General features: G+C 54.8%; 7 protein-coding genes and 2 long non-coding RNA genes across 31 annotated transcripts; 6 read left to right on the forward strand and 3 right to left on the reverse strand.

Moving 5' to 3' along the window:
- Positions 1-10,314: 10,314 nt before the first annotated feature.
- LOC113619654 (uncharacterized) lies at positions 10,315-12,430 on the reverse strand. Its single transcript, XR_003432486.1, has 2 exons — positions 12,383-12,430; positions 10,315-11,693 (listed from the first exon to the last, which is right to left on the reverse strand). It is a non-coding gene; the product is annotated as an uncharacterized LOC113619654 (long non-coding RNA).
- Positions 12,431-12,492: 62 nt separating this feature from the next.
- Positions 12,493-17,319, reverse strand: LOC113619658 (translation initiation factor IF-2-like). Of its 3 annotated transcripts, none has more exons than XR_003432488.1 (3): positions 13,262-14,025; positions 13,080-13,124; positions 12,818-12,892 (listed from the first exon to the last, which is right to left on the reverse strand). XR_003432488.1 is itself a non-coding variant. In XM_027104747.1 (3 exons), exon 1 carries the CDS (start codon positions 17,282-17,284, stop codon positions 16,250-16,252), a length of 1,035 nt encoding a protein of 344 aa, XP_026960548.1. In that variant the 5' UTR covers positions 17,285-17,319; the 3' UTR covers positions 12,818-12,892; positions 13,080-13,124; positions 14,804-16,249. The 3 variants fall into 3 exon arrangements, 1 of the variants encoding a protein (XP_026960548.1); XM_027104747.1 differs by lacking the exon at positions 13,262-14,025 and adding an exon at positions 14,804-17,319; XR_003432487.1 differs by having other exon boundaries at positions 12,493-13,124.
- A 13-nt stretch (positions 17,320-17,332) lies between these two features.
- EEIG1 (estrogen-induced osteoclastogenesis regulator 1) lies at positions 17,333-53,649 on the forward strand. Of its 2 annotated transcripts, XM_027104744.1 has the most exons (11): positions 17,446-17,713; positions 41,075-41,195; positions 41,389-41,418; positions 44,043-44,159; positions 45,901-45,947; positions 46,104-46,258; positions 48,361-48,465; positions 48,554-48,749; positions 49,213-49,334; positions 49,430-49,499; positions 50,864-53,649. In XM_027104744.1, the coding sequence occupies exons 1-11, from the start codon at positions 17,568-17,570 to the stop codon at positions 50,907-50,909; spliced, it is 1,155 nt and encodes a 384-aa protein (XP_026960545.1). In that variant the 5' UTR covers positions 17,446-17,567; the 3' UTR covers positions 50,910-53,649. The 2 variants fall into 2 exon arrangements, with proteins under 2 accessions (XP_026960547.1, XP_026960545.1); XM_027104746.1 differs by lacking the exons at positions 41,075-41,195; positions 41,389-41,418 and having other exon boundaries at positions 17,333-17,713.
- LOC113619660 (uncharacterized) lies at positions 42,236-43,020 on the reverse strand. Its single transcript, XR_003432489.1, has 3 exons — positions 42,829-43,020; positions 42,470-42,608; positions 42,236-42,283 (listed from the first exon to the last, which is right to left on the reverse strand). It is a non-coding gene; the product is annotated as an uncharacterized LOC113619660 (long non-coding RNA).
- Positions 53,650-53,770: 121 nt separating the features above from the next.
- On the forward strand, positions 53,771-60,639 carry DPM2 (dolichyl-phosphate mannosyltransferase subunit 2, regulatory). Its single transcript, XM_027104748.1, has 4 exons — positions 53,771-55,852; positions 56,138-56,227; positions 57,039-57,141; positions 57,931-60,639. Exons 1-4 carry the CDS (start codon positions 55,850-55,852, stop codon positions 57,987-57,989), a joined length of 255 nt encoding a protein of 84 aa, XP_026960549.1. The 5' UTR covers positions 53,771-55,849; the 3' UTR covers positions 57,990-60,639.
- Positions 60,640-60,768: 129 nt separating this feature from the next.
- On the forward strand, positions 60,769-69,488 carry PIP5KL1 (phosphatidylinositol-4-phosphate 5-kinase like 1). 4 transcript variants are annotated; one of them, XM_027104743.1, is made up of 10 exons: positions 60,769-61,628; positions 62,451-62,654; positions 63,875-63,925; positions 64,122-64,276; positions 64,496-64,620; positions 65,138-65,172; positions 65,263-65,318; positions 66,104-66,216; positions 66,741-66,894; positions 68,882-69,488. In XM_027104743.1, exons 1-10 carry the CDS (start codon positions 61,338-61,340, stop codon positions 69,147-69,149), a joined length of 1,452 nt encoding a protein of 483 aa, XP_026960544.1. In that variant the 5' UTR covers positions 60,769-61,337; the 3' UTR covers positions 69,150-69,488. The 4 variants fall into 4 exon arrangements, with proteins under 4 accessions (XP_026960544.1, XP_026960541.1, XP_026960543.1 ...); XM_027104740.1 differs by having other exon boundaries at positions 64,089-64,276; positions 66,663-66,894; positions 68,882-69,483; XM_027104742.1 differs by having other exon boundaries at positions 64,089-64,276; positions 68,882-69,483.
- Positions 69,489-74,400: 4,912 nt separating this feature from the next.
- On the forward strand, positions 74,401-84,097 carry ST6GALNAC4 (ST6 N-acetylgalactosaminide alpha-2,6-sialyltransferase 4). 10 transcript variants are annotated; one of them, XM_027104755.1, is made up of 8 exons: positions 74,526-74,540; positions 74,962-75,048; positions 75,115-75,309; positions 76,600-76,785; positions 80,154-80,432; positions 80,526-80,596; positions 82,404-82,511; positions 83,407-84,097. In XM_027104755.1, the coding sequence occupies exons 3-8, from the start codon at positions 75,265-75,267 to the stop codon at positions 83,594-83,596; spliced, it is 879 nt and encodes a 292-aa protein (XP_026960556.1). In that variant the 5' UTR covers positions 74,526-74,540; positions 74,962-75,048; positions 75,115-75,264; the 3' UTR covers positions 83,597-84,097. The 10 variants fall into 10 exon arrangements, with proteins under 10 accessions (XP_026960555.1, XP_026960559.1, XP_026960558.1 ...); XM_027104754.1 differs by lacking the exon at positions 75,115-75,309 and having other exon boundaries at positions 74,401-74,540; positions 80,184-80,596; positions 83,407-83,649; XM_027104751.1 differs by lacking the exon at positions 75,115-75,309 and having other exon boundaries at positions 74,429-74,540; positions 80,154-80,596; positions 83,407-83,596.
- Positions 84,098-89,447: 5,350 nt separating this feature from the next.
- ST6GALNAC6 (ST6 N-acetylgalactosaminide alpha-2,6-sialyltransferase 6) lies at positions 89,448-106,365 on the forward strand. Of its 6 annotated transcripts, none has more exons than XM_027104762.1 (7): positions 89,448-89,602; positions 90,755-90,809; positions 92,465-92,555; positions 94,527-94,706; positions 96,174-96,580; positions 104,075-104,182; positions 104,888-106,365. In XM_027104762.1, the coding sequence occupies exons 2-7, from the start codon at positions 90,784-90,786 to the stop codon at positions 105,159-105,161; spliced, it is 1,086 nt and encodes a 361-aa protein (XP_026960563.1). In that variant the 5' UTR covers positions 89,448-89,602; positions 90,755-90,783; the 3' UTR covers positions 105,162-106,365. The 6 variants fall into 6 exon arrangements, with proteins under 6 accessions (XP_026960563.1, XP_026960565.1, XP_026960567.1 ...); XM_027104764.1 differs by having other exon boundaries at positions 89,452-89,602; positions 104,884-106,364; XM_027104760.1 differs by lacking the exon at positions 89,448-89,602 and adding an exon at positions 89,678-89,940.
- A 4,923-nt stretch (positions 106,366-111,288) lies between these two features.
- On the forward strand, positions 111,289-120,116 carry AK1 (adenylate kinase 1). Of its 3 annotated transcripts, none has more exons than XM_027104768.1 (7): positions 111,289-111,383; positions 114,340-114,378; positions 115,908-115,943; positions 116,098-116,261; positions 117,066-117,182; positions 119,439-119,630; positions 119,876-120,116. In XM_027104768.1, the coding sequence occupies exons 2-7, from the start codon at positions 114,372-114,374 to the stop codon at positions 119,942-119,944; spliced, it is 585 nt and encodes a 194-aa protein (XP_026960569.1). In that variant the 5' UTR covers positions 111,289-111,383; positions 114,340-114,371; the 3' UTR covers positions 119,945-120,116. The 3 variants fall into 3 exon arrangements, with proteins under 3 accessions (XP_026960569.1, XP_026960570.1, XP_026960568.1); XM_027104769.1 differs by lacking the exon at positions 111,289-111,383 and adding an exon at positions 112,669-112,844; XM_027104767.1 differs by lacking the exons at positions 111,289-111,383; positions 114,340-114,378 and adding an exon at positions 115,530-115,602.
- Positions 120,117-129,539: the final 9,423 nt, after the last annotated feature.

Genomic DNA, 129,539 nt, shown 5'->3' on the forward strand with positions numbered 1-129,539 from the left:
GGGTGCCCAGGCTTCAGTCGTTGTGGCACATGGGCTCAGTAGCTGTGGCACATGGGCTTAGTTGCTCCATGGCATGTGGGATCTTCCTGGGCCAGGGTTCGAACCCATGTCCCCTGCATTCGCAGGTGGGTTCTTAACCACTGCGCCACCAGGGAAGTCCCACCCTGCTAGTTTCTTAAAAAGTTAAACATACACTTATCACATGATTCAGCCATTCCATTCTAAGGTATTTACCCGAGATAAATAATAGTGTAGGTCCATACAAAAACTCATATATAAATGTTTACAACAGCTTTATTTGTCATAGGTCCAAACTGGAAACAACTCAAGTGTCCATCAACAGATGAATGGATAAGCAAACTGTGGGGTAGCCACACAATGGAATATTACTTAGCAATACAAAGAAATGAACTATCAATCCATACAGCATGGATGCATCTGAAGATAATTACGCTAATTATTTAGAAGCCAGATAAACAAGAGTACATACTGTATGATTCCATTTATATAAAATACTACAAAATGCAAATTCATCTGCAATGACAAAAAGCAGAATCAGAGGTTGCTGGAGTGTGTGTTGAGGGGGGCGTCTGGGAAGTGGCCGGAGGAATTACAAAGTGGCACAAGGGAAGTTTTTTGGAGGGGAGTATACGTTCATCATCTTGAATGTGGTGATGGACTCGTATACATATGTTGAAATCTATATCATACACTTTAAATATGTGTAGTTTATTGCATGTCAATTACTCAGTAAAGCTATTTTTTTAGAAAAGATGCCCTCCTCCCGGTTTTAAATAATCACTAGGGACATAATGTACAACATGATAAATATAATTAATACTGCTGTATGGTATATATGAAAGTTAAGAGAGCAAATCCTGAGTTCTCATCACAAGGAAAAAAATTGTCTATTTCTTTAATTTTGTAACTATAGGGATGCTGGATGTTCACTAAGCTTATTGTGATAATCATTTCTTTTAAAAAAATGTATATTTTATTTTATTTTTTTTGGCCGTGCCCCGTGGCTTGGCTGGGGAGGATCCTAGTTCCCGGACCAGGGATCGGTTTGGAGTCCTAACCACTATACCACCAGGGAATTCCCCAATCATTCCACGATGTATGTGATTCAAATCATTATGCTTTATACCTTAAGCTTATACAATGCTGTATGTCAATTATATAATAAAACTGGAAGAAAAAAATGCGCTCTTGATACATTGATAAATTTTTTAAAAAGGGGGCGGGCAGGTTCCAACGGTATACATAGTCTGATTTTCTTTCTGGGAGAAAAAAAGGCGTTTGCTTGCTGTGTACATTTCCTGGGTGATGGAATCAGAAGTGAAGTAGACTTTTTTCTTTAAACTTTTCTGCATTTGCGTAACGGTTTTTAACAACCACACGTTTGCATTTATATTTTATAATAAATAAAACAACTTCCATTTTGCAGGAGGAAAATCGACTAAGCAGGGTCTAGCCCCGCCCACCCCCGGAGGCTCCTCCCCCTATCCCGTCCGGTACAGCTGGAGGCTGGGAGTTGACCGAGACTCAAGAGCTGCCTGCGAGCTGGTCCCCGCGCGCAGCGGTCCCCAGGGCAGTGACGAGAGCAGCCCTGCAGCTGCTTCCCGGAAAGCCCAAGGGTCAGCCTGGGCTAGACCAGTAAATCACCCCAGGAAGGGGCCCGAGCATTTCCTCTGCAGAGGGAGGGCAGCGAGGCGGGGAAATGTGTACAGGGTTTGGATGAGTAAGGGGCCCCCACACATGCTTGGGTGAGGGATTAAGCTGGTGGGGATTTAGAAAGAAGAGGCAGTGCAGCTCAGCTCCCAAGGAACCAAAACAGGCACCTGGAAAACCAGCAGGACCTTCCTGAGTTTCCGGTGCCAGGGGCTCCCCGCTTCACTCTCTGCTTCCCTGGGCCTGTGGCTGGTGGGTAATTCACCGACCACCGAAGAGTAGTTCTGAGCCAATTTCCCAAGACAGAACTTCATTGGCCCACCTTGGGTCACGTGGCACACAGTCTTGATCCAGCCAATGGGGAAGGGTCAAGTATACTAAGATGCCTTCCAAAGGGTTCTCAGGGAAAGGGCAGGGGCCAGCTGGATGGCTCCTCAAAGGCTGTCCACTACACTCCAAGAGCACACACGAACACAAAAAATCTGACTGGGTGGTTTAGCCTCCAGACAGCATGGTGCCTCCCCATGTGGCAGCTGTCCTGAGGGGCCCAAGTATTAGAAGGACAGCCTGGTCCAAGCCCCCTCCCATGGAGAAGGTCCCCACCCAGGTCTGTGCACATCCCTGGTGACAGCTGCTAAGTCACCTCCCCCAGGGCAGCAATGGCAGAAGTCCTCTGAGGAATCTGAACAAGGCTATGTGGAGAAAGGTCAGCTATGTCAGTAGGAGCAGGTATGAAAAGATACGCACGGGGTGGACAGAGGAGTCAAGATAATGGTGATGGGGCTTCCCTGGTGGTGCAGTGGTTGAGAGTCCGCCTGCCGATGCAGGGGACACGGGTTCGTGCCCTGGTCCGGAAAGATCCCACATGCTGCGGAGCGGCTGGGCCCGTGAGCCGTGGCCGCTGAGCCTGCGCGTCCGGAGCCTGTGCTCCGCAACGGGAGAGGCCACAACAGTGAGAGGCCCGCGTACCGCAAAAAAAAAAAAAAAAAAAAAAAGATAATGGTGATGGCTCTTGACCATCACCAGAGCTGCAGTGTCATTGTGGCAACGCTGATGCAGCAACCACCACAACAGAGCACAGCAAGTCATACCTTCGACAGGCTAAGCAGTTTCCGCGCAGAAGGACCCCGAGTAGGAAGCCACCAGTGCCTGCTACACACAGACGATCAGAGCCCCTTGTCTAACTACTAGCGTTTAATGCTAACATTCACACTGATCCAGCACCTTCAACAGGCCAGGCACTCATTCTAAGCACTTCGTATATTACATCCTCTCGTGCAGCCCTCCTAACAACTCCAAGAGGCAGGTACTATTACCCCCATTTTATTTAGTTATTTGGCTGCGCCATGCAGCATGTGGGATCTTAGTTCCCCAACCAGGGATTGAACCCGTGCCCCCTGCAGTGGAAGCACAGAGTCTTAACCACTGGACCTCCAGGGAAGTCCCCTATCACCCCCATTTTACAGATGGGAGAACTAGGTACAAAGAGATTCAGTAAATTGCCCTGGTTCACAGGGGTGGGATTCAAACCTGGGCAGCCTGGCTTTGATGTCATGCTCGTAACCACTGCCCCTTCAGGTGCTGGCATGTGTCTGACACTGTTCCAGGCACTGGGATACAGACGTCCTCCTTGTGGGCCTGGGGAAAATGATGCAAATAGCAATGACCCACATCAGGAGCTGTCGCTGTTGTTTTAAGAGCTGCAAGCTTGGTACTCTAAGAGAATCTAGAAAGGGACCATCCTTGCTTGGAGGGATCAGGGAGGGCTTCCCTGCAGAACTGATGCTGAAGCTGAGGTCTACAGAGTGACAAGGAGTGAGGGAGGCAAAGCGGAGAGGGCAGAGTCTATGGTAGGAAGAGGTCCAGGTGAGAGGGAACCACATGTACAGCATGCCTGAGATTAGGTAAGAGCTTTGCTGAGGGTCACCCCAGGCAAAGGTGAGAAGGCATGATAATGACCCTGCCCTGGCCTCTAGATGACTGGCCCTGCCTCTCTGTGACCCTGCCTCACCTCCCCAGTCACCGTCAAATGCCCACAGCTGTCCGAGGTGGCAGCAGGACAAACCCGTGGATGTATTCAATCGCTGTTTGCTAACAAGTGGCCCGGAAGGACGCTAATCACTTTAGTGCCCAGTTTGCGGGAGTCATGATGATTCAGGGAAAAAGCTACTTGCTGGATTCTGGAAGGGTATTCAGCCGATCCGGCTACCCAAGCGTAGAGATGCTAATCAGACGCCAGTCTGGCCACTGGTCACCTCGAGAGAGGGGCCCCAGTGGTCTATGGAGCAGCCCTGGCGTCTTTCCAAGGGCTCACTGTGGTCACTGGGGCTTTCCTAGATGAGTTCAAGAGCAAACGCTGGGGTTTGCGAGAAGCGCTTCAGCCTCAGCATCTGATGACATTCTCGACAAGAATGGTCAATTTCTGGACCCCAACGGCACAGAGGGGCTGTCAACACGGGAGGCTGGGTCACTCTTGAGGGTCAGGCACCACTCAACAGGGCAAGACGATGGCTTGGGCTCATACTAACCAGCTGGGCAGAGGTGGCAGCAATTATGTGAGGGCAGGGAACTCACCGTCTCCTGCTCTTCAGGCAAAGCTGGTTTTGCCTTCTTGGAGGGAATGTTTAAAATGCTCTTGACTGTTGGCCCAGAGATTTCACATCTGGAAATTTCCCCTCCTGGGATCCTTCATCAGCACACAGGGGGCATTTACAAGGGTGCTCACTGCAGTGGCTTGAAGTAGTTAAAAATTGCAAGGACTGCAAACATATCCTGGTGGAACTGGCTAAATCTAGTGTGGATGTCCTCACCGTGGACAACTGCAGTCCCCAAAGAGAGTGTTCCAGCAAGGGGAAACCTCTAAGAGTCACTTTTAAGTAAAACAAACAAAACAACCTAAAAGTGACAAAACAATGTGTATTGTATTATTCCATTTTTCTTTCTTTCTTTCTTTTTAAGATGCCAGTATTACAAGCTTTAAAAAAGCTACCTGAAGCATCTTAATGGAGGTCATCTCTGGGAGGGGGCATCACAGGGGACTGTCACTTTTTAAACTTTCACTTTCTAGAGCATGAAATTGTGCTGCTTGAATTTTTTTTTAACATCTTTATTGGAGTATAATTGCTTTACAATGGTGTGTTAGTTTCTGCTTTATAACAAAGTGAATCAGCTATACATATACACATATCCCCAGATCTCCTCCCTCTTGCGTCTCCCTCCCACCCTCCCTATCCCACCCCTCTATGTGGTCACAAAGCATCGAGCTGATCTCCCTGTGCTATGTGGCTGCTTCCCACTGGTTATCTATTTTGTGCTGCTTGAATTTTTCAAAGATGAGCATGTGTTACTTCTGCTTTGAGATCGTTTTTTTTTTTTTTGGCCATGCTGTGTGGCTTATAGGATCCTAGTTCCCGACCAGGGATTGAACCTGGGCCCCTACAGTGAAAGCACCGAATCTTAACCACTGGGCCACCAGGGAACTCCCTGAGATCTTTCTTTTTTAATGTAAGCATTGACCACTGTAAACTTGCCTCTTATTACTGCTTTCATTGTAGCCCATAAGTTTCGGTATGTTGTGTTTTTGTTTTCATTTGTTCTCAAGATAGTTTCTCATTTCCCTTGAGATTTCTTCTTTGACCCATTGAGTGCTTAAGAGTGTGCTGTTTAATTTCCACATATTTGTGAATTTTCCAGTTTTCCTCCTGCCACTGATTTCTCCTTTCAGTCTGCTTCAGAGCATGTGCTACATTTGAGATCAGCAGAGCAGTGACTAAAAAGAGAAAGAGAAAGTCTGGATAACACGGTGGTGAAGAGCTCAGGCCCAGGATCCAGACTGCCTGGATTTGAAGTCAGCTCCATCATCGATTACCCGTATGACCTTGGGCATGACATCACCTGTCTGTGCCTCAGTTTCTTCATCTGTGAAATGGGACATACCTCGTGGGACTGTTGTGAGGATTGAAAGAGTTCATCTGCTAAAAACCTTAGATCAGTGCCTGGAGCACATACTAAGGCTCAGGGAAGTGTCAGCTGTGATGATGGGGGGAGGACGGGACAGTGACAACGGCACAGTCTAGAGGATGTTTCCGCTGAGCCTTGTATGGTGGCCACAAGCATGTACAATGGAGCTCCCTGCCCTCCAAGAGCAAGAGGGCTCCTGAGCCCCAGCATGATGCTTACCCCGTGGAAGGATTAGTGTCAGTAGTGTTATGTGTTCATTTGTTCCTTCCTTCTTTCTTCCACTCACTCACCGGCCCCCTGTTATGTGCTTGGCCTGGGAGGGGCAATGGACATGAACTCTTCTGTGAAATGGGGATAACGACTGTCTTAGTCTGTTCTGGCTGCTATAACAAAAACACCACAGACTGGGTGGTTTACAAACAACAGAAATTTATTTCTCACAGTTCTGAAGTCAGGGAAGTCCAGGATCAAGGTACTGGCAGATTCGGTGACTGGTGAGAGCCTGTCTTCTTGCTGTGTCCTCACATAGCAGAAGGGGCAGGGGAGCTCTCTGGGATCTCTTTTATAAGGGCGCTAATCCTATTCATGGGGACTCCACCTCATGACCCAAGCACCTCCAAAAGTCCCCACTGTCAAATACAATCACGCTGGGGGTTAGAGTTTCAACATATGACTTTGAGGGGGTGGAAACAAACATTTGGTCTATAGCAGTGATGGAATCCCCTGCAGGCTGTTGGCTTTTGAGGAGAACTTGGGAGCACAGGGCTTAGCCTGGGGCATGGGCCCCCAGGGCGAGGTCAATACACAGAAGCTGTTGCTTAGACAAAGAGAAGTGACAGCATCAGAGCATCAGGGCCTCCCTGAAAGCCAACCCCTTGCAGGAGAATGGTCAACACTGCCCTGCCTTGGGGCCGCATCACTGTATCGCCGTGCTGATTTCAACCCTCCCCGCCAACAAAACCTCAGTGAGATCACCACTCTTACCCAATTGTTCACACTTGTACCCCCAGTGCTTACACCACTGCGTGGCACAGAACGGGCACTCAGTTTTTGATCTAGTCGAACAGGCACTATTCTAAGCACTTTACAAAAATCATTACTCATAACATCCCTGGGAAATAGGTACTATATTTCCATTTTAGAGATCAGGAAACAGAGGCATAAAGAGGTTACATAACTTGTCCAAGGTTACACAGCCAAGTAGTGGCAGAGTTGGAATTTGAACCCTGGGAGGTATTTGTTGAAGGAAGGAAGGAAGGAAAGGGTGAGGGGCAGGGTCTGGGGTCTGTAGTTCTGAAACGCAGAATCAGAGAACAGGGCCCTTAGCAAGCATCAACCTCCACCCCACTCCCCTGCTGTTCTACAAGTGGGCAGTGGGGACTAAGGTCTGGGAGGGTGGGGCCCTAAAGCCAAGCAGGAGAGTAAAATGCGGGATTCCCAGTTCCCAGTCAGGAGTTTGGGATGCGTTAGAAAATCCCAAGTGTTGAATTCCTCACTGTCACTGGAAAGAGTTTCATGGTGAGTTGAGTGGAAGGGACAGGTTACAAAACACGGTGTGATGTTAATAGCTAACATTTGATGAGTGCTTCCCCTATGCCAGGTAATTTACAACGCCCTTTATGTACATTACTACCTTGTAGAATCCTCAGAAGAATTTCATGAGGTAAGTATGGTCACTAAACCCATTTTACAGCTGTGAAAATTGAGGCTCAGTGTCTCCAAGCGACTGGCTCCAGGTCATGGAGCTAATGAGTGAAGGAGTCTGGGACTCATACCCTGGTCCCTGCTGCAGCCCCTGTCCCCCACTGATTCCCCAGTGCCTCACCACTAAATGGTACCACTGATGATTTTCACATTTAAAAATAATAGCTGTTATTATATATAGAATGGATAAACAACAAGGCTCCACTGTATAGCACAGGGAACTATATTCAATATCTATATCTATATCTATCTATCTATCTATCTATATATATGACTGAATCCCTTTGCTGTACCACAGAAATTAACACAACATTGTAAATCAACTATACTTCAATTTAAAAAAAATAGCTGCTGCTGACAGTAACACCAGGCACTGTGACTAAGAAATCATAAAATAAGCAGAGCTCAGCAAGGGCTAAAGGGCTGTGTGTATGCCTAAGAGGTAGGGAGTTACCTAAGAGGACAGGGAGGTGACCTGGGAACACCTCTTCTCAGTAAACACAGCCCTGATCACTGGGTGAAAGGTGTCGGACTCCTGACCAGTTATGTAAGTTCAGGGTCCACCTGCCGACTCCTGGTCTGCTGGGTGGGGGTCTGAAAAGGTTCAGAAGACCAAGCCTAGCTCTGGAGGTCCCCTTCGAGGTCGCCTAGCACACGGTCAGTCTGCCTGAGAAAGGCCTCAGCCAAATCCCTCCCTCTACCCTGGTCGAGGCCAACAGGGCCACAGTGACACTTCCCAGAAATGGGACTTCTGCCTGCCCTTTCAGGAAACGCTCAGAGGCCCCCTCCATGGCTTTCATTTGACTTTGCACAGAAGGAATTCAACTGGACTCTATTTCCAGAGTGGCTCTGTGCCATACACTTTCCCCTCATAACTTGTATAACTGTGCAAAGGTGTCATTATCTCCATTTTATGGGTGAGGACACTGAAAGAGGCTAATAACTTGCTTGAAGCGATAGGTCTGGGATTTTTCTTTTCTTTTTTTTTTTTTAGGGCTGGGATTTGAACCCAGGTTGCTTTAAACAAAAGGAAGGCCCCGGGAACTGTGTGTTCATGATGTATCTTGAGATACAGGTGGCAGGCAGAGAAGGGAAAGTTAAAGAGGCTAAACTCCCTTTTTTTTTGGCCACACGCTGCTTGTGGGATCTTAATTCCCCGACCAGGGATTGAACCCGGGCCCCTGGCAATGAGAGCACCAAGTCCTAACCACTAGGCTGCCAGGGGATTCCCGAAATTCCTGAATCTTCCAGGCCACGTAGGGAGCTGGCCTGGAATAATCACATCATCCTCTCTCTAAAACCTTCCATGGCTCCCCTTTACCTTTAGCATAAAGCACAACCTCATTAACACGGCCTGCAAGGCCCTCCTGTAGGATGGGGCCTGCCTACCTTTCTAGGCCTGCCCTCGCCTCTCACAGATCCTGGGCTCCTATATTCTCTCAGCTTAGTCTTTCCTCTCCACCAACTCCCCTCTCTCCTGGCTGACTACTACCCATTGCTCAGGCTCAGGCTTACATGCTACTTCCTCAGAAAAGTCTGCCCTGACCACACACACCAGGCCAGGCCTCTTCTGTGTTCTCACTTCCCCCTGAGCTCCTCCTGACCTCCAGGTGTATCACAGCTCTCATCACTTGGGCCACATCTACATGCCTGCCACTATAGCCCCAGTCCCAGAGCAGATGGCGTGATAAACATCTGTGAATGAAAAATGAATGAATGAAGTGCTTGGCAGACCTTGGAAGGCCGGGGTAGGCAACAGACAGAGGGGGAAGGTGGTGAGGTGGCTGGGCTGACCTGCAGGTTGTATTAATGACAATACTGCAAGGGTAGGGCCAGCGCTCAGAGGTGGGAACACAGGCTGAAGTTTGGACTTTGTCCCATCAGTGATCTGGAATCCTGGGCTGAAGACATGCTGGAGCCGAAGCCCTGGTTCAAGAAAATAAGTCTGGCCTTGAAGCTGTAGGGGAAGACGGGCAGCTCTGGGGAAAGCCACCCATGGGTCTCTGGACACGATGAAAATGGGGTAAACACACTCTCATGTTTCAACCTGGGAATCTGGCCTGATTTTACACAGTGTCGGGTCAGGCATTGGGCCTTGGCCTTCACCCACTCACTAATCAAATCTGGCCAACAACCCCAGGAGATAGGGACTGCTGTGGCCCCACTGGACAGATGGGAAAACTGAGGCTCAGAGAGGCTGAATGACCTTCCCCAAGTAAAACAGGGACTCTCCATTGCTGCCTTAATTAAACTGTATTACAGCATACTCAGAGGTGGGGCATCTAGACCGTCCGGACTTGCACTGTGTAATACGGTAGTCATTAGCCACCTGTGGCTATCTAAGTTTTTTATTTAAATTCAATGGAGTTTAAAATTCAGTTTCTCAGTCACACTAGTCACTTTTTTTTTTTTTTTGTGGTACGTGGGCCTCTCACTGTTGTGGCCTCTCCTGTTGCGGAGCACAGGCTCCAGACGCGCAGGCTCAGCGGCCATGGCTCACGGGCCCAGCCGCTCCGCAGCATGTGGGATCTTCCCGGACCGGGGCACGAACCCGCGTCCCCTGCATCGGCAGGCGGACTCTCAACCACTGCACCACCAGGGAAGCCCTGGTCACATTTTTAAGTGCTCAATAGCCACATGTGGCTAGTGGTTACCATATTGAACAGTGCAGAGATGGAACATTTCCATCATTGCAGAAAGTTCTATTAATAGTGCTTGTCTAGACCACAGAGGTAGACAGGTCTACAGAGGCCACTCAATTCAATGCCCTTACTTAGCAGATAGTGAAAGAGAGGTCAGGGACTGGTTCAAAGTCACACAGTGAATCAATGACAGAGGTAGAAGTCAAAACCCAGGTTCCTGACTCCCAATCCAGTGCTCTCTCCACTGAAGTAGGTGGATTCCTATCTCTTAGCTGGGGTTTGGTAAGAGCTGCTGTGAGGCAAATGGACACCATAAACAAAGTCCAGTGACCACTGATTAAGTGGAAATAATACTTTAACATTTATAACAGAGGTTGATATCCAAATATGTAATAAGCTACTACAAATAAATAACAAAAAGATGACAACTCAAATTTTTAAAAATGGACAAAGGATACAGCCAGGCAATTTACAGAAATTCAAATTGCCAAAACAAGATGAAAAGATGCTAGTGCAAGAAATGCAAGCATGGTAGTAGAGGGTGTTTTGTTTTTTTTGTTTTGAAACAGATTGGTAAAGATGGAGAAAGTATGGGAACGGGCACTGTCTTATACTGCTGGTGGGAGTATAAATGGGTCCAACTTTTTGGAAGGCAGTTTGGCAGCATCTCTCAACAGTAAATATGTAAATACCCTTTGACTCAGTAAGCCTTGGGCTGGAACCCAGGCTGCCTGACTCCAGATCCCGTGTTCTGAACCATGACTACTCTCCGCGAGTGATGGTCAGGCTTGGGTTGGAAAGGGCAGAGTTGGCTGATCAATGGGGAGACTTGTGGACTTGGCCGTGGGAGGTTTAAGCAGGACAGATCACCGTGGGTGGGTTCTTTGGAGCCTTTATCTTCATGTGTGACTGGCTCAGATATTCCCAAGGAGCCTAGCACAAATCGATACGCCCTTGGTCAGCTGCTGGGGTGGCTCAGCTGTCATTCCAGTTCTGCAAATAATTGGAGCCGAGTCACCACTGAATCAGCACTGAGCGCCTGTGGCAAGCAGCGCTGGGAAAACGGCTTGGTGTGGCGCTCTGTGCTGGCTGTCAGGTGACTGAGAGAGCAGGCCAGCTGGGTAGCTGCCTGCCCTCAGGGTGATTTGGGCAAGTGGCATTTTCCATCCCAACCTCAATTTCCCCTTTCTTTCTTCCTTTCATTTTCTCTTCCTTTCTTCCGTTTATTCCTCCCGCCCTCCCACCTCCCTTCCAATGAATGCCAAGGACACACCAGTTATTGTGACAGAAAACAGAAGGCCGAGCCCTCATTTCTCCGCACACAGATGGTTGGTAACTTGGGGACGCAGAGCAGGGAGTGAACATTGTGCCTGATGTGGGGGAATGGGGTGGGAGAGGATGCTTGAGCTGAAGCCTGACACTGAGTAGGTGTCACCAGGTGGGCAAGAGGACAAGGCCAGGACCTTTGAGCAGGGCTGCAGGGGTCCGAGCAGGGCAGGCAGGGAGAGGCTGAGCAGTTGATTCCAGAAGGGACTGAATGCCTGGCTAAGAACTTTTTTTTTTTTTTCTCTAAGAACCTTTGACTTTCTCTCACCTTCTGAGATGGCCCACACTCTGTCTGTGAAGTGTGTTTCTCCCAAGGCCGTTCTCACCTTTTGAGATGGACCACATTCTGTCTATGGAATGTGTATCTCTCTAAAGAAATCCACTTCTTACCTAAAAAAAAAAAAAAAAAAGAAAGAAAAAAGAAAAGAAACTTTTACTTTATCCAGAGGGTGCTGGACAAGCATGGAAGGCCTTTTGTTAATAATATCCTTATAATTATATATTATTAAATTATAAAATAAATCTAACATATTACAAAAACCAAACAATATCCCAGAATATTCATTAAAATAATAAACATTTCCCCCCCAAACCCCCTCCTTAGTTGAAAGCCTCCGGTAACAATTTAGTGTATCCTTCAAGATTCTCTTCTATGCACACATAGGTCTATTTTTCTTGACAAAAATAAGCTCATCCTAAAAGAAATAAAAACAAAAAAAAAAATAAGCTCATCCTTTATATATTGTCTGTGCTTGCTTTGCCATGATAGGGTGGACATCTTCCACCTTGGCACACACATCTCCAGCAACCTTCTCAATAGCTGGATAGCATCTCACTGATGATGCTTCCCTTCATTCCACAAATATGTATTTATTTAACCCTGTTGGGTACTGGGTATTATCCCAGGTGCTGAGGATGGAGCAAGGCACAAAACACAGTCCTTCCCCTCAAAGACCCCCTCTTCCTACTGTCAGACATCAGGCTGCTGCCAATATTTTCATATAATATATAATGGTGCAGGGCTATCTTGCACATGTAACTTTGTACACATGTGTGAGTATTGCTATTGGGTAACTTACTTTTTTTTTTTTTTTGCGGTACGCGGGCCTCTCACTGTTGTGGCCTCTCCCGTTGCGGAGCACAGGCTCCAGACGCGCAGGCTCAGCGGCCATGGCTCACGGGCCCAGCCGCTCCGCGGCATGTGGGATCCTCCCGGACTGGGGCACGAACCCGTGTCGCCTGCATTGGCAGGCGGACTCTCAACCACTGCGCCACCAGGGAAGCCCTGGGTAACTTACTTTAAATGGACTTGTGCATATTGAATTTTGATAGTTATTGGCAACACCAAGGAGTTTTAAAATAGGAGATGACAAGGTTAAATCTACGGTCATCCGTCCACCCACCCATCCGTCCATCCACACATCTATCCATTCATATATACATCCATACATATGTATGGTATATGCATATGCGTGATATATATGCATCCATCCCTTGGACAGCCATTTATTGACTGTCTATCATGTGACAGGCCATGAACTGGATGTGGGGACACCATGGGTGAGGTGTCTGATCCTGTGAAGCTCATGCTGTAACGAGAGAGAAGAAGATAGCATCACAGGAGTTTGTCTAGGGCCAGATAAAGGTAAGGATTCTCTAAGGGTACCCCCACTTTCTCCAGCTGTGATTCTGTTCTACAGGCTGATGTCCCACGCAGTTCCTCCATTCCCCTCTACTCCTCCCTCACTCCTATTCCAGTGCTTAGTGCTCACTTACCTCCTGACTAGGAGAACCTGGTGCCATTCAGTCAAATTCAAAATCCTGGGAATATTCAAAAGTTCTAGTGGGTAACTATTATCACTTCTCCACAAGTGTTCCCTCTCTCTTCCCATTGTTCTGGCTCCACCGTGGTCTGAGCCACCAGTTTCCCGTTGGAATGGCTGTAATAGCCTCCTCACCTGTCTGCCTGCCTCTGTTTTCGCCTGCTGTCGATCAATCCGTTCTCCAAAGAACGGAAAGAACCGGAAACAACCTTCCAAACAACTGGAAAGCACTTTCATAAAGGTATTTTGGATCTTGTCACCAACCTGGTTACATCCTCCCATGGTGTCCTTTTGGGCTTAGACTAAAACCTAAACTCCTCCCAGGCCCAGAGGGTCCACGTGAGCCGGCTCCTGCCTGACTCCACGCCTCTCTCTCCTCCCTCCACACACTCCCCTCCAGGCACACAGAGTCCTGGAAACATGCCAGCTCCTGCCTCTGCTCCCAGAGCTTCCTGTGCTTGGGGCCCCCTTCTTATGTAGGTCTGGGCTGAGATAACGCCTTGCAGAGGCCTTCCTTGATCATCTAAATCAGGACTCCCAATCCGATCATCCTCTCTCAAATTCTCCTGGGATTCCTTTTCCAGACCACTTACTTGTCTGAATTATCTTATTAGGTACTGGTTTCCTCATATGTCCGGTCAGGGCCTCAGGGAGGAAGGACAGGCTATGCTTGGGAATTTAGGGGGCTGGGGAAGTAAGGAAGTACCAGCCTGGAGCTCCCTGCTGACTTCTCACTCAGATCCCCGCGTCCCTCCAGGCCTGAGCCTTTTGCAGGCACAGCCTCTTCTGGAAAGGTTGATATTCTTTTTTTTTTTTTTTAAATATTTATTTATTCTCTTTCTTTATTTTCTTTATATTTTTGGCTGCATCGGGTCTTCGTTGTGGCACTCAGGGTCTTCGTTGCGGCGCGGGCTTCTCTCTGTTTGTGGCGTGGACTTCTCTCTAGTTGTGGTGTGTGGGTTTTTATTCTCTCTCTAGTTGTGGCAGGCGGGGTCCAGAGTGCATGGGCCCCGTTGTTTGCGGCACGCGGGTTCTAGTTGTGGAGCACGAGCTCAGTAGTTGTGGCACCAGGGCTTAGTTGTCCCGCGGCATGTGGGATCTTAGTTTCCTGACCAGGGATCGAACCCCTGTCCCCTGCATTGGAAGGTGGATTCTTTACCCCTGGACCACCAGGGAAGTCCCAAAGGTTGATATTCTTATTCCTAATTTACAGACGAAGAAACTGTGGCTCAGAGATGGGAAAGTTTAGAGTGTCTCCTTCAAGATTCCTTCCTATGCATGCAAAACTATACCCAAAGTGTGTGTGACACAGGTGTTGGTGTTGTGTCAGCCAGATTTCGGACCCAGTTCTGTTGGCTCCAGGGCAAGCGATCCTAGCCAGACCATACTGAACCCCCTCTCGGTTTGGAGTCCCTGAGCCTTGGTGTTTCAAACCAAGGCCATACTACCAATATGCAGCAGAACCAGGATCCTAACTCAGGCTTGTCTCGCCCCAAATGCAGCATCCTGTCCTGGCACCTAGCTCTCTCCCTTAACCAGGACCCATCTAGGAAATGAGGGAAGGGAAACTTCCTGGGTTCCCAGCCCAGAGGCTCAGAGAGATAAATACCCCACCAGAGCTAAGTCTGGCAGCCAGGCCCACCCTGCTTCCTGTTGGAGAGGCCTGGGGTTACTCACGGTCATAGCTGAGAAGTCAGCCAGGCCTTGGGACATCCTTGGCTGGCTCCCTCCTCTGAAATCCCCTTCTGGGGTCAGATAGCCACAGGCCTTTCCCCTGTGGAGCAGGTCCAGCCAGGATTAGTGAGAACCCCCACTCCTACCCCAGTGTGAGCAGCACAGCTTAGCACTCTAATGCCTGTGCTCCAGGGTCAGGACCCTAGTCAAGTAATTTAAACTCTCCGGGCCTCAACTTCCCTGGCTGTACATGGGGATACATAAAAGTACTGGGAGCTGCTATTATCATTCTTCTCCTATCTGGCTAACTGTGTTTTTCAAATTATGGGACAAACTGGAGAGAAGTACAGGTTGCCACCCATTTTATGGCTGGGAATCAGGAGGGAATCAGAAATCTGAGTCCTCAGATACATGGCCCAACCGAACTCATCCCCAAGTGCACTTGATTCTGTCTTTCAAATGCTTCTCGGACTCCAGTTTTCCTGCAGTGTTGTGGTTCCGCTGTCATCATCTCTGGCCTGGATCACCACAACAGGCCCCTCACCCCTGTTTCCCATCTTCTCTCTTCCACACTACCTGTAGTCAGAGCAACCTTCTTCTAACAAAAAGCAAATCTGTCTGGGTCACTCTCCCGCTCAAAACGTGTGCGTAGCTCCCCTCCTTCCTCTGATCTACAAGACTCTGCAAGATCCAGCCATTACAGGCCTTCCAGCCATACCTCTCGCCTCCTGCATCTCTCAAAGAGCCACAACGCAGGAGCATGGAGGTACTCACAGCTTTCTGTGGGCATTGCACTCTCTGGTTGCCAGGCCTCTTGAGGCTCCCTCTGCCTAGACCCTGCATGACTCAGGGTATGCATCCTGCCAGTGGCTTGGATAACTTTGTGAGGCATTCTCTCTGAGTCCCCTCCCCTCCACCCCTGCCTCCACTGAGCTCCCTGTTAAGTCCCCCATTACAGTCCTCATCCACCAGATTTGTCTCTGCCTGTGTCCCTGTCTGCTTCTCCACCTGATCTTGAGCTTGGCGAGGTTGGAGATGGCAGGCCCACCAGTCTCACTCCTAAATCCAAGCCTGGCTCAGAGGCACCTAAACATTTGGGGACTGAATCAATGAACTGCAATATGTTGAAGGCCTGGGAAATAAAAAGCTCCTGAATTGGTCTCTGTGTCCAGGGCAGTTAATGCAGTCAGGGAGACCAGCCATAACTAGGTAAGAAGCTAATCAACAACAAAAGGCTTTGATAGAAGCTTGGAAAGGGAGAAGATGGTTCTATCACAGGTTGCGTGATGAACTGCTTTAACTCAAGCCCTGGCGAAGCCTTTGCAGGCACTTTCCTCCTCAGTGCTGAGAAATAGAGATTCGAAGCCAAACACCTGCATGGTCTAGTTCCGGCCACCTCTCTTGGGTGTGTTTTCTGAAAAATGGGACTCGCTACCTTCCGGGCCTGATCTACTCGTCAATGAACTCAAATCTGGAAGGACACTGGAGGGCCACTTCAGCCATAGTGCTCATATTGTTTCTTCTCGTCATTGTTTCTCCTTTTCTTTTGCTCGCGCCCTTCTCTTTGCCGGCCTGCCGGCCCCGGCTTTCCGCCCCGCGACCTCCCACTGCCTCCCCAGGGCCCCTAGCCTTTTCTCTCCGCTCCGCCCGGACCGAGGAGGCGGGCCCAGATGGGCGACGCACCAATCCGAACGCCTCGAGCTGCCGCGGCCTCCCGCGAGTCCCGCCCCACGCCGCCGTCCGCCAATCGCACTCCGCTCCCGCCCCGCCGGGCCGCCCAATCGTGGGCGGGCTGAGCCCCCGGCGCCCCGCCCCTCCCGCGCTCAGCGGCGGCTCCGCGGGCGGCCGCGCTGGGCCTCGGCATTCTCCGAGCTGGGCCGCGCAGCGTCTGGCGGGCGGTGGCATCGGGATCGCAGGCGGCGGCGCTGCTGCTCGCGGGGGTGCTGGCCAGAGGCGGCGGGTGAGGTGGGTGAGGTGGGCGCCACCGGCCGGCCGGAGGGGCGCCTCAGCTCCGCCGGGGCCCGCGGAGCGGGACCCGCGGAGCAGGACCCAAGACCGAGGAGGAGGCGGCGCCCCTGCTGCCTGGAGCCCGGCCCGGTGCCCGCCGGGAGGGGGCAGTGGCCTGACGTTCCTGGCCCGGAGCGTCCCCGACGCGCCTCCCGGAGAGGCCCCCAGAACTCCCGGCCGCCCCCTGGGGGTGCCCTCAGCCTCCCCGGACTTACCTGTGCGGCTGCCTGGCACCCAGGAGCGGGAGCGTGGGCGCGGCGTGGGCGCGGCGTGGGCGCCTACCCCCGGCCGCCAGCGGGGCGGGGGCGGGGCCGCCCTCGGCCTCACCGGGCCGCCCATCGCTCTCAGTCTCACCGGTCCGCCCGCCGCGTCCAGTCGCGCGGCGTGAGCTCCCCAGGGACCGCGGCTCGGGATGCTGTCCGCCAGCGCGGCCGCTTGCGCGCCGCCCGCCACCCCTTCCCTTGACTCCTGGGCCATGCCCCAGTGTTTACATGCCGGTGAAGCCCCCGGCCACTCCGAACCCCTCCAAGCCCCAGCTCCCCGAGGGTGAAGCCAGCCGGCCTGCGAACTGGACTGGTAGTTCAGACCAGGGCCCTCTGGACTCAGATCCCCATCCGCTCTGCCGCCTCAGCTACCATCTGGGCGGGATCCGGCTCTGGTGTTTTGAGGAGGGGGTGTGGTGTAGGGAAAGGAATCCTGGGGATTTCTGGCTCCCCCCCTTTTTTTGGCCTTCGGGGCTTCAGACTCAGGGAACTCGCTCATGGCTTTTTTGATGAAGAAGAAGAAATTCAAATTCCAAACCACTTTCACCCTGGAGGAGCTGACTGCGGTCCCCTTCGTGAATGGGGTCCTCTTCTGCAAGGTCCGGCTGCTGGATGGCGGGGATTTTGTCAGCTTGTCGTCAAGGTAGGAGCTGGGGCAGGGATCCCTGCAGGGAAGGGGGCTAATGAGCCAGATCTAGTCACTTGGCGAGTGTGGAAGTGCCTCTTGGGGTCCAGAGAGTCCTGGAGATTATGTGTGTCTGGGGCAGGTTTGCACAAGGCAGGACTGAGTGATCTGAGAGGTCTGAGGCCTGAGGAAGCTGGAAGGGTGCTGGGCACCCATCTGCAGGTGACCAGCCGGATACCTGGGGGTCTGTTGTTTCAGCCCCCTCATGGGGCCTTGCACACAGCCCACAGTAGGCCCATTCTGCAGACTTGTATGAAGAGCCCAGTGGGGTTTGGCCTCGAAGGGCTGAGAAGGGGAGGAGTGTTCCAGGGCATCTTGCACCCAGCTGGCCACTCGGGCTGTCATATGATTTAGAGCCCGGGCCAGCCACAGGTTCCCTGGCACTCCCTGGCTCCTGGGAAGGTACAGCCCCAGGCACTCCTGGTCTGGCTGGAGAGTGGTGGCTGGATTTTGGCCTGCCCAGCCCCCTCTGAGTCACTGCCCTCTTCTGGCTGGAGCTGGACTGCTTTGCATTGCAAATGCCCTTGTCAAGGAGGCTGCTGCCCTCTCTGAAAGAAAGAGGCTCGGTCAAGTTTAGTTTTTGTGTTCTTCCCCATCCTGCAGGTCCAGCTGCCCGGCTCATTGCTGAGGGCGGCTGAGTTCCCAAGCTGCGCCCACTGCCTGGGCCCATCTGGGGTCACATAGTCCTGGAGTGTGACAGATGGGAGTTTGAGTCCTAGCTCGGCCACTTTGTGGGCCCAATACAGGTCTCTCTGTCACAGTTGTGAAGAAGTTTCAGCAGAGAGAATGCGGTGCAGGGCCTGGCCCAGTGCCTGTGACCCACTGGCTCCCTTCCTTGGTCTGTCCCTTTGCTCCTCAGGCCTCCTTGTGGGCCCAGTTAGCTGGAGCTGCCTCACAGTTCTGAGATGGGGTGCCTGTTACAGATGGAGAAACTGAGGCCCAGAAAGAGGGAGTAAGTGGCTTGCAGTTGTCAACTGAACTTGGCCTGTTTGGAGACCTGTTGGATGAATCTGGTGGTCAAATGTTCTGCTGGGAGGAGGGAGAGGAGGCATACAGCCTAACCCAGATTTAGGAATCTCCAGTGTGGGACAGGGTGGGGTGTCTTTTCTGTGCACTTGGGTCCGCTCAGGCTGGGAGCTGCTTATCTGAGGAATTCAGACAAGGGCTGCCCTTTTCTGTGGGGGTGGGAGGCTGTCCTCGTTGCCTGGGAAGCCTGTGATCCCGTGGCCACCCACAGAGTAGCCCAGCCTTTCTGGGAAAGGGCTGTGGTGCTCAGAGCTAGGGCCTGGGGTCAGCCAGTGAGTGGCCGGGTGACCTAGGGCAAGTTACCTAACCTCTCTGATTCCAAGAACCAGCAATTACTGGTGCTTTGCTCCCTGTTTTACTGGCACCTCTCACTTAACCTGTTGACTATGCCATGGAGCAGAGTGGAGGTTGGGGGAGGCCTGTACTGTTGTTATTCCCATTTTATAGAGGTGGCTCAGAGGCTCAAGGAGGGAGTGACTTCTCTGCGTTAATACAGCAGAGCCCAGATTCAAACTCAGGATGTGCTTTTAGCCTGTTCTGCCTTTGAGCCTTAGTTTCTTCTTCTGTGAAATGGGAGAAGTCATACCCACCCCTAGAGTTGTGATGGGGAATGGGTACTGTGTATACCATGTCTGACCAGGCAGACTGTTGCAGCAGCTGTTGTTACTATGGTAGAGGGGCCCAGGCCCCAGCCCCTCCTAGGTCTTGGGTGGACCAGGTGGAGTCAGCAGAGGGCCTACTTCTGACCTGAGGGCTGGGGGCAGGGTCTTGGATCCTACTGAAGAATTAGTATTCAGCCCCAGGCTGAGGTCTCAGCTGGCTTCCCAGGCCCTGGGGCCACTGTCACCCTACCTGTCAGCCTTTCAATTGCCCTAAACCTGCCCCCTCATCCGGGAAAGCCTGGAAATTTCCAGGTCTCAGCCCACAGTGTTTGGATTTCACCTCTCTCTCCCCTTCTTCCCTCTTGGCAAGGGGCCATGGATTCCCTGAACCCGGCTGAGCCTGCCTAAACAGGCTTTCCCAGCCCTCATCCTGGATGAAACCTGAGTGGCATGAGGAGGGAAGAGCTGACATTGAACCCCACACAACTTGGCACTTACGGGCTCTGGGTACCTGTTTGCTGCTGGGCACGTGTGTCTGGAGGGAACACACACGTTGGGACCTGAGGCTGCTTTACAGCTGCTTTGGCTTTTGCCCAGCAGAGGAGGGTTCCTGGGTTCCTACCCTTCCACTCCCATGCCACACACCCTGGTCTGCAGCCTGGGAGCCCCTCCTCACAGCCCACCTCTCCAGAGGGCCAAGGCCCTATTGTTTTGGAGGTGGGGTAGGGTCAGGGGTGACGAGACCTGCTTAGCTTATTAGCACACTGTCCATAACCCCGGAGACCCCTGACATGTCCCAGGGAGTGGGGGTGGTGGCAGCATGGGTGGTGTCTGAGCAAAGCAGGCCCAAGCCTCCACTCCTGCAGCAGCCACCCTCCTAGCTAGAGTGTTTCCCTGTGTGTTGGGTGCCATGGCAACAGCTGGGTACACAGCTCCAGCCTGACCCACTTTGAGCAGGTAGAACAGGTGGTACATTGCAGTGTTCCCCAGCCTCATCTTTCTGAGGCCTCCTTATGAACCATAATCCTCACAGCTACCATGTTCAGTGCTACGTGCCAGGTGCCGTGCTGAGTGTTTTTGCACGTGCTGTGTCTGTTCATCCTCTCCGCCATCCGGCGAGGTCATCTGGCTAGAAATGCAATTGGGAAAATAACCATTTTATCATTAGGGTTTAAGCTGCCTTTGATTGTGCATTATTAGATGCCAGGGACCTGCTGAGCACCTCGAATGCATGATCAGCTGAGTCCTTGAACCACCCCGTGAGCTGAGGAGGAAATTGGGGTCAAGAGACCTAAAGTGATGGACCCGTGTCACTCAGCAAGAGAGTGGCAGAGCTGTGATTTAAACGTGGGCAGGTCCAGCTCCAAGGCCCTGCCTTGCCTTGGTGGCAGAGGGCTTGAAGCAGCTACAGCCTCATGTCATGTCCTCAGACCTTTGAAGGAGGTTCTTTTTAGTGGATTGGGTGGTACAGGGAAATCCAGATTTGGATCATTTCAAGGCACTGGGCTACATCCTGTGAGATCTGAGGAAAAGGGGCCTCTGGGCCACAGGTGGGGGTGGGGCTGAAGTCCACTGCTGTGGAGTTGGTGCCAGGCACGGGCTGGCACTGGGGCACAATGGGCATTTGCCAACGTCTCTGCCTAGAGGCCTTCCAGCAGACGCATCCAAATGGCATCTGGGAGGCTTTCCTAGGGGTCCCAGGGGGGATGCATCCCAGCCAAGTCTAGTGAGTCGGGAAGCAGTGGACCAGGCTGTGGTCTCCCTAGGGCAGGCTGGGCACAGGCTTCCAGCCTTGAGCCAATCTGTCTTTCAGGCAGGAGGAATCCCAAACATCCTGAGAGGTCTCTGTGCCCAGCTGGCACTGGTCCTGTGGCCTGCCCCATGCACGTGGCTGGTGGCGGGAGGGAGCGAGAGGGAGGCGTTGATTTACCTTACAGCAGGTCCTCTCTGGAGGAGACAGGCAGAGCGAGCCTCCTTGGCCAGTGGATGGGGAAACTGAGGCTGGGGGCAGAGAAGTCACTTGTTCAGGGTCACTTCGTAGGAGGAGCTAATGGCACAGCCGGATGGGCTCTGGTTGGCCCCGACTTCTGCCCGCTGTGCAGTACCCCTCTTTGCTGGGCCAGAAAGAGAAGAGGGGCCCCTCCGATGGCTCTTGCTGCTCTGCACTTGGGTGCCAGGCTGTCTAAGAAGCAGACTGTGTGACTTGGGCAGGCTCCCACCCGTCCTTTCTTTCTGGCAGCTTTGAATTCTCAACTGTCTCTTCAGTGGGGTTTTTATTTGGGCAGCCTTTTGAAAGAGGGCATGCCTGCTCAGAATACAGGTACTGACTTCTCTCTGTGGGCCTGGCCTTGAGCAGGCCGCGACGGGAGACCTCCGAGGGATGTTTGGGATTTGTGGGGGGCATGAAGAAGACCTTGGACAGGTCAGCTCTGCAGCTGGAGGCCCTGTGCCCGGGCCTGGGGAGGCCAGGTCTTTGCACACACACACCACAGGCTTGGCTGGGCCTCTACTTCCCCGAGGCCCTCTCCCTCCCTCCTTGGAAAAGGATGCAGCTGCCACTTGAATCTGCTGCCCTGCGAGGCCTGCTGTCATGCACATCTTAATGTGGAGGGAGGGTCGTGTGGAGATGGACACACAGTTCTGTCTCTTGGGCCCGAGGGTGCAGGGAGGTGGAGGTGCAGTGGGACCCTAAGGCAGGCAGGGCATCCACTTCCCTTCACAGATCGGGAGCTCTGGAGGCCGAGTGGGGAGCGGGCAGGGGGAGGAGGGGGAGGAGGCTGGCAGGCGCAGGTCCCTTTTCCACATTTACCGAGCACCCTCTTGGCCCTGGACTTTCTTTCAGAGGTGACCGGGACCAGACAGCCTTGCTCCCATGGAGCTCCCCATGGGGTGGGGGCAGTGTGCCTGTGGGCATCACAGAGGAAGGGCTTCCCTGAGGAAGGGACTCTTCATGGGAGCCTTGTGGGCCAAAGGGAAAGCCCTCCCTATCACAGTGACGTGCCCCATCCTGAAAACATAAGCTCCATGAGTTTGGGAAGAGGTCAGGCAGAGGCCCCCAGCTGGAAGGCACTTGGTCAGTGATCTAGGCAAGGGGCTGGCGTGGTTGGGGTATGGAGAGGGGCAGCATGGGGCTGGCTGCAGTAGATGAAGATGGGGGTAGCTGGGCTGGACAGTTCCTGGCTTTGGGGGTCCAGCCGACGGGCAGGGGGTCAGTGTGCCCGGTTTGCCGATTAGGATGCTGGCTCTTGGCTGCCAGGTGGAGAAGATGCCAGGGTGCCTCACCGGTACTCAGTAAGGGAAGTTGGAGTTGTGGCCTGGCTGGGCCGTGGCAGGCAGAGGGAGAAGAGTGGGCACACTGGTGAGAAGGTGGGCGGGTAGAGCCGGCAGGTGGGTTTCCTTGTCCTCAAGTTCCTGGCAGCACACCCAGCACTTAGTAGGTGCCGGAAGATGGAAGTTCAGAGAGTGCACAGTGGCCAAATGCGGCTGGGGTTTTGTTGCCGTATACAGTGCTCTAAGAGTTTTTGACAGCATAAACAAAAATCTTTTAAATAAGAAGATCGAGCAACGGTGTCACGTGGCAGCATGTGGCCCAAGGGGCTTTGCGCTGCCTCCTCCGTGGGCTGCCTGCTCTGGGCTCCTCCTGACCCCCTGCATGCCCTTGGATCCCTGACGGTGGTCTGCCTCCCTCATTTGCTCCGGCAAGCCTGCTCCCCGGGGCCCCTGTGGAAGGCCTTCCGTGCACAGGCTGGGCCTGAAGAGGCAGGTGCTTGTGGAGAGAAATCTTGCTGGCAGGCTGCAGAGACCACCTATAGCAGCCAGGCTGTGGCACCAGGCCAGCTGCGGGCTCCCTCGGGGTCAGCCTGTGCATGGCCTTGGTGTCTGCTCCTTGAGCCCAGCCTTTGCCGCCAGCTGGCCACACCATTGGCAGGTGCCACCCTGGCAGCCCCTGCCACCTGCCTGCCAGCCTGGCATTGGCAGAGCCCTGACCCGAGGTGATCTGGCCCTGTGGAGCCAGGGCTGTTCCCTGAGGCGTGTTCCTCACTTTGATCTCTGTTCTGGGAGCTGCTCTGGCCAGGGGTTCTCAGTAGCAACCACACCGTGTGTCGGAGGGCCCCGAATGCTTTTGAGCTCTGCTTCTTCAGTACCTGGGAGTCCTGACTTGCATTCGCGAAGCCCTGCCTGGACCTCGTGAGAGCTGCTAGCATGTCTGCTCACAGGCCTCGCGAGCCTGGGGACTCAGTATGTGGAGTCTGGTGACTGCTGGGTGGTGACCCTGCGGTCACTTGCCCACTGCTGGGAGGAGCAGTATAGCACCCGTGGCAACCGATATAGATTTATCCTCATCTCATCAGACAGACGCGGAAAGGTTTGAGCAGGGGAGAGACATCAGATTTGCTTAGAACGAGACCTGGAACTAATTTGGGGCGAGGGCGAGGGCTGTCTCTCTTCATTATCCACTTGGCCTGGCAAGTGCTTTCTGTTCTGGGGCTACCAGACCTGCCCCCAGGCCCTCAGATGTGCTCTGTGAGGTCTGTCTCCCTTGGGCCTTCTGGCTCTCCACGAGGTCACACTGTGCCGTTGGTGGCCTTGGTGAGGCCTGAAGCTGCCCAGCCTGTGCCTGGCCTTGGTGTCTGCTTAGGACTGTCATTGCAAACCCTCTGTCTCTGCTGTGAGCTTCTTTTGGTGGCCTGGGCTTGGAATGGCTCTCAAATGCAGGCCTGGAACCACCCAACCCCCCATCTGCCCAGATGTCAACTGGGAGTGGCCAGCCCGCAGTTGGGAGGAAAGAGCCCCGATGGAGGACGTGCTGCCTCTTTGGTCAGGCTGGTGGCTTGCCCTGCACAGGCCTGGGGAGGACATTCCCGTCCTCTGCCTCTTGTCACCTGTTTGACCTTGGGCAAGGGGCTCAGTCTCTAAGCCTCAGGGGCTGCTGGTGTCTGCCTCGCAGTGTTCTGGGGAGGACCAAGTGAGATAATGCCTGTCAAACGTCTAGCTCGGCTCCTGGCACGTGGTCGAGGCACTGGATGTGCTGCCGCCCATCCTTCCATCCCTGGCTGAGTCAGGGTGGTGGGCTGGATGGCGCACCTCAGTTGCCCTTCTGTGGCAGCTGGAACTTCCCTGTGGGCCAGGACTGACTGGGGTGCTGTCTCTGTCTCATGATTCTAGGGGTGCTGTGGGGAGAGGCTACTTCCGGAGGGGTGGGAAGCAGGTGAGGAGCACACCTAGTGTCTAAGGAGCTGGGCGTCACGCTGGAGCTCAGGGTCCCCAATGGGGCCTGTGCACTTTCTTGTCTCTGTTGGCTTGAACCTGCCCTGTCTTGGGGCGCTTGGCTCTGAGCCAGTGAGAGCTGGAGTGCTCCCGGGGTGGGGTGGGACTAGGGTGTAGGGGGCTTCTGCCTGCGGGAAGGAGCCCTCTGCACAGCCAGTTCTAGGACCCACTCTGGCAGGCGGAAGACCGCCCCCCCCACGTGAGGCAGAGGGCAGACTGCTGGGGGACGGGGGAGCAGGGGAGAAAGCCAGGGGCCCTCGGTGGGTGGCAGGCCCCTGGTGCTCCCTGACTTTTACCACACCTTACTTTTCTAGTTGTTTGCTTCTGCAGTTGCCTTGTCCTCAAGCTCCCTTCCCCCGCTTCTTCACCTGGCTGACCTCCTGCTCGGCCTGAGAGCCACCTCCTCTGGGAGGCCTTTCCTGGCCTCTTTTGGCCTTGTACACCTCTGTGGGCCAAGCGTCTTAGCACGGAGTGGCCTCTGTTGCATCACGCTCCTGGGGCTTCCTGCTGAGGGTTGGCGCTGGCGCAGGGCTGGAACTTTTCTCCCTTGGCCCTGAACCAGTGTGGGCGCTGATGGTGCCGGACCAAGTGCCAGTCACCACCAGTTGCTTGGGCCCAGCCCCTCCCCACCCTGGTGCGGGAGGTATCAGCGCGTGTCAGGAGCAGCCCTCGCCTGCATACCATGCAGCTGGGCACTGCCTTGGGCTCAGAGGCTGCGATTGAGAGGCAGCTGGCCGCACCGATGGGTTGTGTCAGGTGGACCCTGTGTGTGGAGTGGGGATGCTCCTAGGGGGATGGGGCGGGGCGGGGGCTGGTGCCTGCCCTGGGAGGCACCTCGGCTGCTACTCACTGGCTCTGTGACCATGGCCAACAGCCTTGTCCTCTCAGCCTGGGCTTGCTCCTCCATCAAATGGGGTGCGGGTTCCTACGTGGAGGCGGGAGGGCTCCCTAGATCAGGGCGACCTGCTCGCACAGGGCCCTGCACCCGGCAGCTGAAACCAGACTAAACCTGCTGGGGAGGGCGCTGGGGAAGGCAGAAGTCTGCGCCCTTTTTGCACGCAAGGCGCCCTTACTTCCCACCACTTCCTCTGAGCGAGTGCTGGACTCTCTGCAGACCCACAGAGGCAGCACACCTGCGGCTCCCCAACCCCCAGTCCCTCAGGGACAAGTTCCTGCGCACCTTCTGTGTGTGGGCCCCCCCCCCGCCCCCGTGCAGCTTCCCGGGGTTCCAGCCCCGCCCCGCAGTGCCCTGCCCTGCAGTGCCGCGCCCAGGAATGGATGCTGGGCTCCGTCCCAGGGACAGTAGGTGATTAGGTTGGGGGAGAGGGGAGAGAAGAGCAGCACAGGGCAGAGGGAGGCAAGGGCAAGAGTGCTGAGCAGGGAAGAGCTCGTGGCCTGGGGGCTCGGGGTCGGGGGAGGCCACAGGGAGGGGCTGGGACTTCTCTGACCAGGGATCCACAGAAGGGTGTGAATCAGAGTCAGAGTTGTATTTTAGAACCCCCAGGGGCAGCCATGGGGTTGACCACTTGGGACTCCACATTGTAGGAGGGGAGGTGGCTGTCAGCTGAGAGGAGCGGTTTCCCACCTCTGTCATCATGGAATGATTAAAAACAAAACTCGAGCCTGCTACGCAGCAGCCGTTGCTACTCACGACAAGGACAGTGTCACAAACAACCTCGAGGGAAGGAAGCCAGACACAAGAGCATGCTGTGCGGTGCCGTTTATATGAAGTTCAAAAGCATTCTGATTAAAAAAAAACCATCCTGATACGAGTCAGGATGATGTTGTCTTTATTGGGGTGGCAGTCATGTCTGGAGGGGACTTCTGGGACCTGTAAAGTCCTGCTTCTAGGAGGCTGGTTACACAGGACTGCTCTGAGAGCCAGCCAGCCGAGCACTGACGTGCGCACGTGTCTGTGTGAGAAAGGCCTTGAGACACCCACACCTTTGGTCGTGCTGGGCACCTGAGACTGGAGGAGGTCCTCAGGTCTCTCCAGGGTCTTTCTGGCAGGGCAGCCTGAACCGTCGCTACCCAATAAGCATCACTTATGAACCTTAACTCAGCAGTTGCCGGCAGTCTTCTCTGGCTGGGGATTTTCCTTCTGCCTCTTGCAAACCCTGGCAGGGGCTGCTGGGTGTGGGGCTTGGCGGTTCAGAAGGAGGGCAGGCTCCCAAGGCTGCCAGACCACCGGATCTCTCTGAGCCTCGCTTTCCTCTTCTGTGAAATGGGGTGATAAGCTCCTTCTTGGTGCTTGGATTAAGTGGGTTACCACCCCCCTGCCCCCACGCCCCCGTTAGGTACCCAGCATAGCCCCCGGCACAGAGTAAGTGCTCAGGAAAGGCTGGCAGTGGTTGGTATTAATGCAGGGCAATCATTGGAGAGGATCCAGGGGTGGGAGCAGGAAGGAAAGGTTCACCTTCCTCCTGCTCTCCCCTTAATTGTTTCTCTTCTCTCTTCCTGTGTTTCACCCATTCAGCAAACATTTGTGATTCGAGCCAGGCTGCTGCCCTGGTCCTGCACTGGGCACTGGGTCCAGCATTGGCCGAGACAGCCATGGCCCCTGACCTTGGGCCCATGAGCCAGGGGAGACCATTAGACACGTCAGCTCTCCAAGAAGTGCTGAGCACGGTGCGGGAGGGGAGGCATCAGCCACTCCTGCCTGCTCTGGCCCTGACCGCTGTCTTTGGGGATGGGCCTTTGACTGGGTACTCTCCCTGAATGCGACAGAAGGCCTGACCCAGGGCTCCAGCACCTCCTAAGGGTTTCCTGTTGGCTAAAGAGGAATCACATGGACCTCGGTGAGAATGGCCATGCCCCTTTTGGATGCAGACAAGACCAAGGCCCAGGTTTGTTTCCCAGTGTCCCACTCAGGCCTGGCTCGTAGTAGGTGCTCAGTTAATGTGTGTGGACTAAGTGAATGGCAGGGGCAGCGATTAGCCCAGGGTCAGTCCATGAGTCTGCAGGAGAATCAGCTGTCTGGGCAGGAGGTGGAGATTGGTGAGTCAGGGCCTCCTGGTTCCACCTGACCCCGAGCCCTTTGTCTTGTGGTTGGAATCTCAGAGAGCTGCTGAAGATGGCCAGCAAAGCAGGTCTTAGTCTGTGCTGGTTTTGTGAGGAGACGTGACTCTGGCTGAGTGGTCCCTGATTATTCCTCGGTCACCTCAGAAGTCCAGGGAGCCGTGGGGAATGCGGTGTGGAGCAGTGGGAACACGTGGGGGCAGATCCAGAGATGGTGATGACCTCTGACCCCTCAGTGACTACAGAGGGCTGGAGAACGTGACCTGACCACAGCTGGAGGCCCCTTTCCTAGAGGTGGAAATATCAGTGCAAGAAGGTCTAGGGTGGCCCTTATTGGGAGCAGTGCTGTGAATATCACTAATTTAGTCATCAGAGGCTTACTGAGCACCTCCCATGTACCAGGTGCCATCCTTAGGACATGGGAAGCAGCAGTGAGTGAAACAAAGGCCCTGCCTCCAGGACCCCTGCGCTCTGGGACATGGAAGCCTCCTTTCATTTTCACCATTAATAAGACCCATGTCCAGAAGAGGAAGTAATTTGTCTGCAGTCGCTGTGGGGAGGGTGCTTTCGGGAAAGGCTATGGGGTTGGGTAGGGGTTCAGAGGACAGGGACATCCCTGTGACTCACTTGAGTCCAGCTATTCAAGGAACTGGGCTCCGGGGATGGGGATACCTCCCTCCTGTTTCTTCCCTCCCTTGGGTGATTCAAACACCACCCAGGCGTGAGTCAGCCAGGAGCGGCCTGAGTATGCCTGGGCTACCTGCCTGTCCACCTCCCAGGACGTCCCAGCCAGGTTCAAGGTCTGGGGAAATGTCCTGATCCATGGTCCTGGGGTGGGGAAGTGGGACCTGCATCAGGGCCCTGGCTTCCTGCTGGACCGTCTATCTCAGAGTTACTTTCGATGGTAGCGGCCATGTCCCCCTTTCAGTGTGAGTGTCCTCTGGGTATGTGCCAGGCCCTGTTCTCTCATTAGGCCTTTTAGCAAACCCGTGAGACAGGGCAGGGCAGTGACTGAGGCCCAGAGAGGTCCTGTCCAGTGAGTGGCAGATCCTGGCCTTGGTCCCCAGCCTATCTGCCTCCTGTACCCTTGCGTGTGAGTGAGTGGTCCCGCTGGGGATCTCAGGGGCTCAGGAAGGGAAACTCCCTGTGCACAGCCAACCCCACAGTTCCGTGTTTTACAGTTGTGGGTTCTGGAACGGAGGAGGGAACGTAGCTACTATAGCCCAGCTGCGGCTTCTTGCTTTGAATTTCTAGGGCCTAGGCCCAGTTTAAGATTCTGAGGTCAGACAGCTATGGGTTCAGATCAGATCACGGCCCTCTCCCAGCCAGACCTGGGGTCGGTGGCTTCTGTGCTCTGAATCTCAGTTTCCCTGCCTGCGACATGGGGATGATGGTAGCTACCTCCCAGGCTTGGGGTGTAAACTCCAGGAGGTCAGGCAGGGAGAGCTCTCAGTTCAGTGCCCGATAAGTAGGAAATGCTCAGGAGGCAGGAAGCTGACCTTATGGACTTTTATAGGAACATTTCCCCACTCTCCCTTCGACCCTGGATTGACCAGGCTTGGTCCCCAACACCAGCAGGTCTTGACGAGTTTGGCCCAGTGCCATGCCCCACTGACCGTACACTTTGACCTCATGACCACCCCTCCTTTAGGACAAGACTGGTCTCAAGGCCGCCTCTTCCCTGGTATTGAGACTCGTGAAGGTTCAGCCCACAAGGCGCAGGGACACTGACGGCTGCTGCTGTCCCCTGAGAACAGCTTTTCTATCTTAGAGCATCTTCCCAGCAGTCCTGCAGGGCGGGGGTGGGCAGTGGGCTCCTGAGGTAGGGCTTGGAGGTGCAGTTCACCCCTCACCTCTTGAGTGACCTGCGGACTCCCTGAGTGTCCATCTGCTCATCTGCGAAGTGGGTGCTGACCGTGTCTGCGGAGGGTACGTGCTTGAGCAGCACCTGGCACACAGAAGGGGACCCGGGAAACAGGAGCCAGGCTGGGCCACATTTGGTGATGGGGCACCTTCGCCCAGGTGCCTGGGTTTGGACCAGCACTTGGTCAAAGCCAGCAGTTCATTCCGGATTCCTTTCGATGGCCTGCCCTCCTCTTGGGCTGTGTGCCTCAGTTGAGAATAGCATGCCCACACGTTCGCCTGAGTGATAGGGAAGCTCGAGCTGCCTGCAGAGCCTGCCTCTGGGTGCAGGCACCTCTGCGAAGGCAGAGCCAGGGAGGCAGCGTGCCTGTGTCTGTAAAATGGGGAAGCCAGCGTCTGCCCACTTTGGGTTATTTGATGCAGTTCCAGGTTACCGGGCTGGTGAGTAGCAGGAGTGGAACGCAGGTGCCTCTGACTCCAGAGTCCTCACTCCTAACACCGATGCCCCTCCACCAAGCCCGAGTGGCTTGACTTCTAGGAACTTCTTGCTGCCTCGTCGTGTCACAGGAGGAGGGGCTGGCTGTGTCAGAACTGCAACAAGCTGCTTCCCCTGCGTGCAGCCCTGAGTTCCTGGCAGGGGCCAGATGCTGCTGGGCGGCCACGTTGGCCACGTCACTGGAATGGAGGCTCTACCGCCCTGCAGCCCCTGGACAGATGCCTTGCCTGGTCCCCGGGGTGGGCCCCTCCCCAGGCGGCTGTACTCTCTTCTCTTCAGGGAAGCACAGGCAGATGTTGTCAATTTAAATTGTTTCCTTATTAGACTCTCGCCTTTCCCAGGCTGGGCTGGGTTTCATCAGCCGGGAACTTTGATTGCATCACTGTGACTGCATCACTGTGACTGCACGTTCTTCCAGGGACCCGGCCAAGGACCAAGGTCAGGGAGATCACGGAGCGGGTGTGGCTGAGGAGGTGCAGGCTGGATGTTGTGACTGCCGGCCCAGCGGGGAGGGATTCGTGCGATGGAGCCTTGCCCTGGTTATCTCTCATCATGGGGGCAGAAGGGGAGGAATCCGAGGACCAGCCCTTTCAGGAACACAGGAGGGCAGTGGGGCTGGGAGTCCCTGGGGTCCTACTCAGTGCTCATGGATATGCCCTCGCTTAGCCAGGTGCCCAGCTCCTGCCTCAGAATCACCTGGGAGCTTGTTTAAAAAGTCCGGTCCAAGGCCTGCAGCAGTGGTTCTCAACCAGGGGTGACTTTGCCCCCGGACAGCTGGCAATATCTGGAGACATTTTGGGTTGTCACAGCTGGAGTTGTGCTACTGGCAGGATGCTGCCAAACATCCCGTAATGCACAGGACACCCCCCATAAAGTCCAGACTGGCTTAAAATGTCAGTAGTGCCGGGGTTGAGAAACCCTGCCATAACGGAGTCTAGTTCTGGCAGGGCCTGGGAATCTCCATTTGTGACAAGCCACGGAATTTTCAGTGTTGACTTGAGGCTGAGAAGCTCTGTCCTCCCAGGCCTCACCACCCCCACCCGTAGGTAGTGGCCACAGTTGAGCTGCCCCCTGCCAGGCAAGCTCTGTGCTGGGTGTACGGTGGTGACCAGACAGGTGTGCACATGAGTACTTGCAGCCAGGCTGCTGGGGAGGTGAGGGGCTGAGGGTGGGTCAGGCTGGAGCCCTTCCGTGGCTCCCCACTGATAGCCCGGTTTCCCTTCTCTCAACTTCCTGCTCTGAGACCACTGCTGGCTGTGCCTTCACTCCGACTCCGGAGAGGGGCCCCAGATGGTCCCTGTCTGTGAGGACCCTGCGGGCCGTGGGCAGCCTGTGGCCAGGAGGTGGCTCCCATGGAATTGCCCCCTCATCGCCTGCGTGATGGAGACTGGGGGGTGCTAAAGCTCTGAGATCTTGCTGCATTTCCTGGGCAGTGAGGCTGGTCTGGGCCAGGTGATAGGGATGTGGCAGTGAGCCACCCTCGGGGAACCATGGAACCCGGACGCTGGAGTGGCCTTTTGCTGGGAGTCCCAAACTTCCCCATCTGAGAGGCCGAGGATGGTGGCTCACTTCAACCTGGTCTGCTGCTCTTCACAGCCTTTGAGGCATCTTGAGTTGTTGGGGCCCTGAGAAGAAGCATTCCCTCCTCCCAGGTGTCCACTTACCTTCCTGCTTCTGAAGGGAACCAACATGGGGAAGAGGTGAAGGTGTGGCCTTGGGTCAGCATCCAGCCCTATTGTTCTGTCCAACCTTGCTTGGGCTTGTTCTGCCCTTCTCTGGACCTCAGTTTCTTCATCTGTAAAATGGGAATGATAATGGCACATACCTCCTAGGATTGTGGTAGTTGCTCATGTCTATAAAGCACATGTCCTGTAGAACAAGCTCAACGAACAGGACTGGGTTTTACTGTTGATTAATTAAAGATGAGCCTGGGAGGCAGGAGCGAGTGTTCTAGAGCGAGGGGCCCGTTCTGTGCAGCTCTGTCTTGAGCTGTGGGGAGGCAGTGGTGGCAGATAGGTGCCATCTGTGTGGGGCCCCGACGGCGGCCAGCTGCCTTTGTGAGTCACTGACACATGGTAGGGCAGGTGCTAGAAAGATGTGGCTACTACACACCCATCGTGCCGGTAGAATTCTTTACATTGCCTCTCTGGGTGAGCAGTGGAGAAAGGAGCTGGACACGGCACCGCAGGGTCATGCGACAGCCCCACGCGGTGGGCAGTGTCACCCTTTCACAGATGAAGTCCAGGCTCCCGGTGGTGAGCCTCCGGGTCACTCATGCAGCCCTACCCTCACCTGCCTGATTACCCCCCTCCCCCCGGCCTTCTCTTGCCTCTTCCTGAGAGCCACCTCCTTCCTTCTGGGTCTTCCCACCACCCGGGCCATCTCCCCGCGTCTTCACCCAGCCAACCGCAGCCTAGAGGTCCCAGCTATGGCGTCACTGCCCCGACCAAGTCAGGCCCCCAGTCTGTTCCGCTTCCTCGCAGCCCCTTCCACTTCCTTGGAGGCTGGCGGCAGTTGTCAGTTGCTTTTTGTGTGAGTCTGTCTCCCCACTCAGCCGGGGGCTCCTGAGGAGGTCTGCTCCCGTTGTGTCCCCACACCCACGTGGGCCTGGCACCGAGCCGGCGTCCACAGTGAGGCTTTGTGGATGCATCACAGAGGCCCTGGTCGGGATCTGGGGCCAGGGGAGCTCCGAGGGAGACACCAGCCTGGTAGGATGCTCTGCTCTATTTCAGGACAACCCAGAAAGAGCCAAATTCTGCCAGCGGGCTGTGGTGGGTGGAGAGGGCTCGCCCTGCCTCTCTGGGATTTGGACATCTAATTGTGTATCTTAAAGCTAAAAACGAAACTCCCCTGAAAACCCAGTCTCTGTAATTACCTATCCCTGGCAGCATGGAGCTGGGGACTCAAGCCCTGAAACCCCAGGCTAGGGAGGCCATCTTCATCTCTTACCAAGGGGCGCCCGGTCCTGCCGGGAGGGTGAGTGTGGGCCCAGGCCTTGAATCAGGCAGATGGGCATTCAAATCCCTTTGCTTTTGACCAGCTCTTCTAACCTCACACCCTTTTCTCATTTTTCAATTTCACGTCCAATTACAGAAACAGTTCTTGGACAGACACAAAGACAGTGGCCCTGCGAACGGTTCTTCACCCTACCTTAGCCAGACCCGCTCCGAGCTCCCTCCTTCCTTCAGCCATTGTCTCCTCCTGCCCCTTTGCAGGTGGAGCAAGCCGCTCGGCTTGGGAGCCCCGAGTCCAGGGCTCTGGACGGTGTCCTCTTTGGGCTTGGTGCCATCATCTTTACATTTCAGTTCTCAGCACATCCTGAGCCACATTAGCAGGGCAAGCGGGGGTTGGGGTGGGGGGCGGATGCACAGTCCTGTGTGTTCTTAATGAGCATCTTCTTTATGTTTCGTCAGAGATGCTCATTCGTTGTAATTTTTTCACGCTCTTCCTCTTTCTGGCTCACTGCACCTGGGGAGTTGGGGAATGTACGCAGAGACCCACGTTTCCCACACAGGCCCTGTCCCTGCCCCCGGGGCCGCAGTCCGTCGAGGTCATGGCTGGTGCCAAGCAGTGCTCAGCTCTCAGGATCCCGGTCACCCTTCAGGGCTCTTGGCAGCGCTGCAGTGGGCCTTTGCTGTTCCTGGGGTGGCTTTTTGGCCTCTAGCCTCCTCGTGCCTTCTTTTTTTAGCAAATTTATTTATTTATATATATTTTTGGCCGCTTTGGGTCTTCGTTGCTGCGCGCGGGCTTTCTCTAGTTGCGGTGAGCAGGGGCTATTCTTTGTTGTGGCGTGCGGGCTTTTCATTGCGGTGGCTTCTCTTGTTGCGGAGCACGGGCTCTAGGCGCACAGACTTCGGTAGTTGTGGCGCGCGGGCTCAGTAGTTGTGGCTCGTGAGCTCTAGACCGTAGGCTCAGTAGTCGTGGTGCACGGGCTTAGTTGCCCCGCGGCATGTGGGATCTTCCCGGACCAGGGCTCGAACCCTGCGTTGGCAGGCGGATTCTTAATGACTGCGCCACCAGGGAAGCCCCTCCTAAGCCTCTCCTCGTGCCTTCTTAAACATGTCAGGCATATTCCCACCTCAGGGCCTTTGCACTGACTGTTCCTCATGCCGGGACTGCTCTTCCCCCAGGCGTCTGTGTGGGTCACTCTCTCACCCCCTTCGGCTCTTTGCTCAGATGTCACCTTCCCATTAACACCTTCCCTGGCCATCTTTCCCTCAAGCACCCCCAACCCAGGCACTGCCTGCCTCCTTCCCTGTTCCTTTTTCCTCCATAGCATTTACCACCATCTTGTGTTTTTGCTTTATTTTGTCTGTCTCCTTCCTGCTGCCAGATTATAAGCCCCTTGAAGGCAGGAATTTCTGTTTTGTTCACTATTTATGTCCCTAGGGCCTTCAATAGTACCTGGCACCTAATAAGTGCTTAGTAAAAGGTTTTTGAATGAATCCATCCCCTGAGATTCCCTCAAACCTGGCCTGGCAAGCTCCCCCCTGGGGCTCGTGGTCCCCTGCTTGGCATCTTAATTTCTGTCTTTTTTTAATGAATGCCCCCTCACCCCGACCCCTGAGCCTGTGCTCATCTTTCATCTCCCCCCATTAGCCCTGCCCTGTGCCTGAGACCCTATACCACCTGACTGAGGGTGCCCAGCTCCCTCTCTTCAGAGGGCTCTGGAGGCGGCTGCAGGGCTGAGTCCGGGCTGTGCCATCTCTGGCTCTGGACACAGATGGGCCTGGAGTCAAGACCGGCCTCTTCTCCTCACCACCCTGTAGCTGTGAGTGAGTTTCTCGGCCTTTCTGAGCCTCATTTTCCTCATCTGTAAAGTGGGCCATGATAACACCCAACCTGCAGCATTCAGGAGTTCCAGGCAGCACACAGTAGGCCCACAGGGAATGGCCACTGCTGGGGTGTTTGTTTTTATCCTTGCTGTGACCTCCTGGGTGGGCCAGGGCGAGGCTCTGAGCTTCTTCCCATGGGAGTGGTGGCATTTAAGAGCGTGTGTTTAGAGCCCTGTGGAAACATGAGGGAGGTCCAGGGCTGATCCCGTGAGCCCTGCCCTTGCCCACCTTCCCACAGCGGGAGAGGAAACAGCCTGTTACCTGAGCCTGGGAGGGCTCCGCATGGCTTTCTCTGGCCAGGCCTGCAGGAACCACGGTCAAGCAGGCTTCCTGGCCGGGTGTTCCCATGGCAGACTCACAAAGGGGAAGGGAGAGAGCCCACAATTCGATATCGGCTTTTGTTCCCAGACACTAATCCTAATTCTTCTGGGTGTTTCAACACGCCCAGCACTGTGAGCTTCCTCCTCAGGCTCCAGCAGCTGCTTCCAACTCCTGGCTGGCTTGAGCAAGTGGAGGGGGTGGGCGGAGATCTGAGGGTCCACATGGGAGCCCTGGCCGGCCCCTAGCTTTCCCTGCTTTCAGGCTTGGTCCTTCGGCTGCTTGGGAAGCATTCTGCTCGTTTCACCCTTCCATTCACCTCCTCAGGGCTGCTTTCAGCCTCTGCCTAAAACCGGAATCCATAATGGCGAGACAGATGCACTGTCAGAGGAAGATTCAAAGTTCTCACCATGGTCCAGCATGACCTACCCCTGTTCCCTCGACAACCTCGTCCCCTCTGCTCCCCTCCCTAGTCCCATTCAGCCGCTGGCCCCCATGCTGCTTCTCCACTTGCCAAGCTTGTTTCTACCTCAGGGCCTTTGCACTTGCTGTTCGTGCATCAGGACAGCTCTTCCCCCAGTCTTTGCTCAGCCCACATCCTCACTTCACTCCAGACCTTGCTCAGACGTCACTGCCAAAGGGCTTTCCCTAACCACCTGCCCAAAGTAGCAGCCCCCACCTTCTCATCTCTATCCAGTACTCCCTACCCACCTTCCTTGTTCTGTGTTCTCCATTTTTCTCTCTTTATTTGAACTACCATGTTTTCGTTTTGGTAACAGCTTTATTAAGACGTAATTCACAGACCACACAATTCACCCATTTAAAGTGTACAATTTGGGGGCTTCCGTGGTGGCACAGTAGTTAAGAATCCGCCTGCCAACGCAGGGGACATGAGTTCAAGCCCTGGTCCGGAAAGATCCCACATGCCGCAGAGCAACTAAGCCCGTACGCCACAACTACTGAACCTGCGCTCTAGAGCCCACAAGCCACAACTACTGAGCCTGCACGCCACAACTACTGAAGCCCGCGCGCCTAGAGCCCGCGCTCCGCAACAAGAGAAGCCACTGCAATGAGAAGCCCGTGCACCGCGACGAAGAGTAGTCCCCGCTCGCCGCAACTAGAGAAAGCCCGTGTGCAGCAGCAAAGACGCAACAAAAATAAAATAAATTTTTTTAAAAAAAGTGTACAGTTTGGGAGTTTTTAGTATATTCACAGAGTTGTGTGACCATCACCACAGTCAATTTTAGGACATTTTCATCACCCCAAAAAGAAACTCCATACCCATTAGCAGTCGTTCCCATTTTTTCCCAGCTCCCCCATCCCCTGGCAATCATCAGTCTTTCTGTCTCTTATGGGTTTGCCTATTCTGGGCATTTCATAGAAATGGAATCATACAATGTATAGTTCTTTGTGACTGGCTTCTTTCACTTAGCATAATGTTTTCAAGGTTAATTCACATTGTAGCATGTTTAGGTGCTCAGTTTCTTTTGATTGCTGAATACTATTCCATTGTATGGATATACCACATTTTATTTATCCATTCACCAGTTGATGGACATCTGGGTTGCTTTCACTTTTTGGCTATTATGAATAATGCTGCTGCGTACATTTGTGTACAAGTTTTTGTGTGGGCATATGCTTCATTTCTGTTGGGTATATACCTAGGAGTAGAATTGCTGAGTCATATGGTAACTCTATGGTTAACCTTTTGAGGAACTGCCAGACGGTTTTCCAAAGCAGCTGCACCAGTTTGCGTTCCTACCGGCAGTGCGCGAGGGTTCCAATTTCTCCCCATCCTCATCAACACTTATTATCTGTCTTGATTATAGCCATTTTAGTGGGTGTGAAGTGGTAACTTGTTATATAGTTTTGATTTGTGTTTCTCTGATAGTTAATGATGTTGAGCATCTTCTCATGTGCTCATTGGCCATTTATATATCTTTTTTGGAGAAATGTCTGTTCAGATCATTTACCAATTTTTAAATTGGGTTGTTTGTCTTTATTATTGAGTTGTGAGTGCTCTATATATTCTAGCTACAAGTCTCATATATATGATTTGCAAATATTTTCTTTCATTCTGTGGGTTGTCTTCGCTATTTATTTATTTATTTATTTATTTATTTTGCGGTACGCGGGCCTCTCACTGTGTGGCCTCTCCCGTTGTGGAGCACAGGCTCTAGATGCGCAGGCTCAGCGGCCATGGCTCACGGGCCCAGCCGCTCCACGGCATGTGGGATCTTCTCAGACCGGGGCGCAAACCCGTGTCGCCCTCATCGGCAGGTGGACTCTCAACCACTGCGCCACCAGGGAAGCCCGTCTTCACTATTTTGATGGTGTTCTTTGAATCACAAAATTTAAAAATTTTTATGAAGTTCAAAATATCTATATTTTTCTTTTGTTGCTTGTACTTTTGGTGTCATATCTAAGAAACTGTTGCCTAATACCAGATCATGAAGAGTTACCCCTATGTTTTCTTCTAAGAATTTAATAGTTTCAGCTCTTAAACTTATGAATTACTTATCGTATACGGTATGAGAAATGAGTCCTGCTTTATTCTTTTGCACGTGAATATCTAGCTGTCCCAGCAACGTTTGTTAAAAAGGCTGTTCCTTCCCCCATTGGCACCCTTGTTGAAAATTAACTGACCATAAATGTGAAGGTTTACTTCTGGACTCTCAATTCTATTCTGTTGATCTATGTGTCTATCCTTATGCCAGAACCACTCTTTCTTGATTATTGTAGCTTTGTAGAAGTTCTGCATTCAAGACATGTGAATCCCTTATTATATTCTACTTTCTCTAGATTGTTTTGATTATTCTGGTCCTTTGAACTTCTAAGATTTAGGATCAACTTGTCAATTTTCTGCAGAGAAGCCAGCCGAGATTTTGATAGGGATCATATTGAATTTTTAGATCAATTTGGGTGTATTATCATCTTTTTTTTTTTTTTTTTTCCTTGTGGCTGTGTTGGATCTTCGTTGCTGCATGCAGGCTTTCTCTAGTTGCAGCAAGCAGGGGCTGTTCTTCGTTGCTGTGCATGGGCTTCTCATTGCGGTGGCTTCTCTTGTTGCGGAGCACGGGCTCTAGGCGCATGGGCTTCAGTCGTTGTAGCACGTGGGCTCAGTAGCTGTGGCTCGCAGGCTCTAGAGCGCAGGCTCGGTAGTTGGGACTCACGGACTTAGTTGCTCCGCGGCATGTGGGATCTTCCCGGACCGGGGCTCGAACCCGTGTCCCCTGCATTGGCAGGCGGATTCTTAACCACTGTGCCACCGGGGAAGCCCGGGAGTATTATCATTTTAACAATATTAAATATTTCAGTCCACGACTGTGGGATGTCTTTCCATTTATTTAGATCTTCTTGAATTTCTTTCAGCAATGTAGTTTGTAGTTTTCCAGAGTATACGTTTTGTACTTCTTTTGTTAAATTTATTCTTTTTGATACTATTGTAAATGAAATTGTTTTCTTCATTTCATTGTGGATGTTCACTAGTACTGTATGTAGAAATAACTGATTTTTGTATATTGCAACCTGGCTGAACTCATGTATTCTAATAGTTTTTTTACTGGATTCCTTAGGATTTTCTACATACGAGATTAAGTCATCTGCCAAAAGAGGTAGTTTTCGTTCTTCCTTCCCACTCCCAGCAAAATGTAAGCTAGTCATTGCTGTGGCCCCAGTGCATAGAACAGGGACTGGCACACGACTGGTGCTCAATTATTTGAATGAATGAATGAGGCTGGGTCAGATGATGCTCCAGCCCAGCGTTCCCACTCCTCCTTTGGCACCTGCTTCTTGAGGGTCCCTGCCCATGTCCACTGGCGGGTTGGGAGCTCTCTCTTCCTCCCCCTCATCTCTAGCCCTGACCTTTTCTGTTTGTCCCCAGTCTGCGGGGGTTGCTGGAGCTCACCTTCCTAACAAGGTCAGAGCATTTTGGTGATTGGCCCCAGCCCAAGTTGCACAGTGAGCGTGAGGCTGCGAGCCCAGGTCTGCCCGACGGAGTCCTGTTGCTGCTTGTCACAGCCCTGGCAGGATGTGGGGAAGCCTTGGTCCCATCCTCAAAGACTTGTGGGGCTAGGAGGGAGCTCCTCATAGAGGCTTGGCTCCGGCGCTTTCGTCGGCTGAGAAACCAAGAGTATGTTTGTTCCTCACTCATGCGATCCCCTCTGCCAGGAACCGTCTCCCCCGCTTGCTACTCCCCCCTCTTCATTCGGGTCTGAGCCTGAATGCCACCTCCCTGCAGCCAGTCACCTTCCCTGACTCACCCCTTCCCCCACCCTGTCCTGGTGACACTGAGTCATCAGTGGGGTGACTGTCAGATGTCAGTCTGTGAATCAAGTCCAGCACAGCATCCAGCACCTGGCACATGCTTGGGACTCAGAGACATGGGTAGACGCCTCGGGTGCAGATCAGGGCGCTGCTGGCTCCACAACCCCAGGGGGTTCTGTCTGCCAGGCTTTCCCGAGCCCCTGACCCGTGAACCACGGTGATGGCTGAGCACTCTGACTCTGCAGTTGGACCGTCCTGAGTTCAGATCCTGCTTCGTCCATCCCTGGGGGTGTGACCTTGGGTGGTCTCCGGGAGCCTCAGTGCCCTCAGCTGTAGAAGGGGTGGCACAGAGTCTCCTTCCAGGGTTGCCGTGAGAAGGAGGCCAGCCCGTGTTCAGGAGATGCTCAACCTGTGCTGACCCTCCACCCACCGGCCCCCGTCTGGCCATTAACCCGAGCCCCTCCGGTCTCCAGGGTGTGGAGCGGTTACTTCCTCAGCTGTCCACTCGCCGTTCCTGTTAGGTGGGATGAGGCTGGAGATCATGTCTTGTACGCCTGCCCCTCCCTTCCTGAGCGCGTCCTGCCGTGGCAGGGGGGCTCATTTCCACCATGTGCCGCTGCCACCCCCGGGGCCCACCGGCCCCTGAGGCAGCTGGAGAGGCTCGGTGGACTGCTCGCACTGGCTCCCACTCACCCCCAGGGCACAGGGCGCCTCCCCAGTGGGGGGGGGGGTGCTGAATTGGTGGGCTTGGTCGTGCTCCTCAGGTCCAGGAGGCGCTCCAGGGGCTGGAAAGCCAGCACCCCCTCCCCGACCCTGCCCTGACCCAGCGGGGAGGGTTGAGCACGTGGCACCAGAGCCAGGCTGCCGGGGTTCAAGTCCCTGTTCTGCTCTGCCAGTGGTGGGCCTCGGGCCGGGGTCTTAGCCCTAGAGCTCCCGGTTTCTTTGAACGTGGGCTTGGACTACGGGTAGCAGCTGCCCCAGACGGTGCGTGACCTTGGATCGCCAGCACTTGGAGAAGGCTCCTGTGGCAGCTGGTTTTGTGAAGTGCTTTGGGTGGTGCCTGGCGCACAGAAGTACCGTATGAGCGTTAGCTGTTGTTGTTGTTGTTATTATTATCATTGTTATTATTGCTGGTGAAGAAGGGGGCTCTGGAGCCAGGCGGCACTGGGCTGAGGGCCAGCTGTTTCCTGGCTGGGCAGGACTGGGCAGTTTATCTAGCCTCAGTTTCTTCATCTGTAAAAAGGGCCGGGAGTCCATCCTGGGAGCACCGTTGTGAGGCTCACTTGAGATGGCCAGTGGCCGTCCAGCTGGAGGGAGGTAATGGCAGACGAAGGAGCTACCCGAGACCCCAGAGCAAGGTTGGGGGTGGGACAGGCAGTGCTGGAAACAGACAGCTGCCCCCAGCCTGATCTCACCCTCGCCTTGTGTTTTTTCATTTTTTATTTTTATGTTTTTGTTGTTTTTTTTATAACACGTACACAAGCAGATTCTTGTTATGAAAATACAGTCACTTTGTGATACAAAGTGAAAAGTGAGAGTTTCCCTCCCCGTCCCAAAGGTAGCAGGGCCCTCACGTCCCTAAAAGTGGACCCTGCACCCTTGCACTCACTGTCCCTCTGACCTGCAGGGAGGAGGTGCAAGAGAACTGTGTGCGGTGGCGGAAGAGGTTCACCTTCGTGTGTAAGATGAGTGCCAACCCGGCCACCGGCCTGCTGGACCCCTGCATCTTCCGTGTGTCGGTGCGCAAGGTGAGAGGCCAGGGGGCGCTGGTAGGGCCACTGGGCTGCTGGCTTTAGGCCCATGCCCTGAGTGAGTCAGTCAACCCCTTTTCTTGTCCCCCTTCCCTGGGAGTCAGATTGGGGGATGGGGTGGACTGGGGAGACCCATGAGGTCCCTGGCATCCCCTAGTCATCCTGCTGCCTTTGTCTGTTTCCCATGCAGGAGCTGAAAGGTGGGAAGGCTTACTCCAAGGTAAGCGGGGCCATGTGAAGGGGCGGTGGGGTGGGACGGGATGGGTGGATGGGACAGGCATGAGAGAAGCTCCTAGACTAACCTCCAGCTGCGTCTCTTGCCCCAAACAGAAGACGCCGTGCCCTCCATGAGATGTATTATTTTTTTGAAATATCTTTTTTTTTTTTAAATTTATTTTTGGCTGTGTTGGGTCTTCGTTGCTGCATGCGGGCATTCTTTAGTTGCGGTGAGCGGGGGCTACTCTTCGTTGCGGTGCGCAGGCTTCTCGTTGCGGTGGCTTCTCTTGTTGCGGAGCACGGGCTGTAGGCGCGCGGGCTCAGGAGCTGTGGCTCATGGGCTCTAGAGGGCAGGCTCAGTAGTTGTGGTGCACAGGCTTAGTTGCTCCTCGGCATGTGGGATCTTCCCGGACCGGGGCTCGAACCCGTGTCCCCTTCATTGGCAGGCGGATTCTTAACCTCTACACCACCAGGGAAGTCCCTATTTTTTTGAAATATCTTTATTGATAGTCTTTTCACTTAACATAAAGGCAGTGGATGTTTGTTGCAGCACAAATGGGACAGAGGTTTTCAGAGTGAAAGGGTGGTTTCCACCCTAGTTCTCTCTAGGCCTCCTCCTCAGACTCCACCATTTTGATTTGTTAGGGTCTTTCCAGACCTTTTTTTTTTTTGTGGTACGCGGCCTCTCACTGTTGTGGCCTCTCCCGTTGCGGAGCACAGGCTCCAGACGCGCAGGTCCAGCGGCCATGGCTCACGGGCCCAGCTGCTCCGCGGCATGTGGGATCTTCCCGGACCGGGGCATGAACCCGTGTCCCCTGCATCGGCAGGCGGACTCTCAACCACTGCGCCACCAGGGAAGCCCTCCAGACCTTTTAAGAAAAAAAAAATGCGTGAAATATATGTCCAGAGCCTTGAATAAAACGTGTGCATATGGCTTAGAGGATCATACAAGGCTCACCCTATGTGTGTACTTGCACACATGCAGGTGATATGATATTTAAATTCACAAGAGGGACTTGTTCTAAACAGATTCTGCAACTTGGTTTTTTACTTACCAATACATCATGGGCATGTTTTTCTGTCATCACAAATTTCCTTTTGCTGTCTAACAGCGGCGGGGCCCATCGTTTGGCTGGGTGAAGAGGGCTCGGCCAGGCCCCGCTGTTGCACATCTGTGTGGTTGCCGGGCTTTCCCTGTGCCCACAGACAGTTCAGGCCTACGCATTAAAACCTTTTCCACTGGGGAAGGTGGGGGAAGACGGCTCTGGAAGGGTTACCTCTGGCTTTGAGTCAGCCTGCTCTGCCCTAAGCCCCCTTCTCGTGGGGACTCTCGCCCACCCTCTGCGGCCTGGGGAGGCGCCCGGCAGCAGGGGATGGGCTCAGTCAGTCCAGAGGGGACATGCCTCTGCCTCACCTCACTCTGCGTGGAGAGCCCGAGGGAGGTGCTGCGCAGGGCGTGTTCCTTCCCACCGACCAGAGCCCAGGAAGCTCAGTGGACCAGGCCTTGTACTCCGTCTTGGCCGGGGCGCTGATGCCCTCTCCAGAAGCAGAGGGCAGGGTGGCTAGAACCGGGCTGTGGAAGATGCTTCCGGAGTGGAGATTTCTCCTCCTGTTGATGCATGTGGGTGAAGGACAGCCAGGAGAGAAACTGCCAGCCAACAGCCGGAAGTCCCACCTCCTCCCCCTCCCCCCACACACCTGCTATGTCACATGTCAGACCTGCCAGGCCCTTCCCTTCCGTTCTTTAATCAAACCTCCACCACAGGCTCAGCTCCCCTTAATCAGAGGAGGAAGCTGAGGCCCAGAAAGGTGGTGAGGCTTGACGCTGATCAGGCCTAATGTCAGCTCTGGCTCTGCCAGTTAAGGTGTGTGAGCCCCTGAGCAAGTCACTTCCCCGCTCTGAACCTTAGTTTCCTTGTCTGAAGCATGTGCCCTAAGCTCTGCAGTAGAGACTTGCATGCAGCAGGTGCTCAATAAATGTCCCTGATTGGCTTGGTTCGTCTTCCAGGTCGCCAAGCCCAGCATCCCCCCAACCTCAACCTCCAGGTCTGGCAGACTTGGCTTCCACCCAGGAGGCCTTCTCAGCTCATACACCATGTTCTCACACTTTCTCGCTTCCCTCCGCATCCCTTGCTCCCTTCTGCATCGCAGGAGCAGCTGGGAGTTCCCACCAGCCCCTCACTCCAGCTCCCGCCAGGGTCTCCTGCTCACCCTGCAGTGCCCTCCACGCTTGCAGCCCAACGCCAAGTTCCCACGGGCCTTCCCTCCCCTCCTGTCCGCTGGCCTGGTGGCTCCCACAGCACGGCCTTGTTTCCCAGGGAACAATGCGTCTGTGTCACAGACAACAATGTCCTTTCATCTCGGGCGCTGCCCTGGTGCACGCTGGGACACGGCACAAAGGGTGCTTTGTGCAGCTCAGGGATGTGAGCTCCTGGCTTTGCCACGTTGGAGCCGCCAGCCCGGGCCTCTGTCCTTGGGTGCCGGTTATGCAACAGTCATTCTGGGCCGTGGGGCGGGCCCGAGGGCTCTGCCTCCCCTCCCCATCCCACCTTGCCAAGCTAACCCTTGGGCTGCCAGCCATGCGCCCGCACTCCCCTCAGCCTCCCACCCTCTCCTCTGTCCCCACAGCTGGGCTTTGCCGACTTGAACCTGGCGGAGTTTGCAGGCTCGGGCTCCACAGTGCGCTGCTGCCTGCTGGAGGGATACGACACAAAGAACACCCGACAGGACAACTCCATCCTCAAGGTACCAGGGCTCTGCTGCCCCATCCACCCCCTCCCACCAAGGGGCGGGGGCAAACGTGCTCCTTGTCAGAGTCCCCTGAACGGTTGTTAAGAATACAGGTTCTCACCCCAGACAGGCAGTGAGAGACACTAGGAAAGACGTGGGCCCTGGGGTCAGGAAAGCACCATCGAAAGCCTGACTCAGGCACTGGCCTCAGTTTCCCCATCCATAATCAGGGTCAGGGGCCCAATAGTCTCTTTAATGCCTTGGTGAGCACTTTCGGTGAGCTCAGCGTGGCTGAGTGCTTACCACCCGTTATCTCGTGGTTTCTGACAACAGCCCCGTGGGGTGTGGTATCTATTATTGGCCCCAGTTTTGCACCGCAGGGGGCTGAGGCGCAGAGGTTAGATCATCCGCCTGGGTCACAAGCAGAGCTGCCACTTGAGCCTGCGGTCCAGCTCCTAACCACTGCCCACACGTTATGAGGCAGCCTGAGCTCCCAGAGCATCAGTGAGCAGATGGACTGCCATCCCCGGACCTGGCAGAGCCGGGCAGCTGCTCAGAGGGCCCAGCCACGGGAAGGCTTCCAGCCGGGGCATCACCCTCCCCCCCAGGCAGCTGCCTCTTTGGCCTCTTGGGACAGAGATATCTGGGCATCCACTGCCAGCATGCCTCTCTTCCTCGTCCCCACACCCTTCCACCTGGCTGAGAAAACAGTCTTGTTGTAACCACACCTCTGCGAGCTGGCCCAGCGGGAGCGTGTTATGCCTGGCAGAGCCGGGCAAGAGGTGGCAGGCAAGGGCTCTGGGGCGTCCTGGGCCTTTTGCCAAAGAAACCAGAGGCACCTGAAAAGGTCCAGGCTAGTTGTTGTGAGAGCCAAGCCCTTTCAGCCTTGCCCCAGTGGCCCAGTGCATCCTCAGGCCAGATCAAGGCCCCAGGGGCAGGTGGCCTCCAGTTCAAGGCCATCTCCCCCACATCCTGTCTGCAGGGCCTTGAGCAGTCCCTTCCCCTGAGTCTGAGTCTCAGTTCCCTCGTCTACAGCTTGGGGCCATCACGTACTTTGTGGGTTGCTATCATGGCCAAATGAAACAATCCATTAAAAACAAAGCCTCACCCCAGTGGTCAACATTTTTGTCAGAGGTGTCCCTGTGACCTGAGCACCTCTTTCCCACCCCATCACCCCTCTGCCTGTCGCTCCGCCCCAGCCCTGATCTGGGGACCCAAACCTTGCCCTGTTTAGACCATTGCCAAAATCTTTGCCCGAGTGGATGTTACATTTCTAATGGCTTCCTGCTTTACTTTATTCAACAAACTTTCACAAGCTCCTGCCCTCTGTGTTGGAATCTGTGAACCCCTCCCCACCGCGTAGGCATCGAGAGCTTCCCTCCCACCTGCTCACCTGCTCTGAGGGCTGCGAGGGGCGCAGAGGATAGAGAGTGTCTGCGGCTCCTCCCTTGAGGGCCTCACAGTCTGTTTGTGGTTTTGCAATGACAGTAGCTGACGTTCCCTCCTCACTCACCCCGTCCAGGCGCCCAGCGTCCTCTCCACTATTCCACGAGGTAGGCGTTAGGATCAGTTTTGTCCTCTGCACGACGAAACTGGGCTTCACTGAAGTTTGGTGGCTTCGCCAGGGCCAGCAAGGGACAGAGATAGGATCAGAGTCCAAGCGCATCTGAAGCCAGAGCAGGGAGGCCACAGGGAGGCCGGGCGCCTGGGTGGGGGGGTGGATGGGGCGTGGCTGATTCCTCCGGCTTTTGCACAGGTCACCATTGGAATGTTCCTGCTCTCTGGAGACCCCTGCTTCAAGACGTGAGTGCTGGTACAGGGCGCCGGAGTGGTGGGGGCTCTGTCCTGGACACGGGGAGGGGGGACGAGGGACTGTCCCCTCCCCCGGGCTCTTGGGTTCCCCTGTCTTCTCCGACCCCAAAGTGGGGCACTCCGGTCACACCCATCTGTCTTTCCAAGGCCGCCGTCCACTGCCAAGTCCATCTCCATCCCAGGCCAGGATTCCTCCCTGCAGCTGACGTGTAAGGGTGGCGGGACCAGCAGCGGTGGCAGTGGCACCAACTCCCTGACAGGGTCCCGGCCACCCAAGGCGCGGCCCACCATCCTCAGCTCAGGTACTGTTCCTCGCCTGCCCTCCCTACCCCTCCCACGGCCGAAGGCTTTTACCTCCCCATATCGCTAGGTCCCAAGGGGGATGCTTGCCGAGGAGGGAAGGCTAGTGGGATGGCGTGTACCCACCCATGCTTCCATTAGGCAGGCGTCTGAGCCCCTCCTGTGATCTGGGCTCTGTGCGTGGCCCCAGGACCACAGCAGCGCCCTGGACCGAGACTAACCGGGTCCCTGGCCTAGCAGGAGAGACGGGTGTCAATGAGACAATAAATATGTCAAATGCATGTCCACCTACAGCTGTGACGAGAGGTGTCAGAGAGACACAGAAGGTGTCCGCCTGGGGACGACCGGGGAAAGCTCCCTGAAGGGGTGTCATTTGAGCTGAATCTGGGGTGTGGTGTGCAGTGTTCCTGGCAGAGGGATGTCCTGCGAGCTCCTGCTCTGTGACTGGCTGCGTGACCTTGACTGGCCGTTTTGCCTCTCCAGGTCTCAGCGTCCTCCTCTGCAAAATGGGATCAGCAGTAGCAATCACATCTTAGGTTGCTCTGGGGATGAACTGAGCAAACGTACGTGCGTGCCTTGCCTGGCCCCTAGTGTGTCCTCTATTTCCCAGCACGTGTTTTGTTAAATTATCGTTATTACTAATATTATGAAAAATGCAAATGAGCTTGAATCCCCAGAGGAATCAGTGTGGCAATTAAGAAGGGGAGGTGATACCAGGAGAGAAGGCTCCAGCCTGCACCACCCCCCAACCCTGGGTGCTGTGCGGGGTGAAGCAGGCCCCTCCGAGCATGAGCCTTGGCCTCTGCACCCCTTCCCTGGGGGTGAGCTCAGGGCTGGGAGGAGGACTGCCCCTTAGCTGATCAGTAAGCAAGGCGGCACGCGGCGGCCCTGATTGGTGCCGCAAGAGCAATTAGGGTACAGGGCCTCAGGCCCTGTTTGCTGGGTGATTCTGCCCCCAGGGGATGGGAGCAGTGAGGGACCCTCTGACCCCAAGGGCCAGCTTCCCTCCACTCCCGTTTTTCCTGCACACCCAGCCTAGTGTGGCCCAGAGCTGGGGGCTGCATGCAGGAATGGGGGCTCGCCAGCTCCATTGCTCTCTCCAGCTTCAGGGTGGGGGTCCCCAGAGGAGAGATCTGGGGACCAGGCCACTCCAGCAAATATGGGGCCTTTTGTGCAAAGTAGAAGAGGTGCCTCTCCCACGGGGGGTGGGATTTGAGCCCCCACAGGCCTCTATAGCTGGTTTTCTGCCTCTCGTTCTCCCTCTTCTGCAACCCCTCAGATGCGGAGAACCTGCTGACTTGAAAAGCCATGTGGCTTTGGGTGGGGACACAGGCAGGCCTGGGGTCCATCCTATGGCCTGGGTGTGCTCATCTCCGAAGAGAGGATGGATGAGTCCTTGCTTCCTGTGTGGGGGGGGGGGGGGGGGGGGGGGGTTACTCATGGAGCGCTGGGCAGACCCTGCCTGGTTCCCTGGAATCTCCTGCTGTCACTGCCTGAAAGTGTGTTCCCCGCCTTCTGCACCCCCTTATTTACTCCACTCCAGCTACACAGACCCAAGCCCATTCAAGCCTCAGGGCCTTTGCTTATGCCGTTCCCTCTGTCTAGAAGGCCCTTCCCCTGATGCTGCTTCCTTCTGGCTTGCTCCCTTCCACGCATCCTGAAGGTTTCGCATTAAGGCCACCTCCTCAGAGAAGCCTTCCCTGATTCCAGACTGGGTCAGACCCCCCCCTCCCCGACACGCTCCCTACTCTGCGCCATTAGCCAGTTGTGGTTAATCGTGGGTCATTTTTGTTCAACATACTTCTTTCCCACCACTGGTGCCTATGACACCACGTCTCCTGTTCCCAGCACCCGGTAGAGCGCCCAGCGTGGAGGACGTCCCCAACAGATAGATATTTGTGGAATGAACGCATGGCCCGGGGTTCGAGTGGTGACCTGCAGCCCAGGGCAGGTTGCTGCTTCCCTGGACCTCAGCTTTTCAGTCTCTTAAATGGAAATACATAATGTGCTCTCCCCCCCCCACCCCCCCACCCACACTCAGTGAGAGGAGGAGCAAGGGCGAGGGCGGGCACACTGGTAACCCCTGCCCCTACCCGGCTTCCAGGGGTGCCAGAGGAGCCGGACCAGAACCTCTCCAGCCCCGAGGAGGTGTTCCACTCCGGCCACTCCCGCAACTCCAGCTACGCCAGCCAGCAGTCCAAGATCTCTGGTGAGTGCCCGCCTGGCCCCTTGCCCTTGGCCTTCCACCTTCCCCGGCCCCCGGCTCCCGGTAATCAGCGTCCCCGACCGCCCCCCAGGCTACAGCACCGAGCACTCGCGCTCCTCCAGCCTCTCGGACCTGACGCACCGCCGGAACACGTCCACCAGCAGCAGCGCCTCGGGCGGCCTCAGCATAGCTGTGGAGGGTCCCGAGGGCAGCGAGCGTGAGCACCGGCCCCCCGAGAAGCCACCGCGGCCACCCCGGCCCCCACATCTGTCGGACCGCTCGTTTCGGTAAGTCTCACCATACGTGCTCCTGGAGAGCAGACCCCGCCGGTGGCTCCCTGAACCTCTGCTTCTCTACCTGTAACAGGGGGACAAGGGGGCCCCTGCCGCAGTGGTGTGGGCGTGGCTATTCAACCAGCTGATGCTCACAGGCGCGGCGCCCGGCCTGGCACGCATGCTCAGTGAGCGGTTGCTGCGTGCGGTTTAGTGTCCCCTCTGTCCCCGCCTGCTCCCTTGCTCTGCAGCCTCTCAGAGGCTGGTACTTAACCTCTCAAGGCCTCCGTGGCCTCCTCTGTAAAGCCAGGTCGTAGCAGCATCTGCACGTAGGGTTTGACGTGAGGGTTAAATGAATACAGTCTGGAACAGCTCTCACGTGCACTTTGAGCATCCTGAGTGCTGCGGGTGCTTGGTCCTGTCGTCGTCGTGCCTGTTGCTGCCCTGACTGTTGTGACTCTGCCCCGCCCCGCCCCAGGAGGAAGAAGGACTCCGTGGAGAGCCACCCGACCTGGGTGGATGACACGCGGATTGACGCTGATGACATCGTGGAGAAGATCATGCAGAGCCAGGACTTCACGGACGGCAGCAATACTGAGGGTGAGCTGCCCGCGCCGGCGGGCCAGGGACGATGCCCAGGGGCTCCCTGGCGGCGCCGCTCCGCTCAGCCCCCATTCTTCCCTGTGTCCCCACAGACAGCAACCTCCGGCTGTTCGTGAGCCGCGATGGCTCCACCACCCTGAGTGGCATCCAGCTGGCCAACAGGTAGGGCTGAAGGTTCTGGGTGGGTCACGAGTGTGGCTCTGGGGCATAGTGGTGAGAGGATATGGCCTCTGCAGCCCACTGACCTAGCTTTGAATGCCAGCTCTTGTCAGTGTGACCCTGAACCAGTCACTTCTCTCTGAGCCTCAGTTTCCCATCTGTCAAATGATGTGGACCACACCACCTTACCTGGAAACCTGGGACAAAGGCTCTGGGTTTGGTTTTGGGGGTTCTGAGGAAGCTTGGTACAAGCACAAGGCTTGGCACATAGCAGGGGCTTAATACATCTTTACTTTGGATTCTACTTTTCTTTCCCTTCCTCCTGGATCTGGGAACTCCTAAAAAAATGATGATGATGACTCGTTTATTTTTTGAACAAATATTTATTGCACACCAGCTACACACCAGGTACTGAGCTATCCCTAGGTGCCGGGGCTACGGCAGTGAGCAACACAGATTTCTGCTGCATGGTGTTCAGAGACGAGGAGGTGGTAGGGTCAAACTTGGACTTGAACTCTACAGTTTTAGAGTGCCCTCTCATGATCGTTCACTTACAGCATGCTTGCTGTGTGCCTGGCTCACTGAATGAATGAATGAATGAGTGGTAGAGATTCCCACCTGCGGGGCTGTGCTGAAGCCTTTTCCCCTGGTTCCTGTGGGCCCCATCTCCAAGGGGTCTTTGCTGGGCCATGCAGGGTCTCCAGACCTGCCCTCTGGTGCTGCTCTGCTGACCCCTACTGGCTGAGGCTTGATATTGCAACTGCCATCTTTCCATGGTCGCCTCAGCTGCCCCGGATGGGGTGGGCAAGAAGGAAACAGAGGGCACCTCCTTGGGGCTTTGTGACATCCCTCTCTAGCCCCCTCTGAGAATGAGGAAACTGAGATGCAGGACGGGAAGAACCGATCTATTTGGCAGCAAGATCATTGCAGAGCTGTATGCTGAGCCCTGAATGTCCACAATCCCAGGGGTGGCCCTGGCCTCCCTCAGTGGGGAGAAGGGCCGATCAAGCTGCCCAGCCTTCTACTGCGCTTTTAGCAAGCCTCGTAATCCCTCTGAGCTTCAGTTTCTTCACCTGTCAAGTGGGGCTAGCTGCAGGCCCTCCCTGCCAGAGTTGTCGTGAGGATGGGCGCAGCACACCCCAGCGTGAGAGCTGCCGGTGCTCAGGAGGGCTTGGGGCATGGTCTGTGCCAGCTCTGCACTCCTACAGACTCCAGTACTTAACATCTGTGTTGCCCTGGGCAAGTGATTCAACTTCTCTGAGCCTCAGTTTCTTTCTCTGCAAAATGGGGCCTGCTTGTGAAGCACTCCCAAGGGCCTGGCGCAGAGGACCATCAAGGATGACAAGCTGACCTGTCTCTCCCCACAGGGTCTCCTCTGGGGTCTATGAGCCAGTCGTGATTGAAAGCCATTGAGGAGCAGGCGTCCAGGCTGGAGAAGGACCCTGCCTTCACAGGCGTCCAGACCCAAGTCATTCCACAAGGGACCTTCCCCTTCGGATCACCATCCGTGCCGCATTTCATCTGTGCCTGCTCCATGCACTCCAGCCCCAAAGCATCATTCCATTGACCTCCCATCATTGCTGGGACGCTCATGGTCCGCCAGGGCCCCGGGCACCACTGTGAATATTCTCCTCTGAACCACTAGAGGGCTGGACACATGGGCCCGTGAAGCAGGTGGGCCAGACAAACGCGGCGGGGACTGCCCCTCTGGACACCCACCTGGCCCCTCGGCGAGGACATGCAGCAGCTCCTGCACATGCAAGGATGCTTGTGGCTGAGGGGCCTCTTGTTCTGTGTCCCTGCTCACTCCAGGAGCACTGGCCCAGCCAGTGGCCCTGGCAGGGCCTTGCTCCATTGTTCCCTTGCCCTTGGGGGGCCAGTCCACCCCTGGAATCCTGCCACCATGGCCCTCTGACTGCTCAGTGCTTCAGCTGTCCCTTCCCTGTGTCCCGGGGGACCTGCTGGCGGCCTCCTCCTGGGAACCAAGACCTCAAACCCCACCCACACTCCAGATTGAGACCCCACCTCCCCCTGCAACGAATGTTCTCCTGCTGCCCTGGCAGCCTGCACTTTGCACACGCTTGTCTCCAGCACAGCGCCCTGGCCCTCACCTGCCTGTGCTCTGAGCCCTTCCCAAGGATTCCTGGGCGCTGCCTGCTGTGCAGTCAGCAGCCCAGCCCTAGCAGCCCGGCTGGAACGTGGCACTGCCCCTCCCCACTCCAGTTAACTCCAGCTCAGGCCCGAGCCCCATGCTGAGAAAGGTCTGAGCGCGGACGGTGGTTCCCCTCTGCCCGGGACTGGGTCCTGAGCAGCTGGCTTCCAGTAGGAAGCTAGGGCAGGTGCCTCCCAAGCCCTTGGAGGTCAGTGGCCTGGCTGGGCTGGGCTTGGCAGGCAAAGCGCCCTTTCTCTCCCTCAGGGTCAGCTGGCCCAGGCCGGGGCCAGTGCTGGAGAGGCAGGTGGGCTGTGACTGGACTGGCCTGGAGCTGGCTTCCTGGCCAGAAAAGCCTCAGCCATCCTCTGAAAGCATCCCCTCTCTGGGCAAGGGCGAGGTGGGGTCCATTAATGGGGTTTTCCCAGCGGGGGGCAGTCTGGCCCTGCCCCCCTCCCTAAATCCTCTGCTCTCAGCACTTTCCCGTCCTAGTCCTCGTTACTTGCTTGAAGGTGGGTTCTGACTGCCAGCCAGTCCCTGGACAGACCCCCTGCCGCTCTTAAATTTCACTCATTTTGTATAAACCCAGCAGGCTGGTGTTTACTTAGCCCTATACCTTTTTCCTTTTCTTGCCTCTTTTTTTCCTCTTTTTTCCTTCTTTCCTTCCTTCCTTTCTTTTTCTTTTCATTTTTAGAGTTCACAGTTTGGTATCTTCTCCTCCCCCAGGTGAGGGGAGGTGGTTCTGTTCTCTCCCTACCCGCTGGCTGGGTCCCAGCAGGGCTGGGGATCTGGGTGGGGGCAGATGGGGGTGTCTCCTCCCCAGGCTGGGAGGGGTCCTTGCCCTTCTGCCCCACTGGCAAGAATTGGAGTCTTGGTGTTGGAACCTCCTGGCGTTGGGACCAGAGCATTTCTAGGATTTTTGTTGTTGTTTTTAATTACCTAACTTTTAGAAAATGAATGTTCGAAGGTGCCTGCTGAGGCAGGACGGAGCATTTGCTCTGGCTGGAGAAGGCTCTGGTCAGCTCTGCGGGTCCCTTCCTGCCCCACAGACACCTGGCACTTTAAAAGGGAGCTGGCCGCACTGTCTCCAGTTGAAGTGACCCCCAGAAGATGGGGGAATGCTGTCCTTCCCTTCTGTATCTTCATGACCTCAGCCCAGTGAGGAGATGCATTCAGGGTATATTTGGGGTCTGATTCAAAGTTCTGGGGCTTTAGACATAAAATAGCTGGCTTTGGTGCTGTTGGGGAGAATTCCCCAAACCAGGAACCCCAGCCCCACCCTACGCGAGGTCTGAACTTGACAGTCACCCCAGAAGGAGACAGAGCCTGCCACACCCTCCCACGCTAGGCCCTGGGCCAGGGTAATTGGACTAACAGAATTCGGCCACAACCAAATTAATGCTGGCTGGAGCCGGAGGCCTGGAGCCCCTGGCCTCATCCCCACGTGGGAGCTCATTCTTCGGCCCTATGGTCCCCTCAAGCTCAGTGAATTCCCATTAGGTGCCCACAGCTCTGGACTTAAAATCCTATATAGAGAGAGATAGAAAGAGTATATTAGAGATATTTTTGGAAAGGAATTGGTCTATGCAATGCCAGTTTGGAATCTTCTTGAAAGACAGTTTAACGTTTTTACTAGGAGATTTAAAGAAAAGAAATAAAGGTCTACAATATTTTTAGGGTTTTTTTTTTGTTTTTTTTTTTTTCTGGTCACCCCACAAACTGACCACATGGCATGACCTGCCAGGACGGAGAATGTCCACGGCTTCCTCTCTTTAGGGAGGTGAGCAGGGAGATGGGGGGAGGGGAGGTCTTTTTTTTTTTTTAACACCCCTCCTTTCTAACAGAATGTTATACCACCACCCCCTGATTCAGTGGGCTGTGTTTGTATCTCTGTCCCAGCTTCTATTTGTAGAAAATAACATTGTAAAGGGAAATCAGCCTAGTGTCAGTGTCTTGGTTTGGGGGGGAAAAAATTAAATGTTGCAGTTTTTGTTTGTTATGGCATGTTGGCTTTTGTTTGTTTTACTGAGTTGAAGTCGGGGTCACAGACGGCATCAGAAGGAAGCAGGATGTATAAGGTGACATGCTGGGGGTGGGGGAGATGTCAGTGGCCAGGTTCTCAAAGTCCTGACTGTAGTTATCAGAATTACCACCAGTTATTACTCCAGATTCCTGGGGAGGAAACGGATGCCCAGAAGGGCAGTTTCCTGCCAGTCTCACACCTACGAGGTGGCAGCTCTGACCTCAGAGCCCAAGTTCTAACCTCCCTAGAGTCAGGTAGCCTCTAACAGGCATGCCTGAGGACAAACAACTGTGCCTCAGTTTTCTCAGCTGCAAATGGGGTTGTGAATCAAATGAGAAAGTGGGTATACAGGCCTTCCTAGGGAGCTAGACACTGGGAGGTGCCGAGCGTTTCCCCAGCCTCTCTAAAGCCACAGGCCAGCACCGTCTCCAGGCCGGGACCACCCCTCACTCTCTGCCCCTGACTCAGAAGAGCTGACTTAGCCAGGCTCTGGGAAAGGCAAGTCACCCTGGGCCTTTAATGAACTCAGAGGTGGCAGGAATCCTCAGGGCTTTGGACAAGCCAGAAGGGACCAGACTACGAGGCCTTGTCCCTGCCACAGCACCACATTGTCCCCACCCTTTCTTAGTGCTGATGCCCACTCATGGCCCCTGTAAACCCTGGAGGCTGATTCTCAGTCCCTTCCTCTGTTCTGTGCACACCTGGGGAGGGAAAAGGTGGCTCCTGGCTGAGCTCAAATTCTCCTGAGATAGAGAGGGAAGGAATTGGGCTGTAGGCTAAAAAAAGGTTGCTCCTTTGGAACACAGTAATGCTTAGTGAAAAATCAGTATACAAAGTGGTAGGGGGAAAAAAGTCCCTCTCAGCTTTGTGATGGGCTTGGACGACCCAAGGAGACAGATGCTGCCAGCAGGGCACGTCATGCCCGGTTCAGACCCGATCTCTGTGTGCCCCCGCCCCCCAAGTGAAGATAACACACGGAGAGCCTCCACACAACCCCTCAGGAGGCCTGGGGTCTCCACATGCTGTCCTCTGTAGCATTCCAGAAGTCACCAAAATTTCAAAGCTGGTTGACTGATTCAAAGCTCTTACTTGTGCCAAGCCTCACTCTGGGCACTGGGGATACAGCAGTGACCACAGATGCTAATCTCAGGGAGCTCACAGTCACGTGGGCCAGATCAACAAGTAAATCAGCGAATTAAAACGCAGTGATAAGTGTCATCCTGGAGCCACACTTGGGGCTATGGAGCACGGAGGAGGGAACCCTGCCCAGCTGTGAAGGTCACTTCCCTGGCATGTGTGGCATCCCAGTGAGACCTGATGCGGGAGAAGCAGCCAGCCCTATGAGCTGTGAGGAGACAGTGTTCCGGACCTCGGAGCTGGAGGAGACATTGAAGATGATCTGGCCTCCAAGCCTAGGGAGGGGCCTACACACCGGCCCAGTCCAAAGACCTGTCTGGGCTGCGGGACACCCAGGGCCCGAGAGGCAGACGGTGAAGGAAGGGAGGGTCACCCTAGCCTCATTCATGCAGTGAAGAGAGGACACCCGAAGGGTCGCCAGGGAAGCCTGGCATGGTAAGGGGGTGCCCTCTCACAGCCAGTCGAAATCCTCCCCATCCCTGGGGGCCCCAGCCAGCCCCTCCTGCCACCCCAGGCCGGTCGGTGAACTTTTTCTGCACCCTACCCTCAACAGACAAGTTAGGGCCTCGGGACCAGGAAGTAGTGCCCTCGGGTTCTGAAGTCGGCTACACCACTGACTCAGACTGTGATCTCCTGCAAGAGGGCACCCCTCTCTGAGCCTCATTTTCCCCGTCGGAAATATGGGACTTCCGGCCACCCACCCCCATCCCGCTCTGGCTATGGGACTCTGGGACATCGAGAGACGGGCTTTTGTTCTCGGGCGAGTTCGACAGGACTGAGACCACAAATGCCAGCTAGACTGGGTTCCCCCCGGCCCCGCTCTGTCCCATTCCCTAGAGATTCGGGAACGCGGCCCACAATGCCCTTGAGAAACTACATTTCCCGATATGCAAAGGGAAGGCGATGCCTGCCTGTCTCGGGCGACGTGGTCCTGGACCGGCCTAAGGACTACGACTCCCGGCGTACCCCGCGGCCCAAGGCCAGAAGGGCCCGGATCCGGAACCGGATGAGGCTTGCTGCTCCAGTGCCCGCAGCGCTGGGGAAATGGTGAGCTTGGGCCCGAGTGCGGGGAACGGGGGTGTCTGGGGGCGGGGTCCTGGGTCTGCTCAGGAGCTGGGACTTGAGTACTCGGATCCGGCATCGCTCTCCTGCCGGTCCGTCGTACGGGTGATAGGCCTTGGCCCGGCGGTCTCTCTCGGCCTAAAATTGACCTAGTCCTCCACGTCAGATACGTCCGCTGAGTGAATGGGCGTAACCAGGCTGCAACGCCCCCTTCTTTAGTGCACCTGAATGGAGCATCACTGCCTCAGTTGAGTTCTCCCTTTTCTGCAGGCCACAGGAACAGACCAGGTGGTGGGACTCGGCCTCGTCGCCGTTAGCCTGATCATCTTCACCTATTACACCGTCTGGGTGATTCTCTTGGTATGTGTGCTGCCCCGTCCTCTCTCACCTCCCATCCCTGGATCTTGAGGCCAACTCCTAACGTCATTTAAGCAGCTGCAATGTGACAGGTGCCATGCTGGGTGCTTTACCTGCATACCTCACGAAAGCTCCAGAACAGCACTATGGGGAAGATGCTAGCGTTGTCCCCCATTTTATACACGAGGAAGCGGAAGCTCAGGGGGAAGCCTCAGGCCCAAAGTGGAAAACTTAACCACTACACTGGAAAGTCCTGTCCTTGATTTGCTCTGCCTTTGATGGGAGTTCTAGTTCTTCTCGTTATCCTGCGGGCCCCTGGGCATGACAGGTGCCAGTGGATTTTGTGAGAGTCTTTAGGATTTTTCTTTTCCCCGTGGGGAAATGTCTTGGTTACTGCTTTAAAAGTGTAGTGTTTGGAAGGCAAAATCTTGCAGAATTTGGTATCCTTTGGAGAAAAATGTTAGTAAAGAAGACTTTGGAGCCCAGGTTGGGAATCATTCGAGGATTCCTCATGTACCCTTTGCCCCTGCAAAGCTGTGGGGGCCTTAGGGGAAGTCCTTTGTCTTCTGTTCCCTGTCAGGTCCCCAGCCCCAGCTTAGGGCAGGCACCAGGCAAGTGCCCAGTACACAACTATTAGATAAATGAAGGAAGGGAACAAACCAAGGCACCCCAAATGCCATCATCTTAAAGAAAAGCAAATGCAGTCTCAGTGCTTTGATGGGGTCAGCCCCAGAGACGGAGGAGGTGGGATGTTTGGGCTTGGGGAGCTGAGCAGGGCGGGGAATGCTCACCAGAGCTTTGCCCTCGATGCCAGCCATTCATCGACAGTCAGCATGTCATCCACAAGTATTTCCTGCCCCAAGCCTATGCCGTTGCCATCCCACTGGCTGCCGGCCTCCTGCTGCTCCTGTTTGTGGGTAAGTTCCCCCAACCCTGGGCAGCGTGTCTGAGGGACCCCATGACCCTCTCCCAGCCCTGAACATGCTGCTACACTTTGTCACTGGCTGTATGTCTCCATGAGGCTCCTTGCCCCCAACTCATCCCCTGGGGTTTCCCTGTTCATCCTTCAGGGCTTTAAGTCAGTCTTCCCGATGCCCCAGGCTCACTGGACTCTAGTGGGATGTCTCCCTTTTTCCTGCTCCCTCCACCACCGCCATCACTCTGCTCACACCTCCATCACCTCTCACCCGCTGGTCACCCCGGTTCAAGATCCCTGCACCTGTCTGTCTCCCAGGGTCTAGTCCTTAAGGGGCAAGGACTGTTGCTTTATCATTGCTATTTACTCAGCCCCCGGCACAAGCTGTGGCACTGAGTCGGTGCTCAAGAAAGTGGTTTGGATGCGTCAACAGTCAGATGTCTGGATGATGGGATGGGTGGATGATGGATGCTGAGTGGGTCAGTGTGTAGGTGGGTGGGTGGGTGGTTGACTGGGTGAGTAGGTGCATAGTTGGGTGGATCTTATTCCCTGTAGGATTGGAAGCGCTAAACTCAGCAGATTGCCTGTAGTAGGCACCCGGCTGATATTTTTTGAATGAATGGGTGGATGTGTGGCTTGATGAACAGCTGGGGAGATGACCAGGTGGCCTGGAGTGTGGTTGGGTAGGTGCTTGGCCCCCTGTGTGGGTCACTCTCCCATGCTGTGTCCTGCTCTGGCCCCCAGCAGCCCTGCGCTTTCTTTCCTGACCTTTCTGGTCTGTGTATTCCAGGCGTGTTCATCACCTACGTGATGCTGAAGAATCAGAAGGTGACCAAAAAGGCTCAGTGAAGGCCCAGCATGGATGCGGCTGCCGGCGCCTTCTCTGCTTCTTCTCCAGGGCAGACCAAGGGTGGGGGCCCAGAGGACCCCTCCAGGCACTGAGGGCCCCTCAAGCCTGGCTACCCTGCAGACACCCTTGTGGGATGGAGCTGCTCAGGACTCACCCCTGACTGACCAGAGCCCCTGCTCACCCTTCAGAAGCCAGGAGGGAGGAGTCCCTGGAAGTCTCGCTCTCACCCTCTTCAGGTTCAGGGCCTGGAAAACGCCGGTCCTCCCCACCTCACTTTTCAGACTCCCTGTCGCTTTTTCCTCTGGCTTCTACACTCTTGCCTCAGTTTCCCTCATGTCACATGCTGTTGCTGGACTTGGCAGGTTCTGGGGCGTCACGAGACCTCTCCCCCCATGTCCTGCTCCTCCACAAAGGCAGCTTTCCCGGGTCTGACATACCCCAGACCCCACAAGGATTTCTGGACCTGGAAAGCCTAGGGGGAGGCCTGACAGGCCCCAGAGCCCATTAGGGTGGCCACACGGGGGGCCCCTGGATTGACCGCTTCTCACGGAGGCCCAGCCCCCCAGCCTCAGTGCTGGCCTGTTGGGGAGAGCTGAACAATAAACGGTGGTGGTGTGTTTGTCTCAGTGCCATGCCTGACCAGGGGGCTGGGCCGCTCAGGGGCTGGAGAGGGGCTGGGCGCTGGCCTCTGCGTTGGTCTCAGGTCAGGAGACCCTGGTTTGTGCAATTGGTGCCTCAGATGCCTCCTGGATCATCTGTGTGCTGGACACAGGATAAAGCAGGGACCGGGACCGGGACCGATACGGGTCTGGCCTGGCGCAGCTGATGGCTGGGGAGTCTGTGGAGGCACGGCAATCTGCCAGACGCCACATCAGCGTCTACCAGGTCTCCCCCGTGCCAGCCTAGCCAGCTGGCACTGGTATTTTACGGACCTTCAGGCTAGTCCCCGAAAAGCCAAGCCTGTCATCTGTCTCCTGTACCCAGCAGCCCAACTTAGCGTGGCTCTGAGCAGAGGGCTGTTATGAGCCAGAGCAGGGCTGGTTCCACTGTGTTCAGGTTAACCGGCACGGGCCCCAGCCTTAGTCCCTGGCATCCCACCATGCCCCACTGGGCAGCCGGCTCTCCCATTCACAGTGTGAGCCTCCACCCCTCACACCTTGGACATTCATTCTTCCTCTGGTTAGCAAAGGTGTCCCCCTCATCAGAGAAGGGCGCACCTGCCCTGTCCTTACCTGTTTCTCTCTCCATCTTCCAGCCCAGGCAGAGCTGCCCACCTGGACTCTGGGTCCTGTCCTCTCACACTGCTATAGCAGGAGCCTCCTGTCTGATGATCCCTCTCAAGGGAACAGCCTCTGCCTTTCAACAAGGTCCCCCAGTGTTAAATGAACATGTTACGGGCTCCGTATAAGGGACCCTCCATCAACCCAGTAATTCCCTCCGGGTCTCTCCCGCGCTTTCCCCTCCACAGCCAAACTTCCCAAAAGGGTATCCACACCTGCTTCCTGCATTTCCTCACCCCTGCTGTGCTTGGCAGCATTCCAGGGGGGCTGCACTCAGACCACCCGTGATGTCCAGTCTTTAAATCCAAAGCACATTTCCTGGACCCCTCTGCTACATTTGGTCGGTGACCTCCCCCCGGGACACCCTCAGACGCTGGATGACCCGTTCTCCTACTTTATGCTCTCTCTGGCACTCATGCTCCCACCGAGAGGGTGGGTTCCTCGGGACTCATCACAGGCTGTTTCACCTTCTGGGTGACCTCATCCTTACCCAGGCTCACCTCTAGCCCAGCTTTCTTCTGAGCCCCAAAGTATTTCACGTGCACCAGCTGCCCACCTGAGATCCCCATCGGCTGTTGTAGTGACACCTCAAGTCCATCCTGTCATGATCTGAATTCTCAGACTTACCCACTCTCCCCCCGCACAAATCTGGCTCTCCTGTCGTGCCCTGCCTTAGCATCATCATCCTGTATCCCTGACCCACAGCCAGAAGCCTGGCAGACATCACTGACCTTGGCTTTCATCTTCCACCCCCCCATCCACATGACCCCAAATCCTGTCAATTCTCCCCTTCCCCCGTCACCTTCCAGATGCAAAGCCACTGTCCCCTGCCCTAAATCACCAAAGGCTTCCTCACTGCTCTCCCCTGCCCACAATGGCCCCCTCCAATCTGACTGCACTACAACCAGTGGCCTTTTGAAAACATCTGAGCATCTTTTCTTTTTTTAATTTTTAGCCGCACCACGCTGCATGCGGGATCTTATTTCCCCAACCAGGGATCGAACACGCCCCCCCTGCAGTGGAAGTGCAGACTCTTAACCACTGGACTGCCAGGGAAGTCCCTGAGCTTTTTTTTTTTTTTCTTTTTCTGAGAATCTTTCTCACACACTTACAATGCTTCTCTGGGTTCCTGTCCCTCTCCCTCCCATGGCCGGCCGACAAGAGCCTGCATGCTTGTTTGAGCTCTCCTCACTCCAGTCACACCGGCCTTTCATTTCCTGGGACTCACTGAGCTTCTCTGCACATCCTACTCACATTGGTTCAGCATGTACTTCTCAAACACTGGTTTGTGCAAGGTACTGAGCCAGGGAAGGAGCCTGGCATGGTTCCTGCCCTCCTGGCACTCCCACTCTGGGTGGGGGAGGGGAGATATAATAAACAAATAAATGAACAAGACAGTCTCTGACAGTGTTAAGAAGAAAAATAAAGCGATGTGATCATGACCGAAGGGAGGGGACACTTAGAGTCGGGCAAGGTGATGAGGAATAAAGCACATCAAGTCGAGGGTGGAGGTGGGGGAGGATTTCAGGCAGAGGGAATAGCACCTGCAAAAGCCCGGAGGTTTGAGAGTTCGGTGGCCAAGGGCCAGCCGGGAGCCCCTGTGACCGTGTGCTGGGGGCAGGGACAGTGATTTGAGATGGGGCTGGAGAGTGGGCAGATGGGCCTGGGGCCACGCCGAGATGTTTGGACTTTGTTCCAGTGCCGTGGGAAGCCACTGGAGGCTTAGAGCGTGCGAGTGACATCATGCGATTTATGCTTTTAAAAGCTCACGCTGGCAGCTGTGTTCCTCTCTCTCACTCACCACTAAAATCCGCCTCCCCCCCCCACGCCACCCCGGCCTACACTGCTCCTGGCCCATAGTGAATGTTCAAAATAAGTGTTGAATGAATGCACGCCCCTGACTTCCTGTGTGACCTGGAGGTAGTCACTTCTCTCTCTGGACCTTAGTTTCCTCACCCGAAATACGGTCGGTGGGAATTTCACGCCAGGGTGTGTGGGCGGGACTGGATTTAGGTTACCCGCTTCCCCGAGCGCCCCGAGACCTGAGTCTCCCACCCCAGGAAGGGAATGTGGGGTGTTCCCCCGGTGGGGACCTTAACCAACGCGCGGCGGCCCTGCCCAAGCCCTGGACCGCGGTCCGAAGGGTGCTGCAGCCCCAGGGGCGGGACCCGCAGGCGATCCCCCGCGCCCCGGCTCGGATTGGGTGCAGCCGTGACCGGCACCACGCGATTGGTCGGTCCAGAAGCAGGGGCGGGGCCTAGCTCCTGCAGCGGGGCGGCCCGGCAGCTGGGGACGCGGCCAGAGCCCGGGGAAGCTGCTGCGGGGGCGATGGCCGCGCCGAGCCCGGGGCCCCACGAGGTAGGTGCAGACCCGAGAGAGGACAGGAAAGGAAAGGGTTGGAGGGCATGGGCAGGACCTCCCCTCCCCGTGCAGGGCGAACACACCCCCATCCAAGCCCAGAAGGGGTCCTGCACTGGGCGGGACTGGGACACGCCCCACATGGGGCCGCAGGTCTGAAGCGGGGAGTCCGGCGGGTATCCCCCGAGAACTTCCTCAGTTTCCTCATCGGGAAAATAGAGACAATGATAAAAGCTTCTCCTTCATAGGGCTGTTAGGAGGTCAAGCTCTCAGACAGTGCTGGGCACATGGTGGGCGCCCAATGCGAAGGGGTCAGCAGCTATGATCTCAGCTTCGTGCTGACCCTCCGCGCTGGCCTGGAGGAACTCGGCATAGACGAGTGGAATAGATGACTGAATCACTGACATCACAGCTCCTACTATAAGGAGTTCCTGTGCAGGATGCTCAAACTCAACAGTAACAACAGTTAATACCTGCCACGAAGGAGTTATTATAGTTCTCATTTTACAGAGGAGAAAACGAGGTGCAGAAAGGTTAGGTGATCTACCTAAGCTAGTGAGAGGTTGCAGAACAAATAAATGGTCTGCCTACTGATAATAAACATCACTATTGTGGGTGCTGACTGCATGCCAGGTACTGTCCCCTCACAACCCCCAGTGAGGTGGGTACCAGCCTTATCTGCATTTTACAACTGAGGAAACTGAGGCAGAGAGGGATGAGGGGTGAGCTGACGAGCAGTGGATGTGGGACTCAGACCAGGGTCTCTCACCTGTGGGATGCTTGCTGCCTCAGGCTCATTGCTTCTGGTGCCTCCCACCCCAGGTCCTGACCCCCTCCCCAGAGGCTGGACACAGAGCTGCCACCTCGAGCTCTGGCCGCCGTGGCCTCCTCTGGCGCCTACGAGACAAGCAGACTCGCTTAGGCCTGTTTGAGATTGGCCCAGGGCATGAGCTGCACCAGCTGACATGTATGATGCAGGCAGGGCTGTGGGCTGCCACTCAAGTGTCCATGGACCACCCGCCCACGGTGAGTGGCCAGTCTGTCCCGTGCACCTCCACAGCACCGACAGCAAGACCAGGCTGATGCCCTGTCCTGCTAATACTGCAGGGCTGGGGAACAGAGCGGGCTAGATAGAAGGAGAGGAAGGCAGGGGCTTGGTGCAGGGAGGGAGGGACATTCTGGGGTGGGGGCTGAGGCCAGGAAGCCAGAAAGCCCAGGGTGTGTGGGGAGTGCGAGGAAGCCCCTGACCCGGGTGGTTGATGTGTGATCTAGGTGGGTCTCTGCCTCTCTTTGGGCTTCAGTGTCACCTCTGTGTAATGGATGGGAGGGATTGTACTCCTTGGTCTCTGAGGCCCTCCCGGTTCTGCCAGGGTGTGTGGTTAAGGGACCCTGCCCCCACCCCACTAGCCCAGCCCATCCTCCCCAGAGCTTAGGCTGGGGCCAGGCTGGCTCAGCAGAAAGGGTCGCCCACTGCAAGCTCAGCAGCTGGACGGCCCGGGTGAGCATGTGTGTTGTTTGTGTGTGTGCATACATGTGCACAGTGTGACCACATCCTGTGAGCCAGGTCCTAGCACAGGACCTGGAGGTCCAGGGAGAGAGTAGCAGTCCTCTAAATCTCATCACCTGCTGGAAATCTTCCATGGCTCCCCAATACTCAGCCTGGCCCCATGGTCCTGCTGGCTCAACCCCAAGGGCCAACTGTCCAGCCTCCTCCCCAGTCCATCCTTACTCGCTTCAGTCACTCAGGCTCTCCTTCCCTTCCTGGTGGCCACCACTGCTGTTCCCGCTCCTGTGAGCACCCTGCTCCTCCTCGCCACTGCCCTTGAGATTTCAGCTTAGGGGGCACCTCCTCCAGGAAGCTTTCTCTGATCCCGCTTCTCCCAGGCTGAGTCAGACAGTCCTAGGCTTCTAGGCCATCCCCTTTGACTGGGAAGGCATCTGGCGACGCTTTGGCCAACGTGTGTCTGGGCACATGCGTCAGGCTCTAGCTAAGAGACTGGTGCGGGGGACCCAGCAGTGAATGAGACACACCTAGGACCTGCCTTGGGTTACTCTCCTCCTCCCTCCAGCTCTGGGAGGGCTGGCAGTCTATCTGCCCAACTCAGGCACACCCAGAGTGGTCCCCACTGGCTGGAGGAATCAAATTGGGGGGAACGGGGGTGAGGCCAGGTACAGGATGCTTGGGGACCCTGGGCTGGCACTGGGGGGTTGAAACTTGCCCTGAGCCCCTCTGCTCCTTGCTACAGGGGCTGCCCACAGAGGAGGATTTCTCCGAGGTCCTGACCCAGGTTCACGAGGTAGAAAGCCCGAGTGCTGCATGGGAGGGGGTGTGTTCTGCTCCTCTCCTCAGTTTCCCCATCGGTGCAATGGGAATGACGGCTTGCCCCAGGGCTTTGCAGGAAGGGTGTGCTTACCCTGACCCTCCCGCGCCAGAGCCAACTGCACACACCTGGGCCCCAGGGACACTCTCGGGGCTGCTCTTCCTTTCCGCAGGACTTCGAGCTGGGCACCCTGGCTGGCCCCGCCTTCGCCCGACTGCGGCGCTCCCTAGGGCTGGCAGAGGAGGACTATCAGGCTGCGCTGGGTCCCGGCGGCCCCTACCTGCAGTTCCTCAGCACCTCCAAGAGCAAGGCCAGCTTCTTCCTGTCGTGAGCTGGTGGCTGGGGTGGGGAAAGGGTGCGAGAGGTGTCCGGGGCGGAGGGGGGCTCTTGAGGAGAGAGACAGCATGGCCAGGTCAGGGTGGGTCAGGGCCGGATAGCGGTCAGATGGAGGAGGAGAGACTGGGGGCGAGGGCAGGAGGCGAGAGGGGCGGTGCGGACGCGGCTCCTGCCCCACCTGGTCAGTGACCTCTCCGTCCCGCCCCCCAGCCACGACCAGCGCTTCTTCCTGAAGACCCTGCGGCGCCGGGAGGTGCAGGCGCTGCTCGCCCACCTGCCCCGCTACGTGCAGCACCTGCAGCGGCACCCACACTCGCTGCTTGCGCGGTTGCTGGGTATGACCGGCCAGGGACCCGGAACTGCGGGGCGAGGGGAGGGGTGAAGAGAGAGAGCGAGAAGGGGAGGGGGTCAGGGAGTGGGCGGTTCCAGGACGGGGGGCGTAGGGTACCTGAGCCCGAGCAGGGTGGAGGGGACTGGACAGGAGGCGGGGCCGGCTGGGGGCAGAGTTCAGGGGCGGGGCGGGTCCTAGACAGCAACGTAGGAGGGCGGGGTAGGTGGGCGGGGCCAAGACCTCGGGCGGGGCCCAAAGGGGGCGGGGTTGGGATTGAATAGTCCCGAGAGGAGGGTATATGGGCAGGGCTAGGCCTGGGGGACACGGCATCTTTGGGGCTAAATTTAGAAGCGGGTCGACTTGGGACACCACCTCAAGCTGGGGAAGGGGTCTGGGGGCGTGGCCTGAAGGCTCGGGATGCGGCGGATCGCGAGAAGGAGGCATGGCCTGGAACTGGGGCAGGATGCACCCGGCGTTGCCGAGTTTGGGGCCTCTCTACCTGACGCCTTCTCCCTTTCCAGGAGTGCACAGTCTGCGGGTGGCCCGGGGAAAGAAGGTGGGTGAGGCCGAGGTGAGGGGGCCGGGCCGGAGGGGGCGGCTGGAGGGTGAGATCCTGTCCTCTCTCACTCCCTACCCCCGTCTCCAGAAATACTTCATCATCATGCAGAGCGTCTTCTATCCCACCGGCCGCATCTCCGAGAGGTGAGTCGGCCTCCCCGCCCCACCCAGAATGTGCCACCTGAAGCACCCACACTCACTAGACAGACAGCGAAACTGAGGCGCAGGGAAGAGAAGGGACGTTACCAAGATCTCCTGACGGGTCGGAGACAGTGATTCCCAGGACCAGCATCTCTTGAGCACTCAGTATGCCATGGTCGCTGTGTTGAGACATTTGCATTCATCATTTTCCTTATTCCCAGAACAACTCTTGAGGGGTAGCTGTCCTTATCATCCCCATTTTGTCGATGAGAAACTGAGGAGGGGAAAGCCACACAGCTACTAGGTGAGGAGCAGGGATTCAAACTAGCCTCTGATTGCAGGTGGCCCTCTGAGCCTCCTAGCCCTGCCTCTGCCTGCGAGCTCCACGCTGGTGCTCTCCCAGGGCGCGGACTTCACTCGTGCCCTCTGTTGCTGCGTCTAGGGTTGGGCCCCTCTGTCCGGGATACCCCAGGGATGACAAGGTGCCAAGAGGCAGTCACAGGCAGGGGTAAAGTCTGGACTGGACGTTCAAAGGCCTGAGTTGGAATCCCTGCTCTGCCCTTTACTCACTGTGTGGTCTTGGGCAAATTAAAAACAAAACAAAACAGAAAACCTCTCTGAGGCTTTTTCTTCATCTCTAACATGGGGACAGTAACGGACTGGGGTTGTGCTGAGAATCTGGACAGTCACCCAGTGGAAGCTCTTGTTTCTTATTACCTCGTGAGTTCCCTGTATGTCTCAAGTCTGTATAAGGTTGAATTCTGTCTCCCCCACCCCTCACTTCCCAGGTATGACATCAAGGGCTGCGAGGTGAGCCGCTGGGTGGAGCCCGCCCCTGAGGGCAGCCCCCTTGTCCTGGTGCTGAAAGACCTCAATTTTCAGGGCAAGATCATCAACCTGGGTGAGCCACGGGGGCGGTCACTGCCTGCTCTTCCTCCATTTAGAGTGAAGTTAGAAGGGTGTCCCTGGCACTGCTCTCTGCCTGAGTCTTTTTTTTTTTTTTTTTTTTTTGTGGTACGTGGGCCTCTCACTGTTGTGGCCTCTCCTGCTGCAGAGCACAGGCTCCGGACGTGCAGGCTCAGCGGCCACGGCTCACGGGCCCAGCCGCTCCGTGGCATGTGGGATCTTCCCAGACCGGGGCACGAACCCGTGTCCCCTGCATCGGCAGGTGGACTCTCAACCACTGCGCCACCAGGGAAGCCCCTCTGCCTGGGTCTTTAATAGCCCAGATTCTGGAGTCAGGCAGAGAATCCTAACTCCACCGCTTTCTAGCTAGGTGACCAAGGCAAATTACAGATGAGTTCCCTCATCTGTGAAATGGGACAGTAATGACATCTGCCCTTCTAGGGCAGATGTGTGTGGAGCCCTCAGAAACTTGCCTGGCACACAACGAGCACTCAGGTGGGGGCACTGATGCTCCGGCAGGGCCCCAGCGGAGCTGGCTCCTCCACCAGATGGAACTGGACACCGCCTTCCTCCGGGAGCTCAACGTGCTGGATTACAGCCTCCTGATGGCCTTTCAGCGTCTCCATGAGGATGAGCAGGGCCCAGGCAGTAGCCTCATCTTCCGCACAGCCAGGTGGGCCCCCCAGAGGCAACAGCAAGAATGAGGTGATGAGAACATGGAAAAGACAGACAGTGTAGTGGGGGAACAGCACAGGCAAAGGCTCGAAGACTGGAAAGTGCAGTGTTGGTGTATGTGTGTACGTGTGTGTGTGTGTGTGTGTGTGTGTGTGTAGCGTGGAGTGCTGGAGAAGCCTGGCCGGCAGGGGTAGCAGGCACAGGTGGATCACAGCAGAGGAAAGACCAGGTGAGATCCAGTTGGGCTTTTGAAGAATCTGCCCATTTTCCAGAAGGAGATGTGGAGCCATTGAAGGTTTCAGACGTATTTAATTTTGGCCTTAGAAAGAGCCCTTGCCCCTTAACTCGGTCATTTCACTTTGAGGACCCCGAAGTCATCACCACTGGCACCATCATCGTGTTGCCTTCCTCTTGCATGCAGCCAATCTTTGCATGCTGACTATGAGCCTCATTGAGAGGATGGGCTCTTTCCCATTTTAGAGATGTGGAAACTGAGCCTCAGAGAGAGGAAGTGAAGTTGTAGGATGACTTTTGAGGATTCATGTTAGTACTTGGTTAGTGACTTGCATTTCAGTCCTCCAAGGCCCACATCTGTGGTTGAACCGAATTACTCAGGGTTTAAGACAGGCACTTCAAGGAAATAAGTTCATTGATCCAGTGGGTGGACAAGACAAGTGAAAAATGATGTCCACTCACTAGCCCCCATCCCCACCCCTTGGAGGAAGACCTTGGGATGGGTGAGTCTTGGGCACAACCCAAGGTAATGGCTTGGTGGGCACATCCTGACCAGATGGTGGAATGCCTGCCACGGGGCACAGAATCCACCAAGTCTGCCCATCCAACCTAGGTCAGCTTCTCCCTTGCCCTCTACCCCCAGATAGTGCTCATATTACAGCCGTCATTCAGCAGGTAAACCCCAGTGTGCACACGACGGTTGTTTCTCCATGCTGCCTGGTAAAAGGTCACAGCTACAGCCCCACCCCCACCCAGTTCCCAGCCCCTCATTCAGAACCCACCACACCCAGGTTAACCCTGGCACTGCAGAGAGTACCAGCGCTCTGTTCTGGCCCCCAGACCACTCGGTTCTGATTGGTTGGTGCTTGGGTGGGACTTTCTTTGATTGGTTTCTTTCCCCCAAGACCTGGGCAGGGCAGGGATAAAGCCCTCAGCGACCCCCGCCCCCCGCGACCCCCACTCCCAAACTCCCACCATCACAAGAGGACAACGTTAGGGGACTGAGCCTGCTTCTGGTTGGGACTGGGGGCCCAGCCAGAGGCACCTTCTGATTTGGAATACAATTTGAGGCAAAAAGACACACCATCTGCGAACTTGGGTTGGACTTTGTCTGCAAGGTTTCAACTCTGCCACCCTGAAACTTCCAGGGTTGGGTAACCCCAAACAGCAGTTTAGGAAGTACCCAAATATGGGACTTACCCAAAGTGACGTGGCACATAAGTGCAGAGCCAGAGTCTGTGTGACCCAAATGCTCTAGACCAGCGCTACCCAGTAGAAATTTAATGCGAGCCACACATGTAGTTTTAAATTTTCTAGTAGCCTCATTTTTAAAAGTAAAAAAGAAATAGGTAAAAATAATTTTAATAACATATTTCACTTACTTCGTACATCCAAACTTTTATCATTTCATCATCTAATCAATATAAACATTTATGAGATATTTTACATTCTTTTTCTCACACTGCTTTGGAAATCCAGTATGTATTTTATACTTACTGCGCATCTCATTTGGGACTGGCCACATTTAAGTGCTCAGGGCCACATATGGCTGGCTGGTGGCTGCATGATGGACAGCTCAGCTTTAGACCGTCAACTGCACTTTACTCAGCCACCCAGTTTATCTGACATCACGGGTCCGGGCACACGGGAGGTGTGGGAATGACCCAGGGGCAGCATGGCCATGCTGACAGGGTCCATTGGCTGGGGCTCCCTGGAGGAGGTGGTAACCTCACCCTCCTGTCTGCCCCCAGGTCTATGAGAGGGGTACAGAGCCTGGAGGAGCCGGAAGCCCAGAACCGCCGGCTGCTGCCCGACACCCCCAACGCCCTACACATCCTGGACGGGCCAGAGCAACGCTATTTCCTGGGCCTCGTGGACCTCACCACAGTCTACGGGCTCCGCAAGCGGCTGGAGCACCTGTGGAAGACGCTGCGCTACCCAGGCCGGACCTTCTCCACCGTCAGCCCAACTCGCTACGCCCGTCGCCTCTGCCAGTGGGTGGAGGCGCACACCGAGTGACCGGCGCCCAGCCGCGCTCTCCCCACCTGGACAATGGTCGCCCGCTGGGGACGCGGGTTCCAGCTTGGCCCGGGCAGCGGGTCGGGCTCTCCTCGCCTGTTGTTCCTCCTATTGGCCTCCAGAGGGCAGCATCCCCTAATTAATATTATGAACTCATTTTGCTGGGGATGCTGTGCCTGGCATTGTATCAGGGACTCCCTTACATTAGCTCATTTAATCCTCAAAAAAAAAAAAAAAAATGCTATTATTCTTTTTTTTTACAGACCATGAAATGAAGGCTCAGGGGGTGAAGGGACTGAGCTAGATCATTCAGCAATAAATGCTGGAACCAGGACTCAACTATGCCTTTTGGACTCAGGAGCCTATATTCTTACTCACCAGCTCCCACAGCCCTGTCCTCACTGGGGAAGGGGGGAGGCTGAAGCCACCAAGCCCAGCCCCCTTGTCATCCAGATGGGGAAACTGAGGCTCAAAGACTTTAAGGGGCTTAGTACGGGTAAGTGGCAAGGCCAGCCCAAGAACCCGGGCCTCCCAACCCCCCGCCCTGGCTCAAGCAGGGCCCACTGGCCTCCCTCTGGGGTGGCCCCCCTCACTCCTGCTCTTCTAGGATGCAGGTGGGAGGAGGTGGGGGAGTGGGGGGGCTTCAGCTCTGGGAAACATTAGACTGAGGTCCACTATGGGTCTTGAGTAAGCTCTGCCCTCCTCTGGGAGTCACTTTTATCATCTGTGAAATGGGAGCAGGGGTTGGTGGTCAGATGGAGGGACCTGGACACACAGACATCACTGGGAGCAGAGAAGAAAATTGCCTGCATAGCCTGTGATCTTTCCTTCTCCCTCCGCCAGGAAACTCCAACTCTGCCTTTGGCCCCAGTCCAATCCGACCATGCCCAAGTGGCCCTTTCCTCTAGAGCTTCTCTGGGGCCTGGCTGTGTGATCAGGACAATGTGCTAAACCTCTCTGTGCCTCAGTGGTCTAATCGTTAAAATGGAAACATTTAACTCATTAAATATTTATTGAGCACCTGCTATGTGACAGGCCCTCTGCTGGGAAATGGGGACGTGGGGTGGAGCAAGATGCATAGATTCCACCACCACAGAACTCACAGTCGGGGGGGGGGGGGACAGTGACAAAAGCAACCTGTGTGACAAAGCCTTGCGAAGGACCATGGGGCTGTGGAGCTCAGGGAAGGAGCCTCTACCTAATTATTTGATGGGTGGGTGTGCTCTAACCCCTTCACTGAGACCAGAAGAATCAGATGCAGCTCTGGGAGGGTCCCAAGCCAAGGACACAGCAAAGACCTGGAGTAAGAGAGAGCCTGGCACTAGAGAGAAAAACATGACACTGTGGTTGGAGTTCAGGGCTGGGGGGACAGTGTGGTCGTGTGGGGGGCTTTGTGGGCCAATGGCTGATCCCTGGACTGGATGACTCCAGACCTTGGGAAATTCACTCACCCACCCCTCCCATTCCATTGGCCTTGAGAGAAAAGGAGGAAAAATGGCTGGTGGGGGAAGGGAGAGGAAAGGGAAATCTTATGCTGCAGGGCTGGAGTGCGGGTTCCTGGAATGTATATACATATATATAATTGACCTCACCCCTAGCTGCCTGGGTGATTACTCTACCTTTCTGAGCTGGCACAAGCCACAGGGCATTTCTTGTTCTGGCTCAGCAGGAAGCTGAGACACAGAGTGCATTAAGGTCATCACTAAGGAGGTGGGTGGGTCGTGGAGACTCTGTGGTGGGAGGGCAGCACAGCAGGAAACTGGGGTTTGGCCCTACATTTCCCTGGGATCTGGATCCTTCAGGACTGAGTCAGGGCCCGAGTCCTACGCTCATAGATGGGGATGGCTCAGCCCCTACCCACTTTGGGCCTCTGGCAATGGGCTGAGGCAGGGCCTGTGGCTGGAAAGGAAGTGGCTTGTCCAAGGTCTCACGAGGCCCAGGACTCTTGGCTCTTCTAACTGGCTCATTCAACAGACTTTATCTAGCACTGAGTGCGTGCCAGACACTGTGCTGGTGTTAGAAATGCCCTAAGAACATGACTGGCCTGACTGCCCGCAGGGAGCTTAGAAGCTGGTGGGCAGATGGACCATAAACCAGTTAATACACTGCATGATTTCAGAGTGTGACAAGCACTGTGAAAAAAATAAATCAGGTTGGGACAAGAGGGATGGTGGTGCGGTGTTGGATAGAAAAGTTGGCAAGGGCCTTTCTGAGGAGGTGATATTTGAGCTGAATGACAAGAAAGAGCTGGCCATCTGAATAGAGAAGTCCAGGTAGAGGATATAGCAAGTGCAAAAGTCCTGAAGTAGGAACGAGCTCAATGCAACTGGAGATTGGAACGGCGGCCAGGGTGGGTGGACGGTGATTAAGAAGGAAGCAGGAGGGCCTCCTTATTCTATGAAGAGTAAGGAGAGGACTTTTGCCAAAACCAAATTGAAGAGCTTCATCTGAGGCTGTGGGACTTCCCAGTGTCAGTTCCACTGTGGATGTATGACCCTCATCTATCCTGGGAGCCCAGGACATTTGGGCATGTCTGGGCTTGTCAAGACAGGAACTTGACCATGTCTCCATGCGGCCTTAGCAAGGAAGGATTTGCCTCTCTGGGGAAGGAATCGTCACCAGCCATTGTGGGTGATCAATGAATCCATAGGGAACATCTCATCATTTTCCCCTTGGGGTTGGGGCCACGGAGAGAGACTGAACTGAGGTGTGCCCAGGCTGGAGTGGGGGATACAAGGAAGGCTTGTGCTCAACGGAGGCCCCGGGGGCAGGGCTGCTTCAACAGAGCCCCCAACAGGATGGGGAGAGGCATGGAGGCCTAGATCACCGGCTTGGGGGAATTTGGCTTTGCCTATGGAGTGCTAGCCCTGGAAAGCTGCTGATCTGGGTGCAGATACCCAACACAGATACCCTGCTGTTGTGCCCACACCGGAACCTCTTAGAAAAAGGAAAATGGAGTTTGAAATGGGACCAGAGCTGGAGCCCAGGCTGGTTCCCAGGCCAGGGCCCTGCAGAAGGGGGTGCGTGTGGTAAGATGAGCTTTCTTTCAATGCTCAGGAAGCATTTTGTAAAAAAGAAAAACAGTTTAGATGGGAAGTATGCTCTCCACTTCACCCCAGGCCCGCCTCTCCCAGTTGCCTCCTATTTGCCCCTTCAATCCTATCTGGCCCCGGAAAGCACTTGACTTTGAATCCCCGAGGGACCCCAGGTGAGCCTTCGAATGGGACACATTTCAGCACCTGCAGGGGCCCTACACTGCGTTGGCTTCGAATTGGAGGACACTTTGAGAAGGGGGGTGTTATAGTGTGACTTCTTTTGTACCATGATTCTTCCTCATCTTGTGTGAAACTCATAGGATTTAACCTCAGTAATTCGAGATGGAGTCACAGTGGCCAATGTGAACTTCCATATTAGCTGTTGTGAACTGTCCAGTACAGGACTGCAAGTGTCTGAGTGTCATAAATTAATAGTGTTGCTTAAGGGACTTCCCTGGCGGTCCAGTGGTTAAGACTGCACTTCCACTGCAGGGGGCATGGCTTCCATCCCTGGTTGGGAACTAAGATCCCACATGCCGCCTGGCATAGCCAAAAAAAAAAAAAAAAATTAACAGCGTTTATTTATTTGGCTGCACTGGGTCTTAGTTTTGGCACGTGGGATCTTCGTTGCCGCGTGCAGTGGCATGCAGGATCTAGTTCCCTGACCAGGGATCGAACCCGGGGTCTCTGCATTGGGAGCGTGGAGTATTAACCGCTGGACCACCAGGGAAGTCCCAGTAGTTTTGCTTTAGATAAGGAATTTGTTTGGTTCCTCAGGAAGACTCTACTGGCACAGAGACGGATAGAGACAAGATTCTTTGGGGCATAACTCTTACACACTACAGGCAGATCCTTTAAAACGAGACCACAAGACTGAGCAACTTGAAGGCTCTTTGCTGGAGGACTCCACGCTGCTGAGAGCTGTTCCAGACGGATGCTCTGTTGGAGCAGAAGGCGACTTCCCACTCACATTTGTCATGAGATTCTGGTTCGGCTGGACCAAAGCCCGCCGCTCACTCGTGCTGAGACGTGACCTTCCCAGTCTTCTCCTTGGAGTTGTTTGTTACCCCCTTTTCTATTTTTCCCACTAACCTGTGTTGTGTGCAATAAACCAGGTGACTCGTGAATTGGATACTGGTTGTGGTTTTTGGTTTTTTTGGTTTTTTTAAAATGTTTATTTATTTATTTGCTGTATCAGGTCTTAGTTGCAGTGCACGGGCTCTAGAGTACCCAGGCTCATTAGTTGCGGCACAGGCTTAGTTGTCCTGCAGCATGTGGGATCTCAGTTCCCTGACCAGGGATCGAACCGGCATCCCCTGCATTGCAAGTCCAATTCTTAACCACTGGACCACCAGGGAAGTCCCATGGTTACGTTTTGTATATCCCCAGTCCTGTGATTCTAATCTGGTCTTACCGCTGGATCTTGCAGCAAAACGGGGGTGTTTGGGAGATGAAAGTAGGTTGTCAGAGCCCTGGCTCTGCAGTGACTGCCCAGGGTTTGAATCTTGGCTCTGCCACAAGATGCCTCTGCACCATCTCACTGGGAGATGCTATCATCAGGTAGGTGCTATCATCATCCCCACTCCACAGAGGAGAAAAACTGAGGCTCAGGTGAACTCACCCGAGGTAGTCCAGGTAAGGTTGCCAGAGAAAATACAGGACGCCCAATGACACTGGAATTTCATATTTCTAATATAATTATTGGTTGTTGCTGAAATTCCAATAAAAGTGGGCATCCTGTATTTTACTTGCTAAACCTAGCAACCCTACCAAGCTTGAAACCCGGAGCTGCCTGAGCCTAAAACCCCGTTTAATTACCGTCCCGCACCGCCCCCCTCCCCGCCCCCCGCCGCCCGACTTCATAAATGGAGAAACTCCAGTCCGGACGACAAGAGAGCCACGGCACATTGGCTCCGACACCCTCTAGCCCTTTCCTAGGCGGACCGCCCAACCCACATCCCGCAGGAGCTTGGGAGACGTGCGGGAGGGCAGAAGAGGGGAGACGCTGGAACTCAGACTCCGCCCCCAGCTGCCGAGGCCCGGCCCCCACTCCCGGAGGCCTCTCCGCCACTGCCAGCCGCGTACTTCCCACCCACGCCGCGCAAGCCGCGCTCGTAAGCCCCGCCGCCGCCGTTCAGCCCCGCCCCCAGCGCCCCTGTCTCCTCCCCGTCCCGGCAAACCCCGCCCCTGCCGCCGGCAGCGACCGCCCTTTCAGTTTCTAGTCTCCAGAAGCTGCGGCGACGGCACCGCCTCCGCCCAGGTTCTCCGGCTTCCTGCCCGGCTCGTCCGGCCCGCGGGTCATGGAGCTCGGAGCTGCGGATCGGGAGCAGCCGGCGCGTCCCAACCTGTCCTCCAGGTTAGCGCCTGGCCGGGTGAGCGGGTGGTGGAATCTGGGAGTGGGGTCGAAATCCCTTGTGCTGTCCCGCCCCAGGCCTCTCCATTAGTGAGGTAGGAGAGATGGGATGGGAGTCGAGGCTCCAGGCTCCTGATTCTGTCCAACCCAGAGTCGAGGGATGACCTTGAGCCGAGGGCTCTCGTCTGCCTCTCCTTCCCCATCTGTGCAATGGGGACTGGGTTGGCTGGAGGTTTCCCAAGGGTCACTGATTCCAGCTCCTTTAGGATGGGGACAGCGCTTCCCCGTGTTTGGAGACTTTAAGGCGTTTGATTCCCAGAAGCCATCTGCCCTGACCCCGGCCTGTACCCTCCCCTGCCTCAGTTTCCCTGGGCAGTTTCCTCAGAGGCCTGGGACCCAGCTCTGAGTGTCTGGGTTTTGGCAGGTCCCCGGCTCCCATCCCTTCCCAGCCTGATCCCTGGAGGCAGCAGCCACCCGGCTGCTGAGCGGCAGTGACAGCATGAAGGCTCCGGTAAGTGGCGGAAGGAGGAAGGCTCACAGGGGACTTGGAGGTGGCTTCTAGCCTCTCCCACCCCAGGGCTGACTGTCACTTCCGACTTCACTGCTCCTGAGCTGAGGAGAAGGCCAGACTGGCCTCAAAGGCCAGCCCTGATCTGGCAGGCTGTGTGGCCCCAGGCAAGTGGCATTCCATCTCTGGTTTCCGGGCCTTGCCCCTCTTCCTTGTAGAATGGAGATCATAGCACTACCTCCTGTGAGCATCCAAGGTCACCAGGTGAGGCATCTGTCTACCTGGGAGCGGGATATGTTGTGAAAGTTCAGTTTAGCTGCTCTTGATTTTATTCAGGAGCCCCTGGTGAGAGCCTTGGATGTTGTGGGAAGTCAGCCACGGCTGCCTGGATCAAGGTCTCTGGGTCCCTTGTGGGCAGGGGACCAGGTGCCAGGCACAGGCTGAGGCCTCAGGGGCTGAACCCCCTCCTCCGCACAGCTGGCCACACAGAGATTTATTTTTAGAAGCTGAAGTGGCTTGTGGGCAGAATAGCGAGGGCCTCTGGCAGGATATGCCTGGGGGAGCTGGGGGGCTGCTTTTTCACCTCTGGTTTTCACAGAGCCCCAGCCAGCCACTCAGTGGTTTCTGAGGGGTGGCAGAGGGACCTGGGCCTTGGGTAGGCTGGGAGAAAGTTAGCACCCAGAGAGACACAGGTGGTGACCAAGGTGGCACAATGGCATGTCCGGGTTGTGTCCCCCACTAGGCGACTCCGCCTGGAAGGCTTGGTGGGGGGTACTCATTAAGTCTGCCCGCCGGGCAGTGGGCCAGGAGGGCTTCCTGGTTCAGGTGGCCTTTGGCACGTGGTTTCTGGAGGCAGGAGCCTCTGGGCTGCAGCTTTCAGTTGTTGAAACCATTCGTTGAATCATGCTGCCCTCACATCCCTTTCTACCATCCCTTTCCTCACCCGGTCTGCTGACCCAAATCGCGATCATCAGCTAGGTGGATGGCCACTGAGTCAGCTGGGGGAGGGGATGGGCTATGGGCATGCAGACAGCCTCATCCCAGGGTCTGAAGGGGGCTGGTTGCCCTTCTGATGGGCCACTCTCCTGTCCTCACGTGCACAGCACTTCATGGTAGTGCTTTGGCCACTGACCTCACAGTAAGTTCACGCTGTGGGCATTATCTATTTCAAAGAGGAAGCAGGCCCAGAGAGGTGGAGAGTTATACCCAAGGCTGCACAGTACACCTCAGCTTCTGGTTAAGAGCACGGTTTCTGGTTTTGAGGCCCCACCCTGCTACTTTCGTACTGTGTGGCCTTGAGCTACCCATTTCACCCCAAGTAGTTTCCCTTATCCTAGAATATAGGAATAATAATAGGGCTCATCTCAGGGTCATGTGCTCTGAGCTTGGCAGCCCAGAGGAAGGCCTGGTTAACAGAGATGGTGGCCTCTGCTGATGTTCTGGGAACTACTGAGCTGGGGTTTGGACCCATGAGCCTGGGGTACAGCACCCCTGCAGAAGCTTCTAGGAGCCCCAGCGACCCCCACTCCCACCCCATGACGACTGTCTCCCCAGGGTCGGCTCCTCCTCATCATCCTGTGCTCCTTGGGCTTTTCCGCTGCCTACATCCTGCTGTGCTGCTGGGCCTGCCTGCCCTTCTGCCTGGCCTCCTGCCTGGACTCCCACCTCTCTATCAACTCCAGGCCCACTGTGCGAGGGCCCCAGCACTTCAGTGGCTACAGCAGCGTGCCAGATGGCAAGGTGAGTTGGCTGGGCAACATGTGGGGGGCAGGCCCGGCCAAGGCTACCAGGGTGCCCCCAACTCTCTGGGGTTGTGAGAAATGGGCTCATGTCAGGCCAGCCTGGACCCTGGGCTTGGCTCCTGTCCACTAGCTGACCTGTCACTTTACCTCTCTGAGCCTCAAGTTCTAAGAGGAAATGTCTTTTTTTTTTTTTTTGGCCGCACCGCGCATCTTGCAGGATCTTATTTCCCCGACCGGGGATTGAACGCGGGCCATGGCAGTGAACGTGCTGAGCTCTAACCATTGGACCATCAGGGAATTCCCACATGTCTTTTTTTTTTTTTTTTTTTTTTTTTTACTTCAACAAATAATTGCCTGGCTGCTCTCAGCTGGGTGCTGGGGATAAAAAAAGGTGACTCAGACAGGGTGGCCCCCTGGAACTCCCAGCCCAGCGAGGGGAGCCAGACATCATCACATCACGGTCATGCGTGCACCTTTAGATTTACCTGTCTACGCACAATCCGTTTGTTCAGCAAGTGTGTATTTGGTGCCTTGGATGTGTCCTGCCTTGTGCTGATGGCTGCTGGGGATACAGATGACACAGGTAAAAGTCATATCAGCCCCAGAGCTCTCGCTCTGGGGGAGACAGGGACAGTGGGGCCCGGGGGTGACGAGGCAGCTGAGGCCCCTTGCACCACGGCACACACCTCCCCATGCTTGCTCTGCTGGGCGAGGTTTGGAGCACTTTACCCCCTTCACCCTGATTTCAGCGGCCCCATCTGGTATGTCTCTCAAGGGCATCCCCCAACGACACCTGGTGCAGGAAGCTCCCAGTTCGGAGTTTGACAGCTCTCTGAACGTTGGTCAGAGGGAGGCGTGCTCAGGGACCCTGGCTTGGAGGAGACCAATTTCAGACCTTCACCCCTCTGAGTCACAGTTGCCTTATCTGTAAAAGGCTGTCATTACAGTTCCTACCTCGGTAGGGTCACTGTGCAGGTCCAAGTGGATGATTCATGGACAGTGTTTAGAACGGGTGCTGTGTAAATCTTTGATCAAGATGCAAAAACAGAGCTTCCCTGGTGGGAAGTGGTTGAGAGTGGTTGAGAGTCCACCTGCCGATGCAGGGGACGTGGGTTCGTGCCCCGGTCCGGGAGGATCCCACATGCCGCGGAGCGGCTGGGCCCGTGAGCCATGGCCGCTGAGCCTGCGCGTCCGGAGCCTGTGCTCCGCAATGGGAGAGGCCACAACAGCGAGAGGCCCGTGTACCGCAAAAAAACAACAACAACAAAAAAAGATGCAAAAACAGCTGGGGTCGGGGGGACAAATTAAAGCGCCATACAGGTTTGGCCAGGTGGGCTGGGTGGACGCTGTCCCAGCTCCACGGTCATGGCCAGTGTTCATTTCAGATGCTCAGAGCTCATGGTGACATGGGCCCAGGGTGGCCAGATCCTCTGAATTTTTTTTGTTGTTGTTGTTTGTTTGTTTTTTATTTATTTTTGGCTGCGTTGGGTCTTTGTTGCTGCACGCGGGCTTTCTCTAGTTGTGACGAGCGGGGTCTACTCTTCGTTGCGGTGCGCGGGCTTCTCACTGCGGTGGCTTCTCTTGTTGCGGAGCACGGGCTCTAGGCGGGCGGGCTTCAGTAGTTGCAGCACGTGGGCTCTGTAGTTGTGGCTTGCAGGCCCTAGAGCGCAGGCTCAGTAGTTGTGGCACACGGGCTTAGTTGCTCTGTGGCACGTGGGATCTTCCCGGACCAGGAATTGAACCTGTGTCTCCTGCATTGGCAGGTGGATTCATAGCCACTGCACCACCAGGCAAGTCCCCCAAGTTTGTTAACAGAGCATGAAATCTAAGTTTGGAATGTCAAAAGGGCTGATTTTTATAAATTAAGTATTAATTGTCTTAAAGACCCTGTGTAGGACAAGCAGAACACCTCCTGGGGCTGATGGTGACCTTGGATCTGACCAGACCCCAGTTGTCAGGTCAGGCTCAAACTGAGGGCAGAATAAGGAAGTCTTGTTTATTGCTGGGGCATGGAAACTGGGGCTACGAGTTCTTAAATCAACATTATGTCAGACATGAAATGTCCCTGGGTGGGCTACAACACTGTGTCTTTTATTGACTAGAATCCATGTTCCCATATCCTTTACACGCCTCCATAAACCTGGTTCCCCCAGGAGGGAATGGAGGCCTGGGGTAGGCAGCAAGTCCTTTGCTGGGAGCCCTGACCCCTGACACCCAGTGAATGTTTGCAGGCTTGTTGGCTCAGCTTCCGCCTCTTGGGGGATAATGAGGTGAGGGTTGGACCCTTACTGTGCCCTTGGTCTGTGCTGATCACTCTCCAGGCATTTTTAATTGAATCCTTCCTTACAGCCTGGTCCAGTAGATGCTATTTTCATCCCCATTTTACAGATGAGGGAATTGAGGCTCAGAGAGGCAAAGTGACTTGCGTAAGCCCACACAGCTAGGAAGGGGCAGAGCCAGGATTGAGACTCAGAACCAGAGGTTCCCAATGTTGTCGTGGCACTAAAGACTGCTTTTACTTATAAACTGGAACAATGAGAATGGGACTGGGGCAGAGGAGGGAGTGACCTAAGAGTGATTCCGAAGAGCTGAGGTTCATATTTACCTAACAAACACATACATGACACCCAGTCTGTGCCAGGCACTGCTCTGAGTGCTTTATAAATATTTGCTTATGTAACCTTAATGAGGAAATGCAATGTAGGGCCCCTTAGGGCCTCAGCAGTAAAGACCAGGGTCAGGAATGTGGCTGATGAGGAAGCATGAAGATTCCCTGAACACAGAATCTTAGCTCTGCCACTTGTCATCGGTCTGACCTTGAGAAGGTCACTCCAGCTGCCCAGCCTCAGTTTCCTCATCTGCAAAATGGGTTGATAAAGGGACTTACATCCCTTTACTGATACATCTTACTGATATAGATGTCAAGTGTGGTCAGGGGGTGTTCCTGGGTGGAGTAGCAGGCAGGTGGAAGCTGTGTGCCCAGGACTTTCTTTTTTTTTTTAAAGAATTGTTTTAGTTTTCATTCTTTTTTTATATAAATTTATTTTATTTCATTTATTTTTGGCTGTGTTGGGTCTTCGTTGCTTCGAGCAGGCTTTCTCTAGTTGCAGTGAGCAGGGCCTGCTCTTTGTTGCGGTGCACGGGCTTCTCATTGCAGTGGCTTCTCCTGTTGCGGAGCACGGGCTCTTGGCGCGTGGGCTTCGGCAGTTGTGGCTCACGGGCTCTAGAGCACAGGCTCAGCAGTTGTGGCACATGGGCTTAGTGGCTCCGCGGCATGTGGGATCTTCCCGGACCAGGGCTCGAACCCATGTCCCCTGCATTGGCAGGCAGATTCTTCATCACTGAGCCACCAGGGAAGCCCCCCAGGACTTTCTTTCTCTCTACCTCCCCCTGCAGCCGCTGGTCCGAGAGCCGTGCCGCAGCTGTGCCGTGGTATCCAGCTCGGGCCAGATGCTGGGCTCGGGCCTGGGTGCCAAGATCGACGGTGCTGAGTGTGTGCTGCGCATGAACCAGGCGCCCACTGTGGGCTTCGAGGCGGACGTGGGCCGGCGCAGCACCCTGCGGGTCATCTCCCACACGAGCGTGCCGCTGCTGCTGCGGAACTACTCGCACTACTTCCAGCAGGCCCGTGACACCGTCTACGTGGTGTGGGGCCAGGGGAGACACATGGACCGGGCGCTGGGCGGCCGCACCTACCGCATGCTGCTGCAGCTCACCAGGGTGTACCCAGGCCTGCAGGTGTACACCTTCACCGAGCGCATGATGGCCTACTGCGACCAGGTCTTCCAGGACGAGACGGGCAAGAACCGGTGAGCCAGGGGCCTGCCTGCTGGGGTCTCCCTGGTGGCTGGGGACCTGCCTTCTCCAGCAGCCTCTGGTCCATCGAGGGTCTGCTCTGTCAGGTGCTGGGGCTCAGCAGTGGTACAGGCGGACGTGGTCCTGCCCTCTGATGGGGGCTGGGAATCAGAGGGCTGTCATTCATCGAGTTCTCTTAGAGATGAAGAATTCCAAATGGTGGTAAGGGGCATTCGGCCTCGCCAGCACACGTTGTGGGGTGACTGGTGTGGGCCCACGTCAGGGAGCTCTTCTCTCTGGAGGGGGTGCTCTGAGACCTGAACTGGTCTTTGACGTCCCTTCCTGATAAGGAAAGCAACAGTGACAGTTCTAACAGCCCTTTTCACGCACCAGGTGCTGCCCTCAAGATCTCATTCTACCACACGCCTAAAAGAGCGCCCCGACTCCTGTGGCCCCCTCCTTCACGCACGGGCTCCTCCCTGCCACCTCCCCACCTCAGAAAATACGGCTGCCAGCCTCCAGTTTTTCAGACAAACACTTGGGCTTTGCCCTTGACTCCCCTTGTTTCATCACCCGCCACGTACGATGGGCTCTCGAATCTCCTTCCGTGCCCACGGGTGCCACCTTGACCTAAGCCACCATCCCCTCCTGCTCTCGCAGCACCCCCTGCAGTCTGAGCTCCAACTGCCCTAGGGAATTCATCCCATCAGTCACCTGCCCTCACCTTACAGCAGCTTCGCATAACGGGGAGAGTAGAGTCCAGACTCCCACCTCCTTCCTCCCCTGGCCTACAAGCCCCGCATGATCTGGCCCCTGCCTGCTTCTGTGACCTCATCCTCCTTCGCTTACCCTGTTCCAGCCACCCTGGCCGTCTGGGCCTCCTCAGACATCCACGCTGCTCTCACCTGCAGTCCCGTGCACGTGCCGTTCCTTCCCCCAGGTCCTCCCACAAATGACTGTTTGCTTCCAGATGTGGATGGAGTGTCATGTTGATCCCAAATGAAGGAGCATCTGCCACCTGACATCCTTCATCCCATTCTTTTGTTTCTTCCCAGCAGTTCTCTCCCAGCTGCCCACTCCCTTGAGAATGTTAGCAATGGGCGGGGCCGGTTCAGGCCAGCACAGGGCTTGGGAGGTGTTCAGTTTGAATGACTGAATCACCCCACAACCCCTCGGTAGAGGTGGAGGTGAGTGGCCCCCGGCTGGGAGAGTAACCAGTGCTGGTGCTTTGAGAGAGTCGAGGCCTGGGGTAGCCACACAGTTCTTTGCTCTGAGTTGGGTGTTGGGCCTGGAGGAGGAGCTAGGCTGAAAGTGTTCCCTCTCCATAGCCACCCATAATTATCCCCATTTCACGGATGGGTCACTGAGGCTCAGAGAAGTTCACGAGCAAACCTGATGACGCAGAGCAGATTCAAATGGAAGACCATTTGACTCCAGACGACCGTCTTCCCCACTTTCAACGACGGTGCTCTGCTGCCTCCTGCCGTCTCCCCAAGCTTGGTCCCTTAGCTGTGGGCGGGATGTGATCAGGGCTGCCGCACCACCGCTGGGAGAGGGGTGGTTTGCTCAAGTCCTCTGTGGGTGGGAAGAGTTGAACGGACCCGGCTTTGCACCCCACCCCCACCTGTTGCCCATTGCTGGCCTTGGGCTGGGGCTGCCCCGTCCTTAGGCACCCCCAGAACCCACTGTGGGCGTCAAGGTGAGAGGCCCTCGGCTGGGAGGGGAACCAGTGCTGTGCCTTGAGAGAGCTGAGGCTGGGGCCACCCTGCTCCCAGTTGAGTTGGGGTCGCGGCTGGCTGACTGCTTCCCTCCCTCTGCCAGGAGGCAGTCAGGCTCCTTTCTCAGCACCGGCTGGTTCACCATGATTCTCGCCCTGGAGCTGTGTGAGGAGATCGTGGTCTATGGAATGGTCAGCGACAGCTACTGCAGGTCAGGCTAGCCAGGCGCCGGGCGGGAGGGCACCATGCGTGGGCCCTGTCCATGCTGGAGGGTGCGTGGGCTTCCCGATGGGTGGCCGAGGCACAGGGTGGGAAGGAGCTCGGCCTCTGGAACAGGTTGGATACCAGCCTCCGCTCTGCCTGTGTGGCCTTTGGGCCTGGCCGCCACCTCCCAGAGCCTCTATTTTCTCATGTCCAAGAGAGAAAATAATCACACTTTCCTCAGAAGGTTATGGAAAGGTTTAGAGAATAATCTACCAAAGTGCCTACCACAGCATCAGGGCTGATGGTGTCAGTGATCTATTACACCTAAGTTCTGACTTGTGATATTATATAGCTCAACGTTATCATAACTAACATGACTAATTGAACTGAAAGGGTTCCACGTCTTCACCCTCTGTTCTTCTTGGAACTTTGCTGAGCACGTGGGTGAGATAGTAGTAGCCCGTGTGCCCTCTGCCATGGCACCTTGCCAGACAGCCAGTGAGTAGCTGGGTGTGCAGGGCTGGCAGCTCCATGCTGCGGGGAACGAGGGCTCCCTCACCAAGAGCCCAGCACCAGGCGCTTTGCATATTTTGACCTGTGCTTTCAGCCGAGAAGGTAGGTAACCACCATCCCCATTTTACAGATGGGTTATTGAAGCTCACAGCGTACGTCTCTGGCCTAGAGTCAGCCAGCTTGCAAGAGGCAGAGCCAGGGCTTGAACCCTGGCCTTTGGGATCCTCAGGGGCTGCCCTTCTCCTCCTTTGTTCTGGCCTCCCCTGGGACCAAGCATGGGGCTCTGTGGCCTGTAGCACCTGGCGAGAGGGGGTCCGGCAGGTGGCAGGGTCTGGTGGGAGGCGGGCGAGCTCTGGTGCCTCACGCTCATCCCTGCTCCCCACCCACAGGGAGGAGAGCCGCCCCTCGGTGCCTTACCACTACTTCGAGAAGGGCCGGCTGGACGAGTGTCAGATGTACCTGGCACACGAGCGGGCACCCCGCAGCGCTCACCGCTTCATCACCGAGAAGGCTGTGTTCTCCCGCTGGGCCAAGAAGAGGCCCATTGTGTTCGCCCACCCGTCCTGGAGGACCCAGTAGCCGCATCGCCCAGCCAGCCACGACGCCTTCCCCAGGCCTCTGTTCCGACCACACTCCACCAAAAACATTTAATTTATGGATCCTGCCTCCTGTCGTGTGCCGAGCTGACCGAAGTTCTCTTCCTGCCCTACCCTGGGGACACCTGGGCCATCTCAGGCCTCTAGACTTACGGGGAGAAGAGGAGGGCCGTGGTGACCTTTGCACCCTCCTCCCTACCCCTGCTCCCTGAGTAATCTGAGTCGGACTCGTCCCACCTCTGAGTCTGTCCGGTGGCCTTTGCTCCCGGGGCTGGCGACCCCCTATTCACCAGCACCATGAATTTCAACCGAGCACCAGCCCTGGCCCTTCCTCTCTGCACTCCCTCTCCACCTGCCTTCCCAGGCTTGTCGCCCTAGTCAGGGCAACCCAGAACTTGGGGTTTGTTGGGCGAAGGGGCCTTTGAACTGTGACTGCCAGGGCCACCTCTGGAGTGTATGGGTAAACATGTTTTCTGGAAGCCTGTCCTGGCTGTTGTCACGTGTCTGGGGGTGGGGATCGGGGCTCCTCTCGCCACCACCATGCCATGACCTGTTGTCTTGGGGGCAGACCTACAGCCGGCTGGGCTTCTGGCCATTTAATGTGCCTGCATGTTTCCTCCCCAGGAACCTACCCGCTTCCCCACCAGGTCAGGGAGTCTAACCCCATGACTGCACTTGACCCAGGGAACACCCCAGCTCAGAGGCTTCCATGGGATCCCCACCCTGTACCCAGTGGGAGGAGAGTCAGTGTGGGAGGAAATTCTTCCATGTCATGTTGCCTTCCTGGTCCAGGGTCAGATTCCACTGGCCTTGCCAGTTAAATTCCCAGTTAACTCTGGGGTTGGTTACACTGCTAGAAAGGAAGGAGGGCAGGCTTGGGGCTTTCCTTCTCTGAGTATCAGTTTGGTCACCTGTAAAGTGGAAAAGCACATCCACCAGTGAACAGGTAGCAAGGGTGTACAGCCATGCTGGGGTGGGTTAGAGTTAGAGCCCATTTTACAGGTGAGATGAAGCTGCCTGGCTGAGTCAGGGTGCGATCCAAGGTCTGAGAGCTGCGCCTGAGCGTCTGGGCCCTGCACCAGGGGGCTGGAAAAAGCCCACGGAGACTTCACCCCCCTCCTCCCTTCTTCCCTCCTAACTTCCTCCCTCCCTCCCTCCCTCCCTCTTCTGGACACCAGGGGACTAATGGAGGGCCGGGACCCCAGGCTGTCAGCTGGGATGGAGCCTAGGGTTCTAGCTTCCAGCTCCGGGGCTTGGCCACTTCATTGGCTGGTGACCTGTGCAGAAACTGCCCCGGGGCACCACACTTAGCTCAACGTTCTGCTGTTGCCACTTGAAATTCTTTTTTTTTTTTTTTTTTTTTAAACAAGGGGCTGTTGTGCCTTTTCATTTTGCACTAGACCTCACAAATCATGTAGCCATCTGTGCCAGGGAGTCTGGGTGACCCAGGACAGTCCCTTTCCCACCCCCAGCCTTCTCAGGAGAGACTGGAGACCTGGCACCTGGCCCACCTGCCTTTTGTGCCCTGCCTCCCCCTACTGGGTGCCAGGTGTGCCCAGAAGCCTCTGCAGGCTTGGGAGGAGAGCCCCGGGCTGGGGGGCAGCACGCCCGTGGGAGGGAGCAGGCTGGCAGCTGAGCCACAGCTGCTGGCCCGGCAGCCAGCAAGTGTTTGTGAGTAGGCGTTGGGCAGAGGTAAGGGGGGAATGTAACCTGGCAGGCAGAGGGGTTGGTGGGGGAACTCCTGGGCCCAGAGGGAGGGCTCTGGAGTCAGACCTGGCCTCGTTCTGGCTCTACTTCCTGCCGCGGGACCCTGGCAGGTTAGTGCCTCCCTCGTGTGTAAAAGGTACTAAAGTAGTCCCTACCTCACGGGATGGCACAGACTGGGAGAGATGGCATCCGTCAAGTGCCTGTCCCCAGCGCTGGCCCTTGACATGTGGGAGCCACCGTCTTCAACGGGGTCACCCTTGCTCAGCCAGCCCTGCCCTCCTCGGAGGTGGTGGTTGGGCAGGAAGACTTCCCACTCCCATCAGCTGTGTCTGCTCACCGCGTCATCCTCTGTCTGCAAGGCCCAGGGTCTGCTGGGTTTGCTAGGACTCCAACTCCACCCCCTCCCAGCAGGTTGCCTCCTCCTCCTGTTCCATTGCCTGGGAGATGCTGGCCCAGCCCTTGGGGCGTAGTGTGCACAGGCATCTCTGTCCTGGCCCTGTCCTTGGGTGGGTGGGATGTTTATTGCTGTGTTGGCCCAGATATTGTCCTTCTGGGGTGGTGACCCGGCAGGGACGATCCACCAGCTACTTCCTCCAGGCAGATGAAGATGACTGGTGACTGGATCTGGGCCTGCTGACAGCTCTCTGGACCCCCATCTCTGCCACTGCAGTTCCTGCAGCTTCCGGGAGGTGAGTTGGGGGACAGGAGCCTCCTCCCAGCCCTGAGGAGTGTGTCAGGGGTTGGGGCACCTTCGTGTGCAGCCCCTCGTTGGGCCTCTGTTTTCCTGTCACATCCAGGCTCCTTTGTCTCCTCAGCAGGCCTGCTGGGGACGGCCCCTACTTCCTCCTGAGGACAGAGGGGGAGCTGGGTGAGTCTCATAGCCTGGAGGTATCTTAAGGAGCCTCTCCTCAGAAGGAACTTCGGGCCAGGTCAGGAACTCATCTAGCCAGAAGAGGACAGGAACCTTGGTTCTCCTAGGTACTGGTGGGCACCCATGTCCAGCGTCACCTGGGCCAGCCTGACCACTCCAGCCTCTGTCTGAGAAGAACCAGGTACTTCCTGGTTTTTTCCAGTATCCCATAGAAGGGAAGAATCCTAACAGTGCAAAGATTGCTAAGGGGTGAGAAGGGGAGAGTCACACCCTGGACCCCCATCCTGGGGCAGGAAGGACTGAAGCATAGGCCACCTCCATCAGACCATGGGGGAGCGACTCCGGGGCCGGGGACGGCTGCCCAGCTGCAGGCGGGGTCGGGGAGCAGCGCCAGGATTGGCCGCAACCTGCTGTCCGTGAAGGCCCTGGCGTGCCTGTGAGGCAGGCCTGGGGCTTCCAGGGGGCAGAAAGGCTTGTGGTTATCAGCAGACAGGTCTGCTGGAATCCCAGCTCGGGCACCTCTGTACTCTCTGTGCCTCACTTTCTCCCTCTGGAAAGTGGGAGTAACAGCAGTGCCCATAGGTTATTTTAAGGATTCAGCGAGGTATGTTTGCAAAGTGCTTATTAGCACAGGAGAAAGCACCCGACACACATGGAGCTGTGTGGGTTTTCGTATCCTTGTTTTTGCTGTTGTTATTATTATTATTTTGGCCGTGCCGCGAGACATGGAGGATCTTAGTTCCCGGACCAGGGATCAAACCTGTGCCCCCTGCGGTGGAAGTGCAGAGTCTTAACGACTGGACCGCCAGGGAAGTCCCCCTTGTTCTTGGGGCCCAGGAAAGGGAAGCTAGCCCTAGAGCAGAGCCTCCTGGAGCAAGCCTGGCCCCAGAGACACGGCAGGCCTGACGGGGGAGCTCCAGGTCCGGATTTGGTCCAGGAGCTGGGCTGCGGCACCCTTTTGTTTCCGGGAGTCTAGGTCATTGGCCTGGAGCTGGGAGAAGGGCGAGGGGCGGATTGGGTGCCTCCACCCCTCGCCTCTAACCTGCCTGTGACCTCAGGCAAGGGGCTCCTGCTCTCTGAGCTCCCAGCAGTTCCGTTCATCAGGTGTCCTGCCTGACTGCCTGGCCTGCTGCTCCATGGTTTTCTGTCCCGTGGCCAGCAGGGTGGGTCAGGCGCCGAGGAGGGCTGGGGTGAGGATGGGGCTGAGGCTCAGGAAGCGGATGGAGCTGGACACCAGCGGGGCAGGAAGCCTTACATGCACCCCTGGCTGTTTGCACTCCCCCCGCACTGCCTGCTGGGCAGTGCCTCCATGGCCCGGAGGCTGGACCTCGGGGGCCCCCTGACTTTTGTTTAAATTAAAAACAAAGTGGTATTAACTTCCCAAATTAGTCCAATGCAAACCACCTGGAATTTTATGAAGCAGAAAGTGAAAATAGCACCTACCCCACTCTCCCCACATCCACTCTCCAGGGGAAACTACTGCCAGTAGTCCTGAGTGGATTCTTCCAGAAGCCTTTTGTGTGCATTTACAAACATATATGCATAGATAGTTGTATAAAAAAAAGGAATCATGTTATACATGCAGTTCATTTTTTATATTAAAAATTAATTTTTAAATATAAAAACATTGACCATTATCTCAAAAATTTTGGAAAATACAGTTAAGCCAAAAGAAGACAGCAGCCCATAATCTTATCATTAGAAAAATAACCACTGTTGACACTTTAATCACTATGATAGGCAAAAGTATCTATTTTCATTTGACTTATCTTTCTTCTTTTTTTCACCTTTTAAAATACTGTGTTAGGGCTTCCCTGGTGGCGCAGCGGTTGGGAGTCTGCCTGCCGAAGCAGGGGACACGGGTTCGTGCCCTGGTCTGGGAGGATTCCACATGCCGCGGAGCGGCTGGGCCCGTGAGTCATGGCCGTTGAGCCTGCGCATCCGCAACGGGAGAGGCCACAACAGTGAGAGGCCCACGTACCGCAAAAAAAAAAAAAAAATACTGTGTTACACCCGAATGAAGGCATGCATTATACTTGTAAAAATAAAACACATATAATGAACCTCTTGAACACATGTCCCACTTAAAGACCAGACCTTCATTATTATAACTTGCACACCCCTGCCTTTCTTCTCCTCTCCCTCATCCCTGCCCACAGAGACTGCTGTACTCTTGACTTTTGCTTTTAAAACTTTAATCAGTCTGATAGGCAAAACTATCTCCTGTCCTATGACAGGCGGCCTACTGCCTGCTGTATGCTTAAACAGTATATTGTGTAGTTTCATTTGTCTTCCAGGACCTGGCTTTTTCACTCCTCATGTCTGTAAGATTCATCCATGTCATTCCCCCCCACCCCCGCTATATAATATTTCACCATGTGAACGTATCATAATGTAATTAAAAACTTCCATTCTCCTTGATAGCTATATGAGTTGTTTCCAGTTTTGTATTATTTCAAGCATTGCTGCTATGAACTTTGTTACATACATTTGCAAGAATTTCTCCAGGGTATATACCTAGGAGCAGAATGCAAAATTTTCCAACTTTGTTTTCCAAAGTGATTATAGAGGCACATTTTAAAACCTCGCTTTCTTCACGTATTACGTATCCTGTAATATCCTGGACATCCCTTCCTGTCGGTGCCTATTGACCTGCGTCATTCATTTTAGCGGGGCTGTGTCTTTGTTCATTTAACCAGGTGTCCAGGCTACTTAAGTTATTTTTCACTATCGCATAAAATGATGTAATGAATACCACAATTATTATAAGAAGTAATGTAACATTTTTAATCCTAACAACACCCTGTGAGGTTGTTCTCCCTATTTCCGGGAAGCAGGGGAAGTGTAAGTAAGTGCCAAGGCCGCACGGCTAGCAGACGGCAGGGTCGAACTTGAATCCAAGAGTGGATCCCTGAGTCCACTCAGGGTGACTACTGGGTGCAGGGCTCTGGAGGCCCGAGGTAGGGATGCCCAGGGAGAAACTCAGCTGATTCCAAGCGCAGTGTGCTCTGGGACTCAGTTTCCCCATCCCCGTCGTGGTAACGATAAAGCGAGGTAGAAGTGGGCCTGACCCACACTAAATGTTCTCCGGAAGACTGTTGTTATTGTCGTTGTCACTACAGGCTGCCCAGAGGAGTAAGCGAGGCGCTCGGGTGCCCCGGGCCGGGGCTCGTCCGCCCCTCACCCATCCACGCCTGCACCGCCCAGGGGCGGGGCCACCCGCGGCCCCCGAAGGCTCCGCCCGCCTCCCAGGCCTGAACCGGAGAGCGGCGAGCGGCGGCGCTAGGACCCGGCGGGCCTGGGCTGCAGCGGGGCCTGGGCGGCCAGAGTGGCGCGGACCCTGGCTCGTGGCTCCCGGCGCCATGTGAGGGGGCTCGGGGGTCGCGGGGAGCCGGGCGCTCCCCGGGGGAGGTGAGCTGGCGCCGCGCGGGGGCGGGCAGCGGGAGGCGGGCGCTGCCTGCGCCCCTGGTGGTGGTGGGGCCGCCAGGAGCCGCTGGGGATGGAGATTGATATGGGGGCCCCTGGGGCTCCCCTAGACCCACTCACTCTTGGCAACCGCGCCTGGAGATCCCGGTCCCCGCGCCCAAGGGCTGTCGCGGTGTTAGCGGGGCCTCCTGCCGCTGACTACCCCATTAGAGCTCGGGGACCCTGCCGCCGTCCTGCCTCCCTTCTCTTCCCAGCTGAGGCTAGAGCTCCGTACCCCCCGGAGTGCTGGAGTTGGGGGGTTCAGCGCAAGCGGGGCGCAGAGGGTGAGTCGTCCCCCTCCTAGGTGCACCCACGGTTTCGGCGCCCCCTATTTGGAATTAGGAGCCCCCCTCCCCCTTCTCCCGGGAGCTCTCCTCCCACGCGGCTCGTGGGGGCGTCCCGAGCCTGCAGGAGGACTCCCCGAGCTGGGAGAAGCAAAGCCCCCAAACAGAGGGCAGGGTGTGGCCCCATAGCCTGAGCTCACGGTTTCAGCCCTCCGGCTCGGCCCACCTTGGGGCTGAGTCCACGATCCTGGCTCAGAGCTCTGGGCTGCTGCCTCCCTGGCCTGAGCAAGTCGCTCCCAACAGTCCTGCTCTCCGGTGCTGGGCCAGGTGCTGGGAACGCACTCAGTGGCCTCTGGTCAGTTCCAGCCCTGGGGGATCCTTGAGAGAGATCCAGTCAGGCTCAGCCCTGGGCTGCTCCCTGGAAACAAGCATGGAAATAAGGCACCCCAGCAGGCTCTGGACAGCTCTGCAAGGCACTTTGCCTCTCTGAACCTCAGTCTCCTCGTCTGTGAAATGGGGATAAGAGCCCCTGCTGTGCAGAATTGCCAGGAAGATTCAGTGAGTGGGTGATGCTTAGCAAGGGCTCCACATTTATTGATATTAGAGGGAAGTTGCTGGGCCATGCATCAGAGGGCAGGGGAGTGTTTCTCTGGCAAGTTCTTGGAGAGGCAGGCCTTGAACAATGAATAACCACAGAACTAACAGCTGCTGGCACTGATCAAGCACTTTCAAATCCTGTGCTTCCGTTGCCACATCTGCTTGAATCCTCCTAACAACATTGTGAGTTACCTACTCTTATTATTCCATTTCACAGATGAGGAAACTGAGGCTCAGAGAGGTCACATGGCTTGCCCGAGGCCCCTCAGCCAGTAAGTGGTGGAACCGGGATTCGCACTTGAACATGAGTTGCTGTACTGACCATGGTCTTCTCAGAGCAGGATTGTGACGGGCCTGACCAGGGGGACAGTGGTCCTGGCTGAGGGCACTGCTCAGGCAAAGGTGGGAAAGTGGGGGGTGGGCCTGGGAACTGGAGTGCTCTAGTGTGTCTGGAGCTTGGGGCATCCAAAGGAAAGGGTAGTGAGAGGGGAGGGGAGGCTCAGAGAGGCAGCTGGAATGCTAGAGACGTCAGGGTAGATGGGGACTGCCCAGGGATCTGGATGACTTTTGCCTTAATGGGCTATGAATCTAAGAACAAGCCGCTCTTCCCTTCTGATGAGCCGCAGTTTCCTGATCTGTGCCGCAGGGACTGGACCCTGTGAGAGTCCGGATGAGTGTCCTAGGGGCCTCCCTGCATAGCTTTGAAGGCTGGCGGCGAAGGCTGGCTGCGGAGAAATCTGAAGCTGGGTTTGGGAGGAGGGGGCTCCCGAGGAGAGGGGGCGGGGTTGGGTGGTGGGCGGAGTTGGGTGGTGGGCGGAGTTAAGACCCAACCAATCAGGAGCGGCGTGGGGGCACCTCCTTTAGCCTGGGGTTCTCTGGCTATTCCTGGTGGCGGTGTAGGAGTAAACAGCTGCTAGGTCAGGGGGCGGAGATAGTGGCGGGAGATGGGAGGCCCCTGGAGGGAAGGACGGAGCTGGGAAGCTCCTGGGCCCCAGTTTCTCTCTCTGCGCACTCTCCTTCCCTTAGTGCCTTCTGGCCTCGAATCGGCTGGAGGTGGCTGGACACAAGTACTTACTCACTTTTGACAGGTGGGGAAATTGAGATCTGCAGAGAAGCTGCGTCGTGCGTGGATGGGCGGGGGGCGTTGGGGAGTGAGGAGCAGAGCTGAGCTTGTATCGTCCCGGACCCCACTGCGCCCCAGGGTGGGGCTGTGATTATAACCATTGGACAGATGAGTCTGAGCCCTTAACCCCCAAGATCTTATTAATGAACAAAGTCAAAGGGGAAAAAAAAGATAAGAATGAAGTCATTCAGTAGTCCTCCTGCACCCATCTCCAGGGCTCTGGAGACACAGCAGAGAATGTGAGGCCCTGTGCCAGCTGCGACCTCAGAGAGCTCTCAGCGGGGAGGTGGCACGAAGGGCACATTCCTGGCCCACCTCAGGCTGGGAGGATGAGTGGGCGTGAACAACATTGTGGAGGGTGTCCTAGTCAGAGGGGCCAGTTTATGCAAGACCTGGAAGGGTATGAGTTTAGAGGAGTTTGGGGACCTACAAGGAATGTTATTCCCAGGCCTCAGGAACATAAGACAGGGTTTAGAGTAGGCGTGTGAATGGGGCTCCTGCTGGGTGGGGGGCAGGCCCCCCCAGCAAGGGAGCCAGTTTTAGGCCTGCCAGCTGCCTTCGAGCAGAGTGGGAGAGTGCACGGGCAGAGACAGAGGCAGGGCTCTGCCACCACCTGGCTGTATGACATCAGGCCGGTTCCTGCCCTTTCTGGGCCTCAGTGTCTCCACCTGCAAAGTGGGTACAGCCCTGAGCCTTGAAGTCATGGGTGGGTAGGAGGGCTGGCAGGGGTGGGGAGGGTGTAGCCTAGGACCAGCTGGACTTGGGGGAAGGCACCCAGGCCGTAACTCTTTCTGTGGCTTGTAGGTGTGACCCCACACCCCTGCCCCCTGGGCCACCTGCAGGACGCTGGCCCCTGCCCCTCAGCAGACGCCGGAGAGAGATGAGTAGCAACAAAGTAAGTCTCCCTTCATTTCTTGTCCCCATCTCAGCTTCTTATTTCCCTCCGTGAAATGGGCTCCTTTGGACCTGCCTCAGACCCAGGCGCTACAAGTCTCTCTTCCCTGCCGAGAAGCTGCTGATGCCTGGGAGACCCTGGTGTGAGCCCTGCTGTGGCCACTGATCTGTGTGGCCTGGGCAAGCTCCTGCCTCTCTCTGGGCCCAGGTCCACCTCTGTCCTCCTAGACTTGACTGGTCCATCTGTGGTAAAGGGCTGGCCGAGAAGGTGACTGTGGAGTGCTGTGCAGGGGGTGGGGGTGAGGAGTGAAGGTGAACGGGAGGTTGGGAGAGGGGGCAGTGGTCAGAGTCAAAAATGACATGATATTGTGAGCATCACTCTGAGGGTTTCAGGGTTCCCATGATCCATTCATTTATGCCTTCCTGAGCACCTACTATGTGCCTGGCCCTGCACACCCCTTTCCTAGCTGCACTACAGCTTTGGCAGAGCCTGGGGGTTGGGGGTGGGGTGATCTGAGTGTGTCTGGGTCCAATCCAGAAAGAGAAACCACTCAGTAATTTGAATAGAGAAAGTTTAATATAAAGAATTACTCATTTTAATTGGGCATTGGAGTAACAGGGGATTAGAACTCTACAGAATACAGGGATAGCAGGTATAAGAGCAGCTACTGGGAATTTCCAGTCGTTAGGACTTGGTGCTTCCACTTCTGGGACCCAGGTTCGATCTCTGGTTGGGGAACTAAGATCCTGAAAGCCGTGTGGCACGGCCCAAAGAAAAGGAGCTGCTACCACACCCAGGGTTGAGACCCAGGCCTTGCTGGGCTGGAGAGGGTACAGCTCTGGCCCACTGGATGGCAGAGAACTCACTGTGGGGCTGTGCTGTGGAAGTTGTCATAAATCCACCTGCTAGGCTACAGGGAAGGCTGTTCACAAGAGATAACTCCCAAGAGACACTTCAAGCATCAGATAAAACTGCTCCGGGGAGGGGAAGCTTACGTTTTTTGGGTGTTACTGGTGTCAAGTGTGCCACATGAGCGCAACTCTGGAGAAGCTGTGATCGCAGCAGGAATCAGAGGCACTCTGCTTCAAAACTGCCTGAGGCTGGATGCTGGAGGAAGCTGCTGGCCATGGGAGAAGCCATGCGCACTGTAGAAGCAAATGCACCAGCACCAGGCCCAAAGCCCCCAGAACCAGGAAGCAAACTCCCTTCCTCCTGACATGTCTCTCCAGCGCCCTCTACTGACAAAGTTTATTACGCAGTTCGCTGGCAAGGAAAAACCTGTAAAGGGCCCAGATCCGTTTTCACAGAGCAGGCAAAAAGAGTAAACCTGGAGCTGAGAAGCAGTACATTAATAACCAGCCCAGGGGGCTCAGCACAAGAAGCCAGGACTCCCGGGTCCCACCTAGCCTTGCAGACCCCAGGCAAATAAATACCAGTGGACACTTCAGATATCACTTTCCTGCCCTTTGCCATATGTTGGTGTACTGACTACCCATGCATCCTGATTCCTGACCAGATCCTTTCCCTTCAGGTTTAAATGAATGGTAAACATTTATAAAGAGTTACTGTTTGGGGGAAGACCTAGACCCTCTCGTTGGAATGTCCCACCTGTCTCCAAGCATCCTTCCAGCTGCAACTGGAAGGATCCTTCTGACCCACACTTCCAATCTCATCCAGCAAACCCTGAGAACCTTCTGTGCTCTGGGCCCAGCCCTGGGAGCTGAGATACAGTGGGGATCAAAGGTGACTCAGTCCCAGCCCTCAGAACTCATGGTTTAATTGAGGGGGATGGCTCTTTGAATGCAGCGTGATTGGTGCAGTGATAGGCGGTGCTCAGGGGGCTGGAGGAGGCCTTCCTGGGGGAGGTAGTGCCCGAACTGGTCTGGAATAAAGAGCAGGAATCAGCAGGCATGGTAGGTGGCAAGGAGCCTGCCGGGCAGCTGGGCCCTCACTGGCCTCTCCCCTCTCCAGGAGCAGCGCTCAGCGGTGTTCGTGATCCTTTTTGCCCTCATCACCATCCTCATCCTCTACACCTCCAACAGTGCCAACGAAGTCTTTCATTATGGCTCCCTGCGGGGCCGTACCCGCCGGCCCGTCAACCTCAAGAAGTGGAGCATCACCGATGGCTACATCCCCATTCTCGGCAACAAGGTAGGGCAGCTGCTTTGGGAAGCTCCCTGGGAGCTGCCTGGAGACTTATCCTCCCCATTGCCCACCATCGCTGCTCCCACCTCCTTCTTCTCCTCCACCTCTTCTCTCTGCTTCCACCATCCCTCCTAAAGGAAAGGGTGAATCCCAAGAGTCCAGTGCCTTCAGCCCCTTGTGGGCTGTGTGACCTCAGACAAGTACCATGTCTCTCTCTGGGCCTCAGTTTTCTCCAAGGTCCCACCCTCAGTGCTAATATCCTATCATCTCCTGAGTCAGAATCCCTTTGGAAAAGTCTCTCTGGTTTTCAGTGATCTCTGTCTCTGTGTGGGAGTCTACATAGGCTTTTGGAGTAGGACACTAGGGTACTTGACACAACAACACAACAATAGTAACAGTAACGGCTGCCCATTGTCAGTTGCCTGCTGTGCACTGAACACTGTGATCAGCAGTAATCCTCATACCAGCCCGGTGAGGTTAGCGTTATCTCCCTTGTGAGGCTCAGAGAGGTGAAGTCACTTGCCCAAGGCCACACAGCAAGGGAGGGGAGGAGCCAGGGTATTGCCCCAATGCCTGATGAGCTACAGCTGTGTCAAGAGGCCAACAGTCATTCTGGGGCTTCTGTTGGCCTTGGGTAACCATGAAACTCAGGTTGTGTTTCTGGAGTTCACCCTGTGGTCCTCTGAGCCCTAATGTTTTCCCTGGGGTCAGGGAGAAAATTATTGGCCTCAAGCATGGACTCCATCTTCTAGGAGGAGGTCTCCCCAGGCCCTGCCTACCTCTCTCTCCTCCCTCACTAAAACCCTCATAAATCTCTCGGGGTCTTTGCATACAGTGTGTTGGTCCTGGGGCTCTGTGGCCATATAGACCTGGGTTCAAATCCTAGCCCTGCATTCCTCTGCTGTATGACTTTGGGGACATCCCTGCATGGCTGTTCTGTTCTTTTGTTCCTTAACTCTGCCCCCACTGAGCAGCCTTCTTTTGCTTCTCAACACACCATGGTCATCCCACATCAGAGCCTCTGGTCTTGCTGTTTCTCCTGCTTGAATACTTTCCTCTGCATGGTTCCTTTTCATCCTTCAGGTGTCAGCTCAGAGAGGCCTCCCCAGGTGACTTTTCTAGGGCAGCTCTCACTCCTGCCACTCTTGATCCCCTGCCCCTACTTTATTTCCTTCCCAGCGTGTTTAACTTACCACCTGGCATTATTTTATCGTTTACTTGTACACCGTGTCTCCCCAACCGTGAGCTTCTTGAAGCCAGGAGTGGGGTCTCTTTTGTTCATTGTTCTGTCCCTTGTACTTGGCCATTAGCCAGCTTGCTATAAAGATTTGTTGAATGTTGCATGAATGGGCCTCAGTCTCCCTGTCTTTAAAATGAACATCATAATTCCTGCTTCCTGGAGGCCTGGATGTACGGAGCACAGCGCCTGGCACTGAGTGGTCATAACAGTGTTGGCTTTCCTTACCCCCCCAGACTCTGCCCTCCCGGTGCCACCAGTGTGTGATTGTCACCAGCTCCAGCCACCTGCTGGGCACCAAGCTGGGCCCTGAGATCGAGCGGGCCGAGTGCACAATCCGCATGAATGACGCACCCACCACGGGCTACTCAGCCGACGTGGGCAACAAGACCACCTTCCGCGTAGTGGCCCATTCCAGCGTATTCCGTGTGCTGCGGAGGCCCCAGGAGTTCGTCAACCGGACCCCTGAAACCGTGTTCATCTTCTGGGGTCCCCCAAACAAGATGCAGAAGCCCCAGGGCAGCCTCGTGCGCGTCATCCAGCGGGCAGGCCTGGCGTTCCCCAATATGGAGGCTTACGCCGTCTCTCTTGCCCGCATGCGCCAGTTTGATGACCTCTTCCGGAGTGAGACAGGCAAGGACAGGTACCAACCTCCTGCCCGCTCCCTCTGGCCAGTCCTGTGCTCCCTCTCAGCATGCTCCGCCCAGAGGGCCTTTTGCTCCCAGCATGCACTGCTGTGAGGGTGTGGTCACTTCTTGCCACCTTGTGGTCAGGTTTCCTAGGGGAGTTGGCTTCATGTCCAGCTCTTAGCATGAGTCATTTCCAACACGCTCTGCATGGCCTCGTCTCCCCCGGGATGCGTGAATGGCTCTGAGAGACTAGGGCTCCCAGCATGCTCTACTCTAAGGTTGCACAGTCACTCCTAGCATCTTTCTAGGAGAGCTGCCCCATAGCATGCCTCATGGAAAGTGTTGACCATACCCAGCACATGTTACTTTAAGCACACTGTTGTTCTCAGCATGCTCTATTCTAAGGCTACATCACCCTCAGTATGCCCTTCTCTGACTAATCTCCCTAGAAAAGCTAAGCCAGTGCTATCCAATAGAAACATCATGCAGGCCACACACGTAATTAAAATTTTTATAGTAGCCACATTTAAAAAGTAAAAAGAAACAGGTGAAATTAAATTCAATATATTTTTACTTAATTCAATATGTCCAACATATAGATGCTGTAAGTATTTTGTTTGATTTATATCTAAATATTTTTAAATTTTTGGAGATATTGTAAATAGCATTAAAAAATTTTTTTTTTTGGTTTCCCATTATTCATTGCTAGTATATAGAAATATGATAGATTTTTGTGTGTTGACCTTATATCCTGTAATCCTACTAAACTTACTTATTGGTTCTGGGAGACTTTTGTAGATTCTTTGGGATTTTCTGTGCAAATGATCATGATGTAAGGACATGCAAATAAGGACAGTTATTTTTTCCTTTCCAATCTACATGCCTCATTTCTTTTTCTTACCTTATTGCACTGTCTAGTACTTTCAGTATAACACTGAATTGTGTTGGAAGTGGTGAGAGTAGACATCCTTGCCTTGGTTTCAGGCTTAGGGCAAAAGTGTTCAGTCTTTCATCATTGAATATGATGTTGGCTCTAGGTTTTTGAAGCTATGGGTTGAGGAAGTTATTAGGTTGAGGAAGTTCCCTTCTCTCACTGGTTTGCTAAGAGTTTTTTTTAATCATTCCTGGATATTGAATTTATCAAATGTTTTTCTGCATCAATTGATATTGCATGGTTTTTCTTTTTGAATTTTATTTTTTATACAGCAGGTTCTTATTAGTTATATATTTTATACATATTAGTGTATATATGTCAATCCCAATCTCCCAGTTCATCCCACCACCCCTGCCGCTTTCCCCCTTTGGTGTCCATATGTTTGTTCTCTACATTTGTGTCTCTATTTCTGCCCTTCAAACCGGTTCATCTGTACCATTTTTCTAGGTCCTACATATATGCATTAATATACAATATTTGTTTTTCTCTGTCTGACTTACTTCGCTCTGTGACAGTCTCTAGATCCATGCACATCTCTACAAATGACCCAATTTCGTTCCTTTATATGGCTGAGTAATATTCCATTGTATATATATACCACATCTTCTTTATCCATTTGTCTGTTGATGAGCATTTAGGTTGCTTCCATGACCTGGCTATTGTAAATAGTGTTGCTATGAACATTGGGGTGCATGTGTCTTTTTGAATTATGGTTTTCTCTGGGTATATGCCCAGTAGTGGGGTTGCTGGGTCATATGGTAATTCTATTTTTAGTTTTTTAAGGAACCTCCATATAGTTCCCCATAGTGGCTGTATCAATTTACATTCCCACCAACAGTGCAAGAGGGTTCCCTTTTCTCCACACCCTCTTCAGCATTTGTTGTTTGTAGATTTTCTGATGAAGCCCATTCTAACTGGTGTTGAGGTGATACCTCATTGTAGTTTTGATTTGCATTTCTCTAATAATTAGTGATGTTGAACAGCTTTTCATGTGCTTCTTGGCCATCTGTATGTCTTCTTTGGAGAAATGTCTATTTAGGTCTTCTGCCCATTTTTTGATGGGGTTGTTTGTTTTTTAATATTGAGCTGCATGAGCTGTTTATATACTTTGGAGGCTAATCCTTTGTTGATTCGTTTGCAAATATTTTCTCCCATTCTGAGGGTTGTCTTTTCATCTTGATTGTAGTTTCCTTTGCTTTGCAAAAGCTTTTATGTTTCATTAGGTCCCATTTGTTTATTTTTGTTTTTATTTCCATTACTCTAGGAGGTGGATCAAAAAAGATCTTGCTGTGATTTATGACAAAAAGTGTTCTTCCTATGTTTTCTTCTAAGAGTTTTATAGTGTCCGGTCTTACATTTAAGTCTCTAATCCATTTTGAGTTTATTTTTGTGTATGGTGTTAGGTAGTGTTCTAATTTCATTCTTTTACATGTAGCTGTCCAGTTTTCCCAGCACCACTTATTGAAGAGGCTGTCTTTTCTCCATTGTATATCCTTGCCTCCTTTATCAAAGATAAGGTGACCATATGTGCGTGAGTTTATCTCTGAGCTTTCTATCCTGTTCCACTGATCTATATTTCTCGTTTTGTGCCAGTGCCATATTGTCTGGATTACTGTAGCTTTGTAGTATAGTCTGAAGTCAGGGAGTCTGATTCCTCTAGCTCCGTTTTTTTCCCTCAAGACTGCTTTGGCTATTCGGGGTCTTTTGTGTCTCCATACAAATTTTAAGATTTTTTTGTTCTAGTTCAGTAAAAAATGCCACTGGTAATTTGATAGGGATTGCATTGAATCTGTAGATTGCTTTGGGTAGTATAGTCATTTTCACAATATTGATGCTTCCAATCCAAGAACATGGTATATCTCTCCATCTGTTTGTATTATCTCTGATTTCTTTCATCAGAGTCTTATAGTTTTCTGAGTACAGGTCTTTTACCTCCTTAGGTAGGTTTATTCCTAGTATTTATTCTTTTTGTTGCAATGGTGAATGGGATTGTTTCCTTAATTTCTCTTTCTGATCTTTTGTTGTTAATGTATAGGAATGCAAGAGATTTCTGTGCATTAATTTTGTATCCTGCAACTTTACCAAATTCATTGATTAGCTCTAGTAGATTTCTGGTGGCATTTTTAGGATTCTCTATGTATAGTATCATGTCATCTGCAAACAGTGACAGTTTTACTTCTTTTCTTTTTCTTCTCTGATTGCCATGGCTAGGACTTCCAAAACTATGTTGAATAATAGTGGTGAGAGTGGACATCCTTGTCTCGTTCCTGATCTTAGAGGAAATGCTTTCAGTTTTTCACCATTGAGGATGATGTTTGCTGTGGGTTTGTCGTCTATGGCCTTTATTATGTTGAGGTAGGTTCCCTCTATGCCCACCTTCTGGAGAGTTTTTATCATAAATGGGCGTTGAATTTTGTCAAAAGCTTTTTCTGCATCTATTGAGATGATCATATGGTTTGTATTCTTCAGTTTGTTAATATGATGTATCACATTGATTGATTTGCATATATTGAAGAATCCTTGCATCCCTGGGATAAATCCCACTTGATCGTGGTGTATGATCCTTTTAATGTGTCGTTGGATTCTGTTTGCTAGTATTTTGTTGAGGATTTTTGCACATATATTCGTCAGTGATATTGGTCTGTAATTTCCTTTTTTTGTAGCATCTTTGTCTGGTTTTGGTATCAGGGTGATGGTGGCCTCATAGAATGAGTTTGGGAGTGTTCCTTCCTCTGCAGTATTTTGGAAGACTTTGAGAAGGATGGGTGTTAGCTCTTCTGTAAATGTTTGATAGAATTCACCTGTAAAGCCATCTGGTCCTGGACTTTTGTTTGATGGAAGATTTTTAATCACAGTTTCAATTTCATTACTTGTGATTGGTCTGTTCGTATTTTCTATTTCTTCCCGGTTCAGTCTTGGCAGGTTGTGCATTTCTAAGAATTTGTCCATTTCTTCCAGGTTGTCCATTTCATTAGCACAGAGTTGCTTGTAGTAGTCTTTTAGGATGCCTTGTATTTCTGCGTTGTCTGTTGTAACTTCTCCTTTTTCATTTCTAATTTTATTGATTTGAATCCTCTGCCTCTTTTTCTTGATGAGTCTGGCTAAAGGTTTATCAATTTTGTTTATCCTCTCAGAGAACCAGCTTTTAGTTTTATTGATCTTTGCTACTGTTTTCCTTGTTTCTATTTCATTTATTTCTGCTCTGATCTTTATTATTTCTTTCCTTCTACTAACTTTGGGTTTTGTTTGTTCTTCTTTCTCTAGTTCCTTTAGGTGTAAGTTTAGATTGTTTATTTGAGGTTTTTCTTGTTTCTTGAGGTAGGCTTGTATCACTATAAACTTCCCTCTTAGAACTGCTTTTGCTGCATCCCATAGGTTTTCGATCATCATGTTTTCATTGTAATTTGTCTCTAGGTATTTTTTGATTTCCTCTTTGATTTCTTCAGCGATCTCTTGGTTATTTAATAACATATTGTTTAGCCTCCATGTATTTGTGTTTTTTACGTTTTTTCCCCTGTAATTGGTTTCTAATCTCATAGCGTTGTGGTTAGAAAAGATGCTTGATATGATTTCAATTTTCTTAAATTTACTGAGGCTTGATTTGTGACCCAAGATGTGATTTATCCTGGAGAATCTTCCATGTGCACTTGAGAAGAAAGTGTAATCTGTTGTTTTTGGATGGAATGTCCTATAAATATCAATTAAATCTATCTGGTCTATTGTGTCATTTAAAGCTTCTGTTTCCTTATTTATTTTCATTTTGGATGATCTGTCCATTGGTGTAAGTGAGGTGTTAATCCCCCACTATTATTGTGTTACTGTCGATTTCCTCTTTTATAGCTGTTAGCAGTTGCCTTATGTATTGAGGTGCTCCTATGTTGGGTGCATATATATTTATAATTATTATATCTTCTTCTTGGATTGAGCCCTTGATCATTATGTAGTGTCCTTCCTTGTCTCTTGTAACATTCTTTATTTTAAAGTCTATTTTATCTGATATTAGTATTGCCACTCCAGCTTTCTTTTGTTTTCCATTTGCATGGAATATCTTTTTCCATCCCCTCACTTTCAGTCTGTATGTCTCCCTAGGTCTGAAGTGGGTCTCTTGTAGACAGTATATGTATGGGTCTTGTTTTTGTATCCATTCAGCGAGCCTGTGTCTTTTGGTTGGAGCATTTAATCCATTCACGTCTAAGGTAATTATCGATATGTATGTTCCTATTACCATTTTCTTAATTGTTATGGGTTTGTTTTTGTAGGTCCTTTTCTTCTCTTGTGTTTCCCACTTAGAGAAGTTCCTTTAGCATTTGTTGTACAGCTCTGGTTTGGTGGTGCTGAATTCTCTTAGCTTTTGCTTGTCTGTAAAGCTTTTGATTTCTCCATCGAATCTGAATGAGATCCTTGCCGGGTAGAGTAATCTTGGTTGTAGGTTCTTCCCTTTCATCACTTTAAATATATCGTGCCACCCCCTTCTGGCTTGTAGAGTTTCTGATGAGAAATCAGCTGTTAACCTTATGGGAGTTCCCTCGTATGTTGTCGTTTTTCCCTTGTTGCTTTAAATAATTTTTCTTTGTCTTTAATTTTTGTCAGTTTGATTACTATGTGTCTCAGCGTGTTTCTCCTTGGGTTTATCCTGCTTGGGACTCCCTGCGCTTCCTGGACTTGGGTGGCTATTTCCTTTCCCATGTTAAGGAAGTTTTCAACTATAATCTCTTCAAATATTTTCTTGGGTCCTTTCTCTCTCTCTTCTCCTTCTGGGACCCCTATAATGTGAACGTTGTTGCGTTTAATGTTGTCCCAGAGGTCTCTTAGGCTGTCTTCATTTCTTTTCATTCTTTTTTCTTTATTCTGTTCCGTGGCAGTGAATTCCACCATTCTGTCTTCCAGGTCACTTATCCGTTCTTCCGCCTCAGTTATTCTGCTATTGATTCCTTCTAGTGTATTTTTCATTTCAGTTATTGTATTGTTCATCTCTGTTTGTTTGTTCTTTAATTCTTCTAGGTGTTCGTTCTTTAATTCTTCTAGGTCTTTGTTAAACGTTTCTTGCATCTTCTCGATCTTTGCCTCCATTCTTTTTCCGAGGTAGTGGATCATCTTCACTACCATTATTCTGAATTCTTTTGCTGGAAGGTTGCCTGTCTCCACTTCATTTAGTTGTTTTTCTGGGATTTTATCTTGTTCCTTCATCTGGTACAAAGTCCTCTGCCTTTTCATTTTGTCTGTCTTTCTGTGAATGTGGTTTTCCTTCCACAGGCTGGAGAATTGTCTCACATGGTTTTTCTTAAGATTATTAATCTGATGGATTATATTGATTGATTTTTGTATGTTGAATCAGCTTTGCATTTCTGGAATAAACTCCACTTGGTTGTGGGTGTCTTATTCTTTTTATATATTGCTAGACATGATTTGCAGTATTTTGTTGAGATTTTTGTATCTATGTTCATGAGAGATACTGGTCTGTAGTTTATTTTGTACTGTCTTTGCCTGGTTTTGGTATCATGGTAATGTTGGCCTCAGAAAGTGAATTGGGAAATATTTTCTCTTCTATTTTCTGGAAGAGATTGTATAGAATTGGTTTTATTTCTTCTTTAAATGTTTGGTAGAAGTCACCAGTGAAACTGTTTTGCCTGGAGAGTTCTTTTTCAGAAGATTTTAAACTATGAATTCAATTTCTTTAAGAGTTATAGGATATTCAGGTTATCTATTTCACCTTGAGTGAGTTTTGGTAGTTTGTGATTTTCAAGGAATTGGCCCATTTCATCTAAATTGTCAAATTCATGTATGTCTTTTTTTGCGGTTTTCTTATTATTCTTTTAATGTCTTCAGGGTCTATGATGATATCCTCTTTTTTTATTCTTGATATTAGTAATTTGTGTCTTTTCTCCCTTCTTTGTCCGTCTTATGAGAGGTTTATTTTCTTTTAAACTTTTCAAAGAACCACGCTCAATCAAATATATCCAAAATATTTTCAGTTCAACATGTAATCAGTATCAAAAACGATCAGTGACATATTCTACATTCTTTTTTTCATACTATCTAAGGAATCAAGTGTGTATTTTACACTGACTGCACGTCTTAACCACATGTCAAGTGTTCACGTGTGCCCGCACGTGGCTAGTGACTGCTGTAGTGGGCACACAGCCTGAGGTTCTTGGTTACTTTTTCCATGCCTTGCTCTGAACTTGTGGTCACTTCCGGCATCACCTTCTCTGTTTAGTCTCCCCTTAGGAGTTTTCTCCCAGCATGTACATAACTGCTTCTACCTACCATGCTCTGTGATCATGGTTACTCCCAGCCTGCCCAGGTGTGACCAGTCTCCCCAGGAGTTAATTCCCAGCATGCTGTGTTCCTATTCCTCCCCTCAAAGGAGCAGACCCCACAGCCCTCATCTCTGTCCAGACAGCTTGCCCTCTGCCAGCTTGCCCGTGCTGCCACAGCAGGGCTGGACAGGGGGTGACTGAAGTGGGGGGAAGGCCCCCATGAGTGGGTGGGGGGAGTTCTGGAAAACCCTGTGTGGGTTGACCCTTCCTCCCTGCCTGCATGCCCCCTCATCGTGACCCCTCTCTGCCCCCAGGGAAAAGTCCCACTCGTGGTTGAGCACAGGCTGGTTCACCATGGTGATTGCGGTGGAGTTGTGTGACCATGTGCACGTCTATGGCATGGTCCCCCCCGACTACTGCAGGTGAGCACCCCCAGGGCGATGCCCAGCCATTGGCCGCAGGGTGGAGCTGGGGTCCCAGAAACCTTGGCTGGGGTGCCTTCAAGGGCCTCTATTTTATAGTATTCAAACTGCTCTGCCGAGATCTAGGCTCTTTAGAGCCACCCCAGGAGCCTCAATCCCAAGCTTAGCCAGAGTCCAGAATTTGTATATTAATAATAACTATTTTCGTTATTACGATATGAAAAGCCCAGCAGGGGACAGCTGTTTTTTACCAAGTGCTGACCGTGTACCAAGCACGGCTTTTTATTATCTCATTTACTCCTTATAGTGACCCTAAGGGATAAGTACACTATTCTTCCCATTTCATAGATAGAAAAACTGAGCAGGATGTTTTGTGAGTGCCCTCAGTTCCCACGAACAGTAAGGGGTGGGGGCCAGGCTCCAGAGCCCACAGTCCTTACCACTACCCCATATTGCCACCCTCTTGGGAAAAGGAAAAGTTTCCACTGCATTTAAAAAAAAAAAAAAAAAAAGAGGAAAAAGAAAGTTTGAGAGTCACACACCTAGTCCATCCTACACCCATTTCACAGATGGGGAAACTGAGGCCAAGGGAAGGGCAGGGATTTCCCCCACTGAGGCCCTATAGCAGGTCAGGGGCTGGAAAGGGCAGGGTCCTGCTGGTGCCCACCTTGCCCTTAATGGCCCCATCTGCTCTGCCCCAGCCAGCGGCCCCGCCTGCAGCGCATGCCCTACCACTACTATGAGCCCAAAGGGCCGGACGAGTGTGTCACCTACATCCAGAATGAGCACAGCCGCAAGGGCAACCACCACCGCTTCATCACGGAAAAGAGGGTCTTCTCGTCCTGGGCGCAGCTGTACGGAATCACCTTCTCCCACCCCTCCTGGACCTAGGCCACCCTGCCTGTGGGACTCTCACAAGGGACACAGGAGAAGTGGGATCTCCGCCCAGCCGCTCAACCAAGGGCCATCGTCTGGCTAATCAAGGCTGGTCAGAGTGTCTTCTGGCCATTCCGGCCTTGAAGAGGATATAATCTCCAGCCGTTCAGGGCCTGGGGGTATCTCTTGGCCAATCAGGGATTTGGGCTTCTATGTGGTTAATCGGGTGTCGAGGGTATTTCTTGTCCAGTCAGGGTCTGAGCATAGTCAATCAGGGTATTTCTGAGTAATCCGAGGCTAATGTCGTGTCGTTTCCCATGAGGCCTTTGTTCAGAGTCTCAGGATGGACTCTAAGTCACTTCCTATTGGTTGGGGCAGTGGGGTCCTGTCCCAAGGAGCTGGGAACTCGTGTTGTCCCCTCACTCCCCAGAGCCAAAAAGAGGTTGTGTGGCGGTGGAAGCTGTCTGGAGCCCAGGCAGGGGCATCTGTGGGATTCGGGGGGTTCCAGGCGTGGGAGGCAGGTGTCCGGGTCTTGGCTCTGCCGTGAGTGGCCTTGGACAGACCCCTTGCCCCCTCTCTGGGCATCCTTCTGCCTGTGTCAGGTTCTAGAGTCTGAGAACCCTCCCACCTCCTCCAACGACCACCTTGGGTCTGTCCTCCGTCAAGACTGGACCCCACCAGCCACCACCCCTTGCCGGGGGGCTCAGCTCTCTGAGGGTCTGGGGTTCCCTTCCCCACCTCCTCCTGGAAACTTGAGGATGTTTTTGCGCAAACTCTCCCAGGCTTTGGGGAACTCTGAAAAGAAGGAACAAGCCTTCAGCTGTTTTCCTAGCCCTTCCACCCAGCTGCCATTAGCGTGGCTCTTAAAGAGCCAGGCCCCCTTTTCTGCCATCCAGCAGTGAGGTTTTCCACCTGTTGGAGGAGCCCTTGGGGCTGAGAGAGGGGGGATCCCAGCCCAACTGAGGTTTCCTGCAGCCCCTTTGTCTGCAGCTGCTGGAGTAGTCCAAGGGTCTCCCCCGGCTGGGCCTGGGAAGGCCCTAGGGGGCTGGGAGCTGTTGCCTGTGTTCTGTCCCCTCTCTCTCCATCAGGCACTTTATTGCTGGACTTCAGTGGGGTGGGTTTAATCCCTGCTCTTCTGGAGTCTTGAAGAGAAGACTGGAGGAGGCTGTGCAATGGGTCGAGTCAGGTGGAGGAGACGGAGGCCCGCAGTGAGCTATTGCACACTGGGGCAAGGGGTGGGGGCCGGCGACTACCCTAGACTTGGTTTTGTAATGATTTGTACAGGAATAAACACACCTAAGCTCCGGCTGCGTTTCCTGTGTTCTGGATTCGAGCTCCGCTTTCTCTGGCCCTGCACTTCGGGCCCCATCGGGACGGTGCCCACACTGTCCGGGCTGGACGCCCACACACAAGCAGGATGTCCAGCTTTGTCAGCTGGCCAGTGAATCATGCATTTCACAGCTTGGGTGGAGACCTGGCAGCCCTGGGGGCTGGAGGTACGTGGGCTTCCGGAGCCAAGCCCACCTGGCTCTTCCAGTCTGGCCTCCCCTTGCCTGTGTGACCTTGAGCAAGTCACTGCCCCTCTCAGAGCCCCAGTTCCCTCTTGGTTGAGACAAGACACTGCTCTCAAGGAGCTCAGGATAGAGGGAGGGGAGGGGCCCCACGACAGGTTCAGGGCAGTAAGGGCCACACAGAGCAACACAGGGCGCCGCGAGCATAGCTTTGGAGGAGGTGACGTTCTTCCAGAGGAAGATTCCTGCAGAGGTTTTGGGGAAGAGCTTCCGGCAGGAAGAGAAGGGGGCCGGGAGAGGACATTTCTGTCACAGAAGCATCTGCGGGGGACGGGATGGAGGAGCCCAGAGCAGAGGGTTGAAGGGGAGAGGCAGGTGATGGGGTCAGAGGTTGGCTGCAGGGGGGTGTTGCTGAGGGCAGGGAGCTGAAGTACCCTTCAGGCCCTGGCAGGAGGGAGCCAGGCAGGGCTGCAGCCCTGGGCCAGGCGGCGTGTGAACTGTGGATCCCTCACTGCTGCCTCTGTCCTCTCAGCTAAAGGGCTTGTTCACTCCAGGTTGGCAAGAGCAAGCGGGTCCGTGACTCGGGGAGATTACAACCTGTTTAGGAAGATAAGATGCCCTTGGGAGCGGAGACCTAACAAAGGGTGACTGTGAGACAAGGGCAGGTGGCCTGCTGGAGATGGAAAAGAGCTCTCCTGGGCACTGGGCCAGCGGGATGGGGGCCACGGAGCTGGCCAGCGGGAATGGCCCCTGCATTTGTCTCACTTCATGTATACATTGGCTCAATAGGTGGCCACGTGCCATGCGCTGTGTTAGGTGCAACTGATGAGGGAGCGGATGTCAGGTGGGAAGAAGGGCCTGAATGGAAGCCTAGTGGGAGGACCCATGGCCTCGCTCAGTAGGCAGCGGGGCCGCAGGAGGGAACAGTGGAAGATGAGACCACCTGGGGCCAGATGGCAGAAGGCCGTGAATGCCAGTCCGAGGCGGGGCAAAGCCTCGATCTTTCCTGCTAGGAGAGGCCATCCTTGCTCCGACAGCAGCACGATAGGCAGGAGGCTGGGAGGTGGCAGGGTCTAGGCCTGGGGCAACCAGACAGTATCCGAGGGATGAGACTCCTGACAAAGTCATTATGTGGGGAGCCTAGGGCCCTGCATGGGAAGGGGATATGGGGATACGACACACTTCCAGCCCCACGCAAAGGCTTCTGGGAATCTGGGTCCAGGCAGAGGTTTCTAGGGGGAATTTCTCCCAGAATGCTGTGGCTCTCCTGTCTCCCCACTGGTGGGCATGAAGGGGAGGTCAGCAGGAGGGAGTCAAGAGGGGCCGGTTGCTGGGGGTGGACCCTAGGAAAGCTCGGTTCAGCGTCAGCAGGTAGGACTTTGATGGAGGATGATGAGGGCAGGAGGTCCAGGGTCTAGTCCTCAACTCCACATGCTCTCACGGCCTCAGATGGGACCCAGCCGAGACCGCTCCACTCATGGCCAAAGTTAACTTCCTGAAGACACCTCATCACGGCCAGCTTTGCTCTGAAAACTTCACTGGCTTCCCACTGTGGTCAGGACCAAATCCACCTCCTAGTTTGGGGTTCAGGGCCCTCCCATGAACTCTTTTACCCAGTTACCCCTGTGAGGCCCCTACCCCCCACTCCTCCTTGGGCGAGGGGGCATCTCCCACCAGCTGCAAACCCCACATGTGCTGCCTGAGGCAGCCACTCCAGCTGTTTCCTGCGGATGCTTTGCGGTCCAGCCAGGCCCGCCCAGGGCAGCCCCACACCTGCGCCCCATGTGCTGGACACATGGATCCAGCTGTGCACCTCAGAGAGTGGCCACCCCAGATATATCCCCCGATGCTGGCTCATTGGAATTCTTTATTAGCTAGAATATTTTAAAATGTTTTTTAAGACTTGGTTTCATTTTGTATGGTTATGTTTTAGGTATTTTTTTATATTTTAAAATAACTTGAACTATACAAACACTGTAAGATGGAAAACGATGGTATCACCCAGTCCTATTCCCTGTTGACAGTTTAGGGTTCAATCTTCCAGATTTTTCTTCCGTGTACTTTTTTTCTTTCCCTTTCTCCCTTCCTTGCTTTTCTCCTTCCCTACTTCTCTCCTTCCTTCCTCCCTCCCTCCCTTCCCCTCTCCCTTTTTTTCTTTCTTAAGATTGTAGCCGGGAAAAAAATCCCGAAACTTTAATATCCCAGCCTTGGTGGAAAATCCATAGGTCATGTGTAAATGAAATAATTAAAACAGGTACTTAAAATATTTTTTGTTCAGTTTGTAAGATTTTTAAGGTTTTTTTATTGTGGAAAAAAAGCACATAAGATTTACCACTTACCCATTTTTAAGTGTACAGTTCAGTAGTATTAAGTTTTTTTACACTGTTGTGAAACAGAAATTTTTCATCTTGCCTCTCTGAAATTCTCCCTTTCCCCTCAGCACGTGGTAACTATCATTCTACTTTCTGCTTCTATGAATTTGACTGCTTTAGATACTTTGTATAAGTAGAATCATACAATATTTGTCTTTTTGTGACTGGCTCATTTCCCTTAGCATCATGTCCTCAAGGTACATCTATAGATGCTTGTTGTATTTAAAAAAAAAAAAAAAAAGCATGGAGAAGCCTTTAAGTAAGAAGTGAAAGTCCTACCCCCACCCAGGCGATCCTGTGCACACAACTGCTCTCTCAGTTCTGCTGTAGTTCATCAACTTTAAGATACCGTTGATTTGATTATAAGACAAAACGATTTCAGAGATTTTTGTTTTGTTTTATAAATTTATTTATTTGTTTGTTTTTATTTTTGGCCATGTTGGGTCTTCATTGTGGTGCGCAGGCTTCTCATTGTCATGACTTCTCTTGTTGCGGAGCACGGGCTCTAGGCGCACGGGCTTCAGTAGTTGTGGCACACGGGCTCAGTAGTTGTGGCCATGGGCTTAGTTGCTCTGCGGCATGTGGGATCTTCCCAGACCAGGGCTCGAACCCTTGTCCCCTGCATTGGCAGGCAGATTCTTAACCACTGCACCACCAGGGAAGCCTGATTTCAGAGATGTTAAAATACAAAAAAAAAAAAATTTAGGGATAGATTTTACACACATGCGCACATACACATCCGCATGTTTAGAATTGTTTTCATGAAGGTGGGATAAGATCAGGGCTATTGGGCCTTTACCTCTTTCTCTTGCCCCACCAGCTACACAGACCTCCAGCTTCCTTTCTCCAGCTGACTCTAGGGCAGTTGCCATCTCCCCAGCCTGACTGTCTATGCCACTGTCCCTCCCATCAGTCAGTCTCCACTGGCACTAGAGAACATCCTGTACACGTTTTGCACCCACTTGTGGGATTCCTAAGAATAGAAAGACACATTTGAAAGTTTGATTGACATCATCAATTTGCTTTCCCCATCATCAATTTGCCAGTTCACACAACCACCTACAGCTTTCGAGAGGGCCTTTCAAACAATTTCTAAGGCAGACCCTCTGACCCACTACTCACCCCTCCCACAAATGGCGAAACTAAAATCCCAACGAATAAGAACCTTGTCTGACGTCACAGGTGGCCGTGCTGGGATCAGGCCCAGGCCTCCTGGAGTCCAGGTTGCTGTTGTTGCTAAGAAACCACCCATCTAAGGTGGTCTCACCCTTCTGATAGTCTCATCCTCTTGCTTAAACACCTTCCATGGCTCTTTTGTGCCTGCAAGACAAATTCCAAATTCAACCCACTCCATCTGGGGCTGCTGCCTTCAAGGTCGTGATGTGGTCTAGTGGTCAAGTGCCTGAGTTCTGAAGATGCAGGGTCCTAGGCTCTCATCTCTGTTCTGCTACATCACTGGGCACCTATTGCTGTGTCCCGGTCTCATGCAAAATGCTGGGTAAATACATCTACCTGGGAACCCCAGGCAAGTTCTTTTACAACTGTGACCCTCACTTTCCTTCTCTGTGTTTAAGGATTGACAGACATGGTCTGAGTCCAGTGCTCTGCCCGGCACCTGGTGCCCACTGAGTCTCATTAATGGGAGCTGTTCTTTTTCATCAGGATTGTCAGTCCCCCATCTGGGTGCCCTCAGCATTCTGAATGACCCACATCCTCATACAGCCTCACTGGGAGCTGCCTGGCAGCCGCATGAGAGCAGGGCTGGATTTTTTTTATAATCTACACGGCCACCGCCTCGGAGATGGGTATGTGGGTGGTCTTTGGAGTCCCGGGAAGTTACTGTCCCAGAGGACCTCTTGGGTCCCTTCCAACAGAGGAGGAGTTCCAGGTGGGTCTTGGCCCAGGGACCTCTGGGCAGGATCCGAGGAGGGGCTGGGGGACTTTGTCCGGCCAGCAAAGCCCCCAGAATCCATGCCTCGGTGCCCTCCATCCCTGGTCCTGGCCTCTCTCTGCCACCAATTTGCTGTGGGATTTTGTGCAAAGAGCCTCTCCTCTCTGGGTATGTTTCCCCAGCTGTCATACAGGAAGCCTGGTCCCGTCCCCCTGGAGTGATGCGAGCACAGTGCGGGTGACGAAGGAATGAAAAACCCTGGGGAAGCTGTAAAGTACCCTACGCGTGTGCAGGCACAGCCACCCGCAGGTGCACGGCGAGGGCGCTGGCCTGGCTTCCCATCAGGGCTCCGCTCTGGTCCAGTGACCGCTCCCTTCCCGGTCCGCTCTCCCTCCCTCTGTCCCTCCCTCCCTGCCATCAAGGAGCGCTGGCTCCCGGCATGCCGTGCGCCGCTGACAACCTTATAAATAGTCGCCTTTGCGGGCCGGGCGGCCGGCGAGGACGGGCAGGGCACACGCTGTCCCCGGTGCCCACCCGCACCCCTCCCTCAGGTCAGTGTGTGCCCGTGTGCGTGCCTGTGCACGTGGGGGGGGGGGTGCCCCTGCGGGGAGTGGGGGGTGCGTGTTTGTGTGTGGCAGGGCGTCCTCCGGGTTTGCGTGGCTGTGTTTGTATCCATGGTTGCGATCTGTGTGCGTCTGCTTGCCTGTTCCCCAGGCTCTGCTCTGGGTATTAGTGCCACACTGTGTGTGCCATTGTGGATGTGTGTGTGTGTGTGTGTGTGTGTGTGTTGCTCTCCCTCCCAGCCTCCGCGACAGTCACCCCTTTGTCCTGCCAGCACTCTTGGGGCTCCAGGTCCCTGCCCTTGGCACGTCCCACCTGGGGACTGGGGAGGGGGAGCTGTGGCTGGACTGCCTGCCCCGAGGACCTGGGCAGGGGCAGCCTAGGTGATGGGAGGAGCTATCCTGTCATGTCATTTTGAGTGCTGGGGGGACGGGAAGCCCCCTGGATGTTTGGCCCCCTGCCCCCGCCTCCTGAAAAGCAGGGGCCCTGTGGGAGCCCTGGGACAGCCCATGGGGCCTTTCCTGCGTGTTGCTCAGTTACCTACCTAGGACTCTCCAGCAGCAGCAGGACTAGGCCTGGGGGTACAAGCCCAGAGAGGGTACAGCAGCTGCCCAAGGTCACACAGCTGAGTGATAGAGTTGGGATTTGAACCCTAGCCAGTTGCCAACCACTGGAAATGCTGCTCTTGGTCAGAAGCTGGGAGACCTGGGTCTTGCCCTGGCCTTGCCTTGTGATTGAGAAGAAGTCGCTGTCCCATCGGGCCTCAGCTCCCCAGGCCCCTCAGCAGACCACCCAGTCATATTAGGAGTTGCCATGGCCCTGATTTGGGGACCTTATAAGGCCTGGGTGCGGAGCCCGTAACCCAACTCTGTCCTGGACCCCTGGCTTCTGTGAGGACTCCTCACAACCCAAGTTATTTTGGACCAAGAAGAGGCAGGTGCCAGCAAGACAGAGGGGCTTAGGTTACCAGGAGGGGGCAGGGCAGGGTGGGGTCAGGAACACCCCTCAGGGTGTCTTCGTGGCAGGCTGTCGCTGGCCTGGGGGCCTCTCCCTCCCCCACCAGCTGCAGAGGGGCACTGGCAGCTGTTACTCTTCCTTAAGCACACTCAGCAGGAAAGAGGTTATAACTCATAGCCCATGAGCAGCGGGACAGTCAGCAAAGCTGCTAAAGGACCTAATGGGTGCCAGGCCCGGGGCAGCAGAAAACGTAGCCTCAAGTGTGACCCCAGCCAGGCCCTGGAGCAAGTCTCTCCTTCCCTCCCGAGGTGACTGTGAGGATGGAGTGAGGCTCCCGGGGCTATGCTCAGCCGGGGCCAGGCCCAGTGTGGTGGACACAGGCCTGCGGTATACAGCAGAGAGGCCCAGTACAGTGTGGTGTGTGTGATGCTGGGCGACGGTCACCTGCCAGTATGGGAGTGGAGAGCAGAGTCCAGGAAGGCTTCCTGAAGGAGGTGACACCTGAACTGAGTCCTAAACAGTAGCACCTTGGGGAAGGGCATCCAGGTGTTGGGTGCAACATTAGCCGGGCCCTGGAGTGGGACACGGTCGTGGTGGGTGAGGGAGATCGGAGCAGTTCAAGCAGTGGCTGATAAGGCTGCAGAAGGTGCTGGGGGCCAGCTCGCTGGGCCCGGTCAGCTACGTTAGGGTTTATTTTGGGGACTGAGGGGGCCATACATGGAAAGGTTTTAAGCAGGTAAAGACGTGGTTTGATGCTTGTCAGAGAAAATCCTGCAGTTTGCCTGGTGGGGCACAGAGGTAAGGAGGCCCACAGGAGGCTGGAGCAGTGGCCAGGTCCCCTGCTTAGAACACGGCAGCGGTGGTGAGGACACGGACTGGAGGGACGTTCAGGAGGGGAGGGCTGGGGCTCGCGTGTGTGGGGTGGACGTGAGTGGGGAGAAGGGCGTCCGCTCTGACTGCAGCCTCTGGCTGGGTGATAGGGCGCAATGCTGGGGACGTGGGAGGGACTGTTTAGAGGCTCGGGGTCTGCGGGGTCTCTGGGCCTGTCCAGGGGCTGTAGATGTTTGGGGCTGGGAGAGGAGGCCTGGGCTGGCTGAGCAGGGATGGGGGTCCTGGGAACCTGACGCCAAAAGTGAGAGGGTGGAGTAGAGGCCCCGGGTGGGGATGTCCCCGGCAGGAGGAATGCTGGCCAAGGGTTGAGGGTCAAAGGCCAAGGCAAGAGTATCTCTGATGTTTGCTGGCGGCCTTGGGGAGGGCTGGTGGGTGGGGAGTAAAGAAGTGGGGGCCAAAGATGTGTTGCAGTCACTCTGAAGGCACTGATGGGAAGGGAAGGTGGAGGGAGACCCCTGGGGCTGTGGATGCAGAGCGGGGGGGGGGGGGTCCCAGGAGGCATTGGGCATTGGCACACACTGAGGGAAGGTGTGGGCAGGGGCCACATCAAGGGTGGAAGTTGGGCCTGTGCAAGGGTGAGAGCCTGGGGACCCCCTCAGCTGAGGACCGTACAGGCTGTGGTCACGTGAGCAGCCCCGCAAATTTCTCTCCCACCCTGGGCCTCTGTGTCCCTTTGAGCATCCTAGTCCAAACCTCATCCCAGATGAGGACACGTGCAGCTCCCCTCCCACCTGCCTGCCTCCGGGCCTTCCTCCCGGCCCTGGGGCGCGTTGTCAAGTTGTCGGGCAGATGCAGGACCCAGGGCCTGTTTTCCGGGAATCGCAAGGGGAGCAGCTCAGCAGTTGTTGGTGTGGCTGTCTATGCCCCTCGGTGCTGCCCCCGCTGTCTGGCCCCACAGGGAGGAGGCAGGGACAGGACAGTGGAGGCATCCAGAGGAAAGGGGACTTTGCGAAGTCCTCCCAGCCTCCTGGGCCTTCCCTGCCCCCACCAGCCCCTCCACCCTCAGAGGACGTCAGGGCCTGGCACACCATGTGGCTGGGTGGGAGCAGAGGCAGGAGAATCCCCCTCCCCCTCCCCACCTGTGCCCTTGTCTTGCAGAGTGCTGACTCGGCTCCCCAGACCTCGGCAGGATGGAAGGTACGGAAGCTCCCCTCTTTACCTGCTCACAGCCTGGGCCTCAGTGTACCCATCTGTTTAGGGGGTGTGCTTTCGGGAGACATTCGGGGAGGGTTTGGACGTGGCTCTGGGGTTGCTAGAAGGGGTCTATCTGGGGGCCTCCAGCATCTTCCTCAGGCCTCTCACAGGATATACCAGCTCCAGGATTACTTTTAGAAGGGAAGAGGCCTCCCTGAGGCTCCTGAGGGCCCCACAGCTCACCTCCTACACTGGTATTTATAGAGCTGAATCTCTGGCTCTTTCTGGAGAGGGGGCGGCGCTGGTGAGGGAAAGCCTGCCCGGTGGAGAGGCCCCAAGAGTGCAAATGCCAAGGCAAACACTGACACATTCCTGCCCCTCTCCCAGACCAGCAGGGGTGGGTCTTGAGGATGTCTTGGGCCCTCCTGGCTCCTATAGGCTGGGACCTGGAGGCAGACGTGGGCCAAGAGCCCGGCTGGCCCGCCTCCTGGCAGCACCACCCATCCCTCCCTGGCGCTGGGCCTCGGCCTGGGCGGCTCTTAAAGGAACCCAGCTGTCCTGGCTGCTGCTGCGGCCTGAGGCCGGCGGTCATCCTTCCACCCCCGGGCCTCTGAACATCCGCTGTCACTGGGCTGTGGCCTCCCCCCCACGCCCAGGCTTGTGCCCATCACACGGCAGCAGACGATGGGAACCCACAGAAGTCGTTCTTCGGCAGCTCCTCTAGACCTCCAGCCCCATGGCTGGGAGGACCCGGGGAACTGCCGAGCTCACCTCCCCACTGGGGCAGGGACTTCTTTCCTAAGTGCACACAGCGAGCTTCCCTGAGAAGCAGGGAAGGCCTGGCAGCCTGGGAAGAGGCCCCGGCCGCAGCCCTAGCTCTGGCATCCCTGGAGCAGGCCCCTGCCTCTAGGCCTAGGTTCCCCACTCTCTGGTGGGGCTACGGTCTTGCTGAGTTCTGAGATAGAGGTTGAAACGTAAGCTCCCTCCCTCTCCGGGCAAGGGTTCCACGTACCCACCAAAGCCCCCTCCCCCCCCAACCCCGGCAACCGTCTCCAGGGCAACGTGTGTTGTGGTTGCCAACTCCACACTGGTACTGCCCAGGGAAGGCAGGCGGCAGGCTGGCCCAGGGCCCGGGAGGGGAAGGGCAGGGGACACAGCAGAGCAGGACCATGTGGGCCTGCTGCTCGGCACCAGACACCCGCAGTGTGGAAGACGCTAACGCCCGAGGTGACCAGGTGTCTCGGCCAACGCGAGGGTTGGCGTCCGAGCCCCTGAGGGTCGCCATCACAGCGCGTGCTGAGTCCGTAGCCTTCAGGCCTGGAACACCCTCTTCTCCCTGACCTGTCCCGGTCTCTGAGTTTTCCTCGCCCCATTATCCCTCACTCTGGGCTGACTCATCTGCCTCTCTGACAGGACCATGAGCTGTGTGTGTGCAACTGCCTGGGGCCCAGCACAGGCCTGGGATCCCAGAGGTACCTCTGGTTCTCTGTCCAGTGACTCACTGAGCTCTGCTTCCCTTTTCTCTCCCACAGAGAAACTGAAGAAAACCAGGATCATCTTTGTGGTGGGTGAGTCCAAGGCAGCAGGCAGGGAGGGGCTTTGCAGGCCCTGGTGGGAGCCTGGGCCTGGGGCTGCACCCTGGGCTCTGCCCCCGCTTCACTGGGTGACCTGGGCAGACCCTGTCCCATTTCTCGGGGCTTCTGAATGGGCGGGCGCTTGCAGGCGGGCCTGGTTCGGGGAAGGGCACCCAGTGTGAGAAGATTGTCCAGAAGTACGGCTACACCCACCTCTCCACCGGGGACCTCCTGCGGGCTGAGGTCAGCTCAGGCTCAGCCAGGGGAAAGATGCTGTCGGAAATCATGGAGAAGGGGCAGCTGGTGCCACTGGTGAGTGGGCCCCGGCAGGGTGAGGGTTGGGGGGTGATGGTGGCCCTGAGTGGACACCAGCCAGCAAAGCCCATGACACACTAGCAAGGCGGACCATGACCTTCTCTGTTTCTGAACCCTCCTGAGGGTCCCCACTGCCCTTGGCAGAAAGTTCCTTCCGGAAGCTCCCAGGAGCCTCCAGGACCTGCCCTGCCAACCCCTCCCACCACCAACCCCTCCCACCACCAACCCCTCCCACCACCAACCCCTCCGGACTCCCACCACCCTGGCCTTTCTGTCCCCTCACACTGATCACACTCTTTCCTGCCTGGAATGTTCTTTCCTCCTCATCTTTCATACCTTGCTGACTCCTCAGACTTAGGCTAAGACCACCCCCTCCCGCCAACTTTATACTCCAGTAGCCTCCCTTCTTTGTCCGTATAACCCATGTCATGCTTGGAAACTATAAATCAACGGTGTAATTGTCTGTCCCCTCAGCAGACTGTGAGTTTGCGGAGGGCAGGGAAGGTCTGCTTTGTTCACAGCTGTGTCCTCAGGGCCCAGACAGGAGGCTGGGAGGAGGGGCTCAGTCATATTATTGAGTGGATGAAGAAATGAATGAATGAATGAACGAATGAATGAATGATTCAATCAATCAATCAAGTCGTCACAGTTCACAGAAGGCTTCCTGGAGAGGGAGGCTTGTTTGGGAAATCTGTGTTAGGGCAGAGGGCATTTCTGGCTGTGGGGCAACGCGTGCAGAGGCCCGAGGAGGGGGTGGAGAATAGGGGGTCATGACCCCGCCTTCTTTTGCCACGCCTCCAGGACACAGTATTGGACATGCTGCGAGACGCCATGCTGGCCAAGGTAGATACTTCCAAAGGCTTCCTGATCGATGGCTACCCCCGGGAGGTGAAGCAGGGGGAAGAGTTTGAGCGGAGGGTAAGTGCAACCTCTTGGAGCTGTGACATGGGATGAGCCGGCGAAGGCTGCTGTGATGGGCAGTTCTGAGCAGAGGGAGAGAGAGACTAATTGTGGGCGGGTGGGAGGGTGGGCAAGGAGGGAGACCAGGGAGACTTTCTGGAAGTCTTTCTAGAAGTCTAGAAGAAAATGAATGGAAGGAGAGAAGGCACCAGGCTGGGGAATTCACGAACATGGCCGCAGGTTCCAGCTCAGCTGCTTGAGGCCTTGGGCCAGTCAGGCTGCCTCTCTGAACCTCGGTGTCCCCAACTGCAAAATGGGGACAGACAGTTCGCAGCTGCCTTGAGGGGCAGCATGGGGATTAGAGAGAATGCATCCTTCAAAAGTGGGGCTTGGCACCCCATAAACACACGATCAGAGGGGCAGGGAACAGCATGGATAGGGCTGGAAGGGTCACACTGGTGTGGGGAGAACAGAATCTGTGGGGCAGGGCAACCGGCAGTGATGTGGGTGGGGACGTTCAGACCAGGCTGAGGCCTTGAATGCCACAGAGGGGCGTCTAGTCTCCTTCCAGGTGCCATGGGGAGTCTGGCTGGAAAGAGTGAGCCTTGAGGATGAGGGCTCTGGGCTGCCTAGCACGGGTGTCCCCCAGGAAGACTTTCCACAGTGGGGGAGCACCTCACTCAAACACACACATGTGCAGGCATATGTGCCCACAGGCATACAAGCACACGTACATGTGCACACAGGTACAGACACTTACACATGCACAAGGCCAGAGGCATATGCACACATGTACACAAGCATCTAATGTACACACACGCACACTCATGCAACGTGTGCACACAGATGCAGTACATCCAGATACAGGGACGCACAGAGATGCACACACATGTGCACACACAGATGCACACACCAATACCTCTGATGTCACAGGCCATATGGGGGAAACATGAAACTGCAAGTGCCCAGGAGGAGGGACAGGCCTGCTGACCTCTAAGGGCGGGTGCGGGCTCAGGGAGGGCTTCTCGGCAGCGGGAATGCCTGCGGGGAGGACCGGGCATCTTAGGGGGCTGGGGCAGGACAGACCTCCATCCCCATTGCCGGTCTCTGTGAGGCTGGGCCATCTTTGGGCTTCCATAGCTTTGAGCCTCATCCAGAGGGAGGATATTATATTCCTTGACATCGAAATGACTGCAAGACCTCAAGAAAGTGTCTGTCCTGGTCTGGGTCTCAGTTTCCCTATCTATGCAATGGGGATTGGCTGGGTTTCCTTCAGACTAGGAGGACATGGACCCTGAGGTCAGATGCCAGGCAACCCTGAGGCACGTCCTGATGTACCAGATGCATGATGTCGCCTCAGGCCCTCAGGGTCACATCTAGAAAATGTGGTTAATGAAAGCTAACCCATCCCTCCTGGGGCCGTTGTGGGTGCTACTGGGCGACAGGGCTGGGCACCTGGTCTTCTCGGCTCTGGACAGCAGGGGGCGCCTGGGCCTCACCAAAGGAGGACAGGTCGGCCTCCTGGCCCTTCCAAATCTTCCCCGCAGATGAAACGCTTATTGCAATGACAGGGACATTGTTCAGAACCCCCAGAGCTCAGCAGGCCCTCGCCCCTTCACTCAGCCCTCCTTATTCCTTTGTCAAGTTCATATCCAGCCTTGCAGGTATAAGACCACCTACCTGCCCTCGGGGGCTCCAGGCCTGGCTGGGGGAGGGACCTTAAGTAAATAACCAGAGGTCCTCCTGAGACAAGCTCGAGGCAGAAGTAAAGGGGGACTGGAAGCGCGTGTCGCAGAGAGCTGGGATGGTGGGGGGGGGGGGCGCATCTGCAAAGACTGTCCTAGAGGAATGAGATCTTAGCTCAAATCCGAAGGCGAGCACTTGGTATTGAGGGAAAGGGTTCCTGGCCAAGGTTCCCGGCATGAGCAAAGGCCTGGCAAGGGAGGAGGTGGATGAGAGCCCAGACCACAGACAGTCCGTGTGGCTGAAGCCAGGAGAGCAAAGGACTGAGAAGCACGAGATGAGGAGGTGGGGGGAAGGGTAGGTCAGGTAAGGAGTTAGGACTTTCTCCTGAGGGCACTGGGGAGCCATGGAAGAGGTTTGAGAAGGGGAGGGGCAGGACAGATTGGTTTTAGGAAGATCCCTCAGGCTGCCTTGCGGGAAGGGCTTGAAGGTCTGAGTGGGTCTCAGTGGGGCCTCAGAAGTGGGAAGATGGGGAGGAGATGGCCCCAGGGGGCAGGAATGAGGCCCCTGTAAATAGTGCCCCGCCTGCAGATCGGACATCCCACGCTGCTGCTGTATGTGGACGCAGGCCCTGAGACCATGACCAAGCGGCTCCTGAAGCGTGGAGAGACCAGCGGACGTGTGGACGACAATGAAGAGACCATCAAGAAGCGCCTGGAGACCTACTACAAGGCCACGGAGCCCGTGATCACCTTCTACGAGAAACGTGGCATCATCCGCAAGGTGCGGGCCCGAGGGCGCCCTAGGCAACCTGGGTCTTTGCCTGGCTTGGCCTCAAATTGCTGTGACCTTGGGCCAGCCCTCCTGTCTGGGCCTTGGTTTCCCCACTGGTTGGATGAGGGGCTGCTGCCCACTGTGGCTGGGCTCAGGGAGCCTGGCCTGGCTTCCGGGAGAGGTCAGCCCCCTGCCTCAGTGGGGCCCACCCAGCCTTCCCCGGCAACCTGCCCTCATGGCCCATCTCCCCACAGGTCAATGCTGAAGGCTCCGTGGACAGTGTCTTCTCCCAGGTCTGCACCTACCTGGACGCCCTCAAGTAGCAAAGCTGGAGCCTCTTCTCCAGCTCAGAGCCCGGCCCCACCCTCGTCCTGACTCAAGGCCTTCCCAGCCTGAGCTCAGCGCTTCCACCCTGCCCGGCTGGAGCACAGGCAGAGGAAGCCACTTTATCCTGTTTTCATGGACAGCCGAGCACTAAAGGAATTTCCAAGGACATTCAGTTTTACTCCTTTTTCTTTGATTCCATCAGGGATGATTCACAAGGCGTGGCTGCCCCAGCCTTGAGTCCTCAGCCCCTCCCCTTCCCGTTCCTCTCTGGGCCCCTCAGCCCACCTCAGCCGGCGCCCCTCTCCTGGCTCCGTTGGAAGATGCAGGGCCCTTCTTCACACGTGGCGTGCTGGACCTGGGCTGTGCCAAGCCTGGGGACGCTGGGTGACTGAGGAGTGGTCCTGGCTCTTGGGGGCTCGTGGTCAGGCAGAGCTGGGCCCCGGCCCGGGTTCCTCTGCATCCTTGCCGTGTGGTCTTGGTCCTGAGCCCCTTAGCTCTCCGAGCGTGTTTTCTGTCCCGAACCCCTGCTGAGGACTGGGCTGGAGCAGGCAGTGTGGTCATGGGCTGTGGGAGGGCTTCCTGGGCAGTGGGGGCAGCACACATCAGCCGGCCGAGTGCCCAGCGAATTGGCCTCTTTGGTGCAAGAAGCTTTGAGGGTCCGGAAAGGGCATCGGGATTGAATGGGGGGGGTCATGGTCAGGGGTGCCTCCCTGATGAGGTGAGACCTGAAGGAGATCCCACCATGTGGTCCTGGACAGCTCACAACCTGCCCTTCCTAAGCCCATTTCCAAATCTGAATCAGGATCAGTGCCCCCTCCCCCCAACCCTCCCCCAAGGTCAGGATGAGAACACTCTGAGCAAGGGGTGTGGGTGGTCAGTTACCGTGGCCTGGGGGACTGGAGACCAGAGCAGCCTCCGGGAGGTGCAGGGCTAGGGTGTTTCGGGGCCGCCCCGGAATCCCCTGGGGAGAACCATCTTCCCTCTTCTGTTCTCTTTCACTCTTTGACCTCATCACGGAGAAAGTCTCCATTGGTGCTCACGTGTCCCTAACACCTGTCCCAAGCCCAGCTGGCTCCCTTTAAAGCCAAGAGAGCCTTCAACAGGGCATCCCCAGCTGGAAAGAAATCCTGTGCGGGGCTGAGGGTGCCCCTGTGTGTCCCCTTCTACCTACAGCAAGTGCGGCTGGTTTTCCATTTACAGTAGTTATTTAAACTTTCCTTTAAAATAAACGTATTTAAGTTTTAAAAGATGAGTCTATTGAAAGAAGAACACGAAATCAATAAATGATAGCACAGGGGAGATAGGTTCTAGAAGGCAGGCGTTATGCGGCCCTGGGTGGGGTGCGGCCGAAGGTCTCTGCAGCTGGTCTTTCTGTGCCCCGTGCCACCTGGGGCGCACCGGGAAGCCCCAGCTCACTCTGTGACCGCCCACGTCAGGGTCTCCAAGTCGCATCTGTCAAACTGGGCTAAAACACGCACACACGCATGTACATACACACTCACGCACACACACGTCCTCTGTCGAGGTTGTCATGATCAGCGCAAGGATGAGTGGAAAAACATGCCCCCAAGATGATAAAAAGCTAAGAGAAATCCACCTGACAAAATTGTCTTCAATATGTTCATTTTTTAAAATTACAGCTTCATTAATTCAGGTGTGTCTTCAGTTTATGGAAACCTAAGCTGACCCAAACTCTTCACCATGGAATCACTTTATTCACTAAAGAAAAAAAAAACCCTTGAAAAAAAACACAAAATGTTTAACAGCTCCAGTAACTACCACCACCCCATCCTTGCCACTGCGAGCCTCCCTTTGAGGGTTTCCTTAGTTCACGTTTCCGGAGCAACGGCTATGCTGGCAAAAGATGGGGTCGCGAGCCCCCAGCCTGCTGTGCTGTGGCTCCCAGAAGGAGGGCAGCCGTATTCACAAAATTCCATCCCACCTCCTGAACCCAGACCAGCTCTGGGCAGCTCAGTGCACAGAGCTCAGAGGAGCCCCTGGTAGCGGGAGTTGCCTTGAACTGGAACTCTGGAGTGGGGCCTTGAGGGTACAGAGGAGTTTGCTTCACCATGAGACAGAAGGCATGGAAGGGCGGAGGGAAGAGCTCTGCGGAGCCTCAAAGGTGGAGAGGACCAGGTGTGGGGAGGGCTGAGGCCTTAGAGGGACAGGAGTGCAGGCTAGAGGCAGGGTGGTGGGTGGTGGGCAGCCAGGCTCTCAGGGCCTTGAATGCTGACTCAAGTATCAAGTCTTTCCCCTAGGAGCAATGGGAAGCTCAGAAAGAGCTTTGTTTTTTTTTTTTTTTTTTTTTTTTTTGAAGAGCTTTGTTTTTTAATGAAAAATTTCAAAGTGAAAATTGGAGGAAATAATATAATGAACACCCATATACCCATCACCGAGATTTAGTAATTGGTAACATTTTTCCATACTTCATTGTTTTACTTTCACCAATCTATTTTAAAGTAAATCACAGATATGAGAACATTTCACCACTGAAGTCTGACTTCAGCGTGACTCTCCGATAAATAAGGACACTTTCCTATATAACCACAACTCAGAGGTCCAGGAACACTAAGTTACAGTAACATTGTCATAGGTAATAATCAGACCACATGCAATTTTCCCCAGTTGTCCCCAAAATGTATCTTTGGTCAAAGTGGGACGCTATCCAGGACCACACGCTGCATTTGGTTGTGATGTCCATTAAACCTCTTTAACCTAGAACGCCCTTCCTACTCTTTGACATTGGCCTGTGACGGGATTAGCTGTCCTGCAGAAAATTCTTCCTTCCAGATTTGTCTGTTGCTTCTTCGTGGTGTGTTTAACTAGCTGCCCCGTCCCCTGAATTTATTGTAAACTGGAAGTTAGTTGTAGTCTTCCTAGATGCGAGTGAAGCCTTTGGGGCAGGAATACCTAATAGGCGAGGCTCAGGAAGGGTTTTTAAACCGGGCAGGATGGTCAGATCTGCAGCGCTTCCAGCTTTAACCTGCACATGCATCTCCCTGGGGTCTTATTAAAAAGCTGATTCTGGGGCTTCCCTGGTGGCGCAGTGGTTGAGAGTCCGCCTGCCGATGCAGGGGACGCGGGTTCGTGCCCCGGTCCGGGAAGATCCCACATGCCGCGGAGCGGCTGGGCCCGTGAGCCATGGCCGCTGAGCCTGCGCGTCCGGAGCCTGTGCTCCGCAACGGGAGAGGCCACAACAGTGAGAGGCCCGCATACCACAAAAAAAAAAAACAACAAAAAAACAAAAAGCTGATTCTGATTCAGCAAGTCTGGTTTGGGAGGGAGGCCCCAGCTGCTGGTCCGAGGCCCATACTTGGAGGAGCTCAGAGAGAAGCTGCTCTGTGGAGGCGGGAGCCCAGGGAGGGCGTGGGAGGAGGGGGCATCTCTAGGGTCAGCGTGTGCTCAGCCCCTAGTGGTGGGCTGAGAGGGCGGCATGGCATTGGATCTGAGACAGCAGAAGCTGTCACACTCTTGAGGTCTCTGGGGACACTCCAGGCTTGTCCCAAGATGTTGGAACATTCTAACCATCCAGGGGACTGGTACGGTGCCTCTGTAACTTCAGGGTCTCAGACACGGTGGGCTCCCAGATAGGGTGGTGTCCTCAGATGCCTCCCGTGTACTGAGCCCCTAAGTCTTGGCCTCGGGGCTCCTGAGGGCCTGGCCGGAGGCACTGAAGTGGGAGAGGAAGGAAGCGGAAGCAGGGAGCAGAGGAGGCCAAGGCTGTCGCCTCCCAGACGCGAGAGGGGCCTCGAGTAAACAGGAAGGCCTGGCGGCTCCACAGTGGGGGGGCTTTGGAGGGGGGGTGCAGAGCCCTACTGGACATGCGCAGCAGGCAAGCACAGGGCTTCCTCTCTGGCAAGCAGACCCAGAGAGGTTGTGTGGCTTGCCCCAGGTCACACAGCGAGGCAGGGGCACAGGACTAGACCCTCGCCTGCCTCTCCTGCTTCTACCCCCATCCTGGGGTTCTGGTGCAGGCTCTCCTGCCTCTGCTTCCCACTGTGGTTCATGGGGTGCTGGACAGTCTCTCCCCTTCTTGGGCCTCAGTTTCTCTTCCTATAAACTCAGAGTCCCTACAATTCAGAGGTTCTAGAATCCTGGCCCAGTGGAATCCTTCTGCCTCTTAGGTGGTCTTCACGGGTTCTCTAGACCTTGGGCATCGCTGGGTTTTATGAAGAACGTCAACATCACCCAGGAGGCGGCAGGTACCAGGACCTTTCCTCAGGGAAAGAGAGGGAGACTTTGAGGGATTTCCCTCTTCTAGAATAGAGTCTGGCAGGACCACTGACCCTGGTCACCTCCCTGTATCCTTGGGGAGTCATTTGCCCTCTTCAGAGACCCTGTCCCTGGGCTCAGAATGCCCCCAACACCCACACCCTGGAGACTCAGAATCACAACCTGTGAGATCCCAGGCTGTGTAGGCCAGTGGTTAAGTCCATTCATTCATTGCATGAGCACTTACTGAATGCCTGTCATGGGCCAGGCACTATGCTAAGCGATGGGGATTCAGCAGCAAACAAAGCAAGGCCCTTGCCCTCATGGAACTTCTGTTGTAGAGAGGGAGACAGACAGAATAAACAATACATAGTATGTCAGATGGGGACATGCGCCCAAGGTCCAATTGCTGGTGTGGGGAGAGGGCTATTTACAATGCGATGGGAAACCCGCACTGCCCGTGTGACATTTGATCTGCAACTTAAAGGATGAGGAGCAAGACCCGTGGTTATCTAGGGGGACAGTGTTTCAGGGAGAGGGAACAGCAAGTGCAAAGGCCCTGAGGTGGGCACGTGCTTGGTACGTTCAAGGAACAGCAAGGACGCCAGCTGCAGTGGATTGAGCGAGTTGGGGAAGAGAAGAGTTCGAAGAGGGGACAGGGGTGGGGAACCTCGAGGGCCATTTAAGGGGCTCTGCCTTTTACACTGAGTGACATGGTTGCCTGCAGAGGGCACTGAGCAGAGGAGGGATGGAACTTGACTTGGTTTTAACGGATTCCCCTTACGGTGTACAGAATGGGCTGGGAGCAAAAGTGGAAGCAAGAAAGCCCACTGAGGCGGTGACTGCTATATTCCCAGAGGTGCTGGTGGTGACCAGAGCGGCAGCTGTAGGGTGGTGGGAACCCCACAAACAATGGGAATTTGGGGGGAGAAGACAACAGGATTTACTTATAGGTTGGATGAAGGGCATAACAGAGTCAAGGTCACCCTTAAGTCTTAAGCAACGAGAGGAGGGAGCTGTCATGGTCTGAGATGGGGAGACTGAGGCAGGAACAGTTGGCAGAGGACGAATAGAGCCCAGTTTTGGATGTGTGAAGTGTGAGTTGCTTATTAAGAGCCTGGAGCCTGGGGAAGGGTTCTGGCTAGAGACACAAACCTGGGAGCCACCAGTATATGTATGGTATTTAAAGCTATTTGTCTGGGCTTCCCTGGTGGCTCAGTGGTTAAGAATCCACCTGCCAATGCAGGGGACATGGGTTCAAGCCCTGGTCCAGGAAGATCCCAATGCCGCGGCGCAACAAACCCATGCGCCACAACTACTGAGCCTGCGTGCCACAGCTACTGAAGCCTGCACACCTAGAACCTGTGCTCTGCAACAAGAGAAGCCACCGCAACAAGAGAAGCCACCGCGACAAGAAGCCTGCGCACCACAATGAAGAGTAGCCCCCGCTCGCCACAACTAGAGAAAGCCTGCGTGCAGCAAGACCAAAAATAAAAATAAATAAAATAAATAAATAAGGACAGACCTTGAGTTAGCGGTCTCCTGTTTGCCCTCCAGATGCGCGCTCTGTCCCATCTACCTCCTCTCAGCCAAAAATAAATAAATACGTTTAAAATAAATAAATAAATAAAGCTATTTGTCCGGATAAGGGCACCCAGAACAGTCCTTCTCAAACTTTAACGTGCACGTGAATGCCTTAAGGATACTGATGAAAGGCAGGCTCTGATTCAGCAGGTCTGGGGCAGGGCCTGAGAGAAGCTCCCAGGAGATACTAAGACTCCTGGCTGTCCAGTGGTTAAGACTCTGCACTTCCATTGCAGGGGGCGCGGGTTCGATCCCTGGTCGGGGAACTAAGATCCCACATGCCACATGGCGTGGCCAAAAAAAGAAAGAAAAAAAGAAGACTACACTTTGAGTAGCGAGCACCTAGGGCGTTCTATGCTATGGCCAAGACCCATGGGTGGGCAGTGAAATCAACAGGGCGGCTAGTGATCAGTATTTGAAAGAAAATGGAACAGGGTGGATGTACCTCATAAGGGTATATATACCTATACATAGGTTCACAAAATGTTTGTTTTAATTATTTGAGCCTGAATCCCAGGGTTTGTGCTGGGACATGACGTCATGGTCACAAAGATTTGAGAAAACCTGACTTGGGAGTGAGGGTAAACAGAGAAGGGAAGAGACCCAGGGTCCAAGCATGGGAGGATGGGGAGGGACCAGTGGAGAGACGGATAAGGTGACCAGGGAGGTGGGAGGAAAACCAGGATGGAATGTTCTGGAAGCCAAGGGAGGAAAGACAGGCCCAGATTTGAATTATCCTCTGCTTCTCCTCAGCTCTGTTGTCCTGCACACCTGAGCCTCAGTTTCCTCCATTGTAAGGTGGGGACATGACGGTCTCAGCCCGTTAAAGTGGCCGTGAGGTGGCACTTGGCACAGGGCAAGTGTGTGAGTGGTGATTCTGACTCTTCTCCTGGGCTTTGAGCTCCCCCAGGCCAGCAGGCTGGCCTCCCGCTGCGCACAGGAAGAAACTGAGACCCAGAATATGTTAAAGTCTTGTCTGAAGCCACAAGGGCAGAGCCTGGATACCCTGTGGCTCCCAGACCAGTGCCCTCTTTCCCCTGTACCCACTTTTTCCCTGGCCCATGTGGGTCTGGCCCTATTCTTTTCGACAGCCACTGGCTCCAGGCCGGTGCTGGAGACGGACTGCCGCCTGGTTGGGGGAATCCCTGGGGGCCGCCTAAAATTCCTCCAGTGGCCAGTGGCCAGGGTACACGTGCTCCATCCCTTCCTGCAGCCCCGGCCTTCCCGGCCAGCCAGGGGGAGGAAGGAGTGGAATTCGTGTACCTGCCCACGGTGGGGCCCAGGCACAGACGTCTGGCTATTGGCCACATCTCTTTGGCGTATGGATAGGCAGGCGGCACCTGAAAATGTCTGTATCAGTCACAGCCCCAGCAGGAAACAGATGGCACGCTCCAGTGGGGTAATTTGAGAAGAGTTTGATGAAGGGTCTGTTGACACAGGTGTGGGCAGGGTGGAGGGAAACCACAAGGGACAGTGCAGAAGCCCGGGGCTGGCAGCGGCCGCGGGCCATGACCATCCTTGGCCTTAAGGGCTTTGTGGAGAGGGCCAGGTCAGGGCTGTGGCCTTCAGTGCAGGGAGGCCACCAATTTGCAGTGACCCTGCAGGGAAGGTATCAGAGGGACAAATCCTCCACTTCCTTCCCCTCTCTGAACTGTGCAGGGCTGAGAGGAGGTAGATGTGTCCATTGGGATGGAGCGTGCATCCGGGGGGCAAACAGGAGACCGCTAACTCAAGGTCTGTCCCTGCCTGTAAGACAGTGTGACCGTGCAGCTTCCTGGGGACAGGCAGCCCAGTCCCGGCCTGGCCTCTTCCACTGGGAAGCAGGAGCGAGGCTTATCTCTCTGTGCCTCAGTTTCCCTATGCCTCCATGGCCCCAGCCCCTGCCTTACCTTCCAGAGCACTTCATGATTTCAAGGGCCAAAGAGTCCTGGCTCTGTGCTGGGGACACAGCGGTGCAGAGGCGTCAAAAGCCCCTGCCCTCGAGGGGCTTCTAGTCGAGTGGAGAGACCTACATAGCACGACTCACACAAGCGGGGGTGGGGGAGGCCCACGGTGCTGTGGGAGCTTCGGGGTGACCGCCTCTCCACCCCAGGGGGTCCCAATCTCTTCCTTCCTCCACCGGGTCTCTGGGGTCAGGGCTCCAGGCCCTCCTGTGCTGCTGGTAGATTTCTCTTTCCCTGGAAGTCTGCTTCATGTTCTCTGGTGTCCACCTGCAGCCTCTCCTGCTTTCAAGAGAAACCTGGTGGGTCTTGTTTACAACGTGGGAGGGGTTGGATTGTGTAGCACGAGGGTGGGAGGGAGGGAGGTTTGAGAAGGGCCTCCTATGGGGTCCACGTTACGGCCTCAGATACCCCAACGCCCATTCTGGACCACGATCCCCCTCGCCCAGTGACATCTGTCCTCTCCAGATGCAACTCAGATGGGATCAGCAGGGAAGGAGCTGAGCTTGGAGCCAGGCGGTCCTGGGGTCTCCAGCTGGGGGTCTCCCAAACCTCAGGAGGCCTTGGGCTCCTCCTCTGTCAATGGTGTGACTTAGGGGTGGCTATGAGGATTCAGAGCTGATAAGGTGAACGCCTAGGGCGGGGCGGAGGGAGAGTTCAGCCCCAGGGAACTGGATTAACTAACTGTCCCTGGGGCACAGACGCTGGTAGGGGCGCCTGGGAAACCTCGCCCAACCTTCCCCTACCGAAGCCACCCTTTGCCTCGTGACACCCACCTCCCCATCTCCGTGGCTGCAGGAAAAGGCAGAGGAGCTGCTACTCTCGGGCTGCCGCTTTGGGGTGGCCCCGTCCTCCCTGTCACGGCCTTCCTGGCCTGCTGGGCCGAGATGGGTCTCCTGTGAGCCCACACTCATGCCTGGCCGGGAATTGGCCATGCAGCCAGCCGCAGGGCTGGGCAAGAGAACCTTCCCTCCCCACCAGCCCCGTTCCCCACCCAAGGAGCCACACCCGCCCTTCCCACCCAGGGGTCAGCTCCTGCAGACACAAACACACTGCCGCTCTGCCCTCTGCTCCCTTCAGAGGCAGCCAGGGCTCCCACCTTCTCCTCCTTCCCTGGGCTTCAATTTCTCCATCTGTGACCAAGACAATATAAAGAGAAAAAGCCCTGGCTCCATCCCCGCTGCGGGTCCCGCCAGCACACACCAAGATTTGTCTTCTCAAAGCCTGCTCTGCCAGCACCTTCTGCTCCAGAACCCTTCATGACTCCCCATGGCCTTCAGGAGAAAGCCCTGGCATTCAAGGTCCCCCTCCCAGAGCAGGGCCAGAGTCTGCCCCTCCAGGCTTCCCATCACCACCACACCCCTGCTTGTCCCATGGTGGTCAGGCTACTTCTTGCCTCTATGCCTTTGCTCAGGCTGGTCCCCAGCCCGACATGCCCTCCTCACCCTTCCTTCTCTCCCCACTCCCAACTTGCCCAGACCTCCACAGGCCAGGCCTAAATGCCACCTCCTCCAGGCAGCTCCAGCTTCCTCCTCTGAGCTTCCTTGGGCCTGACCCTAAAGTGCCACATGTGACCAGCACCATGGTAGGCATGTAGTTGGCTCTTACTGTTTGCAAAACAAACAAGGGACAGTTCTGGGATTGTCTCCCAGGCTCAGGGAGCATTGATGGGTGAGCGCTTCCTGAGTGCCAGGCCCAGGGCTCTGCGCAGCAGTGCCCCGACCCATGGAAACCTCACAACAGCCTGGTGAGGAAGGCATCATCGTGCCCACTTTACAAACAGGATGACTGAGATCTCACAGCTCAGAGCAAGCACGGCAGGGTCTTGAACGTCAGAAGCGCCATTAAAGGGACT

This window comes from Aethalodelphis obliquidens, unplaced genomic scaffold (assembly GCF_003676395.1).
Source record: "Aethalodelphis obliquidens isolate GAN/ISIS:26980383/991018 unplaced genomic scaffold, ASM367639v1 scaffold7, whole genome shotgun sequence".
Classification (NCBI taxonomy): Eukaryota; Metazoa; Chordata; class Mammalia; order Artiodactyla; family Delphinidae; genus Aethalodelphis; species Aethalodelphis obliquidens.

Coding starts and splice junctions, on each gene's coding strand:
- PIP5KL1 (XM_027104740.1), top strand. CDS start 61,338: ATGTGGGGTGTTCCCCCGGTGGGGACCTTAACCAACGCGCGGCGGCCC. Junction 63,926..64,088: donor TCCTGACCCAGGTTCACGAG/GTAGAAAGCCCG, acceptor CCTGGGCCCCAG/GGACACTCTCGGGGCTGCTC. Junction 65,173..65,262: donor GGGTGGCCCGGGGAAAGAAG/GTGGGTGAGGCC, acceptor CCCCGTCTCCAG/AAATACTTCATCATCATGCA.
- DPM2 (XM_027104748.1), top strand. Junction 56,228..57,038: donor CCGTCTGGGTGATTCTCTTG/GTATGTGTGCTG, acceptor CCTCGATGCCAG/CCATTCATCGACAGTCAGCA. Junction 57,142..57,930: donor CCTGCTGCTCCTGTTTGTGG/GTAAGTTCCCCC, acceptor TGTGTATTCCAG/GCGTGTTCATCACCTACGTG.
- ST6GALNAC6 (XM_027104760.1), top strand. CDS start 89,691: ATGGAGATTGATATGGGGGCCCCTGGGGCTCCCCTAGACCCACTCACT. Junction 89,941..90,754: donor GCGCAAGCGGGGCGCAGAGG/GTGAGTCGTCCC, acceptor TCCATTTCACAG/ATGAGGAAACTGAGGCTCAG. Junction 90,810..92,464: donor TGCCCGAGGCCCCTCAGCCA/GTAAGTGGTGGA, acceptor TGTGGCTTGTAG/GTGTGACCCCACACCCCTGC.
- AK1 (XM_027104767.1), top strand. CDS start 115,545: ATGTGGGCCTGCTGCTCGGCACCAGACACCCGCAGTGTGGAAGACGCT. Junction 115,944..116,097: donor CAGGATCATCTTTGTGGTGG/GTGAGTCCAAGG, acceptor GGGCGCTTGCAG/GCGGGCCTGGTTCGGGGAAG. Junction 116,262..117,065: donor AGGGGCAGCTGGTGCCACTG/GTGAGTGGGCCC, acceptor CCACGCCTCCAG/GACACAGTATTGGACATGCT.
- ST6GALNAC4 (XM_027104749.1), top strand. CDS start 75,265: ATGGAGATCATAGCACTACCTCCTGTGAGCATCCAAGGTCACCAG. Junction 75,310..76,599: donor TGAGCATCCAAGGTCACCAG/GTGAGGCATCTG, acceptor CTGTCTCCCCAG/GGTCGGCTCCTCCTCATCAT. Junction 80,597..82,403: donor GACGAGACGGGCAAGAACCG/GTGAGCCAGGGG, acceptor TCCCTCTGCCAG/GAGGCAGTCAGGCTCCTTTC.
- EEIG1 (XM_027104744.1), top strand. CDS start 17,568: ATGGCTTTTTTGATGAAGAAGAAGAAATTCAAATTCCAAACCACTTTC. Junction 48,750..49,212: donor CTGTCGGACCGCTCGTTTCG/GTAAGTCTCACC, acceptor GCCCCGCCCCAG/GAGGAAGAAGGACTCCGTGG. Junction 49,500..50,863: donor GGCATCCAGCTGGCCAACAG/GTAGGGCTGAAG, acceptor CTCTCCCCACAG/GGTCTCCTCTGGGGTCTATG.
- LOC113619658 (XM_027104747.1), bottom strand. CDS start 17,284: ATGGCCCAGGAGTCAAGGGAAGGGGTGGCGGGCGGCGCGCAAGCGGCC.